Source organism: Cornus florida, unplaced genomic scaffold, assembly GCF_030987335.1.
Source record: "Cornus florida cultivar Cherokee Brave unplaced genomic scaffold, ASM3098733v1 CherokeeBrave_3.0.0_Hap2_Chr01, whole genome shotgun sequence".
Taxonomy (NCBI): Eukaryota; Viridiplantae; Streptophyta; class Magnoliopsida; order Cornales; family Cornaceae; genus Cornus; species Cornus florida.
Genome location: NW_026775571.1, coordinates 106,678,455 through 106,822,279, shown reverse-complemented (window position 1 = coordinate 106,822,279; position 143,825 = coordinate 106,678,455). Strand labels below are relative to the sequence as shown.

At 35.6% G+C, this 143,825-nt stretch overlaps 15 protein-coding genes and 2 pseudogenes across 16 annotated transcripts; 13 read left to right on the top strand and 4 right to left on the bottom strand.

The window, feature by feature from the left end:
• LOC132279869 (berberine bridge enzyme-like 21) overlaps positions 1-934 on the top strand; it is a 1,589-nt pseudogene extending 655 nt beyond the window's left edge.
• Positions 935-11,525: 10,591 nt separating this feature from the next.
• On the top strand, positions 11,526-13,091 carry LOC132279858 (berberine bridge enzyme-like 21). Its single transcript, XM_059781915.1, has one exon. It carries the CDS (start codon positions 11,526-11,528, stop codon positions 13,089-13,091), a length of 1,566 nt encoding a protein of 521 aa, XP_059637898.1.
• Positions 13,092-13,900: 809 nt separating this feature from the next.
• LOC132312323 (dihydroceramide fatty acyl 2-hydroxylase FAH1-like) lies at positions 13,901-20,508 on the bottom strand. Its single transcript, XM_059810663.1, has 7 exons — positions 20,309-20,508; positions 19,273-19,335; positions 18,585-18,677; positions 18,132-18,328; positions 17,895-18,000; positions 14,854-15,000; positions 13,901-14,337 (listed from the first exon to the last, which is right to left on the bottom strand). The coding sequence occupies exons 2-7, from the start codon at positions 19,321-19,323 to the stop codon at positions 14,218-14,220; spliced, it is 714 nt and encodes a 237-aa protein (XP_059666646.1). The 5' UTR covers positions 19,324-19,335; positions 20,309-20,508; the 3' UTR covers positions 13,901-14,217.
• Positions 20,509-33,163: 12,655 nt separating this feature from the next.
• Positions 33,164-34,391, top strand: LOC132279849 (pentatricopeptide repeat-containing protein At2g29760, chloroplastic-like). Its single transcript, XM_059781904.1, has 2 exons — positions 33,164-33,759; positions 33,848-34,391. Exons 1-2 carry the CDS (start codon positions 33,164-33,166, stop codon positions 34,389-34,391), a joined length of 1,140 nt encoding a protein of 379 aa, XP_059637887.1.
• Positions 34,392-35,245: 854 nt separating this feature from the next.
• On the bottom strand, positions 35,246-36,142 carry LOC132279841 (uncharacterized). Its single transcript, XM_059781892.1, has 2 exons — positions 35,694-36,142; positions 35,246-35,564 (listed from the first exon to the last, which is right to left on the bottom strand). Exons 1-2 carry the CDS (start codon positions 36,140-36,142, stop codon positions 35,246-35,248), a joined length of 768 nt encoding a protein of 255 aa, XP_059637875.1.
• A 15,811-nt stretch (positions 36,143-51,953) lies between these two features.
• LOC132312309 (tubulin beta chain) lies at positions 51,954-55,300 on the top strand. Its single transcript, XM_059810637.1, has 3 exons — positions 51,954-52,511; positions 53,306-53,575; positions 54,403-55,300. The coding sequence occupies exons 1-3, from the start codon at positions 52,118-52,120 to the stop codon at positions 55,071-55,073; spliced, it is 1,335 nt and encodes a 444-aa protein (XP_059666620.1). The 5' UTR covers positions 51,954-52,117; the 3' UTR covers positions 55,074-55,300.
• A 148-nt stretch (positions 55,301-55,448) lies between these two features.
• LOC132312317 (putative germin-like protein 2-1) lies at positions 55,449-58,301 on the top strand. The gene is made up of 2 exons (XM_059810648.1): positions 55,449-57,410; positions 57,512-58,301. Exon 2 carries the CDS (start codon positions 57,526-57,528, stop codon positions 58,042-58,044), a length of 519 nt encoding a protein of 172 aa, XP_059666631.1. The 5' UTR covers positions 55,449-57,410; positions 57,512-57,525; the 3' UTR covers positions 58,045-58,301.
• Positions 58,302-77,462: 19,161 nt separating this feature from the next.
• LOC132313942 (putative germin-like protein 2-1) lies at positions 77,463-78,295 on the top strand. Its single transcript, XM_059812901.1, has 2 exons — positions 77,463-77,577; positions 77,760-78,295. Exons 1-2 carry the CDS (start codon positions 77,466-77,468, stop codon positions 78,293-78,295), a joined length of 648 nt encoding a protein of 215 aa, XP_059668884.1. The 5' UTR covers positions 77,463-77,465.
• A 2,643-nt stretch (positions 78,296-80,938) lies between these two features.
• Positions 80,939-81,979, top strand: LOC132313867 (putative germin-like protein 2-1). The gene is made up of 2 exons (XM_059812827.1): positions 80,939-81,050; positions 81,148-81,979. Exons 1-2 carry the CDS (start codon positions 80,939-80,941, stop codon positions 81,681-81,683), a joined length of 648 nt encoding a protein of 215 aa, XP_059668810.1. The 3' UTR covers positions 81,684-81,979.
• Positions 81,980-84,852: 2,873 nt separating this feature from the next.
• LOC132313747 (putative germin-like protein 2-1) lies at positions 84,853-86,020 on the top strand. Of its 2 annotated transcripts, none has more exons than XM_059812711.1 (2): positions 84,853-84,976; positions 85,485-86,020. In XM_059812711.1, the coding sequence occupies exons 1-2, from the start codon at positions 84,865-84,867 to the stop codon at positions 86,018-86,020; spliced, it is 648 nt and encodes a 215-aa protein (XP_059668694.1). In that variant the 5' UTR covers positions 84,853-84,864. The 2 variants fall into 2 exon arrangements, with proteins under 2 accessions (XP_059668694.1, XP_059668748.1); XM_059812765.1 differs by having other exon boundaries at positions 84,889-84,983; positions 85,483-86,020.
• Positions 86,021-86,306: 286 nt separating this feature from the next.
• Positions 86,307-87,847, top strand: LOC132313669 (putative germin-like protein 2-1). Its single transcript, XM_059812593.1, has 2 exons — positions 86,307-86,967; positions 87,315-87,847. Exons 1-2 carry the CDS (start codon positions 86,856-86,858, stop codon positions 87,845-87,847), a joined length of 645 nt encoding a protein of 214 aa, XP_059668576.1. The 5' UTR covers positions 86,307-86,855.
• A 2,254-nt stretch (positions 87,848-90,101) lies between these two features.
• On the top strand, positions 90,102-90,843 carry LOC132279825 (putative germin-like protein 2-1; annotated as a pseudogene).
• Positions 90,844-91,542: 699 nt separating this feature from the next.
• LOC132313593 (putative germin-like protein 2-1) lies at positions 91,543-92,376 on the top strand. Its single transcript, XM_059812469.1, has 2 exons — positions 91,543-91,654; positions 91,844-92,376. Exons 1-2 carry the CDS (start codon positions 91,543-91,545, stop codon positions 92,374-92,376), a joined length of 645 nt encoding a protein of 214 aa, XP_059668452.1.
• Positions 92,377-95,757: 3,381 nt separating this feature from the next.
• Positions 95,758-103,443, top strand: LOC132313516 (putative germin-like protein 2-1). Its single transcript, XM_059812348.1, has 4 exons — positions 95,758-95,866; positions 96,032-96,141; positions 98,389-98,398; positions 103,028-103,443. The coding sequence occupies exons 1-4, from the start codon at positions 95,758-95,760 to the stop codon at positions 103,441-103,443; spliced, it is 645 nt and encodes a 214-aa protein (XP_059668331.1).
• Positions 103,444-104,014: 571 nt separating this feature from the next.
• On the bottom strand, positions 104,015-108,558 carry LOC132312304 (wall-associated receptor kinase 5-like). The gene is made up of 3 exons (XM_059810623.1): positions 107,400-108,558; positions 105,351-105,518; positions 104,015-105,279 (listed from the first exon to the last, which is right to left on the bottom strand). The coding sequence occupies exons 1-3, from the start codon at positions 108,379-108,381 to the stop codon at positions 104,144-104,146; spliced, it is 2,286 nt and encodes a 761-aa protein (XP_059666606.1). The 5' UTR covers positions 108,382-108,558; the 3' UTR covers positions 104,015-104,143.
• A 25,216-nt stretch (positions 108,559-133,774) lies between these two features.
• On the top strand, positions 133,775-135,514 carry LOC132279797 (putative germin-like protein 2-3). Its single transcript, XM_059781843.1, has 3 exons — positions 133,775-133,833; positions 133,927-134,135; positions 135,318-135,514. Exons 1-3 carry the CDS (start codon positions 133,775-133,777, stop codon positions 135,512-135,514), a joined length of 465 nt encoding a protein of 154 aa, XP_059637826.1.
• Positions 135,515-135,987: 473 nt separating this feature from the next.
• Positions 135,988-140,373, bottom strand: LOC132279790 (wall-associated receptor kinase 2-like). The gene is made up of 3 exons (XM_059781833.1): positions 139,395-140,373; positions 137,360-137,527; positions 135,988-137,297 (listed from the first exon to the last, which is right to left on the bottom strand). The coding sequence occupies exons 1-3, from the start codon at positions 140,371-140,373 to the stop codon at positions 136,564-136,566; spliced, it is 1,881 nt and encodes a 626-aa protein (XP_059637816.1). The 3' UTR covers positions 135,988-136,563.
• Positions 140,374-143,825: the final 3,452 nt, after the last annotated feature.

Sequence of the window (143,825 nt, the reverse complement as noted above, 5' to 3'; positions counted from 1 at the left end):
TTTTAGACCGTAAAGCCATGGGCGAAGACGTTTTTTGGTCATTAAGAGGTGGTGGTGGTGCAAGTTTTGGGGTCATATTGGCCTACAAACTTAGGCTAGTTAAAGTTCCCGAAATTGTAACCACCTTTTTTGTGGAAAGGACTCTGGAGCAGAATGCCACCGACCTAGTCCACCGGTGGCAATTTGTAGCCGATAAGATGGACGACGATCTTGTCATTAGGCTGCTTCTGAAGCCTGTGGATGCCAAGACAAAGGGTCAGAAGAAGACTCTAAAGGCATCCTTCATAGCCATGTTTCTGGGCAATGCTGATAGACTAGTGTCTATCATGAATAACAAATTTCCGGAGTTGGGTGTGAAAAAAGCTGGCTGCACTGAAATGACTTGGTTTCAATGGGTGCTCCAGTGGGCGAAAATCACACCCAAAAACGAGATTTTCTTTAAAAGAAAATCAGATTATGTTAAGAATCCTATTCCCAAAGAGGGGTTGGAGGCTATATGGAGAAAGATGATAGAACTAGATAATATAGAATTTTTTTTCACCCATTATGGTGGTAGGATGAGTGAAATTGGTGAGGAAGAACTCCTTTCCCGCATAGAGCGGGAAACATATTTAAGATTCACTACTCACTCAACTGGATAGAAGAAGGGATCCAGGCGGACAAGATTCATATGAGCCGGATTAGGCACATGTATGAATTCATGACACCTTTCGTTTCCAAGTCCCCTAGACAAGCTTTCCTCAACTACAGAGACCTCGACATTGGTACCATTAATCACAATGGTAATAATGGTTACGAGGAAGCTAAAGTCTTTGGAGTGAAATATTTCAAAAACGACTTTGAAAGATTAGTGAAATCAAAGACGATGATTGACCCGGACAATTTCTTCAGGAATCAACAAAGCATCCCTCCTCATCCACCTAAAGGAAAATAGTATTTATGATAATTTGTTACTTGTGCATTATATATATATATATTTATGAGAATTTGTTACTTGTTCTATTTAAGTACTTTTTATTTTGTGAACTTATATGCTGCTTAAGCACAATCCATATTCTTTTGCGCATACAAAAGTGTTATTGAAAGTAAATGGTGATCCAAGCCAAACATGGTGTGTGTGGGTATTATTGCAAGTGGAGTACACTAAATTAAAATAGCGTTGCAGAGTTTCTATGTATGGTTGAGAGAATGGCATGCTTCGAAAAAGTAGTTACAACTTAAAAAAAAAAAAAATGGTACTCTGTACGGAATTCCGATTATTTAATTCTCAATTCCCATTTTCACATTTTTACTGAAAGAAATTGCATGTTCATTGGCATTATTGCACATGAGATGTAGAAGCAATGTAACATGTCCAGTTTATGAAGGAAGAAAAAAACAGGAAACATCAGTGGATAAAGGACAATAATTTGTTTGGCCAATGGATGTAATTTTCAATTCAAATAAAAACAAAGGTATTTAATACAACTGCCTAAAGAATGAATGCTCTGGTTTTATGCATTGTAATATTCATTGCCATAGCTTCAAACTTTAGTACATCCATAATTTTTAGGTCAACTATCTAAACAAAAAGTTACTGATTATAGTGGTAATAAAAATAAAATAGAGCTCAATTGGCTTATATTTATGGCTCAAATTTTCATAATTAAAATTAGACTGGACAATTTTCTTTCCACATTGCTAACTTTAACTTGGAGAAGCTCTGGCAGTAGTGAGCATTACAAAAATATAATAACCAAAAACAAAGATACCCAGAAATGAAAAATTAATGGAATTGCCCACCATCTCTGTTGTGTGTGTATCTATAACTTCATCTTTTTGGAGATTGATTAACTTTGCCCTATTGTTCTCCTCATGCAGCACTGATTTCAGAGGCTGAAAGCAAAATCAAAGGTCATAAAGAAGTTCACTCCAGAGGAGTTGAAGAACATGCAGATCAAATATGACTTTGAGATTGTTCAAATCACTTGTGAGATGTATCCAGTGAGTTTGGCTTGACACGTTTATGAAGATGAAAAACTTTGAGGTGATTGGAGTAAATGGGTGATTGAATCATTTGTTTGTTTTGTTTTGTAAATGTAATTTTTTGGTACTTGTTTACTAATTTATCAGCTTTAATACGTATAAAGCTTTTACCCGTGCAAAAAATTTTTGAGATGGAATGATTGTTTCTTCTTCCTTTTTTTTTTTTTTTTTTTTTTTTTTTTTTTTTTTTTTTTTTATAAAACAAAACACTAATTACAGGGTACAAAAAACATGGCAAAAGCTTTTTACAACATGCACAAAAAAATAAATACATAAATAAATAAATAAAATTTACCGTATGTTAGACAGTTATTTACCTTCCTTCAATTCATATCCGTAAAATAAGGGTTATCAAATTCGGTTCATTATCGAGTTATCGAATTTTTTATTTAATATATATCCAAATAATTGGAGCAGGTTAATTAACACAATAAAACAGAGAAGTGGGTTTCTTCTATATGAATTTGTCATAAGGATGAGAGATGTGGTTATATGAAACTGTTTTTTGTTACAAAAATTTTTGAAAATTGTTTCTGATGAATGAATCAAAGATGCCTTTCTTTAATAAATTGTTTGTTCTTCAAGTAGACGGCCGGGCCTAAAGTGAAATTAGTAAATTAGGCCTTCTCACATTGTTTATATTAATACAATACTAATAGTTTATTTATTTATTATTATTATTGTTTTTTTTATTATTTCTAGATTAGTCTATTTACTTAATTTGAAAGAAACTCAATGAAATATAAAAATACTATTTATATATATTTTTAACTTAATTGATAGTGATTTAGTTGTGCAAATCTACTTGAAAAAGAGTCCACAAATTACAAAAACAAAAATTTGAACAAGTATTGACATGCAATAGAATTTAAAAAGTTAGAAGAAGTGCAAAGAGGTAATCATAAGATAAAAGCAAAAAAAAAAAATGCCTTGCATTAACTAATAGAAGAGTAGCTGTTTTTATTTGATAATTAATACAATACACAGAGCATAAATAATTCATCATAAATTATATATATATATACACACACACACACATATATATAATCTAATATAAAAAAACTTGTATTGACCAATAAAAAACCAATTATATTTATTTGATAATTAATATAATGCACAAATTATAATTAATTAATAAAAATATACATATAACTAATATAACGAGATATAGAATCTCTTTTCTAATTTGATCCATATGCTTCCTATTATTCCTCTGTAGACTATCGTGTTCAACTTTGGATTTTTTTGTGAATTATAATAAAGTGCCCTTTCATGAATAGAGCCATATGACTTGTTGCTCAATGCTTGGCATGGGATGTTTTCGGATTACCTATTTTTTGGTTGCTGTTTCTGCTTTCCTAGCTTCTTCTTTTCCACTTAAATGTCATTGTCCATTTCCCAGCAATGAATGCCCAAAAATTAATGACAATAATGATATATTAAAGTGAAGTATGAGCTTGTAGATATTGATTCTCTCAAGTATAAAATAATAGAAACAAGATAAATGGAGTGAGGAATAAGAGTGGACGTGAGAAGTACAGTAATGAAATTAAGGTGAAAGATAGTTAATAGGAGAGAGATGGGTGTAATTAAATACTAGGATGGGGCTTGTTGAGAGTTACTATTCTGACTAGTACGAACTTGTTGATACACCTTTTTTTCCAAAGCATCATCTTTTATGACAAGTCTACGGCATAACAGATACTCTGTTATTCTGAATTTAAGGCTCTGCGCCATTCAGCTAAGCATCACCCTTCCAAACTTTCCTCCAATATTCAATTTATATTAAAGACCAACGTGGGGTGTTGAGGTACATCAGTGATCGATTGTCCCTCTTCTTCTGTTAAAAAATAATTGACATGGCACTGATGGCAATGTTGTTGATGGCATGATAATTAAAGTGACAGATGATTTGGCACTACTGTTACGCGATAAATGACATTGTAGGCGATGTGGTATAATTACTGACATCGACGACGCTACACCAATGCTGACATGTCAAGTGACGTAAAATAAATCTATGAAGATCTTAGAGGTAGATGCGTCGTAAAGATTCATCACGTTAAAGATTCATAACGTGATGAATCTTTACGACGCATCTACCTCTAAGATCTTCATAGATTTATTTTACGTCACTTGACATGTCAGCATTGGTGTGAACGCTTGATGACCACTGATGACGCATGGTAGCGCGGTGATGGAGCTAATCCGACACGTTAAGGTGCGGGATTACCGCTGGTGAGCGTGAAAGCGCATGGAAGAGTGGGATTACCATTTGAGGCGTATGGTGGCGTGGTTACAGAACTGATGCGACATATTGAGTATCTCTGTTTTTATTTGATAGTTAATACAATTTACTAAGCATAAATAATTTATTATAAATTATACATACATACATATATATATATATTATAATATAAATTTTTTGAATTAACCAATAAAAAAATAATTATATTTTTTTGATAATTAATATAATGTACAAACTATAATTAATTAATAAAAAATATATATAAATGATATAATGAGATATGGAACTTCTTTTCAAATTTGGTCCATAGGCAACCTATTATTCCCCTGTCGTTTTCAACTTAATTTGGATTTTTTGTGTGGATTGTAATGAAGTTCAACAACTTTCATCAATAGAGTCACAAGATTCCCAGTGCTTGGACTTGATGTATGGGATGTTTTGAGGTTACATTTTTTTTTTTGTTGTTGTTCTGCTTTCCTTCTTCTTTTTCCCTTTAAAATGCCATTGTCCATTTCATAGCAAAAGAAAAAAATCAGATACAACACATGGAAGGAAGATTGTACTAGAAAGAGAAAATGAGTAAGAGAAGAAATCAGATATGTAAAACACAACGCATGGGAGAGAGAAAACAATTGTAAGCTGGAGCTTTGCAATAAACAGGGGACTCAGAGAGGTTGAGGCTTTCGAAATTTGGGCTATTTCGTGTATCAATTTGTGTGTAGTTTTCACTTTTCATTCTCATTTCAATCAAGAATTTTTTAGTGATTACCAAATAATAAAAATACAGAGAATGTCAGCCACTATTTATTTCTCTAATAAGAGGTAGTTGTAGAGATTTTATAAAAGATTCTTCAATAAATATCCAAGTTATTAATGTCACATTTTTCTTCATCTTTTCAAGTTTTAATTGGATTGGAAGTGTTTTATTTAATTGAGAAAAAATTATATAGACTATTTATTTATATGGATCCGCGGTAGTAATCCTCTTCCCTTGAGATTTTTTTTCTCTATAAACTTGATTAAAATTTTTTAGCAGTAATTTTATTTTATTTTTAGTGTTTCTTGCACCCAAAATCTCACTTAATTGTGTAGTTCGACTCTACTTATAGCTATACATTTTTAATTAAGTGTTTTGTAAGAATATTATTTTCGTACAAAGTGTATAAGCAACTACAAATATTCTAAATGTGCGTCTGTCGTTGAAACAACAAAATTGAGCTTGTTATGCAGAACTTTTGTGAATTTCAAAATTTGGCTAATCATTCCTAAGGAAAGTCTTTACCTGATTAAAAAAATAAAAATAAAAAATTATTTGCTGAACATTGTTTTTAAGAACCGCCTTATCAGTCTAACTTGAATCCGGCCACATAACAATTTTTTTTTCAGTCATTTAACTATGAGAATAATTTATACGGTAATTTTTAAAATATAATTTATAATATTATTCATCACTTGTCTTATTCAAATGCAATGGACCCAATATCAATTACACTATATTTCTCTCTTCCAACACAAAGGATCCCCTAAATTAATTAAGTTAGGATGCACCTTTTTTTAACAAGAATCCTCTAAGTTAAATTACATTATCAAAAGTTTAATAAGTGAGATTAGACATAGCACTTAAATTGATATTTAGTACAATAATATAGAGAATAAAATTTTATTTTACTTGAAAAGAGAGGAGAGTGAGAGGATGGGATTTGGACTCCCTCACAGCTCGGGGAAGTGTATCTACCGACTTGTTAAAGAGTAATTTTTTTTTTTTGGTAATTCATCATTAAAGAGTATTGAAGTCCTATAGTCTTCCTTCTCCATACCTACATGGTCACATGGCAAAAACCAACACTAGGTAATATTTGGCAAATAACTTACTTAGGGTTATATATATATATATATATATATATTATATATGTTTGTGTGTATGTGTGTTTGGTCTTTTACTCTTTTTCCATGCAAACAATATGCATGCTATATTAAAAACCAGCATGAGCATTAATGAGAAGAATGATACTATATTAAAGAGCAGAATGGGTTTGTAGAGGTGCGATAACTGATGGATTTTGTCATTTATATTTTTCAATCACGGCAAACTTTTGAATTGCAGTAAAAAAGTATTTGTTGCCTTTTGAAAAAAAAATAAAAAATTTGCTCTCTGTACACCACTAAATACATATAAGTGAAACTAATTTTAGCTCTAGTGATATTGGATTATTGAGATAAAAAAGTGGATAAATGATGGAAACCCTATTCCTTTTAGAATTTTGAGAACTGATTTGGTCAAACAAAACCAACTGGACCAAAATGTCACTACTATTGTGTTGTCTTTTTACGGAAGAGTTAGAAGAGCTTAGCTTTCTCTAACCAAGTAGGCCCCACTGATCACATCATTGCCTTTATGATATTGTAAATGGACACAATCACCGCAATTCACTCCCCTCATAGCATCATCTCCACTGACCATTCAAAGTTCATATATTCAAAATATAGCATTCAAAGTTCTTATATTCAAAATATAGTAAGTAGGTGAAAATAAAAATTTTTAAAATTTTTTTATATTTTGAAATTTTTAAATGTATTTTTAAATATAATAATTTTTAAATAATTTCGCAAACTCAAAATATAATAAATAAATAAATAAAAATAAATACTCTAATAATTTCTTTTATTCTTCTTTTAAATAGTCTATCTACTTATTTGTAATAAGGTCAATAAAATATAAAAATATTATTATATATTTTATAACTTAATAGATAGTGATTTAGTTGTACAAGTATATATTGATACGGAAGTCCAAATTACTAAATTAGGGGTAAAATTGTTGAGAGAAAAAAATGAGATATTATAAAATAAAAGCTAAAAAATATATATATATATTGTATTGGCTAATAGAGTAGGTGCAAAATTTCACCCAACCAATAATGATTAAGAGAAATAAAACAACTAACTCAACAAACAATGAAAATAAACAAGAACAGTATATAGAGAAGCGTAGAATTGCTTGATCCCTTCATTGGAGGTCTAAACCTCTATTTATATACAAAAGATTGTAAAATTATTGTAAAATTATGGTAGGACTCGCGTTGCTTGTCCTCCAATTCTTTCTATATAAACATTCTTTACTAATAGAGTTCTTTCCATTCCTATCTCAGAATTTTCTTTCTACGGTAAATCCTTCAACTGGTAGGACTTGTGCATTCTTGAGTAACTGGGCTGAACATACTTTGATCCGGCTGGGTTTGAGTAATGGACCGGATGTTAAATATTAATATGTTGGGCTTATAATCTCTTAATTCGGGCTTCAACAGGGTTGAAGGTCATATAACAATAGTATTGGGCTTGTGAACAGTGATCTTGGACTAGTATCAAACTCAATTTGGGTTTGAGCGAGATGGGCTTTATAAACTTATCAAGGATATGTTTATATTTATGATGACGTGGATTATTTTCATTGGAGGGGATTTTTTCCCTCCACACATACATATATATATTATAATATAAAAAATTTGTATTAACCAATAAAACAAGTAATTATATTTATTTGATAATTAATATAATACGCAAATTATAATATATATATATATATATATATATATATATATATATATATATATATATATATATAACTGATATGATGAGGTATGAATCTCTTTTCTAATTTGGTCCTTAGGCTACCTATTCTTCCTCTCTCGTGTTCAACTTAATTTAGATTTTTTTTTTGTGGATTCTAATGAAGTTCAATTACTTTCATGAATAAAGTCACAAGATTCTCAATGCTTGGACTTGATGCGTGGGATGTTCTTAGGTGACCTTTTTTTGTTGATGCTCTGCTTTCCTTCTTCTTTTTGCCCTGGAATGCCATTTGTCCATTTCCTAGCAAAAGAAAAAAAAATCGGATAAATAAGATACAGCACATGGGAGATTGTACTAGAAAGAGAAAATGAGTAAGAGAAGAAATTAGGTACGAAAAGGTAAGCTGGAGCTTTGCTATAAATAGAGGGGACTGAGTGAGGTTGAGGGTTTGGAAAGTTGGGCTATTTTCGTGTATCAATTTGTGTAATTTTCACTTTTCATTCTCATTCAATTAAAAATACTTTTATTTTCATGTGTTATTTTCTGGTTAATAATATTCTAGTTTAAAATCTTTTTTTCAAGGGAGTGATAAGTTACTATGGTTGAAAGTTAAATAAATACTTTTTATTTCTTGTATGGTTATTCTTTTTGAGAGTATTCTTTTATAAAGCTCAATGACATAAGTCTCTTAATGAAGGTTGGAGGCCAAAAAAATAAAATAAGGATTTTTTGTGATCACCGAATAATGAAAATACGGAGAATACTTATTACTATTTACAAATTAATTTAATAGATAAATAAAGGAAGATTTTTTTGTGATTACTAAATAATAGAAATACGAGAAATGTCTGTTTGCATATGGCATTGGCGGACAAAGTGATGGTATTTGATTTCTTTTTTATTTTTTTTTAAGGGTTATTTTGATCAAATAAAAGAATTTTAAAAGTTAATTCTGTATTTTAATAATTTAAATGAATCAATTCAAAATCAAAAGGCAATTATGTATTCCTTGAAGAAGCAAATTAAATAAAACTCTTTCGAATTTATATACTATGAAGACTGTGAGTGCAAATTACCAAATAAGAGAAATACCGGAAATGTTTATTTCTCTAACAAAATGTAGTAGTAGAGATTTTACAAAAAATTCTTCAATAAATATCCAAGTTATTTAATGTCACATTTTTCTTCATCTTTTCAAGTTCTAATTGAACTGGTGTAGTGTTTTATTTAATTGATAAAAAATTATATAGACTATTTATTTATATGGATCCATGGTGGTGGTTTCTCTTCCTTTGGGATTTTTTTTTTTTTTTTTTCTCTATAAACTTGATTAAATCTTTTTAGTAGTAATTTTATTTTATTTTTAGGGTTCCTTGCACCCGAAATCTCAGTTGATTGTGTGGTTCAACACTGCCTTTTCTTTTGGTAATTCATCATTAAAGAGTGTATTGAAGTTCTTCCATAGTCTTCCTTCTCCATACCTACATGGCAAAAACCAACACTAGGTAATATTAACGTTTTTTTTTTGTTTTTTTCTTTTTGCGAACTGTTAAACAATTAGGTAATATTAACTTACTTAAGGTTATGTGTGTGTGTGTGTTTGGTCTTTTTTGATGCAAACAATATGCATGATATATTAAAAACCAGCATGAGCATTAATGACAAGAATGAGCTACGATTAAAGAGCAGAATGGGTTTGTAGAGGTACGATTAAAGAGCAGAATGGGTTTGTAGTGGTACGATTAGTTATGGATTCTCTCATTTATATTTTTCAATCACGGTAAACTTTTTTATTGCAGTAAAAAAAATATTTTTAACATTTAAATATTAAATATAAAAGAATAGAAAAAAGAAAAATGGAGCAAGGAATAATGATGCACGTGACATGTACCAGTAATGAAATGGTAAAAGTGACAATTACTAATTTGGTCTATAGGTTACTTATTATTCCTGTGTGTTGTTCAACTTAATTTAGATTTTTTTTTGTGGATCGTAATGAAGTTCAATTACTTTCATGAATGGAGCCATAAGATTCTCAATGCTTGGACCTTTATTTTTTTTTTTTTTTTCGGAAAATGAAGCTAATATATAATAAATAAACGAGTTGTACATGTGAGGTCTTTGGCCCAAATAACCCATACATGATGGAAACCAAAAGCCTAAAGGCTCAACAGATACACGGGCCAGGCCCAAAGAAATCAACAACAAACCATCAATTAACGGCTAATTAGCCGTTAATGGTGGATCTGATACAAATCCGGTGAACTGACTTTTGCAGCGATCGAAGCACAATGGCTTCAAATTTTCAATCAGGTGGACGCAGCGGTGGTCGGCAACAAGACGGCGAAAGATCCCAGTCCTTGAGAATGTGATGCGCAGCAATGGAATCCTTGAAGATCCCTAATTTCATGATAGAGGTGATGGTGTGGGAAATCCTTGCCCGAATTGAATTCTATGATAACTTCGATCCACGGAAGATACGAGCATTTCTCTCCTCCCAAATGTGATATACCAGAGTTGCGAGGCATAGCTTTCTAAGTAGGTTCCATGGTGATGGAGAAGACCACTGGATGCTGAAGACTGAAGCAATTTCTGGCCATGTCAAAGTTGTAATAGAAATCTTGCATTTCGCCTTGAAGAAAGTCCAAATTGGGGAAGTATACTTGCATGAGAAGAACAGATGAGAATGAGATTCTGGGTTGACGTTACACAGAGCATGTACATTGTCAAATCTAGCCATTGATCTTCTATCCAAAGTGGGGAGGCGACCTTGAACAGCTAGCCACATAATGAATTTCATTCGTAGGATTGCTGGAGATCTCCAAACCAAGTTGAACCATGAAACCGATGGAGAAGAAGGTGATAAGAGAGCTGCAGTATGCTTGTGGCTGAAACTTCCAGATGGTGAGGCTGCCCAAATCAATTTGTCATTCCCTGAATTATTTGGAGCACCAAGTGCAAGGAGTTCTGGGATTGCCGAAGAGATTGATGCAGGGAAATTCCAAGTTCCACCAGAAATGAAGTGGCTTATTGTGGTTGAAAGGTCTAAACCTGCTACAGTGAGGATTTGGGAAGGATCAAGTGCTCAATGGTCCAGCAGGAAGCCAATTATCGTACCAAAAACAAGTAGACATGCCATTTCCAACTTGCCGAAGAGATTGATGCATGGGATGTTGAGGTTACCGTTTTTATTTTTTTTTTGGTTGCTGTTCTGCTTTCTTTTTTCTTTTTCCCCTTAAATGCCATTGTTCATTTCCTAGCTAAAGAAAAAAAATCAGATACGGCACATGGGAGATTCTACTAGAAAGATAAAATGAGTGAAAGAAGAAACTTTGCAATAAACAGAGGGGATTGAGTGAGGCTGCGGCTTTCGAAGGGCTATTTTCGTGTATCAATTTGTGAAAACTAAACTTTTTAATCGCAGTAGAAAAATATTTTTAAAACTGTAAAAGTTATAGGTGGTTAATAGGAGAGTGATGAGTTGAGAGGAGTGGGTATGATTAAAGACACTGCTGACTGAGAGCATAGCTGAAAGCTCTATAAATACCCACCTAAAAATCAAGGAAAACGAAAAGCTTTTTTCTTTTATTCTTCACGTCCAGGATTACGTCCCGGCTCCTTTTATCGTCTCTCTCTCTCTCTCTCTCTCTCTCTCCAAACGGCGACCAGATCAAATCCGATGATGAACAACAAAACATATATTTCTGTGGCTTCAATTATTCTTCCTCTTCTTTTAATCTTCTCTGCCCAACCCATTTCTTGTACACCACTCCACAACAATTTCATCCAATGCCTCTCCAAACACCAAAACTCAACCATTCTCTACACTCCCACCCACACTTCATTCCTAACTGTTCTCCAAGCCCGCATCAAAAACCCCCGCTACAACACCTCCACCACCCCCAAACCCTCCCTCATTGTCACCCCTCTCCACGAAACCCATGTCGCCGCTACCGTTCTGTGCGCCAAATCCATCGGAATCCAACTCAGAATCCGAAGCGGCGGCCATGACTATGAGGGCACCTCCTACGTCTCTGACACCTCCTTCGTCATCCTCGACATGTTCAATCTTCGGTCCATCCAGGTCAACATTGAACAGGAGACCGCTTGGGTGCAAGCCGGTGCCATCTTGGGTGATTTCTACTACCAAATTTCGGAAAAGAGCAAAACCCATGGTTTCCCGGCCGGCCTTTGCCCCACTGTCGGCATCGGCGGCCATATTAGCGGAGGTGGTTACGGTAATATGATCCGTAAATACGGGATGACGGTGGATCATGTGGTCGATGCACGTATAGTGGATGTTCGTGGCCGAATTTTAGATCGTAAAGCCATGGGCGAAGACGTTTTTTGGTCATTAAGAGGTGGTGGTGGTGCAAGTTTTGGGGTCATATTGGCCTACAAACTTAGGCTAGTTAAAGTTCCCGAAATTGTAACCACCTTTTTTGTGGAAAGGACTCTGGAGCAGAATGCCACCGACCTAGTTCACCGGTGGCAATTCGTAGCCAATAAGATGGACGACAATCTTGTCATTAGGCTGCTTCTGAAGCCTGTGGATGCCAAGACAAAGGGTCAGAAGAAGACTCTAAAGGCATCCTTCATAGCCATGTTTCTGGGCAATGCTGATAGACTAGTGTCTATCATGAATAACGAATTTCCGGAGTTGGGTGTGAATAAAGCTGGCTGCACCGAAATGACTTGGTTTCAATCGGTGCTCCAGTGGGCGAAAATCACACCCAAAAACGAGATTTTCTTTAAAAGAAAATCAGATTATGTTAAGAATCCTATTCCCAAAGAAGGGTTGGAGGCTATATGGAGAAAGATGATAGAACTAGATAATATAGAATTTTTTTTTACCCCATATGGTGGAAGGATGAATGAAATTGGTGAGGAAGAAACTCCTTTCCCGCATAGAGCGGGAAACATATTTAAGATTCACTACTCACACAATTGGATAGAAGAAGGGATCCAGGCGGACAAGATTCATATGAGCCGGATTAGGCACATGTATGAATTCATGACACCTTTCGTTTCCAAGTCCCCTAGACAAGCTTTCCTCAACTACAGAGACCTCGACATTGGTACCATTAATCACAATGGTAATAATGGTTACGAGGAAGCTAAAGTCTTTGGAGTGAAATATTTCAAAAACAACTTTGAAAGATTAGTGAAATCAAAGACGATGATTGACCCGGACAATTTCTTCAGGAATCAACAAAGCATCCCTCCTTATCCACCTAAAGGGAAATAGTATTTATGATAATTTGTTACTTGTGCATTTTTTTATATATATATATTTATGATAATTATGTTACTCGTTCTATTTAAGTACTTTTTATTGTGAACTTATATGCTGCTTAAGCACGATCCAGATTCTTTTGCCCGTACAAAAGTGTTATTGAAAGAAAATTGTGATCCAAGCCAAACATGGTGTGTGTGTGGGTATTATTGCAAGTGGAGTACACTAAATTAAAAAAGAGTTGCAGAGTTTGAGAGAATGGCAGGCTTCAAAAAAGTCTGTTTGAACTTGGAAGGAATAAAGTACTCCGTAAGGAATTCCAATTATTTAATTCTCAATTCCGGTTTTCACATTTTTACTTAAATTTGAAAGAAATTGCATGTTCATTGGCATTATTGCACAAGAGATACAAACATCGACAACAATTTGTTTGGAACCAATGGATGTAATTTTCAATTCAAATAAAAGCAAAGGTATTTAATACAACTGGCTAAAGAATGAATGGTCTGGTTTTATGCATTGTTATATTCATTGCCATAGCTTCAAACTTTAGTACATCCATAATTTTTAGGTCAACTATCTAAACAAAAATGTACTGATTATAGTGGTCATAAAAATAAAATAGAGCTCAATTGGCTTATATTTATGGCTCCAATGCTCCATGTATTCGTATATAAAATAAATAAATAAATAAAAATCAGTCTATTAAATTTTCATAATTAAAATTACACGGGACAATTTTCTTTCCATATTGCTAACTTTAACTTGGAGAAGCACCGGCAGCAGTGAGGATTACAAAAATATAACCACCAAAAAAAAGATACCCAGAAATGAAAAATTAATGGAATTGCAATGAGATTTCTTCCTTCACAAAGAACTAACTAATCCAAGTGTGGCAGTGTCAATTATACAGATTCCTCATTGTAGAAAGGATTCCATAAGAATTCATAAAGAACAAACGAATCCAAGTCCAGCAGTGTCAACCATATAGATTTCTTCATTGTCAAAAGGACAACACAAGAATTGACACCTTCCTGACACTAAAATTTGGAAACATTGCGCAACCGCAAAATTGACAGGCCAACAGGGGCTAGAAAGTCGGGGAGGAAAATTATGTTAAATAGATTCACTGTTTAAATTATCCACTTTTCTCAGCTGCTTTTGGTGCAGGAAGTGTTCCGAACACCTTGTCCCATAGTGAGGAAGTGATACCGAATCCCTTACTCTGGATGCGGAAATGATGATTTAAGTGATACTTCTGCACAACACAAACAAGCAAAACTTCATTTGTCTGCACAGGCTTTTGAATAACTAAATTGATCAGAAACCAAGGACAACATATGCCCAAAAACGAATTTCCTATAAATAGAAACTTCAGGTGTAATGTTCCTGACAATCTTGGCATATTTCATGCCACTAAGACAAAGCATATATATAAAAGGTCACCAAGGCTTGTAGTCCAATGGTATCTCCACCTCCAAAGTGAGTATGCATTCGTCAAGAAAAAATGTACACACGCACATACATACATGCAAGCCAAAGGTCAGCCACAGATCAAGCGAATAAACATCCAAAATTGATTAGACAGATATACCCTAGAATCATAAGTTTCAAATTCATTTGGATAGCTGGGAAAAAAATTAGTTAATTGCAAAAATAAGATTACACATGACGAGCTATGTTTTGAACCTGATTAAACAGTTATAAACTAGAAAGCAAATAAGTGATGGAGCTGGAATCTAAATACTAAGTGTGCAACAGGTGCAGGTCTTACCTTAAGATTTCGAGGAACTTCACTGGTTGGCTGTCCATGGTGCAAGTAGTAATGGGTGACATCATACATCACATAACCCAGCAAAAAACCACCAAACAAAGCAGGAGCAATAGAAGGAGTAGATAACAGCTTGATCAAGTTCCAAAACTGGCAGTGACATATTGCAACGAGTCAGAACAATAGAAGAATCAATTAACAATATTCTTCTTTTTTGGTAAACCAATCAACAATATTCTTGGTATATTCGATTTCATCTAGTTCCATCGTTATTATTCAGTATAAAATTATGATTCTTGTTTGTGTAAAAGTTGGATGCACTTGTAAATGAGTGGATAGCTAAGGCCGTACAAAACCTAACATCCTTTTCAGAAAACAAAAAAAAAAAAAAGAGAGAGGATACAAAAGTATGATTTTTGTTTGTGTAAAAGTTGGATGCACTTGTAAACAAGTGTATAGCTAAGGCTGCACTAAGGGCATCTCCAATGGACTCTTCGAATTCAGGCTCTCCGAATTTGCCACATCAGCATTTTTCCATAGCCACGTCAGCATTTCCCATAACCACGTCAGCGTTTTAGAATCCCCAAATTTTAGCTATCAGATGTACTCCAATGGTGCATTTTCGCTCTCTTAATATTTTTAAATTTTTTAATAAATTTTATTTTTTAACTTTTTCCTAACGGCTATATTTTTAAAAGGGCTATATTATAAAAAAAATTTAAACAATAGAACATTTATTATTAAAAACAATACGATATGACATAAAATGACTTAGTGGTTGTAGTTGTAGGTTGAAAACTAGAGAAGATGGGTTGGATATGAGGTGAATAATACTAGGGGTTGATATATTTATAGAGGAAAAATGAAAGGTTTTTTTTAAAAAAAATAAATATATATTTATAATGAATTTTTTCAAAAAAAAAAAATCAAAAAATAGGTTTTTGTGCCAATATAGCCGTTAAGGAACTGTTTGGGTCAGCCAAACAGTGCCTAAAACGGCTATATGTCAATAGGAAAATTTTAAAAAGCAATTTTTTTAATAAAAAAAAAAGCACTTTTATCTATTTTTTTTTAACTTTTTTTGCCCGAAAAAGCCTTTAAGGCACTGTTTGGGTCAGCCAAACAGTGCCTTAACAGCTCTTTGGTTCAATTATTTTGAGGAAAAAAAAAAAGAGACCAAAATCAGCCAAAAAACTAATTTTTTCCTTTTTTTTCAGCCAAACAGGCCTTCCCAAACAGTGTTCTGGGCTAAAATACTGTTTGGGCCAGAATTAAAAAAGAAAAAGAAACCTGATGCGGGCCCACATGTCAGGCCCGCAATTGGCCAAACCAATCTTGGTTTTTGGCTACTTGGATCAAGATTGCATTAATGGGGCCCACTTTTTGAAGAGTCCATTGGAGCAGCCCACTCTTCAAAATTGGCCCAAAATCGCCAAAAAACTCACCATTGGACCTGCTCTAACCTGACGTTTTTTTCAGAAAAAAAAAAAAAAAAAAGAAAAAGGGAGAAGACCCTGCTCACTGTATTTCAAAAGTCAAAATATATACCTAAACATCCATCAACTAGCCATGATCCACTTGCTACAACTCAGCCAGGAGTTGTAGAATTTATGGTGGCAAAAATTGTAAGAATTCATCAACGAACCAAGTTTGATCCACATATTACAACTCAACCAGGCATCGTAGAATTGATAGTGACAAAAGGACCACATCAAAGAAAACAAAGGCCTGGTCCAACATATTCAATTCTGAAATTTTAACAGGTTACAACTGGCATACACATTTCTGTCCTACTTCGTAGGCCACTCAATGTATGTTGACACTTGACAGGTGTCATGTGCACATATACTTCTAAATGAGTTGCATATTCATGCCAACTGCAATTTAAATACTGACACTTCAAAGATGCATATAACACTGATATATACTATTCTAGACTTTGACTAAAAATACCAAATTTTACATGCAAAATGTTCACAAGTTAATTAGACAACAAATTAAAACTCACTAAACTCTTTGACACATGCAATTACAACTCAGCCATGTGTTGTAGGATTGTTAGTGGTAATCGCAGTGTTAGAGAACGGATCTAAGTCACCGTATCAATTATGAAATAAAATCAAGGCCTGATCCAACTTCATTTCAACCTATAAAATTCAGTAGGTTACAACTTGCTTAAAGAATCCCCAGTCCAAAGAGGCCATTCAGATGATGCCGCTGGCCATAGATCAATTTAATAAGATTAACCTTTGTCCAGTCCAGAACATGTATATGGACAGGTACCATGCACAGATGTTCCTAGATGAGTTTGACAACTGCATCATAAATACTGACACTACAAGGATTTGGCTGACATGCTGATATAGAGCTTCATTATTTATCCACCAAAAAGTGTTCATCTCATCATTTCTTTATTTATCCACTAAGAACTGTTCATGTCTTACCTTTACCAACAAATTGTTCACAAGTTGATCAGACAACAAATTAAACTGCTAATCCTTTTCACACATGCAATGCACCCATGCAAACGCACCCAAAACAAAATTTCTAAGGTGTAACATTGTTCGTTCTAGCCCATTTACAACCTGAATGTGCTATAAATCTCACACAGAGGAAACGAGCTCTTGATAATCATGTCCACAGAGTTGCTTGTTTTCTATCCAAAAAGAAGAAATTTAATATGTCCATAAAACAAAATTTCCGACACAATACTTTCTTCAATTTCATTTCTTCTTTGGTCAAAAATCAAAGATAAGCACACAATAAGAGACGGTTGAGGTGGTTAAGTAGACAGATTACTAGGATAACAAAATGTGTGAGAAGACCACAAGGATCAAGGATCGCTGGAGACTATCATATAATCCATAAAAAAAGAATTAAGGCCACATATTACAGTGTAAATAGAGATGCAAGTTGTCCTTCTCAGTTCTCATGTCTCACCCCAAAAGAAAAAATAAAATTAAAATATCAGAAAAAAAAAAAAGCAACTTTTTATATGTCAACACATGGTAGAAATAAGGTGAAAATGGTGGTACAGATCATACCGGCACACACAGAACAGCTGCTGCAGCAGGAGGGAAGACAAGACGCAGTCCATCCATGGGGTGCTTATGATGGCAACCATGAAGAAGATAATGTATGGTGTTCCCCCTATAAAAAGTTCCTGAAAACATTAGTACATAGTTTGAAAATAAAGAACGTGTACTGAGTACTAATGTCTAATAATCAGATGCATAGCAAATTATGTGTGTGTTTCTGTGTGTCAGAGAGACAGAACTAACCAATAGGACTTTGTTTTGATGTGGAAAAGAAAGCGGTGCAGAATGTATTCCATAATTGTCCATACAAAAATGCCAAAGATCACTATGAATGCTGTCTGAGGAAATGTATGGCCCATCCGTATAGACAAGGAGATACACCAACATACAACTGGCAGCCATATTAGTGGAATTACCCACCATACTGTGCGGGTCAAAAACTGTTTCAGGCATAAATAAGTCAAAAGTTCAGCTATATATATTGCCGTAGCATGTACTCTGCAAACCAATAGTTAACTCATACGATTATATACACCCAAGAATTTACATAGTTTGTGTATGCTCGATACTGCTTTATAGTGTTTCAGGCCCAACCCAAAGAGAAAGAGGGAAAATATATATATATATATATATATATATATATCGTGATCTCATGGCAGTTGAAAGTTGTTCTGGACAAACATAAAGGTATAATACCTCCCAAAATTCACTTTCAAAAAATCGAGGGCCTTCCTTGCTAACAATGGGTTGGTGAACCCACTCCTGATAAGCTTCTCCTAGATGGCCAACCTGTGAAAAGATTGCCAGAATGTTATATTGAAATAAAAAGAAATCATAAATTTGAGTAAGTTCACTAACATGCTTGGAGAAAGTAGCGGTGAATAGTTAAGTCAACAAAAGAGAAATTAAGAAAGCTAAATAACAAGGAAAGAGAAGCAGGGTAGACTAAGAAGCTTTTTTAAGTAAAAGAACAAGAACAGAAATTTCCAGGGTGCAAATGGAAGAGAAATGTGAATAACCAACTCATAAAGAAGGAAGGAAGACACACACCACCAAGCAGTCCCTTTACACTAACGGAAAGTAACAGAGGAGTTATTTTGTTCCCATTCATAATTGGCAAATTCTCAAAAGGAAACAACTCAATCCTAGATCCTAGAAAAATGATACCATATCTTCCAAAGATTAGCATGTGAATACAAACAACTCAAAACAGTTTTTGAAGTCCTGATGGTATGCGAAGATAACAGAAGATCAGCATTGTCATACAAAGGACTCAATATAAGATTTAATACTACTGCAATCGAAGATTGATACTGGAAAATTTTCTTGAATCATTATTAATATCATAGTTTACGGAAGATAAAATGTGGCAATGGCCATTTACCTGGGAGACAAGAGGCTTATTTAAATCCACAGTAAATTTCCGTGCAACCATCTTGGCACCTCACTGTAAAATTGGTGTCATATGAAAGGAAAAAGAAAAGAGTTAGGCAAGAAACAAACTGAAAACACAAACTCATAAAAGAATAGTGATCAAATCAAGGAAACTAAATTGCATGGACAGTGGCTTATGCATTTGCAAACCCATAACTCACAAGAACATAAAGCTGTTCGTCAACTATGGCTATTTTGGAAGTAATTTTCACTTGTGTTGATGTCATGGGGAACTAAAAATTGGTCATTTAATTTCATTTAAATGCTGATAATCATTAAAAATAGAGGTTTTTAATCAGATTCAGATCATTTAAGAAAAAAGGGATGCCTCCGGTTCATATGCCCAGTAGTTTTCCTGAACAAGAGCACCAGATTCAATATCAAATTTGAGACAGTTCTTTTTCCCGGTAAATAAAATTTGATCCAGTTTTCTAACACTGAGGGTTCACAAATCACATATTAGTACTAGAGGACAGTGGACTCATGCTACCAACAATTTTATTTTTGATTCCAAAGCAATGTAGCTACAAAAATTGTTTGTAAAATTTTAACTAATATTTTGTCTGTAAAGCATTTTTACTATTGAATAACATGCCATTGAGTTGAATTGAGATGAGATTTTCAACAACAAATGAAGAATTTTGCATCAGCCAATCAATCTAAACTAAAAATCCTACAGTATTTATTTCAGAAACTAATCTCGACACTTTGATTTGCTCAAGTATTCAGTACAACCCACCAGTAGGGGGAAAAAAAAAAAAGGCACGTACAAAATCACCCAAAAAAAATCGGGCTTTTTAATGGTATCATAACAGAGATTTTCAACTAAAATTTGAAAAAAAAAAAATCGACAATGCACTTTGAAAATTCCACTTCAAAAAACAAATTCACACTAAAACAACACAAATTTTCTGATAAGAATAAGAACAAGCTCAGATCTACTCATCCACATAAGCAATCAAATCAGAGGGTAAAATATAACTAACCTATAACAATGCTGGTCCGATCTGTGAGTCTAACTGAGTCTTTTGAAACCCTAATGGATGACTTTCTCTCTCTTCTCCACCACCGGTTGCAACGACTCTCTCGCTCTCTCAAAATCAAGCCACCAGGGTGGGGGAGTGTGTGTTCTACTTTCTAGTTTCTACTCAGAAGTTGTGCAGGCAACTCGAAAGCCGTTTGATTTTGATTTCCATATGGGAAAGGATTGGAATGATCGTGGCCATCCATTTCACAGTTGTATATGATGATGATTGATTGAGAAAGGCAATGGTGGCCCCAATCATGAGGTCGACCTCATTAGACATTATTCTGCGGAGCTTTCATTTTAATTACAGATCTTGGACCATACTAAATTGAAAATATTACTCCTGACAATTTATTTTAGTCAAATATTAGGAATTATGAAATTATTACAATGTGGTCCTTCAATAATATTGAGTAGTTTATTTTTTATTATCACAATTTGTCAAGAGGACTATACAATTGATATTTTTGGAATACCCTTTTTTTTACTGTTTAAAATAGTTTTTATTTTGAAAAATTATATTTTATAATTATAGTTTATTAAAGTGTTTGAATGAAGTTAGAATTTGTAGCTATTGCGAGAGCGCTCTCCTAAAAAGTCTAAAGTGCTCCCGCCTATTTGTTTCCTTATTGCAAATAATTCTTTGTTAATTAATTCTTTCTCCCAAATTCTTAAAAAATGAATCGTGTGCCCTATAAACGAGAGTTCTTTAGACTTTTTGCGAGAGTGCTCTCGCAATAGCATTACTGTGGGGGCAAAAATCTCCCCTTCCAATTAATACAAGACACATCAGCACATAAGGGGACCACCACAAATACTGAGACTATTCAACCTTCAAATTGGGCCTTACAAAAAGCTTGGACTAGGTTAACTAAGCATAATGGGCTAAACTCATTAAGAAGGTCCGAGATGATAAAACCCAAAACCCAATTATGAATATGTTATTAAACCCATTGTTAGTAACAGTTCTATTAGAAGTAGAATTATAATCTATGAAAATCAAATAATGTAAATTCTTGTTATAAAGAATGTATGATGTAATTCAGATTCTTAAGGGACAAGCAATGCGAGTCCTAAAAGGAATCGATTATGGTTTTTCTTATATAAAAAGGGCTCAGGACCCTCAATAAAGGAGAGACAGAAAAAAAAGGCAAAGCCCCCAAAAATAGAGATCCATTTCTCATTGTCAGAATTATGTTCTGACCTGATTCCCACACTCCATGCGGGATATGTAGGCAATCTAGGTAATCCTAAGTTTGGACATATCATCAAAATACCCCCTCATCTCTGTATAGTTTCTCTAGTTCATTGTTTGTTCTATATTATTATTTTGGGTGTAATAATTGTAGAGATTTCGTTGACTTGTCAAAGTCGAACGAATTTTTGCACTTACACTTTGACGCCGTTTATGGGAATCGTATAGAAATATATCCCCATCAAAGTTACAACACTTCTAATTAAAATCTCCAAGTCTAGCCACATGACTTGAAATTAAAATTTCCAAGTCAACAACGTGACGAAGTCGAAGGAGAGTATGAATTTGAATCCAACCCTTTTTCGACGTCCAAAGCCTGTGTTCCACACACGACCAGATCTTTCTCTGCACAACAAGTGCAGGCGTCCAAAAGGATTTTTAGACAACCCAATGCGCCGTGTTCCTCACACAGCCGAAGGATCTACTGAAGGATGTAGATCCGGCCAATGCGTTTCAACCACAACTCAACACCCACATGGTGATGGTTCTCTAATCAGATAAGTTTCGCATGCCAAGTCCCAACTTGATTTTTATAGTTAAATCTTTATTAAAAATTAAATTCATATTATATATATATATATATATATATATATCCACATGATGCATCCAGCATTATATATCCTCCTGTACCCTCGGAGGACCTGATTGGATAGTTCAACCTATCTAACTCTTTAAAGGTAGGGTTAATCAAATCCCAAATAGCCAAAGGTATTCCGATTTTTGGATTAACAATCACAGGTTTTATCCAAAAATTTGTATCAGGAGGCTTTTTAAGGTACACTAAAATTGTTTTCAGTCTCAGACTCACTTTCAACTCTTCTATTCACTTCATTAACTATTGGATCATTCAACTGTGATGAGTCTAATACGACAATAGACAACTCGAAGTTTTTGTCAACATTTTTAGCCCTAATTTTAGTAGATTTCTGGATAAAAAAAGTGAAGCACAGCATCATTGTTTTTACAAATATTATTAATCAATCTTTGATCCTCCAATCGCTTACCATTACATAATACCTCTTGATCATCAAGATTAACCAAATCATTCTTCTTTTTAGCTGTCTGACGTTTAACGTAGCCAACGTCTCGGCACCATTCAACATGAAATGTGAATTCGTTTCCACAAGATGTTCTCACATAGATACACAGACGATCAGAGAGACGGAGAACCAAATGCAAAACATTCCCCTCAGTGACCCCATTATCCCAAACGACAGAATTGCTCCATGACGTTTTCCACAAACCAACTTCTGTTTTTTTTACAACAAATCCTTTATAGGACTGAATCTGAATCTTCACTGACTCGACCGAATCAGACTCTAATACCCGCATTGGAATCATATTACCCGACACAGCCACATAAATGGATTCGCTTGAGGGATGGTCATGTATGTGAGTAGGAGAAACCATAGATTCATTTTGAATAGGAGAAATTGCAGCACCAGAGACAACATTTTGACCATCGAAATTGAAAGAAATTTTTAAGCCCAAAAATTAGCCTCAGACCTTAAGAGTCCGAAGGCATCAAAAAGTACAATTTCCTATAAGGCACATAAGGAAGGTGCTGAGGGTGCCGAGGAACAAAAAGCCTCGGACTCTTGTATCAAAAAACAAAATCCATCCTAGACTGTACGACCAATGCGGCAAATATGCTTTTAGCCAAAAAGTGTCAAATTCATATTCATATTTATTAACTTATACATTGTGATTATTGTTCAAGAGTGACTTATGCTAGTATTCATATATGGGCCTAATTTTCTATACCATTTAGAAGCTCTCGGCTCTCTAATAAGACACCGATGTTTGCTTCAAGTACCAGTTAGCGGGTCAAGATCTCGACAAGATCATGTCGACCACATGGTGCATGAGTTCGATCAATGCCATCGTCCTCTTTCAGATTTTATCGCAAGCCATGAATGTATCACACCGATTATAAGAACGGTGACTAATCCAACTAGTCAAGGGTACTGCACAATGAAGTTGAAGCCAATGAAGGTTCATCATGGGGCAACCACAACACCTTACTGGAAACTTGAAGCATTTTCGTCAAAAAGATAAGTACAATCCTTACAACTTAAAGTACAATTTATTTTGATGAACTGTTTTACTTTTTGTAGAACTTATCCTTGAGTTGTTTTATCAATAGTAGAACTAAAGCAAAATAAATAAAATAAAATAAAATAAAATAAAAAATCAATGGATAGGTGCATCTGCATATTTCGAGCCTGAAGTTCCTTCATCATCCCAAGGACCGTACCTAATGGCTGAACTAGGACTGGGAAAGGAGAATTTCCTATGTGAAAATCCCTTATTTGAGTATAATAGTCTAAAGGTGAAAGGTGAAAATCACATATACATATTTATGAAAATCACCTTGACTAATCTATTGTATGAAGGGTATCAAGTATGAACGTTGATGACGTCATCACTCCTTAGATGAAAAGTGCAAAACTGATGCTTATACTTTGTGATTAATGTTTATATGGATTTTGATAGATGCAAAAGTTACCTAATATCATCACTTTTTATTTGCTTATATTTGTGTTCTATTTAAACTCCATAGTTGGTTTTGGTTCAAAAAAATAAAAAAAATAAAAAATAAAACTACGCTATTTTTCTTTCCTTAATAAGGGCAATACCTTCCGTAATGGGGCAAGATGAGCAGCCCTAAAGAGATATTAAGAAAATAAAATATATTCAAGATATCATTGATCAAGTAGATAATCTTCATGAAACTACTATGGTTTAACCATCTTATAATAAAGGTTGTATATAGTATGGTACGAATTCTCTGCCAATCAAGTTGCAGTAAATTGCAATTTTAGATTCACGAGCAAATATGCAAGTGCCTTAGGAGCATTATATTATTATTTTGGGTGTAATAATTGTAGAGATTTCGTTAACTTGTCAAAGTCGAACGAATTTTTGCACTTACACTTTGGCGCCGTTTGTGAGAATCGTATAGAAATATATCCCCACCAAAGTTACAACACTTCTAATTAAAATCTCCAAGTCCAGCCACATGACTTGAAATTAAAATTTCTAAGTCAGCAACGTAACGAAATTGAAGGAGAGTATGAATTTGAATCCAACCCTTTTTCAGACGTCCAAAGCTTGTGTTCCACACGCGACCAGATCTTTCTCTGCACAACAAGCGCAGGCGTCCAAAAGGATTTTCCGACAACCCAACGCGCCGTGTTCCTCACACAGCCGAAGGATCTACCGAAGGATGTAGATCCAGCCAACGTGTTTTAACCACAACTCAACACCTACATGGTGATGGGTCTCTAATTAGATAAGTTTCGCATGCCAAGTCCCAACTTGATTTTTATAGTTAAATCTTTATTAAAAATCTTTATTATATATATATATATGTGTGTGTGTGTGTGTGTGTGTATGTGTGTGTGTGTGTGTGTGTTTCCACATGATGCATCCAACATTATATACCCTCTTGTACCCTCGGAAGACCTAATTGGATAGTTCAAGCTATCTAACTCTTTAGAGGTAGGGTTAATCAAATCCCAAATAGCCAAAGGTATTTCGATTTTTGGATTAACAATCACAGGTTTTATCCAAAAATTTACCTTCTGTAATGGGGCAAGATGAGCAGCCCTAAAAAGATATTAAGAAAAAAATATATATTCAAGATATCATTGATCAAGTAGATAATCATCATGAAACTACTATGGTTTAACCATCTTGCAATAAAGGTTATATATATAGTATGGTATGAATTCTCTGCCAATCAAGTTGTAGTAAATTGTAATTCTAGATTCACGAGCAAATATGCAAGTACCTTAGGAGTATTACTTTTTAAATATTTATTTTTAAACTCCAGTTCTTACCGCTTCTTTCCTATTGAGGATTGCTCTGGTTTGCACGAAATTCTTTCTTTGAATGCTTTGATCCATCAAAGATGCCGCACCAATGCTCGACACTACAAACTACAGCAAACTTATCAGCCGGGTATTTCAAACATCCCAGGCCTTTTCAGACGCGAATCTCTCTAATCAAATAAGTTTCCTAACTTTGATTTAAATATTAAATATATGTTCACAAGACCGTGCCAGGTCCATATAAATTCAGATGGTGTTGAAGAAATGCAAACAAAGTTTAACACCAAAATCGCGAAGTCAGCAAATTAGGGATCGCCAAATGAGTAGTCCCATACAATTTTGCAGCAAATATTCAAAGGACTTAAAGGTATTCCAATGGTTTAATCTTCGGTCAAGGTACGATTGCCAACTTTATCGACTTTAATTAATGTTTTTTTCTTGATTTCTATTATTGAATCAAAACCCAAGAGCATGATTAGGGCCAAGGTTTTTCTTATATAAATTAAGAAGATAGTGAATCTATAGAATTTATAAACGCATATTAGGACGTTGAGTTTATACAAAACCACTATCCCATTGATCCACAAGGGTATATATCAAAATCTTGGTTTACCAGGATTATTTTATTTAATTTTAATCATGATCTTTAGAGCAGTGGAGTACTTATCAATTTGGCATAAATGCTCAGAACTTTAGGATGAAAAGTTTTCTTTCAAAATTAAATATTATTTTCTCTTGGAGAAGTACCCAAAGTACTAAGCTTTTTTGATTAGATGTCTAATTTGTTTCAATAGCTTCTTTTCTAGTTATTAGCTCCAGGATAACAACCCCGTAAGAATATACATCTATTTTTCATCAATTTTGCCATACAGCATGTACTACGGGGCTAAGTATCTAAAGGTTCCAATAACATGAGATGGTATTGCATATGTTGTAGCTTGCTAAGTTTATTGATGTACCATTGCCGCTCTAAAATCTAAAAGCTACAGATTGAAAATTGTAGGTGGTTGAATGTATCATTGCTTTTTCAAGTAATTATATGTATATATAAACAAAACAAAAAATATAATGCAGACCACGAAAACTTTGGTTCAAAACATTTGCAACATAGCAAAGGTACAAATAAAAAAAAGAAACAAAAAAAAAACGAGACTATTTTTCTTTCCTTAATGGGGGCAATACCTTCCATAATAGGGCAAGATAAGCAGCCCTAAAGAGATATTAAGAAAAGAAAATATATTCTCTCTTTTCTTTCTTTAGACATCGATAAAGTTTAGATAAGGAAACACTTAAACATTGCAATATTGGTAACAGAGGTGGCCCACGAGCGATGTCCAAGCCCTGGGTCCAAAGGACCTCAAGAGTCTGAAGGGATCAGTACCTTCCTCTAAGGCATAAACATCTGCCGAGGAACAAAAGTCTTCGGACCTCAAAAGTCCGAGGGCCTTAATTTTCCTCTAGGGCACGAAGAACTGCCAAAGAATAAAATTCGTCTTTGGATCTCAAGGATCCGAGAACTTCAATTTTCCTCTGAAGCACGAACTGCCGAGGAATAAAATTCGTCTTCGGATCTCAAGAATCCGAGAACTTCAATTTTCCTCTAAGGCTCGAAGAACTGCCGAGGAATAAAATTCGTCTTCGGATCTCAAGAATCCGAGAACTTCAATTTTTCTCTAAGGTACGAAGAGCTGCCGAGGAATAAAATTCGTCTTCAGATCTCAAGAGTCCGAGGACTTTAAATTCCTTTAAGGCATAAACATCTGCCGAGGAACAATAGTCTTCGGACCTCAAGAGTCTGAGGACCTCAATTTTCCTCTAAGGCACGAAGAACTGCCAAGGAACAAAATTCGTCTTTGGATCTCAAGAATTCGAGAACTTCAATTTTCCTCTAAAGTACGAAGAACTGCCGAGGAATAAAATTTGTCTTCGGATCTCAAAAATCCGAGAACTTTAATTTTCCTCTAAGGCACGAAGAACTGCCAAGAAATAAAATTCGTTTTCGGATCTCAAGAATCTAAGAACTTCAATTTTCCTCTAAGGTACGAAGAGCTGCCGAGGAATAAAATTCATTTTTGAATCTCAAGAGTCCGAGGATTTTAAATTCCTCTAAGGCATAAACATTTGCCGATGAACAAAAGTCTTCAGACCTCAAGGGTTCAAGGACCTCAATTTTCCTCTAACTCACGAAGAACTGCCGAGGAATGAAATTCGTCTTCGGATCTCAAGAATCCGAGAACTTTAATTTTCCTCGAAGGCACGAAGAACTGCCGAGGAATAAAATTCGTCTTCGGATCTCAAGAATCCGAGAATTTCAATTTTCCTCTAAGGCACGAAGAACTGCCGAGGAATAAAATTCGTCTTCGAATCTCAAGAATCCGAGAACTTCAATTTTTCTTTAAGGTACAAAGAGCTGCCGATAAATAAAATTCGTCTTCGGATCTCAAGAGTCCGAGGACTTTAAATTCCTCTAAGGCATAAATATCTGCCGAGGAACAATAATCTTCGGACCTCAAGAGTCCGAGGACCTCAATTTTCCTCTAACGCACGAAGAACTGCCAAGAAATAAAATTCGTCTTCGGATCTTAAGAGTTCGAGGACTTCAAATTCCTCTAAGACACAAAATAGTGCCGAAGAACAAAATTACATGACAATTACCTGCATCACCTCCATCAAGGCATATTATCCCAGCTTTTTCAAGTGACATGAACTTTTGGTTCACTACGGTTAATCAATACAATTCATTACACTAGATCCGATTAATCTTCTCTAGTTATAATTGCCAAATCAAACTAAAGGGAATTAGGGGTAAAGTGTGGGGGGAAAAATCTCCCCTTCCAATTAAGACAAGACATATCAGCACATAAGGGGACCACCACAAATACTGAGACTATTCAACCTTCAAATTGGGCCTCTACAAGAAGTTTGGGCCAGGTTAACTAAGCATAATGGGCTGAACTCATTAAGAAGGCCCGAGATGATAAAACCCCAAACCCAATTACGAATATGTTACTAAATCCATTGTTAGTAATAGTTCTATTAGAAGTAGAATTATAATCTATGGAAATCAAATAATGTAAATCCTTGTTATAAGGAAAGCATGATGTGATTCAGATTCTTAAGGGACAAGCAATGCGAGTCCTAAAAGGAATCGATTATGGTTTTTCCTATATAAAAAGGGCTCAGGACCCTCAATAAAGGAAACACAGAAAAAAGGGTAAAGCTCCCAAAAATAGAGATCCAATTCTCATTGTCAGAACTACGTTCCGACCTGATTCCCACGCTCCATGCGGGATACGTAGGCAATCTAGGTAATCTTAGATTCGGTCATATCATCAAAATACCCCCTCATCTCTATATAGTTTCTCTAGTTCATTGTTTGTTCTATATTATTATTTTGGGTGTAATAATTGTAGAGATTTCGTTGACTTGTCAAAGTCGAACGAATTTTTGTACTTACAATTACTCTGTTAATCAAACAATTTTATTCCAAGACATGATAACATCATATTAAAGACTTAAAGTTGTTATTATCAAATATGGTAACATCATATTAAATAATATTAGGCTTAATTCCACCTACACCCCCTGACGTTTGCTTATATTCCACTTACACCCCCTCTACGTTTCATAATTCCACCTACACTCCTTGTCAGTAAACACCGTCTAGTTTTCTAACAGAAATATGTGATTTTACTTTTTTCCCATGAATTATATATTAAAATTTATAACTTAAATGAAAAGACTTAAATGCCCTCTATTTAGCTCTCTTTACACATAGACACATGATGTAAATACCGGTGACGGTGGAGATCGCTTCACCTCTGTAACTTGTCAAAGATTGTTTCACCTAAGTTGGATGGCGATCCCAAGTTCTGTGAAGTTCAATTCAGTCCGGCGGAGCTCGCAATGGAAGACGGTAGCTGTGTTAAGAACCCATGGTGGTCGTGTATGGTTGCACCTCATTGATCCAAAAACCAAGGATGGTAAGGCAACACGACAGGAATCTCAGACGACGGCGACTCCTTTTGTGACGCCAACTCTTGTCGTAACTCTACCGCCCTCTTCAACCAAACCCAGTTCAGTCCGGCGAGCAACAATTCAATCATACCAACCTTGAATCTCGGTGTTGTTAACGGCGGCAGACGGTGAAAACAGATCTAATATCCCATTGTTGTCGACGGTGATGGTCTCCCGATTGTTGATATTGGCGGTGAGGTGTGTCACCATTAGGTACAGAAGCATCCGACGAAGGCTGTAGGGCAAGCCCTCGGTGAAGATACGTGATCCCAAATGCCAAAAGTCTAAAGTTTGGATCGGGAAGTAAAGCAATTCTGAACTTCCTTCTTGAGGCCGGAAAGTTGTATGACACGGCGGTGTAGTGGGATGGCCAACGTGAAGTTTGTTAGGATCGTCGGTGGTGAGCAAGGAAGATGCCGACGGTGATGAAGTGCGACAGAAAGTCGTATGTCTAAGGTTCACTTTATTTAGGGATTTGTTTCGAATTTCCAGCCTGTAAAGCCCAAAAAACTGATTAAGATCAGCACAAGAAGCTCAAATCAAGGTTAATTTTCCTTCATCTTTAGTGTTTCCCACATCCAATTGGTCCTAGTTATAATGTAATTTGATATTTTAGTTTTTGAATTTCCTCTTTTAATACTTTTTCTAAAAACCATGTATTTAGGATTGATTTGCTTATAATTTTGGGTCTCTATTAACTGATCGATGTATATGCTTAGCTTCGCCAAAAAAAAAATCTGAATAATGCGTGTTCATACTTCTTATTGTTGTATCACTCAAATAATTTGAAACAAAAAAAATTAGCAAATTTGGTTGAAAAATTAATGGGTTTTGCCACTATCTCAAAAAACCACCGCCACTGCCTTTCTCAACCTCCTCCTACGACCCAACAACATGCTCCAGTCCAATGACGCTACAAGCGTGCTTCAATGTGGCCAAACAACAACCCATCAACGTGCTTCAGTACAGCGACGCTACAAGTGTCCTCATTCCACCTCGATGAAACCCAGTTCAAGATGGCTATGGACTCGCCGGACATTTCATTCCCACCAAACAGTCCTGCCACTAGCAGAAGAATTAAAGATTGGTGTAGGCAGTGATGGTAATTTTGTAAATTTGCATTAGTCAATGAGGTTAAAATTTTCATTTCAAGTATTGGAAGAGCAAAATTGACCTTATACCGATTTGTTCATGCTAACACCGTCAGTTGCTTAACGGCAGGGGTATTTTGCTACATAAATCAAAACCTCAAGGGAGATAGGTGGAATAATGAAACGTAGAGGGGGTGTAAGTGAAATATATGCAAACGTCAGGGGGTGTAGGTGGAATTAACCCATAATATTATTGTAAAATTAACAATAAAAGTATTTAAAAAAAAAAAAAAAAAAACTATCCCAAGATATGGTAACATTATATTAAAGTTGCTATTATCAAATATGGTAACACCATATTAAAAAATATTATTATAAAATTAACAATAGATGTATTAAAAAAATATTATTACTAAATAAATTTAAAAAATAATGTAATTGTTAAAAATATTTATTGTAATATGTTACTAAACACTTCATATATTTTTTACTAATGATAATTTTTTTTGACAATTACATTAATAAAAAGTATTTTTTTCTATTTTAACTGCAATCCCAAATGGACTCTAAGTAGTAATCCAATTGTGATAAGAGTACAAGTCAGATAAATTAATACCATAGCATTCTGTAATAGAGGAGTGACCATGATTTGGAATACTTTCTCCTGAATCTGGTTCTATTCAATCTCTTCAAATAAGTATTATTTACATGCATGATAGATGTGTATCTGTAGATATAAATCACATAGGTATCCTACATTTTAACTCAGTGGAGATCTACAAGATCTCTTATAACTTTATATATAATGTTATATCTATTTATTTATTTATATATATATATAGATAATTAAATAATTCTATACATATATGTGACCGGAGGTTTGACTGTAATTTCTTGCCATGCCCATTGATGTCCACAATTAAATGTGTGTGTGTATATATATATATATATATATATATATATATGTAATATATTCATTTTTATCAATATTGATTTGAACTCCAAATTAGAGCTGTCAGTGAATGACTTGAGAGCTATGAAGCACGGACACTCCTCTCAGGGGTCCCGTACCCGTGTCGGATACTTTTCGGACACCGACACCCGTGTCCGAGGTTCGGACACGTGTCCGACACTTCTGTAAAGTGTCCAAATATTATTTTTTATTGGACACGCGTGTCCGAGGCTCGAACACACGGTCCGACACTTTTGTGAGACAAAATTTATTTTCTCTCACTCATCTCAGTCTCTCATCTTCTTCAATTATCTCTCTTCATGAACAAGATATATATATATATATATATTTAAGTTATATGAACAAAACTTTGTGAAAGACTGAAAGTATATATGTTTATTCATATACATATTTAGTTCATTATAGTTATGTCTCTTCTGTACATCTTCGTTTGGAATTTGGATCAACTTTATTTTTCATTTATTTTCTGTTTTGTCTTGTCCATATTGTTCTTATAACAGAGATGAAATTATTGAAATTGATTCTGTTCTTTGTTATTGTTTTATTTATCTGTACAAGATTCTAGTAATTATTTTTGAATATATAATTATATATATATATAATTTTATAGGCATATCCCCGCCGTGTCCGTGTCCTATTTTTTTGAAATTTGCCGTGTCGCCGTATCCGTGTCGTATCGTACCCGTGTCCCGTATCCATGTCCGTGCTTCATAGCTTGAGAGAGAGAGAGAGAGAATGGGACACAGAGAATTTAGTGATATTTGGATTACATCATTTTGTCATGAATATTTGTATACTAAAATTTGGTCAACCATGTCAAGGGTAGTTCTAAGGATGTTATTTCAATTAAGGGAACTAGGGAAGACAAGTATGGCCATTTTAAATAATAAAAAAAAAATTCTAAATAATAGGAGAGTGGTTGAGTACACATACTTAACTTAAAGGGGAGGTCAAAGTAATAAAGATTAAATGATTTATTTGGAAATAATTTCTACCACGAGTAAAAAGATTATATAGTAGACTTGGTGTGTGTACTCTGACACTCAAATACTTCGCTTGAGATTTGAACTACTGAGTTAGGCTACTAATCTATTGATATAATTCTACTTTTTTTCATTTTAAAAGATAGAAGTTTGAAGTTTTTTCAAATGCATTGTCGTTAATTGGAAGAAAAGGTTCAAAAAGCAACCATTCAAATAATTCCTTGGCTCTTCCATGTATGCTTTGCACGTCATACATAACCCACCAGAAGAACCTTTTTTTTGTGCCTAGCAATAGCTTGACAACCAACCACTAAACCAAACCCCATCAAATGAAGTACTAATGTGCAGCCAAGTGCACAGAATACTTGTGTCCCCAGATGATCAGCCCACAACATCAAACAACTTCCAAATCCTAGCCAAAACCATCACAACTAGTCTCATCCATACCACAACCACCACGTGGAATTGGATTCTTATAGCCCAGACAACTACACTTACCCATCTGTACTCAAGGCTTGTACTCACTTGCAAAAGGTAAAGAAGTACATGCCCACATCACAAAAATAGGCCTAGATGGCCACATTTATGTAGAAAATGCTCTTATTCATTTACATGGCTCCACAGTACAGATTACCGATGCACACCTCGTGTCTGACACTATGTCTCAGAGAGATATCACAAGTTGGAATACACTTCTAGCCACTTACAGCACAAAAGTCGGGTCACAGTCCGAAGTACTGCCTCTGTTTCGAGGAATGTTGCATGAAGACATTCGAGCAAATGAGGTCACTTTGGTGATTTTAGTTACAACTTGTGCACAAGTAAGAGGGATAGAGTACGGTAGGGCAGTCCATACTTATGTTCTAAAAGTGGGATTCATTTGCTACTTGAATTTGGAGAATGCACTGCTAGGTTTGTATGCCAAGTGTGGGGAGATGAATGGGGCGCGAAAGTTGTTTACCCAGATGGATGGTAGGAGTGATGTTGTGTCACAAACGATTTTGATCAATTGTCATGTGGAAATAGGGTTTGCAGATATGGCTCGTGGTATATTTGATCGTATGGTTGACAGAGACATAGTTTTGTGGAACTCAATGATTCATGGGTATGTAAAGGGAAAGCGTCCAAATGAGGCTTTAGCACTTTTTAAGAAAATGGAGAGTGGAATGGTGAAACCGGATGAAACCACTATAGTTTGTGTTCTTGCAGCTTGTGCTAGCGTATCAGACCTGCAATATGGTAGATTTGTTCATCGGTTTGTCCTCCAAAACAATACAAGGCAAGACATTTTTGTCAAAACAACTCTGATTGACATGTACACGAGTTGGGAAGTTTGGATGCAGCCATGGTGATTTTCTACAAGATGGAAAAAATGATGTTTTTACTTGGACAACAGTTATTGAAGGGCTTGCAAATTATGGGCACAAAAAAGAAGCTTTGAGGTTGTTTTTTCAAATGGAGAAACATGGAATTAAGCCGAATGAAGCAACATTTGTTTCCGTATTGGCAGCATGTAGACAATCGGGGCTAGTTGAAGAAGGCTGTTTTTTGTTCAATAGAATAGTAGGGTTATACAATATCCAACCAAAGATCGAGCACCTAGGCTGTCTGATTGACCTCTTGAGCAAAGCCGGACTCTTGCACCCTGCGGAGGATTTTATCAATATCATGCCAGCTGACGAAAGACTCGTAGCTTACGAAACTCTACTTAGTGCTTGCCTAAGTTATTCAAATATTGATCTTGGATCAAGGGTTGCAAATGAACTTATTAAGTTGGGTTCACAAAGCCATGAATTTTATATCCTGCTATCAAACTTCTATGCTCTAGCAGGAGAATGGTCATATGATGAAGGAGCCAGGCATCAGTTCGATAGAAATGAACACTGATCTGAAGATGTTTCAGCAGCAAGACAGTCCAGTCTAAGCAACAGGATGAAGAACAGAGCATATTTTTACTAAATGGATATAGGAAGAATACAACCTGAAAATGCCGGGGAGCTAAGAAAACCGAGCAATAGGAGAATAAAGAATAGAGCAAGTTGTGCTAAATGGATAAAACAGAGACTGCAAATGGTGGGAAACTAAACCGGAGTTTATAAAAGAGGGTTCATGAAGAACTAAGAAGGCCATTACCCAAATTGGTCTGGGTAATCTCGGTTTTATAAAGAATGATGAGCTCGATGTTGGAAAATTATGGTGAAGGTGAAAAACTGATGCGGTGTACCAAATGATATGATCATAGAATTAGACAGTTGACCTACCAAATGTGATATATTATAATCTTTTCTCTTCAAGGCAAGAAGGTCAGTTTCAAGAATAATTTCTGCAATACCCTAGTTTACTCGTATATAAATTCTTCATTTTCTTGGGGATGGCATTTAAAAAAAATGACTCTCAAAACATAGAAACTCCATCGTGAACAAATTATTAGTTTCCAATCTATATTTTTCATTAATGTTGATAATGAAATTCACCAATGAAGGTCCCTGTTATTATTTATTAGAGTTGAACCATTTGAACAAACTCAAAACTGTTCTTGCCTTCATCCGATAGTGAAACAGATTGAAATCGACAAAAACACGTGAACTATCGTTGGTTGTAATTGTATCTGTAAATTTACAGTTCACATGACAATACCTAAAGTTGGATTGCCGACAAAAGATTAAAACTTGTTCGCAGTAAATCTTTCATTATACTATTTTAGCCTTAAAAGCTAAACAACATCGCGAGTGTCCAAAATTCTAACTAGATTTTTGACAAGAGAGCTGATCACCGTCACCTAGTTGAAGTCTCCTTAGCAATTTCAGCATCAAACACCATGAGAAGGTAATTACAAGCGCCAAACTTCGACCTCCCAAAAGTCCAACAAGAACAATCAGAAAGAGAATGATATACCCTGAATTTCTCTGTGTTTCCCTCTTCTCCTCTTCCCTAACTGCAATTTCTTGCACCTCCGAAAGCAACAATTCACCAGAACAACAAATCACAACACTTGATGAAAACAATAATGATACGTCCTTGTTTTCTTCTTCTTGTTCTTGTTCTTCAGATATGACTACTCTGCCATCTCCAACACAATTAAATTCTTCACTTTTCAAATCATTCATTTTCTTCTTCGAAGAACTACAAAGCTTTTTCTTAACAAGTTTCTTAATCTTTGATTTTATCTTAGTACTACGAGAAGGTCGCCTTTTGAGTTCCACTACATCACTTGTATGATCCTCTTGCTTCTCACTAACCCCCTTATTTGTATCCAATTTTTCACATCCCCATTTCCTGTTGCAATCACTCATTTCAAATTCAGAGTTTGGTTGTACAATCTCAATTTCTTCAACTAGTGGATTCAACTCACGACTAACTAAAACAGAGAAAGCAGAGACACCAGTCTCTTGTTCAATTGGCAGCTTCAAAACCCTAGTCACTTCTTTGTCCACCACCTTGTCGTGACTGTTTCGCAGCCGTTGGATCAGCAAATTGAATGACTTCTGCGAATTCAAACACTGTTTGAATAATTTAGGCAATTGCTTGCTAGCAAATTCCAAAAACATTAGCAACAAAGCCGAAATGGTAATCCAGATCGCGAACTTCTTTGTACCCAAAGCCAAAACCACCACGACTGCCATTTTCAAAACCGCCATGGCAATCCCATTAAGCATCAAATTCACTGGTGAGAGAGGGTTCGAGATTACATGAAAGAATTGAAGATGATCATCTTGAGTTGTTAATGGAGGATGGTGTTGGGGAACTTTTGAGAGAGATGACGGTTGATGCCTGGATGGGCGGGTGTGAACTGGACGAGGTGCATTTAAGCAGTGTGTTCAGTGTTGTCTTGCTTTGTTTCGGAAGTGACGGGTGTGTTGGTTTATTTTATTTTTTTTTTTTTTTTTGCCGTTTGTGTCGCTGACTTTGATTCTGACAAGACCGTCAATGGACCAAGAAAAGGAAAGAAAATAATAATGGCGTTATTGGGGCTCCGCCTACACTTGTCACTATTAATTGGTCAGCAAAAAGTTTACATGGTTTATGTCAGTGGGAGTGTCTCGGACTCCCACTCTAATTCTCCAATATTGACTATTGTGCCACTTACAAAATTAAATACGGTTTTATTTTTCTGTATGGTGCACCACAATCAATAACAAAATCAATACTTTATTCTTTTCAGAATGAGTGTCATGTAATTTTTTTTTTTTTTTTTTTTAAACAATATGTTTTATATCTTTCTATATATATTTTGAATATTCAAATTAAAAGGACAATTTAATAACTTTTCAGGTAAACAATGCAGGTCTCATATATTCTCTTAAAAATTATTACTTTCCAAAAGCGACATTTAAATTAAAATAGAGAAAGAATCATCTATGCAAGTAATACTCAATCAACATTAAGTTACACCAAACATTTTTATATAGTTTAGTTAAGTTACACTTTTGATTTATTTTGCATAACTCTTACATATAAGTTTGCAACAATTTTTTACCACGTGGATTATGTTTGTGTTTGAGTGTGTGTTTTTTTATTTTTCTGCCCAACCATAATGTTATCTTATTTTATTATAATTTAGAAATTAAGATGATAATTTTTTCACTTGTTAAGATAAAATTTGATACATCTGATTTTCTTCTTAGACATTATTTGTTCGGAGTAGATTGTAAGTGAGGGAGAAGCGAAAAAGATTCTCCGGGAGGGTGTTTTTGTTTTTGTTTTTGCATTTTTATTTTATTTTTTTTTTAATTTTTTTTTTAAGAGTGAATGTAACTTTTCATGGAGGGCAAAAGGGCCACTACAGCTGGAAAAGGCCAAATTGAAGATGATTTTAATTTGATGTAGATAGTTTTTGCTTATGTTGGCTGTTTTCAATTTATAACTCATGTTCAAATTTCTTGAGTCTTATTTGGTTTTTTTTTATTCACTTAAACTATTGCAATGTACCTAGTTCTGATTAAAAATTCATTTATTCATTTTCCTTATTATCAACTAACTTAATTAGGCTTCAAATAACATAGAACTTTGTATTCACAATCATATACCCCAATTTGGTTGCAGACTCTAAAAAAGATTTTAATAATCATAAAAATATAGAAAAATATTTAAAAAAATTCAACGGACTAATCTTAATCACACATAATAGAAGACCGTCACTTTCAGTTGTTAATTGTTACCGTCCATGTTTGGTGAAGACAAATATTTCTGTTATTTTTTAACTCAAAATAGCATATGCACCAAGACAAATATATCACATACGAACGGGGCAGCCTCAGGCGAGTTAGGGTATAGTGAATTTTTCTTAATTTAAAACGATACAGTTTTTAAAATTTAGTAAAAAAAAATTTTTATTTCAAAACGGTGTAATTTTTAACTTACGTGTCATTCTATAGGGAATTCAACTTACGATAACTTAGATGTTGTTTGATAAAACTGAAAATTATGTACTAAAAATCTTAAGTATTGAATTTTAAGAGCTGAAATTTTAAGTGCTGAGTGTATTAATTTGAAAACCCGTTTGACAATGTTTTAATTTTAAGTACTGAATTCATTAAGGTTGTTTGTTATATACAAAAGTTAAAGTCTGAAAGTTATACATATTATATTTTTGTGCTCAATATATGATACTCATAACAATTTTATATTTATAATATAAAATTATTAATAAAATAACCACATTAATTCACTCAATGAAATATATCAATTTAACGATAAATAATAATGTCAAATAATCATTAAAAAATAAAATTCTTATCTAGATATAGAATTATATTATATAAATAATTGATGAAAATTTAAAATATATGGATTTTGGATTACATAACATTTATGTAGGATATCAAAAAAGGTGCTACAAAGATTAAAGAAAGTAAAATTTAAAATATATTTATTTTTAATTACATAATATTTATGTATGATATCGAAAAGAGTAATACGAAGAAAGTATGTGAAAAAGAATTCTTATCCAGGAATAGAATTTTATTATATATATAAGTGATAGAAAATTTAAACTATATAGGTTTTGGATTATATAATATTTATGTACGGTATCAAAAAGGATATTAAAAATATTAAAGAAAGTAGGTGAAATTAAAAGAATTCTTATCTAGAAATAGATTTTGGTATATAAATACTGGTGTTAAATAAATTTGAATAGGTAACCAAAGAGATGTGTTTTATAATATAATACGTAGAATTATTATTATTATTTTGGGAATTTAGTAAAATTATATTTCTTTTAAGAATTTGTTCTATAATGTAAAAGTTAAAAAAAAAAAAGTAACAACCAACCAAATATATATAGAAGAGTTTTTCAATGAGATAACTCACACTATTTCCAGATGCAGAGAGAACTCGCAAAGAGAATTTAAGGGTGATTATTTAAGGGTGGAGTAGTCATTAAAAAATAGTTTTAGACATAATCACTTGCCGCCTTCTACGATTAGCAACCCTCCCCTGCTTAAAATTTTGGTCCCTTTTAAGCAGTACCTACCATATTAAGCGGTATCCTAAAATTTTATCAAACGCACTTATTCTTAAAAATCATTCACCGTCTTCTTTATTCAGCGCTGAAGTAGGAAATCAAACAAGCCCTTAGAGAATATTTAACTTAGAGGATCCAAGTCTAGATTTAATAGTGCGCTTAAAAAAATTCTATCAATTCTCACCTTTATTTGAGGGCTCCATTTTTTAATTACGTGTCATTCCGTAGGAAATTCAACTTACGATAACTTAGAAAATGTTTCATTTAGAGGATCCAAGTCTAGATTTAATAGTGGGCTTAAAAAAATTCTATCCATTCTCACCTTTATTTGGGGGCTCCATTTTTTATCTTTATATATTAAAACTTTTTTAAAAATTTTATTTCCTTCTATTATTAAATCTTAACCAATAGAAAGATTTAATAAGGGCCTAAAAGATTTCTATTCTTATTCGACATTCATCTTTATATATATATATATATATATATATATATATATATATATATATATATTCCCATGATCATTACACCCATATATATTTAACGTTGTAGTGTGAATTGGTGAAACTTTCCATATTCTTCCAAGACTCCTACTACATATTTATTTTTATCTTCTTCTTTTATTATTATTTTTATTTATTTATTTATTTTTTATTCCTCACATATTTTCTCACTAAATTTTGTGCAAACTTTATTCTATTGAATATGGACCGAATTTTTTGAAATCAGATTATGTTGTACTATAATTTAAATTATTTTATAGTGTTGTTAATTTTGTTATCATAAAATCATAAATTTTATTTGTGAGTTGTAATAAATGTTTCTATTTGTTATTGAATATGTTTACTAAAAAGTATGAATCCAAGTGTGAAAAACTTAAAAAAGAAGAGAAAAATAGATAAACTAATTAAGTCTGAAAAATGAGCTATTCATAAATTTGCTATAACTAATAATCAAAGCAATAAATGAACAACCAAGTTTTCTAGAGGAATTAGAAGAGTAATTATACATTAACAAAGAAGAAGATATTAGTGACAAAAAAATCTTTTTGAAAAACAACAACAAAAAAAGAAAGAAGAAGAAAGTGGTATAAAAAATCATATTCTATTCCCAAAAATATCTATGAACTTGGACAATGAAAAAATATTAATCCAAAAACAAGACATTTATTAGTAAAAAATAGTCAAATTAGAATTAATGATTTAATTATCCTAAAGATGAAAACTCTACGAACAGGCCAGTTGGTATCAAGCCTTTATTTCTCAAAGAGAGGTCAGGGGTTAGTGAAGGCATGTGTGTATGAGTACTAACTAGGAAAAAAAAAATTAAAAAAAAAAAAGATGAAAACTCTATGCATTTTTCAGCTACATATTATGTTCGAAAATTACCAATGGAAAGAAACATCATAGAAAATATCACGTGTATTCAAAAGATTTGGATATGGTGATTTATTTTTTTGTCACAAACTATTTAATTCGAAGTAATATTCAATTAGCTAACGATGAAACTAGAGAATGAAAAAAAAAACTGAGTAACAAATTTAAAAATTATAAAAAATTTTATAAGAATATTACTAACACACTTTATTTGTTTAGTCTTAAGCCACAAATTATATTGAGTGGCCCGGGCGTTATCTAATCAAATTAATATATTTCTTTCCCCTTGTCTCACTGTTCTTCGTAAAGATAAATGTTGGGGATTTCTTTGCATGTATAATGCCATAAAACATATATATACTATGTGTGTGTGTGTGTGTGTGTATATGGTATAAAATTATATATAATATCATATAATTTATAGATTATACTTGTAAGTCAGGGTTAAAGTTGAAGATAAACAAAAAGGCCAAAAAAAAAAAAAATTAATAAATCTGCATGATACATATTGGAAATGGTGGTACTTGGAGAAGCAAAATAGGGACTTTAACTTTCAAAAAAAATAAAAATAAAAATAAAAATAAAAATAGGGACTTTAACAAATAGGGAAAGTTGGAAACATGTGATATTGATGATGTTAGACCATGTTATAGCGTCATTTATTTTTTTAACAAGCCTAAAATTCTAATATTTTATAATTTATAATCAATAATTATAGTATAGTGGTATCTACTTGAGGAGGCCAGAAGTGACATGGGCCGGATATGACCCGCGAACATGGCATCCGGTCCGAGCAGCTGGGTCCAGCCCATAGAGAAATACTGCCATATGGGCCGAACGCGAATAGCCCATCAAAGATGACCAAAACCCACAGAGGAACGGGCCCAGATCTAGCAGTCCATTAGTGTTTGTAAGTATCTATAAGTATGAGAAGTAATGGATAGAGAAGGGGATTGATTCTGTTGAAGTGTTAGAATTCTAGAGAGAGAAAATAGAAATGAATTCCTTGCATCTTCAATTGGCGCCGTCTGTGGGAAACGTTGAAGATTGATTGATCATTGATCAATATCGCGTGGATTCAGACCAATTCGTGAAGACGAAACTCGATCTTTGGGAGTTGGATCCAGATCTGAGCGATTATGACCTATTCTGGAGGAATTTTAGTTCCTGTTGCTTTGACGGAAGTGGCTTCAGATCTACGCAACAACGAGTTGTTCGATTGTGGCCGGATCTGACGGATTTAGAATTCGGAGAATTCAGATCTCGTCAACCATAAGCATAATTCGGAGATTAATGCCTTTACTCCGTTCAGGAATAATGATAGGTGAAAGCTCCAATCCGATAGAGGCTGTCCAGCAAACGAAGCTTGAGGAGTTGATGAACTTGATTGAAGCTCTCATAAAAGAGAATGCAGAATTGAAAGCTGGAATGCAGCATCAGCAAATGCCCGCGGTTCCGCGTTCACTTCCGGCCGGTGAAGGAGGTATTCAATCTAATATCGCACATCAAGGCGAGCAGGACGAGAACAATCAGTCAGCTCTCCACCGTGATGAAAGGAGGATGGACGATTTGCCGCCAAATGTTCGTCGAGTTGAGGATCACGAAGGATCGACTCACGTTGATCCGCGACATGAGCAGATCAGACAGAACGAAGCCATGACCTTCGATCCGCATCAAGAAAGGTTCAACCGAGAGGAAGTGATAGAGGTTGATCGCCGCCGAGTTGTATCGCCTTGGCAAAGAGAGCTCATTGAGGAACGGTCGTTCGATCCGTCTTACCGGCCCTCCATGGCTACACTCACTCATCGCGGTTCGGAGAGCAGATCTGTAGCTCATAGAGCTACCGCTGGGCTCCAGAGAGAGAATGAAGCACTCCAATCCACGGCTCGGACGGTTGATTCACCATTCACTGATGAGATCCTGAATGCTCCGCATCCAAGGAAATTTGCCATGCCAGTCTTTATTCTGTTTAACGGAACAATCGGTCCGATCGATCTTGTGTACCATATCCAGTTGAAGATGGCTCTGAATACGGAGAACGACTCTTTAATGTGCAAATGTTTCCCTACAAGTCTAGCCGGACCGGCGCTTAGCTGGTTCAAAAACTTGCCTAGGGGCTCCATTGATAGCTTCCGGAACCTGTGCGATCGGTTCATAAGCCAGTACTATAGGAACAAGTGTCCGCCGAAGGACATCTCGAGCCTATTCACAATGAAACAGCACAAAGATGAACGTCTCCAGGCTTTTCTCACCAGGTTTAACCTCACTAAGAGTATGGTGATCGAATGCCACCCTTCTATAGCGGTTCAAGCCTTCAAGTTGGCCATGACACGTGGCACTCCGTTCCATACCAGTCTGGTAGTGAACACGCCGACGACTATGGATGAACTCAATGAAAGAGCCGATGGCTTTGTGCGCCTAGAAGAAGAGGAGGCAGCCAATGCTCGGACAGCGTCGGTCGTGTCGACCGAGGAAAAGTCCAAGGCAAATATCAGGCAGAAGCAGGCTCAGCCGCAACGTCAGACCTCCTGGAAGGCAGAAAAAAGGTCCAGGGAGGAAGAGCTAATCACTCCGTTGAAAGTCACTCTGGTGAGGCTATATCAGGAGAACAAAGATAAGTTTCATCCACCACTGCCAATTAGGCAACCCTTCGAATAGAGGGATCAGACTAAACATTGTGCTTTCCATTCCGATTTCGGTTATCAGACTAACGAATGCAGGAATTTGAGAAGGCAAGTGGAGATGTTGATAGCTAGAGGGGAGTTCGCGAGTTATATTCAAGGCTCGGCGATAGAGCAGAATCGACCGATGGAGCAAGTAAAAAGGAGTCAGAAGCAAAGCTCCCACAATTCACAGCCAATTCGTATAATCAATGCTATTCACGGTCGACCCGAGCCTAGCGAAGACTCAGATGAGCTACTCCGAACGCGCCTACAGCAGGTGCAGATGAAGAAAAGGGTCAGCAGTGTGAATACTCTGCACCAACAGATCACATCGATACAGATAAAGTTCGACAGGACAGACCTGCTGCGTGTTCAAATCCCCCATAAAAGATCCGTTGGTGGTTAGCTTGACAGTGGCAGACTGCCTGGTGGCAAGAGTTCTGATCGATCCCAGAAGTAGTGCGAATGTCATGCCGAGGGACACATTTGATCGGCTCGAGATTAAGCCAGAGAGGCTCAAGCCCACTGGAAATCCCCTGTTAGGATTTGATGGTAAGAGGGTGGAGCCCATCGGTATGGTGGAAGTAGAAGTTCAAGCTGCAGAACGAGCTCTTATGGAAACTTTTGTGGTTGTGGAGATTCACCCCTCGTACAATCTCCTGATGGGAAGATGATGGATTCACAGAGTCCAAGGTGTGCCCTCAACTCTGCATCAGGTCATAAGGTGCCTTGGACCCGATGGAAATAATGTGATAGACATTCATGGGGATCAGGTTGCAGCCAAAGAGTGTTATTCCGTCACACTAAAATATGCTGGGAAAGGGAAGGCGTCCATCCGTTCGGCGAGCCCAAGATAGCAATTACAGGAACCTCCACCCAAGCAGAATAGGGTGGAGGAGCCAGTTGACTTGACCGAAGAGCCCCTTCTGGATGTGCAGATCGATCAGTCCAAACCAGAGCAAACTACCAGAGTAGGAGTAAGACTGACCAGGGAAGAGCAGCAGGAGCTAATTGACTTCTTGTCTCACAATGCCAATGTATTTGCCTGGAATTAATCCCTCCGTATCCTGTCATTCCTTGAATGTCAATCCCAATTTCAGACCAGTAAAGCAAAAACAACGAAGGTTTGCTCCAGAACGTAACCAGATCATAGCCGAGGAGGTTGATAGGCTGCTCGATGCGGGATTCATCAGAGAAGTGCACTATCCTGATTGGTTGTCCAACGTCGTTGTCGTGCAGAAGAAGAATGGGAAATGGCGAGTATGCATTGATTTCACCAATTTGAACAAAGCCTGTCCGAAGGATAGCTTCCCACTGCCTAAGATTGATCAAATGGTGGATGCCACCACCGGGTATGAGCGTTTAACCTTTCTGGACGCTTATTCAGGTTATAATCAGATCCCTATGGACCCGGCAGATGAAGAAAAAACTTCTTTTGTTACCGAACGAGGGACATACTGTTACAAAGTTATGCCTTTCGGACTGAAAAACGCGGGAGCAACTTATCAAAGGCTTGTTAGCAAAATTTTCAAGGATCAAATAGGAAAGATTGTGGAAGCCTATATTGATGATATGGTGGTAAAGAGTAGGAAGAAGGATGATCATCTGAAACATCTGCAAGATGTGTTTGATGTGCTGAGGCGATATGGGATGAGGCTCAATCCAACCAAGTGCTCGTTCGGTGTGAGTTCCGGTCAGTTTTTGGGACACGTGGTCAACCGCAGAGGCATCGAAGCTAGCTCTGCTCAAGCAGAGGCTTTAATTAAGAATGCTGAGCCAAAGATGATCAAAGAAGTGCAAGCCCTCACAGGACGAATAGCTGTATTAAGTCGATTCATTTCTAAGTTATCAGACCGCTGCAAGCCGTTCTTTGACACGATCCGGAGTCATGGAAGACAGGTCTGGGGGGATGAACAACGACAAGCATTGACCCATTTGAAGGAATATATGCAGAATCCACCAGTTCTGTCAGCCTCGGATCCAGAAGAGAAATTATAACTATATCTTGGAGTATCTAGTGTTGCAACAAGTGCCGTTCTGATTCGTTGCAAGGAAGGGGTGCAACACCCGGTGTTTTATGTCAGTAAGACAATGACCGAGGCAGAACGAAGGTACTCGAAGGCCGAACGGGTGATACTTTCACTCGTAAACGCAAAAAGAAAGTTGAGGCATTATTTCGAATCCCACCCTATAGCTGTCCTAACAACTTTTCCAATCAGAGTGCTTATGTACAAGCCAGAACTCTCGGGCAGAATGACAAAATGGGTCATAGAGTTAAGCTCATTTGACATAACGTATGAGCCGAGAACGGCTGTCAAAGGACAAGCGGTAGCTGATTTCTTGCTAGAATGTGACTCTGAGGATACGGAAGAAGACCTTAGATGCGACTCTTGGAAACTTTATGTGGATGGCTCCTCTAATCAGATGGGGGCAGGAATTGGGGTTAAACTGCAAACCCCAGAGGGTACTTCTTTGAGTCAAGCACTCAGACTTGAGTTCCGAGCCACCAATAATGAAGCGGAATACGAGGAGACAGAACAGACGCCAAAGGCGCTCGGGATTGGGTAATCCTCTGCAGCCGGCGAAGACCAGGCCCCACTAACACCCACAATGTTATCCCTCCAACCCTTTTCAGATTTGATTGTATCCGTACATATGGACATCTTGTCGATCGGGTAGAGGTGGTAGAATGGCTCTTCAGTTCGGATCTTACTGACCTTATAGCAAAGAAGAAGATCTATGAGGTCAAGATCCAGACCTCTGTCACGAATCAGTAGTAACATAACGGATATGATTCTAAAGAAATTTGGGTTTACCTGGAGAGGGGATATCCCCAGTCTATTGAAAACATAGTTAAAGAAGGGATGCAGAGGGAACCTAACGACATTCAGTTGAAGGTTAGTAAATAAAACCTCGCCGGGAAGAAGGCCGGCACCGGTCATAATATTAACATCTCTAGGGCAAACCCTAACTTGGATGTTGTCAGGAAGTCTAAGTCTCATACGAAGAACATCTAGATCTACAACCATGGTGAAAGCGATTGAAGGATCTAAAAGAGTAAAAAGAAGTCTACCGAAAGTAAAAAGGAACAATACTAACCTCTGGGGTAAAAAGCAGCAAAGAGCACTGCAAGATCGCTGGAAGAATGACTCTTGAAGAATTTCACCGGATGAAATTTAGCACTATCTAAAAAGATGAGCGAGAGATTTGACTGATGATGGAGAAAGATGAAGACGGTAAAAAGGCATGAAGTGGCATTCTAGAGCCTTATAAAGACGAAGTGGACCCGAGGGCCGAAGCGTCAGGGAGGCGAGAAGTTTATCGAACCCCGGAACATTGATTCCGGATCCGACCGCCCATTCCCCCATAAGAGTTTCTCGAGCTGTCAACGTCATGATGAGACGCCTTTGATAATTACCCCCTTATTAAATAAGGAGTAATTATGGGGGCAGTTGAGGAGGCCAGAAGTGACATGGGCCGGATATGACCCACGAACATGGCATCCAGTCCGAGCAGCTGGGTCCAGCCCATAGAGAAATACTGCCATTTGGGCCGAACGCGAATAGCTCATCAAAGATGACCAAAACCCACAGAGGAACGGGCCCAGATCTAGCAGTCCATTAGTGTTTGTAAGTATCTATAAATATGAGAAGTAATTGATAGAGAAGGGGATTGATTCTGTTGAAGTGTAAGAATTCTAGAGAGAGAAAATAGAAATGAATTCCTTGCATCTTCACTACTCTTCACTTAAAATGAAAGATAAATTTTCGAATCTTTCCAAAATTATTGTATAAGTTTTTTGCATGTTATGACAAAAAAACAAGAAACAAAAAACAGAAATTCCTATATCTTTGTTAATGCGGAAATATTTAGTTAAAGGGTCTAAGGACGATCTTCTAACGAGACAGAGAATAAATTAATTAGAAAATTTGAACAAAAGAAAGTTCAAGATTAATTATTGACATAAAAAAATTTGGAATTTCTAAGAGATAAAGAGAATATAATGTTAATTTCATTTAGATTTTTAAGAGAAGTGATCTACACAATGTTCACAACTTCACGCGCACAACGAGCTCCTAGGATGCGTTTGCTGAAGAAACCAATGGAGAGTATGGCTAAGACACAATCAGTTTCATTCTGCGTATTTATATCTTTTGCAATCATTATTTTCAAAGATCAACAGTGGAAAATACCTGGTGGCATGCACATCTCAAAAATCATATAACCTCATGTTTCGTTTTGAATTTTTTTCCAAACGAGCACATAATAACTAAAATGTATTGATAAATAGATTTTTACATAATTTTTTTAATAATTTTTGGTGAGTTTTAATAAAATTTTCAAAGATAATTTACCAATAAATTCCAAGTTGTTGTTGGTAAAAATGCATAGTATTCTAATTTTTGCAAATTTTAAAGTTCATTAGGTAAATATATTTAACTAAATTTGCCACCCCTAAGAATTATCCTTATATAATAGGGTAAAGTGTAAAAAATTCCCTAAAACTATTGCTCTTTTGCAAATAACTCTCATGAACTAAACATTACCCTCCTGAAATATTAATTTATTGTAATTAAGAACAAACTCATCGCGAAAGACTATTTTACCCTTTCTCATTACATTTGTCATTTCTTATTAAATTAATTTTATTATCTTTTCTCTTATCTAAATATATATATATATATATATATATATATATATATATTTCATAAATTCTTATCTTTTCTAAATATTATTATACTATTTACCTTAATATTATTATTGATATCAATTTATCATAAAAATGAAAAAAAAAAATGAAAAGAAAAATAAATAAATAAATAGATTTTATAACTACCATTCTCTAAAATGACTAACTTATTGTTAAAATTTTATTATTTATATTTTATAATAAAACTTATTATACATAGTTTAAACTTTTTTTACCGTAGAAAAATACATTCTTTTAATACAATATATTGATAAAAAATTAATAAATTACTTTAATGAAAATACCTTCTTTTTTCATGTAAATTATTTATTATATTCATGAAAATTAATAAATTGATTAAATTGTTTTAAAATTTTCTACTTAAGATTTTTATATAAATAATTAATTTAAAAAATTAAAGGTAAATTTATGCAAATTTAATGTAGAGTATGTCATAAAATTAGTATGAATTTTTTTTCATAATTTATTTCAAATAAGAAAAATAGATTAAATGTAATTCAATAAGAAAATGCATTATTGTCATTTAATGAAATAAAATTTAGGCATTGGGGCATTTTATAATAAAATGTGATAATTTAAATAGTATTATGTATAAAATATAATTTGGGGGATTATTTGCAAATTCAAACATAATTGAGGATGACTTTTTGCTAATATAAATTCAAACACGAGCTTATATGATTTTGCTTGTGGTGGATATACACGCCTTAAGCCCAACGTCAACTGCATCATTACTAACTTGCAACATCCCTATTGGCCCGAAAAAGATCAGGCCAAGTCTACTCCAACTTTAGGGGCATGGTCCCGCGAAAGGTAAACTTATCTTATTCAATCTAAGCCCAATGGTTCAGCAAAAGGCCCACCAAAGGTATTTTCCACTGTTGACCTTTGTTTAATATACATGCATACCATGAGGTACAAGGCACTGTAACCTATCTGTCTCTTCCCACTGCTTGAAATCCCTGGGTGAGTCCAGCATACCACGTTATTTGTATGTGCACTCAATGAAAATCTAACAAATAAAGTTGTGAAAAATTATTTTTTTAAGTGATACAATTAATTGCGATGAATTTTTATTTAATTAATTATTTTTTTCTTAGTTGGTGGTATTCACGCACACATGTTTTTATTAAGACTGGAACCTTTAATATCATTTTAAAAAGTAAGAGACTGATACTACAAGACAATTGACGAATTTTCGTTAACCGAACATAGACATGCCTTATTACCTAATACATTCTCCCACTTTCACCTTCTTTTTCATTGATATTGCTGCGGATTAATGTAATAGTTGGATTGAGATATGTATTAACTCATTGCAAAAGCACATTAGCCCAACTCATTTTTTTTAAAGAGCAAACATTCAATAAGTACCTTTCAATCTTACTTTAACAATGCATGTGAATTATATCTATATGTGGCCGTGGTAACCTGGACAAGACTAATTTAACTTAAACTTACAGTTTTTCTTTAGTAATTAATTTTTTAAGTTTCACTTAAATTTGTTAAAATTCAACTTACTTTTATAATCAGTAATAAAAAAATTAAAGGGAAAATTATATTTTGGTGACCAAAATTAAACATAATTGCTATATAGTGACCTTAAAGTCAAGAAAAGGTGAATAGTGACCAATCTTGAAACTTAATTGATATTAAGTGACCATTTAAGGATAATTTGGTCAAAAACACTTAAAAGTTTAATAAACATTTTAAAAATAAATTTTAGATGATAAAATTGCCATCCAATATAAATAATAAGTCATTAAATTCATTCTCCTCCTACTCTCTCTCTCTCTAATCCAACGTTTTCTTTTTTTCCTTTTTAGTTTATAATTTACCAATTTAAAAAATTAAGATTTCTTTACCAACATTATCTTTTTTTCATCCTTTATCTATTTTTCAAGGCTCTCAACCATCTAATATTTTCCTTTTTAGTTTATAATTTACCAATTTAAAAAATTAAAATTTCTTTATCAACATTATCTCTTTTCCATCATTTATTTATTTTTCAAGGCTCTCCAACATGAACGCTCATAACATTTACAGTGACAAATCATACTTTTGAAACATCCTTTAACAGTTAGTAAAATTATGAAATTAATCAACAATAGTCATTATTTCTTGAACTATAACTAAGTAGTATTAAAATTTTTTAAAAATTACAATCTTATATCTCAAGAAAGATCTCTCAGACAAATCAACTCGTAAAGTATAATAACTATACCTTGAAAATAATGAATAAGAAGAAGTACAATTTTCTCGTCATGTCTCTTAGAATCTTGAAGAAAATGATATATAATATCCATTATCAGTTCTCTCCCATTTTGATCTTCTCTTCAGAGATTCACTTTAATAATTTGTTATCTTTTTGTTAGTCAATTTAAGTAAGTATTTATTTAGGTTAATGTAGAAGGTAAATTTGTCTACTTACATAATAATATATTATAAGAAGGCTATTTAGGTAATAAACCATCAAATGGTCACTTAATATTAATTAAGTTTCAAAATTAGTCACTATTTACCTTTTCTTGATTTTAAAGTCATTATATAGCAATTATGTTTAATTTTGGCCACTAAAATATAATTTTTTCAAAATTAAATTACTAAACGCATTTAATTACCTAACAAATTTAGTCATATGCGCCAAATTTAACTATCCCTCATCATCATGTTTATCCATCATCATCATGTTTACTATCTTAAACTCAAAAAGGAACCTTTCCCAACTTCCTCACCACCAATTTCAATACTTGCATAGTTAACCAATCCCATTTTAATAAGAATAATAATTTATAAACCCATTGGTCGAGCCGAGTGCATGGGGTCCACTCTAAGGCATCCAAAGGTCTTGAAATTCTCGCCCTTGAACTCGATTCATTCCTTCATCGACACGTATTAAGTCTTACTTGCTGTAGAAGTGAAATCAAATTAAGATATAATCATTCCCCAAACAAGGTTGTCTCCTCATTATTTACTGGAAAAAAATAAAAGAAGGTTGTCTAGATCAAAGCTTTTCTATTTTTCACGACACTAAAGTACACTTCCAAAAAAGGGTTATTAGTGCTAAATAGTTAGTCTCAATTAAGTAAATTGGCGCAACTGTAAGGGCAAACTGGTCTATGCCATTTACTATCATAAACAGAATACCTCTAAAACACTTTTTCTAGAACATTTTTCTACATGTTCTGAAAATATAATTATTAAAAAACCTTTAAAGATTTTCTTGATGATAATTATGGAAAGTTTGTAAATAATTTTTAAAGAGGATAAATTTTTTGACTCTTAAAAATTAGTCGGGTGTTTTATCACAATTCATAATCTGAGCATCTCCGTGTATATTTTTTTTTGTGTAAATCTAACGTATCATGATGGATTTACACAAAAATTTTAGATTATTTAATTTTAGCTCAAATGGTTATTTTATACCTTTTGTGTAAAAATATATCTCCCAATAACAATCAATCATGTGTCATGTTAAGATTCACATATGCATGTCAGAACTCACATAACTTTTACAAACTTACTTAATATATTAAAATTTTAGTTCAACGGTTGTTTTATACATTTTGTGTAAAAATATATTTCCTAATAACAATCAACCATGTGTCATGTTAGGACTCACATACACAGGACCCACATAATTTTTATAAATTTACTTAATATATGGTTGATTCTTTAATGAAATGAGAAAGAAAGATGAAAAATGAAATATATTAATTTGGCTGTGTAAAAAGGTTGTATATTTTACATAATCCTTTTACACATTGGTGATATGACAATGTAAGTTAACAAACTGCTAGAAATAAAAAAGTGGACTATTTTACCGTACTGTTGGAGATACTCTTATATATGATTGAAAAGTTGGACAACTCCAGAATTTTCTTAACAAAAGTATATATGATACATCATTTCAGAATAAAATTACGTAAGTGATAGCTCATACCTCATATATTATTTCATTTAAAAAATAATTATTTGGATTTCAAAAATTTGACAATTTTAATTTGTGTTATTACAACCTAAGTTTTTCTATTAATTCAATTGCCATATTCGTCTTAAATGTCAGTACTAGATCCCACATCCCTTCACTCACAGTATCAGATTAGAGTCATTGTTAAACATGATAGTGGTTGAATTTGTAATTTACCGCTAAAATAAACGGGAGTGGCATATTAAACAAATATCACAAAACAAAGGGTCAAAATTAAAACTAAACCCAGTATAAATCCCAAACCGACTTGTTTTATTTAGCCAATTGGTCCTCCCCATTTTCGCTCTACCGTCCATTGATTCTTCTCTCTTTCTCTGTAACCTTTTCAGATCTTTCCATATTTCCCCAACCCAATTTTCCTCTAATCCAAACACTTCCTTACATTCCCTGAAAACATTTTCCCGGGAAAATGAGGGAAATTCTCCACATCCAGGGCGGTCAGTGCGGTAACCAGATCGGTGCCAAATTCTGGGAAGTGATATGCGACGAGCACGGCATCGACCACACCGGAAAGTACAGCGGCGATTCGGAGCTCCAGCTCGAGCGTATCAATGTCTACTACAATGAGGCTAGTGGTGGTCGTTATGTTCCACGAGCAGTCCTCATGGATCTCGAGCCTGGTACAATGGATTCTGTCCGATCCGGCCCTTTCGGACAGATTTTCCGACCCGATAACTTCGTATTCGGTCAGTCCGGTGCGGGGAACAATTGGGCCAAAGGCCATTACACCGAAGGAGCTGAGCTGATCGATTCTGTTCTTGATGTGGTGAGGAAGGAAGCTGAGAATTGTGATTGCTTGCAGGGTAATTTTTTGAGAATTTATGGTTTATAAATATATATATATATATACACACGTGTTAATGTGATTTAGAATTTTGTTATTCTGTATTTGTTTTGTTGTTTTTATGATAAGGGTTTTTTTGTTGTGAAATTATGTGTTTTTGTTTTTGTTGGTTGTGATTTGGGTGGTTGTTTCTGAAATTATGTTTTTAGAGTAGATTGATTATATCTGTCATTTTATGGAAATGGGTGTTATTTATTTTTTTTTTTCCTTGTGGGTAAGAGGCTAATGGTTCTCTTTCTATTATGTATGTGAGTTTAGTTTTTATACATGTCTGGAAATTATAGGTTTTTGTTTATTTGCTTGAGAATTAGTTGTGATTACAGATTGATTTTATTTCAGTGTTTTCATGATCTGAATGTCACTCTTTTGAATCATTTCTGTCCTGAATATATTTGTGGTATTTAAAGCACACTTTTGTTATCAACTCCTTTATGCAAATTTGTTTTCCATGGCTGAAGAATAGATTAGAGTAGAATAACTGTTATATCTAGGTGCATGTGCAGTTCAATCCCACCGTAGTTAGCCATGAAATAATATTGCTGCCATACTTCATTAGACAAAATTATTGTTGAAGTTTATTTTCCATCTTTATTTTTCAGTAGCAAAATTATAGATATCTACTAGAAAGATGTTTCTAGTTTAAAGTTCTCTTTCTTGTACTTGGATGCTGCACTTTCATATTTTATCTGGTAGTGTCTCCCTGGTTTGAATGCACTGATTTTTTTTTTTTTTTTTTTTTTTTCCCCCTGGCAGGATTCCAAGTTTGTCATTCTTTGGGTGGAGGAACGGGTTCTGGAATGGGCACCCTTCTCATTTCCAAGATCAGGGAGGAGTATCCAGATCGCATGATGTTGACATTTTCAGTCTTCCCTTCTCCTAAAGTATCTGACACTGTTGTTGAGCCATACAATGCCACCCTTTCTGTTCACCAACTTGTGGAGAATGCTGATGAATGTATGGTACTGGACAATGAGGCTCTGTATGATATTTGCTTTCGTACTCTCAAGCTCGCAACCCCAACCTGTAAGTCCTAGCCGTATTTGCTGATCATAATTACATAAAATTATGGGAAATCATTTCTTTTCTCTTGTTCTGTTGTTCATATTGGATAAAAGCTTTTTCGAAGGATTAAAATTGAACTTGTGGTGAACGTTCCCTTGTTCATATTGGATAAAAGTCAACATAGGAAAGCAGGCAAGTTTTGAATAATGCGGCTTACTTTCTGTCCTTGTTATTCACACACCGATTGTATGCTCTCACTGTGTTATCTATAATTGAGAGAATTTGTGATTTTCAGAGATTACATTTCACCTGTTAAAGGGCCTTCCTTTCGATGGTGCACATCAGAATTTCTACAATCTGCTATTGCAAGTTAACTTGGAAAATATGCTGTTCATGAGTCCCTTTCAGTACCTTCTTTTATATCTTGTCAGCCTCTTATTTGTGGTAGTTAACTTTAGAATGGGTTGATCATGCCTCTTTTATTTTACAGTTTACTTACTTTTCACGTCTGCTAGTACAGTAGATATTGACAGTAAGATTCATCATAACTGATTTCGAATCTTATTAAAGTTTCATCATAGCTGTTTCCAATTTTTCTTATGCTTCAAGTTGTTAATCTAAATGATTTGGAATCTAAAGGGGACATGATCTGATTAAAGATTCATCATAAGTGAATGCTTATTAAAGATTCATCATAACCGTTTCCAATTTTTCTTATACTTAGAGTTTTTCATCTAAATGATTTGGAATCTGAAAGGAACATGACCGGATTTTTTCCCCCAAATATTATTTGATCTGCTTATTGTTTAGTTATTTTTGAGGAGTAACTGTTTTTCTGCTTATTTCAGTTGGCGATCTCAACCATCTGATCTCTGCTACCATGAGTGGTGTCACATGCTGTCTTCGGTTCCCTGGACAGCTGAATTCTGACCTCCGAAAACTTGCAGTTAATCTTATTCCATTCCCTCGTCTCCATTTCTTCATGGTTGGTTTTGCACCCTTAACCTCGAGAGGCTCCCAGCAGTATCGGGCCCTTACAGTACCTGAATTGACCCAGCAGATGTGGGATGCTAAGAACATGATGTGTGCTGCTGACCCTCGTCATGGCCGCTACTTAACTGCTTCAGCCATGTTCCGTGGTAAGATGAGTACCAAAGAGGTAGACGAACAGATGATAAATGTCCAGAACAAGAACTCTTCTTACTTTGTTGAATGGATACCCAATAACGTCAAGTCTAGTGTGTGTGACATCCCACCAAAGGGTCTGAAGATGGCATCTACTTTCATAGGCAATTCAACTTCGATTCAGGAGATGTTCAGGCGTGTAAGTGAGCAATTCACAGCAATGTTCAGGCGGAAGGCTTTCTTGCATTGGTACACTGGTGAGGGTATGGATGAGATGGAGTTCACCGAGGCTGAGAGCAACATGAACGATCTTGTAGCTGAGTACCAGCAATACCAGGATGCCACTGCTGATGAGGAGGAGTACGAGGATGAGGAAGAAGAACTTGCTGCATGAGGTACTTTTGTAATTTCAGTTTGTCTGAAATTTGTAATTCTATTGGCGCATTTATCAGTGAGTGATTGTGTTCCTATTATGAAAGTGTCAATTAGATTGACATATAGTTGATGATGTGAATGGTTTGTGGGTCTTTGTTTCTGAGATGGGTTGGTTCTGTGACCATCTTTGTAATTTAATGTGAATCAGTAATGTTTGTACTAAGTGGATGTGTGCTTATTATTAGAGCTACAGGAGTACAAATTCTTTTGTCAATTTGATGCATATGTTATGTAATAATGGCTTTAGAAGTTGTAAACCAATATTGATGTGCGAAATGCCTATAGGAAAGATGACAAAGAGGGGGGACCAATGTTAATTATGATGAATAATAATTCGGGGAGATGACTTGTAATAGAAAAGAATAGGAAATTATAATTCATATTTCGACTCCATTTATATAGGAATTTATAAAGTAAGGAAGATGACAATGACGACCCCATTCGTATCTGTTTGGCAAAATAATTATTTAAAGAAACGAGTTAAACGGCTCTTAAAGAATGACATAAATGGCTTTAGTTACTGTGAGTTAAAAAAATCAATTAAAAATGTTGTATTGACTCAGAAATAACACCTATTATTGAACAGTATTGAGGTTCATATCAGGCTTATCCTGATAACAAATACATTAACTAGTGGAAGGTGAGAGACAATGATCATAAATTAGGTGGGCTTGTTGACAACGAGGGGATATAGGGTCCAATTGGTGAGTTGTAACGATAATGCGTTTAATAAACCCATAGGGGTCCAACTGGTGAGTTGTGACAATAATGTTTCTAAACCAAAATATTAGTTTGGTTGTAACAAGCAACTCCTTAATGAAATTTCCATTTGACATTAGTAACCACTGCAATTTGCAAGCTGAACAAATTGATTGTAACTTGTATTGAATAATAATGATTGGTAGTTCGCACTTGTTGGTTTAATTAGTTATTTGGTCATTTATCGTGTATAACTTGCATGAAACCATTTCTGAGTCTTTTTCTTGAGAAATATTTCCCTGTAACCATCAAAATGGTGTAAAATTTACTGAAATTTGAGCATTATTTAGTTTCACGTAGCCACCTAGGATGATCAAAATGCCCTCAGTTTAACCAAATGGTCTTATGACCTATAGTCTAATGATATAATCTCTCATTCCAGAAGGGGAGGTTGAGAGTTCGAGTCTCACTAGGGAGGCTGTGGATAATGGGTGTGTAGCTCGGCCGCTCTAAACCGAAGTAACTCTAATTTTCTGATCTAGCGAACCTTTGGACTGTCTCTACACCCCTATCTCCTTTATCACTGATGTTTTTATGCGTTGAGCGTAGCTTTGGATGTCAATGAAATTAAAATGACTGTTTTATTTACATATCATTTGGAGGTGAAAATCCATTATTGAAGGAAATTAGAGCCATTGCCACAACTAGATGAGTTTAATAATCTTTGTCAAAGTTTCTGCTTATTACTCGTCAGTGGATACCAAAATGGACTCTTCAAAGGAAGAAGGAAGTTATAGGATAGTTAACAGGTATTCTGCATTATGTTTCTGATATACTCAAGCATAAATCACTATAATTAATGTTGTTATAATGTGAATGTAATGGACGTACACAAATCTTAATTTGTACTACTTTTTTTCTTTTTGTTTTCTTTATTTTGGCCACAGTATCATAATTTGTTAGAGGAATCTTCGATTGAAGAAAAGTCTCGAACTATATATATATATATTTATATATATATATATTTCTTTTAATATTTGTTCTTGTTTTTTACTCTCCAGATTGATAATAGCTATTTTCAATCCCTTTTAATACGAAGAAATACTTCATACAGAGACTAATAAACTTATCTTAGTCGGCAATTTACACCCTTGCATCAATCCAGAGCTTCTTCGATGTTTATCATGTTATTAGACCTGATAAATTCAACATGTTTGTATAGCTTTGGCTGACCGATTCATCAGAATATTCAATTTTTATATTCCCTTATTATATCATGAAAAATTAGCTTGCATTCATTCAGAGGCATATCCCTAGCCGGCGCGATTACATTTTCCATGCACGGTATTATGATGAACAGCAAAGAGGACTCTTTCATTCTCCTTCTTTCTAGCCTCTATCTCTATATAAGCACTGCATATGTACTGGTACTTGTATCACAACTGAAATATATATAAAGTTCTCGATCTATATTGATTATTTGCAATGGCCTCTTATTTTATTTTGTTAGCGACCTTGGCTATAACTTGTTCTGTTGCTTTGGCATCTGATTAAAGTCCTCTTCAAGATTTCTGTGTTGGAGACAAGAATGGTCCAGGTAAGAAATCTTTTGTCACTTGCCTCTGATATATAAAATCCCAATTGTACTTTGATTGAGTTTCATATTTTCTTACATTTTTTGTGCAACTTACATGGCAGTGCTAGTGAATGGCATGGTTTGCAAGGACCCCAAGCTTGTACAAGCCGACGATTTCTTCTTCAGTGGGTTTCACATGGCAGGCAACACGTCGAATGCAGTTGGATCAAAGGTGACTCCGGTAAACGTAGCTCAGATAGCAGGACTCAACACTCTTGGCATCTCCCTTGCACGTATAGACTTTGCACCATTGGGCATCAACCCTCCCCACACGCATCCTCGTGCTAGTGAAATTTTGACAGTCCTTGAAGGCACCCTTTATGTGGGGTTTGTCACCTCCAACCAGGAAAACCGTCTCATCACTAGGATACTTCGCGAGGGTGATGCGTTTGTGTTCCCGGAAGGTCTTATCCACTTCCAGAAAAACATGGGATTAAAGGCAGTTGCCGTTGCAGCTTTCAGCAGCCAAAATCCTGGTGTTATTACCATTGCCAATGCTGTCTTTGGATCAAAACCAGACATTTCTAGTGATGTTCTAGAAAAGGCTTTCCAAGTAGACAAGAACATAACCTATCAGATGCAGTCGCGGTTCTAGCCACTGGGCGGGCAACATTTTGGAACTTCCAAGTCAAGAAGAATGGCTCACTCAACTGGGTGTCTGGAATGTTTACATTATGTTTGTGTTTGGCTTGCAATTTGTTGATTTCATTTCTTTGTTATATTAATTGATTTTTTTTTTTTTTTTTTCCAAAGAGCAATAAAAATTTTGGGATGCAAATTATATAATTGTCAAACACTGTGCTTGTGCATATTATAACTGAGTGGTCAAGTAACTCTTCTCAATTCTTCCTACTGCTATGGAATGCTACTTATCTTCACAAAATTTTAAAGGACCCTTTTTAATTTTTATTGATTCTACGTCTTGCAAACTAAATTGAGAGACTATAGTCAATTAATAGAAAATATAAATCTTAATATAGTCTCTACATTTTAGCTGCTGTCTTTGATTAGTTGCTTGCCTATTGCCTTGGGGAGAGAAGGAGCTTCAAGAAATATGAATGGTCTTACCCATAATATTTCTGACCACGAATAGAATATATACACACACACACACACACACACACACACACACACACTAGATAAAAAAAAAAAATAATACAACTTTGACATGGTAAATTTAAAAATTGTCATATAAAAATTAAAATTTTATTGTCATCTTCATACAAAATAATTTATAGAATTTTATTGTCATCTTCACATAAAATTTTTATCTTCATTTAAAAATTAAAATTTTATTGTCATCCTTATACTAAATAATGTATTAGATATATTTTAGTTATTACAACGGCTTAGGTTTCTTGAAGGTTGCATGAGATGATTCACTTTCATTATTTTTTTCTTGGTTAAATATTTCACTTGTTAATTATTGTAGTCTTGTGAGACAAGTATTATTACTAATTATTCAATTTAAAATTAGAAAAGAATTATTCTCAACTTTTGCAACTTGTTACAAGTATATCAAGAAACTTTTAATTTAATTTCAAAAGGTAAAAGGTTAAAAATGTGTTAAAATATACAATTCTTTAGGTAAATAATGAACAAACTATTAGTAAAAGTGTATACAAATTAAATACTAGATGTATCAGTTAGCAAAATACCAATGTAAATAAAAATCTATCTATATATATATATATATATATATATATATATAAAAAGTAAATTTGAAAATGAAAAAATATAAAAAATAAAAAGTAAATGTGAATCACTAATGGTATGAAAATAAAATAAAATAACAAGAGGCTAATGAAGTCAAGATCCATATTGAAATACACATTTGAAGTGAAAGAAAATTGAAAATATATTGAACCAAGAAAATAAAAAAAAATGGGGAATATGTAACAATGTCACAACAAAAGGTAAAACCAAGTCATGTCTATTTTAGAGAAACTTAATTCATGTTAGACATTTTATAACTATTTTATAACTTGCATCCTATTTTCTTTATTTTTTTTGTTCTTGACAAATTTTAGGTCGATATTTTATTTTTGAACACATAGGCTTGCTGTTGGAAGGCTAAAACTATATAACAATAAACTGGATATGTATATATTGAGAAATACAAGTCTCTTCTCACTTAAAATGTTTGTAATTAGTAATTACTATATCATCACAATTTGAAAATATTTTTAATTTAAAATTTAATGATATCTAATATTATTTTAATTTCATGTAACGATTTTATCACGGAGTCAATTTAATCTGCCAAAAAAAAAACCAATTAGTAGTAAAATAACATACAATTTTCTTTTATATAAAAAAATAAAGAATCATCCTTGTACAACCAACAGAGATCAGTTTCCCTTAAATTATTGAAACTCTATTTTTTAGTTGACGGAATTGTCTCATCCTAGATGAGTACTTGAAGAAGAATAAAAAAAAAAAAATAAAAAAAAAACTTACTCTCTCTATTCATATTGAACTATGTTTCATCTTGTCTAGTTATATAAGTAAGAAAAGGGCGTAGAAGTCTAAGACGCTTTTTACAATTCCTTATTGAAATATTTTTTTTAATAGGGAGAGCAAGTAAAAGGAGAGAAAATCCTTGAAACCAAGAAGTTTTGGAAATGTCTATTAAATAACTCTTGCTATTTATAGATGCATGTAATGAAAAGGTGTCTTAGTATAGAGAGGTGTGAATTATAAGGTGTAATCATATAATTTTAAATGTATATGTGATAAGTACATAAAATCTATTATTTTATGTACCAAAATAAGCTTTTAATTAGATTTTTATATTATTTAAATATTTTCATATGTTTGTATTGTGTTTTATAGGTATTAATGCATGAATGAGAAGAAAAGAAACAAAAATGAAAAATAAGTGAAGAAGAGAAATGAGGAGAGAGAAAGAAGAAAAGAAAAAAAGAAAATAAAAACAAAAGTCAATTGCAACAAGAGAAATAATGTGCACGTGAAGAAAGAAGAAAATAGGAGAGAGAGAAGAAAATAAAAAAAGAAAAGTCAGCAGAAGTGTTTAGAAGTGTGTAACAAGGTGGTGGCTTGTAAGGAAGCAATATGTCTGACTGTAATGAGAAGGAGTGGCCTCTAATGAGAGAAGTTGGAATAAACAAATGGATCCACACATCACCTGTGTTGTTCATCCGGCCATAGGCAACCCCTTTTTGCACAAAAGTGGATGTGGATAGATAGAATTGATTTTTAGAAAGTTTTTCTTGGTTGTTCTAGTTGTAATTTCATTCTTAATTAATGTATTGTTATTTTATTACTTATTAGTTCTTGCATTTGAATTTTCTTATTCTAATATTGCTTTAAATAAGTGTTTTTCAATGTTTCTCTATGATTTGAGTTAATTCTAGTTAGTGACAATTTTTTTAAATCTCTTGTCCGGAAATAAAAACTCACTTGAATGTATGATTAGACCCTACTTACTATTAGACATTTTTAGTTAAATGGTTGTAGGTATTTTATGTTGATATGAAGTGTATTTGACAACCATAAGTCCATAAATACACACATATCAAATGACGCCGTTGCAGTTTCAAGATTGAGTTTCACATTTTGAACAAATTTATCTTCTCTGCTGCAATCTATTTTCTATTTTTACTTCGGGTTATTTTATTTCATTTGTTTGTTTTATCCATTTTGATTTTCTATTTTTCTTTTTGAAACCATCACTGGTAGCAAAAAAGAAAAAGAAAAAGAAAAGAAAAGCATTATGGTTTTCTTCCCCTCCCAGTTTTAGAAAGACAGAAAAAAATTTAATAATAATTAAAAAAAGTGTGAATTTTTCTCACACACACTTTCTTCAATTTTTTTTTTTTTTTTTTTTTTTTGTGACTCAGTAATTCCCCCACGCAGGGCCCATCATGGGATACAAACATGGGGAGTGGAGCCCTGCCCAAGGACACCTCTGGGTGAGTCCGGAAATGCAGAGGTTAGGAGTCGAATCCGGACCTCTAAAAACCCAAGCTCTAACCATCACTACTAACTATGCCCCGGGGGCTTTTTCTCACTGTTTTGTGCTTTCTATTTTGTTATTTATTATTCTATATATACATACATATATATAAACCATCTTCTTCACACTGTTGCATACGGTGACCCAAAAAAAAAAAAAAAAAATCAAAAAGAGAAACCCATATACAGTCAGGCCAACAGCCGCAAGCCCACTGCCCTTGCTCACAACGGCCACCTTCATCCAAGCTCGCTGCCGTCGGCAAAAATAATTTCATTCTCACCATCCGAACTCGTCACATTTACTGCCATCATCGCCCAGAGATCTCTTCTTGCTCACCGTCAGCTGCGGCAGTCATCACCACTGATTCTTGTTCGTCGCCAGGAAATTCTTGCCCACTGTTCTTTGCTCACCACCATAGAGTTCCGGTCACGACCATCACTGACGGTCCAGCTCCTCCGCCCTCCTTTCTCAATCTGAAGTTCGGTAGTTGTCGTCTCTTCATCCTCTCATTAGCAGTTCACAGCCGCACTCATCTCCGGCCCGTTCCAGACGAGTTCACCATCTCCGCCTTCATCATCCGAGATCGCAGCCGAGTTCAGACAAGTCCACCGCTGCGTAATCTCGCCGCCCCGCAAGTTCATAGCCGCGCTCATCGCCGGTCCGTTTCAGCCGCCGTTCACACCCTGTCTCTACTGGCCAAGTTCGCCGGGCCGCACGTCCAACAGCCGCCATCCTCACAGCCGCAAGCTTCCAAGCTCACCGCCGCGAGTTCAGCCGAGTACAACGTCGCCGCGCCGCCGTCCATCACGGCCGATTCCGCCGTCGCCATCTCTCCTCCGGCCAAGCTCGCTGTCGCCGGCTGCCCCTCTCATCGTTGCTGAAACTCTTCTGGGTTTGGGTTTGACAAGCTACATATATGATATAGGGAAAATTACATATAAATGGAGTCAAAGTTCTATATTTACTTAGAGGCTGGGTCAAAGTTCCATATTTCTCTAAAATGGATTGCTGAGGTGGCACATGGTTTTTTACTGTTTAGAAAATTGTGACGCCTAAAATGCCCTTCCCTAACAAAAAAGTAGTACCTTCAGTGCAAAAAAGTAGTACCTTCAGTTCAAAAAAGTAGTACCTTCGGAGAAAAAGTAGTACCTTCGTGGGTGTTTAAAAAATATGGTACCTGGACGCCAAAAAGTAGTACCTTCAGTTCAAAAAAGTAGTACCTTCGAAGAAAAAGTAGTACCTTCGCGGAAGGGTATTTTAGGCACCATAATTTCTAAACAGTAAAAAACCATGTGACACATCAGCAATCCATTTTAGAGAAATATGGAACTTTGACTCAGCCTCTAAGTAAATATGGAACTTTGACTCCTTTTATATGTAATTTTGCCTATGATATATGTATGTATAATATATAATATATAATATATATATATATATATTAAAGGCCCAAATCTCTCTGTTTGGCTACAAGTGTAGAACTGTCCTAGTTCAGGACCTGGACAAGAATCTAAACTGATTCTGTTGTAAACCAATTTCAAAAAAAAAAAAAAATTGCCGATTCGAATTGGGAACTTATTTTGGAGCAGTCAAAGCTTGGATATTCTCATTGGAGCACACGTGGAACAAACGACAAACGATAGCTTTGTCTTCTAAGTAAGTACTTCAAATTTTTATACCGCGAATCTTCCGTTAGCGGTTTCATTTTTTTTTTTTAGATTAGGAAAACTTAGTTTATTTTTTAGGTGATTAACTTTTGCATGCAAAGTTTAGGATATAATAACTTAGACGTAATCTTAGGTTTACACTTTCTTCTATTTTATTTTGTTTTGGTATTTCTTTTTCTTGAAAAAAAAAAAAAAAAAAAAAACCCCTTTTGTTTTTGTCTCACACTCACTCCCTTTTTGTTTCTATTTTATTGATTGTCTTATTTGTGCATATTTTAACTAGCATTTGAACAAGATACTTAAGGGCAAAACCCAAACAAGATACGGTAAGAATTTCATCACCCGTTTTTCGTGGCCCACAAATCATTAAATCCTTGCATTTGTTAAACCCGAGCCAAATTTAATTTAATTTAAAATCAAGTAGACGTTGGCCATAGGGTTTTTCACATAGCTCATAGGATCCTCTTGGACAGAATTAATTTTTGGTCACTCCAGTGAGTACCTTCCAACTCCACAATGTCTAAGGAAAGTTTTGTCTAAGGGTGTGGGCGTACCGTCATTAAGCAGGCCTCATCCTCCCTAGGAAACTTCCCTAGTTGTCTTGTTGGCAGGCATTAATTAGTAAGCCTTTGATTATTCTCGAAGAGAGTAGGAGCTTTTTCATAGGAGCTTTAATTACTTTAGAAAAAAATTCATCATCCTTGAATTTAAGTTCAAAATTAAAAAGCCAAAAATATTTGTGTGGTTTGGGTGTGCACTCCAGTGTCTAGCCCATTTTTAGGATCTAATTCTCAAGGGCTTACCCTAAAAAAAAAAAAAAATTGTGTGCTCTTTGGTGTCCGTTTTGTATGCCCAACTGGTTAAGAGTTAACAAACGATTAATCCGTTGTTCCAGTGATCCTTCAATCTTTGCTTTGGAGAAAGCATCATTACTTTATTCCAAATCCAATTATTCTCCAATGGATCCACCACTTGTTTGACCAGTTCCACCACTTGTTCAACCAGTACAACCAGTTGTCCCACCTGCTCCTAGAACTTTGAATGACTATTTTGCCCCTATCACAGCCAATCTACCCAATTGTATTGTTCTTCCTTCGGTCGGGCCTCAATTTGAGATTAGAACACATATCATCAATATGTTGCCTAAATTCCATGGATTTGAAAGTGAACAACCTTATATCCATTTAGGGAAGTTCTTAACCATTTGCAATACTTTCAAAAATCAGCATTTAGATGATGAGGGTGTCAAATTGTGTCTGTTTCCCCTATCTTTAGATGATAAAGCTTCCTCATGGTTCAACTCTCTTCCTCCAAACTCCATTAGGAGATGGGATTACAAAAATTCATGAACAAGTTTTATCCAATGCAAAAAACTGAGTTAATGAGAAATGCCATAAACACTTTTAGAGGGAAAAATGAAGAATAATTCCATCAAACTTAGGAGCGTTTTCATGATATGCTTCTCAAATGCCCCCACCATGGCTTTGAGAAGGCACAATTAGTTCATTCTTTCTATAAAGGGCTTTCTCCTACTAACTGAACCATGATTGAGTCAATGCACCAAGGAAAGTTCAAATCCCAAACTCCCGAAGAAGCTTATGCTTTCTTAGAACAACTTGCTGAGAATGCCTAAAGTTGGATTGGAACCCTTGTGATGACGAATTGTCTAGGAATGATCCCTCCAAAAGAACTTCCAATCCTTTTGAGATCAAACTCGAACCTGAATTCAAATCAGTGATGCAAAGTCTAGCAGAAGGAGTCAAAGATTTGAATAAAAAAATTTGATGCCTTTACTCTCATGTTAACACCTGCAAAATGCAATGTCTATTTAAGTTTATCTCATCCCACTGAGGCTTGTCCAATCTACTGTACATCTGAACCTTCAGATGCACAAGTTTGTGCCTATAATGCTTATAGGAAACCGACGGCTAATTCCTTTAGTCAGACGTATCATCCGAATACTAGAAACTATCCGAATTTTTCGTGGCGACAAAATTTGCCTCTACAAAACTTAGGTGGTCCTTTCGGTTTCTAAGGTAATCCCAATAGGCCAGCACAACCTTAAGGTCCTCTTGTCCCTCCGGGATACTTTCCTAGGAATAATCAATTCAATCAAAATAGAGAACTTGCAATTGATCCAATGAGCAATTATGTTACTCCTGTCCCACAGCACCACCGTGCTACCAATTATAAAGACACTCTGAAAATTCTTGCCCTTAATCTTGATCAATCTAACAAGCAATCAGATCAACGAATTCAAAAGTTGGAGAGTCACTTTGACTTCTTAACTCAGAGTCAACTCTAATTTCAGCAATTTATCCACAGTCAGTTGACTTAACTCACTTCTGCACTGTCTGAAAGATAAAAAGGTACCTTGCTTAGCCAACTTGAAATTAATCCAAGAGGCAAAGAAGTGAATCACATTGGAACTTCTCCTCCCACTGACCAATCAAATAATCAAGTGAACTCCATTTTAACCCTTCGGACAGGAAAAAAGTCAATGATCAAGTTGAGCTACCCACCCAAGCTACAAGTGCACCATCCAAGTCTAGTGTATCAGACCCACCCAACACCAAAGAGGACCAAGGTTCCGAATCTGATCTAATCCATCTTCAGTCTTATGTTCTCCCCGCCCCATTTCTTTCTCGACTAGTCAACAATAAGAAGGAGTCATAATACAGTGAGATCTTAGATATTTTTCAAAATCTTCAGATCAATATTCCATTTCTTACTACTATTAAATAAGTTCCTTCTTATGCAAAGTTCATCAAAGATTTAGTGAAAAGGAAAACCAACATCCCAAAAGAAGCTTTCATAGCCTAAAATTGTTCTTCCTTCCTACAAAATCAAGCCGTGGTTAAACATAAAGACCCGGGGAGTCCAACTGTCATTTGTAGGATTAGAGAAAAGTTTGTTGACCATGCTTTGTTGGATCTCGGTGCTAGTGTGAATTTGTTACCATATTCAGTTTATTTGGAGCTAGGCTTGAATAATTTGAAGAAAACTAATGTTAGGATCCAATTAGCTGATCGTTCTGTCAAAATTCCACGGGATATAATTGAAGATGTGATAGTAAAAATAGCTGATTTCTATTACCCGGTTGATTTCATTGTTCTATATACCCAACCTACCCAAGGTACGCAAATTCCTATCATCTTAGGCTGACTATTCTTAGTTACCGCTAATGTTGTGATCAATTGTCAAAATGGTAGTATGACTTTAACCTTTGGGAACATGAAATTGGAAGTCAATGTGTTTAATTTGATGAAGCAACCCCTTGACTCAAATTCCATTGAAGAAATTTGTCTTATTGAGTCATTAGCCGTTCACACCTTTGAGAACTCTTACCTTGAGGATCCACTCCAACAGTGTTTAGCACATTTTTGTGACAAGTTTGATGCGGATAGTTATATTGGTGAGGTCAATGCTTTACTCAATTCCACTCCAGTCTTTGAACCACCGAAGATTAGGTTTGAACCATTATCTGTTCCAGTTACCATCGCCCTCGAAACTAAGAAAAAGCTTCCCAAGGTTGAACTAAAGCCTCTACTTGAGACTTTAAAGTACTCTTATCTAGGTGAGTCTGACACTTTTCCCGTGGTAATTGCTTCAGACTTGACTACCAATCAGGAAACCCAACCTTTTAAGGTTCTTAGGGCAAATCGTGCAGCCATAGGGTGGTCCATTGATGATATTCGCGGCATTAGTCCTTTACTGGTTCAACATCGTATTCATTTAGATAACGATGCAAAAACCTATAGGCAACCCTAAAGGAGACTTAACCCTAATTTAAAGGAAGTTGTTCGTGCTGAAATTATCAAACTTCTTGATACCGATATCATCTATCCTATTTCTGATAGTCAGTGGGTAAGCCCCATTCACGTTGTCCCTAAAAAATCAGGCCTCACAGTCGTATCTGTGATACTCCTCGAATCCGAAACATGGGTTGATCAGGCCCAAGCCCAAACTCGAGGGATACCAAACAATCAATATGTAAATGAACACAGATTACAAAATGAATTAAGAAATAAATAATTAAAGGCTGAAAGAGTTTTAAATTAAAAATCCTTAAAAATTAAAACTTAGTATCCAATAATCTAAAACCTCCATTAAATTTACAACTCGGGAATCCATCCCGTGAACCCCTAATAATATCCCAAACTGAAACTGAAACAGCTGAAATAAAATCTAAAGCTAAACATAGAAAGTAATCCTACGTAGTCGGAGGAATGAGTGTCTGTATCTGCTCTGCACAGCTAAGCTCTGACCCTGGAACTGACGAGCACTTGAAAAATAAGAGAGTGGGCCAGGCCCACATGCAAGTCTTATTCTACTACGATCCATACAGAAACCTGATACGCAGATACATCCTAGACAGCTCAGCAATAACTAGAGTAGTCCATATATGTATAAGTACACACTATAGGACGCTCACTAGTCCAATAGGTATGTCTCAGCCTGAGTAGAGATACCATGCAAATTGTACATAATGTGGTCATGTGTACCTAAACCTACCAGGGAACAACAACTACTGTCCAATTATCCATCCTAGGCGATATACGCACCCTAACTATGGTCCTGAGACTCAAGTTCATACCATGGCTCCATAACATAAATATATAAAGTCCATACACTTCTAATACAAAATATCATCCATTTGGTATAGTGGCCTGATATATGTATAACAATCCATCCAGAAACCAAAGCAGGTCATTCAATTATTTTATTGACATGACACCAATATGAGTAGGACTTAACCTTTATGGTTAATTCATACCTCAATCCAAAATAGGTAGGACTTAGTATTTGAACTAATCTATCCCTAGTATGCCACCGTCCCATACCGGTGCATACAATCCTCCAAATAGCATAGTTAATAAAGCAACACTATATATTCAACAACCATTCACCAAAATATGCATCAATATAAATTAATACATATATATCAATATTAGGCATTTATTATAAAGCCTAAAAATCATATTCCAATAATGTAAACTGCTAAAATAAATTTAAGCATTTACATACTCCAAATTGTCCATAAATTGATGTACTTAAATAACAAATAAGTATCAATTTATTCCAAAATAAGCATAGTTAATTTCAAGTGATTCACTATACTTCTACCTCTGTTTAAATATGATTAACAGTAATAAAATCATATATACTATAACCTCCAAGTTCCAGTATGTAAGTTAATTAACAATCAAAGTGCAACACGTAGGATTTTTCCCTAAGTTCACCCTGTCCAGTCCTTAATCTATTTATGAATTATTATTTCCCCTATATTTTTACAAGTCTATGGTAATCATATACCTCAGTTAAAATAGTTTAAACGAATTAAAAACACCCTGCACAGTCCAAACCACGCTTTAAAACCAATAGTATATATGCAATTCTGGGCGAGAGCAGGCTCTCACAACTTGAGAGCCTGCTCCTTTGGCATGGGAGCCGGCTCCCTAACTTAGGGAGCCCGCTCTATGTAGCTAGGAGCCACTCCACACCCCTTGGAGCTGGCTCCATTGATGAGGGAGCTCCCTCATTTTGGGAGCCCTCTCTCTCACTCTCTGAAGCCATTCTGCGATTTCTGCTTCGTCTTCCTCGTCTCCGGCGATACCTAAGCCTCTGTAATTCTTTTAAACACTTGTTCTAATGTTTGATCAATGTCCTAGAATAATTATAAAGCATTGACATGCATCAACGCCATCAATTAAACTAAGCTTAAACTCAAACAAAACATGCATCAGTTAACTGAACTGTAAGAACTTGCAACCCAGTTTAATTCAACAAAATTCAATGTAGTTAAAACATGCATAAATGACTTGTTTTAACATTAATTAAACCCCTGGAGTCTACCTAGGCATGCACAGAACAAAGGTTTAGGGGAAAAAGTTAGAACAAGACTTGCCTCTGATTTCAGTTTAGAAATCTTAAACCTCTGTCTCTAAGTTTTTTGACCACTTCCTAGACTGCCATTCCACTCCTCTGATACTCTTGGTTCAACCCAGAAGCACTCCGTCCCGTCCTCCTTGAACCTCTCTATCTATCTCTCAAATTTCTCTCTTTGCCTCTCAATACTCTCTGTTCGTGGTTTATATCGTAAACCCTAGACAGACATCATATATATATATATAGGCGTCTCTGAAAACCCTAGTCCACTTAGAATTAGAGATTGAAAACCCTAAGTTAAATTCTAGTCGGCCACAACGTGAAACATAACAGAATAATACAATCCTAATTAAATCCAATTAACTAATTTAAATAATTAAACAATTACAATAATTCAATTAAAAACAAATAATAATAAAAGAAAATAATTTAATCAATTAATTCAAGTAATAACAATTAATTCAAATAAGTTAAATAATAACAATTAATTCAATTAATTCAAATAAACAAGTAATTAAACAATTAAACCAACAAAAATGAAATTAAATAATTAATTAAAATACCAGGACTATCCTTTTAAAATTAGGGGTATTACAGTATCCAATAGCCATAATGAATTGGTTTCTACTCGTGTCTAAATTGGATGGCGAGTTTGCATTGATTATCGAAAGCTTAATACTGTCACTCGAAATGATCATTTCCCTTTGCCTTTTACTGATCAAATGTTAGAAAGATTAGCTGGTCAATCCTTCTATTGCTTCTTAGATGGTTACTCTGGGTATAATCAAATCCCTATACACGTTGATGACCAAGATAAAACCAATTTCACCTGTTCATTTGGCACATTTGTTTATCGTCGCACGCCTTTTGGTTTATGCAATGCACCTGCTACATTTCAGCGGTATGATGAGTATTTTCAGTGATATGGTTGAAAAGTTTCTTGAAATCTTCATAGATGACTTCTATGTCTTTGGTTCATCATTTGAGCAATGCCTTCACCATCTTACTCTTGTTCTTCAGCATTGTCGTGACACTAACTTGGTTCTTAACTGGGAAAAGTGTCATTTCATGATTAAAAAAGGAATCCTCGATCATAATATCTCCGTTGTAGGAATTGAGGTAGATCAATCCAAAGTTAACCTTATCTCGAGTTTACCCATTCCCAAAATTGTTCAGGATATTAGAGCTTTCTTAGGCCATGCTGGTTTTTACTGTCGTTTCATTAAAGATTTAAGCAAGATAGCAAGACCTCTCACCCACTTGTTAGGGAAGGATATACCATTTGAGTTTACAAATGCTTGTCACTCTGCTTTTGAACAATTAAAGTCAGCTCTCACCACTGCACCCATTATCCATTCGCCAGATTGGAACTTACCCTTTGAAATTATGTGTGATGCGTCGAATTATGCAGTAGGAGCTGTCTTAGGTCAAAAGGTTGAGAAAGCACGACATATCATCTATTATGCTAGCAAAACACTGAATGATGCCCAAATCAACTACTCCACCACGGAGAAAGAATTGTTAGCAGTCGTGTTTTCCTTTGACAAATTTCGCTCTTATTTGATCGGTTCCAAGGTCATCATTTATACCGATCATGCTGCCTTAAGACATCTTCTCTCCAAAACGGATGCCAAACCTCGGTTGATCCGTTGGATCTTACTTTTTCAAGATTTTGACCTTGAGATTCATGATAAGAAAGGCTCTGATAATGTGATGGCCGATCATTTGTCCCGTCTAGTTGTTGAGTCCATTAGTGAATCTATTCCAATCTCGGATGCTTTTTCGGATGAACAATTATTTGAAATAACTCATGCCCCATGGTATGCTGATATTGTCAATTACATTGTAACGGGTCAAATTCCTTCAACTTGGTCCAACAGAAGAGAGATAAATTCCTAGTTAAGGTTAAGGAATATTTTTGGGACGACCCTTACTTGTTCAAATATTTTCCAGATCAAATCATCTGTAGGTGTGATACCCCTCGGATCCGAGACACGGGTTGATCAGGCCCAGGCCCAAACCCGAGGAAATATCAAATAATTAATATTTAAATGAACACAGATGATAAAATGAATTTAATAAATAAAAGTTTAAAAGCTGAAAAGAATACTAAAACATGATCCTTGAAATTTAACACTTAAAATCCCACATAATAAAGTTATAATAATCCAACTTAAAAACCTCCAAGGGTACAACTCGGGAATCTATCCAGTGGACCCCTAATAAGAAACCAAACTGAAATAAAACTAGAAGAAATCCATAATTAAATCATGGAGAGAGATCCTACGTCGTCGGAAGAATGAGTGACCTTCTCTGCCCAGCATGAACAAGCTCAAACCTGGAACTAACGTACACCTGAAAAATAGGAGTGGGTCAGGCCCACGAACAAGTTCTATCTTATTACAATCCAAGCAGAGACTCGATACGCATATACATTTTAACCAACTCAACAATAACTAAATAGTCCGTAGATATATATATATATATTCACACTACAAGACTTTCACTAGACTGTATGCCCGTCTCAACCTGACTAGTAGGCACCATGCAAAGAGCACCTGAGGTGGGCATGACTACCTAGACCTAGCAGGGTACACATCAAACCATCGTAGCCAGTTATGCATCCCCATGCATATACGCTCCCTAACCAACGACTTTGAGACTCTGGCTCATATCGTGGAACCATAAAAATATATTTAAAATCCGTTCCCATCCATCTATAAGAAATCCAGTTTAGTCGTTCAGCATAATCATCAGCACAAACTAACATATAAGGAGGACCCTATTTATTAAAATCCGTACCCTTAGTATGTCACCGTCCCATACCGGTGCATACCATCCATCCATCCAGCAGTTGACATTACAGGTAAAGACTATAAATATCAAACTAATCCATAACTACAACAATTGATAATATAATAATGTAAATATAAATATCAATTGTTCCAAATATACATAGTCAATGCGTATAGCAAACTGAACCAAAAGAAGCATACATAGAAATTTAAACTAACATGCTTACTTCAGTAACTGATAAATCTAAACAATGAGATACATCAATCAATTTCATGACAAGTATAATAAAAATAGACAATCTATCATGCTCATACTATACCAACCCATTAATTGATGTTATAAATGATAAAAAGCTATACATCAATTAATCCTCACTAAACATGACAAAAATATAGAATTTGACATGCATATTTTACATCATTGATACATAATTAGAGATGTATAATCCTTGATAGAAAATTGCTAAATTAAGTCCCAGCAATTTAAACGTCCATAGCCAAATTCAGTATAGGCAAGTTGTTAAGAAATTCCTGTTATTCAAATTTTAACAATCTAGATTGGGTACACCTTCTGTGTTTTAAACCACACTTCTAAACCATCCAAAACCTACCATCACAGTCTCTAACTTAAGTCTGAAAACCCAAAAATCCATTCACAGTAGCCCAACCTCGCTGGAAATAGCAGAAAAATTAATAAAAAATAAAGAAAACAAGGAAGCAGGCTAAATTCCCAACTTAGCAAGCTAAGTTCCTTACTGACCCAGCTAAGTCCCCAACTGAGCCAGCTAAGTCCCCAACTGAGCAAGCTAAGTTCCAAAATAGGTATGACTTAGCAATTTGAGCTAAACCAACCTTAGTATGTCACCATCCCATACCGGTGCATACCATCCATCCATCCAGTAGTTGACATTACAGATAATGACTGTAAATATCAAACTAATCCATAACTACAACAATTGATAATATAGCAATGTACATATAAATATCAATTGTTCCAAAAATACATAGTCAATGCGTATAGCAAACTGAACCAAAAGAAGCATACATAGAAATTTAAACTAACATGCTTACTCCAGTAACTGATAAATCTAAACAATGAGATACATCAATCAATTTCATGACAAGCATAATAAAAATAGACAATCTATCATGCTCATACTATACCAACCCATTAATTGATGCTGTAAATGATAAAAAGTTACACATCAATTAATCCTCACTAAACATGACAAAAATATAGAATTTGACATGCATATTTTACATCATTGATACATAATTAGAGATGTATAATCCTTGATAGAAAATTGCTAAATTAAGTCCCAGCAATTTAAACATCCATAGCCAAATTCAGTATAGGCAAGTTGTTAAGAAATTCCTGTTATTCAAATTTCTAACAATCTAGAACTGGGTACACCTTCTGTGTTTTAAACCACACTTCTAAAGCATCCAAAACCTATCATCACAGTCTCTAACTTAAGTCTGAAAACCCAAAAATCCATTCACAGTAGCCTAACCTCGCTGGAAATAGCAGAAAAATAAAAAAAAATAAAGAAAACAAGGAAGCAGGCTAAATTCCCAACTTAGCAAGCTAAGTTCCCAACTGAGCAAGCTAAGTCCCCAACTGAGCAAGCTAAGCTCCCAACTGAGCAAGCTAAGTTCCTAACTTAGTCGGCTCAGTTGGTGATGTCGTCTTCTTCACTTTCCTTGAGTCCGGCGTTTTCCCGATGAACTGTCCTCCTTACCTAAGGTTCCTAAGGTCTGAACTAGACTCCAAAGTGTTCCAGAAATACTTAAACCATTTTTTTAATAATCGACAACAATTGCAACCCGAACTATGCAATAAGGATTTAAAACAAGCAATTTACAGTTCATCAACGTTTACTGTTTAAACAAATCAACCAAGAAATCCAAACTTATTTTAATGTTTACCCAATGTGTTCCAGACTTAATTTAGTTCCTTATTCAATAATTCGTCGTCAATTTAAATCATGAATTAAGCAAGAAACATTCAAAACAACCAATTTTACGCTACATGAAACACATATTGATTTAATTACCTCAGATATGCAAACCAGATTAATGTTTATATTTCTTTACTCCTGAAGTTATGTTAAGAATGTAAAGAACACAAGCAAAGGGAAAGAGTTAAGATTAGAACTTGCCTATAAGACTTTGGTTCAAAATCTTAGCACTGTCTTCCTAAGGTTTCAGGCAATCCTCACTGTAATTCTCCTCTGTTCCTTCTCTGCCTCCACAGTCGTGAGTAGGGTTCTAAAAACCCTTGGCAGAATCTTACACGTATATTTATAGGCCAAACTAATCCTAGGTTCAATTAAACCCTAAACTGACTTACTCGGCCCATAGATCAACCCATGTTAGATATACGTCGACTACATACGTGAATTCTAAAAATACAAAAACCTAATTTAAAAAATAACACCTTTAACCATTAAAATAAAATAAAATCTAATTTAATAAACAACTAAAATAAATAAAATCTAATAAAATAAACATGATATTCAAATAATTAATCAAAAAACATAAAAACTAAACCATTTAATTAAATACACAATTGAATAAAATAATTAAATAAAACAACCACATAACACAAGTAATTTAAATAATGCACAATTAATAAATTAAAATGCAATTCAACAATTAAATAAATTTCAGAACTATCCTTTTAAAATTAGGGGTATTACAGTAGGTGTATCCCTGAGGTAGACCAAGAATCTGTCATTTCCTTCTGCCATGATCTGGCCTGTGGTGGCCACTTTAGCTCTAAAAGAACCGCTGCAAAAATCTTGCAGTTAGGTTTTTATTGGCCCACCCTTTTCAAGGATACCTACACCTACTGTTTGGCTTGTTATAGATGCCAATTGTTAGGTAAGATTACCAAGCGTAATGAATGGCCTCAACAACCCATTCTAGTTGTTGAAATTTTTGATGTTTGGGGTATTGATTTCATAGGACCATTTCCTTCCTCATATGGGTGTCTTTATATCCTTCTGGCTGTTGATTATGTTTCCAAATGAGTAGAAGCCTTAACCACCAAGACAACCGACCATCAAGTTGTGGTGCGTTTCTTCAAAGACTTAATTTTATCTAGGTTTGGTACTCCTCGAGCCATTATAAGTGATAATGGTTCACATTTTTGCAACAAAATCTTTGGAAGTTTATTGTCCAAATATGGTATCACTCGTAAAGTGGCCCTATCATATCACCTACAAACCAATGGTTAGGCTGAGGTATCCAATAGGGAAATCAAGCAAATACTGGAAAAAATAGCTAATCCTACACGGAAAGACTGGACCCTCCGGCTTCAGGATGCTTTTTAGAGGAGAGAAGAATTGTAACACACACACACACACACACACACACACACACATATATATATATATATATATATATATATATATATATATATATATATATATTCAAGAAGTATAGTGCACTTATGATGTTGGTTGAAAATAAAAGAAGGTTTTACAAAGAAGAAGATAGCACGAAAGAGTTTTTTTTTTTTCTTTTCCTAAGATCATATGACTCGTAGGTATATATAAGCGGCAGACAATCCTTCACAATAGACTTTTCTTTTCAAATATAAAAGTAGAAAGACATCTTAACTGTTGATGCCTTTTAAAAATTACGTTGCAAGAAGTTACTATTTTCTTTAATGGTATGGTATATATTTAAAGTTGATTTTTTAATAAAGAAATCCAGAATTTAGAGTGTAAGATTGACTTAAATTAAAATTTAAGAATTGTTTAAAATAAGAACTCTTTGGAAAAAAAGAAGAAAGAAAGAAAGAAAGAAAAAAAACAATATGTAAAAAGGAAATGTCGCGTATAATATTTTTGTAAATTAAAGAAATTATTTTAAAATTATAGGGTATATAGATATAGATATATGATTGCAATGTTCTCTTAGGATTAGCATGATTCGCTGTATCGGACGTATCGGTCGATACGCGACCCCTTTTTATGTCCGATACGCAATCCGAATCGGCCAATATATGCTGATTTTGTCTGAATCCGTTACACCGCGACTGATACCAATCCTGCAAACCATGGATACTAGGAAGAAGACTATAGGTGTTGAATATATCTCACTTCACATGGCCCACATTTCTTGGTCAAACGGTCAATGGATTATGCCATGTCATCAACGATGGCCCACAAATTTTGGTCAAATGGTCAACAAGCGACACCACATCAGAAACGATGGCCCACAAGTCAAACGGTCAAATGGTTTAAGTTACATGACACTTATCACGTCAGTATACCTCGAACAGAAGATCGAAGACTTGAAGTCCTGAGTTGGGAGTAGGGCTCAGGATTACTTGGGATCCGAGGAGGTTCTTGGTTTGGTGGATAAAGTTCATGACTCGTCGAGTTGACTCTCAACCTGACTCGTAGAGAGAGAGATACCATTTTGATTCCCATACATTTTAGAACCATCTTAATTAACATTATTTTATAATGTTAATGGGCCCCACATGTGATGTCATATGACATCACCCAACTTCTCACTTGACCTATATAAGGAGGTGATCCAAGGCCAAGTAAAAGGTAGAGCAAAAAAGGAAGGAGGAAATAACCTCTCATGTTTTCTCCATACATCTTCACGAAGGGAGTCAATGGTGTACTAATACACTGCCATTATTACCCTTTCTCTCGAGTTTGCCTGTGCTTCCACCTCTCTCAGTCCACCTTGAATTCTATTATGTTGTCTGGATCACTTAGATTTGTGTATGATATTACCATTTATATGTATTTTATTGTGCTACGAAAACGAACCCCACAAAGACATTGCTTATATATTCAGAGGATGTAAGCGTGCACAATTTTTTTCTCTCCCTTCAATAGAAAAACAAAAACTAACAGCCAAGAGGTGTAGAAGTACCTAAAATGCATGCAAACAACTCTCAACATGAATAAACAGTAGTCAAACAAGCCACATACGAACAACAGGCATCTCCTATAGGTCATATATAGGATAGTATTAATAAGAAGAAAACAGAACATCAGATTATGTATATCTGATTCAAAGACAGGAAAGCTATGTTTTTGTAGTTGTGGAGCCAAGTTTTTGTTTGTGGGGCAGATGACAATTTTTGAATTTTTCAAGACGAAATATGTAATAACCTTTATCATTGTTTTTTTATTTAAATGATTAATATACAATCGACCAACAAATGAAATAATTTGAATTCCATGGACTCATCTGTTGGTGTGGTTTCCAGATAAGTAAACTAGTTTCACAGGTGTTAATACAATCAATCAATGTATCTATGTTCATATTGATTTGGCTGACCAAGTCATCTCAATATTAAATGTTTACAATGACCAGTTCTGAAGAATTTACTTGAGAAATTAAACAAACATTGCTTGTTTTATCCATAAATCCAATTTGAACTAGCGGTCTCCTTCAAACATATCTTTAGCCGGCGGCACCTATGGATTCTTTCTACTATTACCATTTCCACACGCGGATTGATGGACGGCAAAGGCTAGCTGGCGGACTCTATCTTCCCTCCAAATATCTATAAAATTAAGCATTGCAAAGTGGTGTACTTGTATCACAACTCAAATATAACTTGTGCTCTTAACTGATTCAATACTTCTCATATCATCAACAGATTCATCACTAAATTGTTTTATATATACTCAGAAGGCATATATTTCCAATGGCCTCTAATTTTCTTTTCTTAGGAATCTTGGCTATAACTTTGTCTGTTGCTTTGGCATCTGATCATAGTCCCCTTCAGGATTTCTGTGTCGCGGATCCAAATAGCCCACGTAAGAACTCTTCTGTCACACTACTTATGTTTTGCAAAACTTGATTCAGTTTTCTGAAAATTGTTTTCCATTTTTTGAATTATCGAAAACTGTTTTTTTGGTAACAAACCAAGCGGACCCTTATTTGTACTACAATTTGGAGTTTCATATTCCTTACATTTTCTGTTGACAATGCTATGCAGTGCTAGTGAATGGTATGGTTTGCAAGGACCCCAAGCTTGTACAAGCCAACGATTTCTCCTCCAGCGGGCTTCACATGGCAGGCAACACGTCGAATGCAGTTGGATCAAAGGTGACTCCAGTAAATGTAGCTCAGATAGCAGGACTCAATACTCTTGGCATCTCTCTTGTCCGTATTGACTTTGCACCATGGGGCATCAACCCTCCCCACACACATCCTCGTGCCAGTGAAATTTTGACAGTTCTTGAAGGCAGCCTTCATGTGGGGTTTGTCACCTCCAACCCCGAAAACCGTCTCATCAGTAAGGTACTCAACAAGGGTGATGTGTTTGTGTTCCCTCAGGGTCTTGTCCACTTCCAGAAGAATGTTGGATATGGTAATGCAGTTGCCATTGCAGCTCTCAGCAGCCAAAATCCTGGAGTTATTACGATCGCCAATGCTGTCTTTGGATCGAAGCCCGACATTTCAAGTGATATTCTAGCAAAGGCTTTCCAACTAGACAAGAACATAGTGTATCAGATGCAGTCGCGGTTCTAGCTGTTACTGTTAGGCAATTTATAACTCCATTGGGTGTCTGAAGTGTTTACTCCATGTTTGTGTTTAGCTTGGAAATGATTAAATTTACTGGATTTGTTAGGTTGAATTCATTTGCTTGTTCCAAACACAAATATAAGTTCATGTGTGCGAATTTGAAAATTGTCCACGTTGTGCTTGTGAATGTGGTGGCTTCGATATTAATTACAAATTTTGAGTTCCTCTAAAAACGGTCAAGTGCACAAAACAAATATGCTTACAGTGCTTATCATCACACCCCTCATGTGCAAAAAACCTCTTAAAGGTTCAATTTGGTGCAAAAAGGCCTTTCTGATAAATTTAAACCTTAAGTTGACTAAATTACCTTTATTGAACCATTTTATAAAATAAATAAAAATAAATAAACTTGTAAAATGATCGAAAAAGATACTACTAGAGGATGCCCCACATATGCAAAAAGTACCCTTAAAGTTTTAATTTGGTGCAAATAGGACCCTCTCTAACAAATTTAAACCCTAAATTAACTAAATTACCCTTACTGAACCATTTTATAAAATATATATAAATAAATAATTTTGTAAAATGATCGAAAATGACGCCATTGGAGGATGCCCGCAATGGACAAGTAAAGATAAAATTAGAAAATAAAAATAAAACTAAAAGTATAAAAGAAAAGTAAAGATAAAAATAATAAAAAAAAAAAAAACGAAAATAAAGTGCAAACTAAATAAACAAATCTGCTACAAATTCCGAAATTATTATTTTTAACTGTGTTGGTACGAAAAGAAATAAAATAAAGAAAAAAAAATTTAATAGAAAATAGTAAACTAAAATCTTAAAAAATTCAAATCATTGTTCTACAAATTCTCAAAATAAAAAAAAAAAAAAAATTAGAGATATATATAGAGAAAAATGTAAAAAAAAAAAAAAAAAAAGTAATGTACACATAACACCCTTTTTGTAACAACCCTCACTCTAGCTTGTTTGCTTTTGGCTCCCCTGGAGTAGGGTTGTGTCATAGAAACGTATTGAATCTACCTATCACATTTGCCCTCTTCCACACCCAGACGATATAATATTGTGCACATGTAGCTCGCTCAGTGTGGAAGTCTACTAGTGCCACCTGCACACACTTACATACACCCGTCCACAAGTTTGCCACAATCACCCCCCATTTGGGGCCAATGTCCTCGTTGGTCACACTTTCAGCTGGATCTGGTTCTGATACCATTTGTAACAGCCTTAACCTTAGCCAGACATAATATATATTGTCTGCTTTTGGCTCTTCTGGACCAGAGACTTAGGTGATCATCCATCCTGATACTACTTCAGGTTAAACACGCTTAATTTTGGAGTTCTGATGGGTTCACGACCATCACGTGAAGTTCTGGTGGGTTCACGACCATTACGTGGAATAATAACATGAAGCCATGAAGGAACATGGAATTTTGTTGAGGGGAGCCATTGAGAAACATAAAATAAAAAAATACAGAGAGTTTTATTTATTTATTTTTAAAACAAAGTAATAAATTTAATTTTTTATATAATATTTTCATTTGTGATATTTACCATTGTTCTAAATAAAATTTTATATTAAGTAATATTCTCATATAAAATTGAAGATGAAAAAAAGCTATGTATATTTTAAGTAACACAATTATGCAAAATAAAACAATTTCAAATGTTTTCTTGTGTGTGTATCTCATTCCACTTACTGTGTTGTTTTCTTGTGTAAATATCTCATTCCCACTTAGTTTGTGCATTATTAAGATTTTCTAATAACTCAAATTAGTAAAGATTCAACATACTTAAAAAGTCTCTGTTTGCAATAATTTAAAAACTAATTTTTGTATTGGAAACTTAAACTATTTCAATTAAATAAAAAAATTAATCTATAATTAAATCAAATAAATAAAGGATTTGGCACTTTACAATATGATTGTTCACATTTTTATATCGGATGCATATTCATGATTTCCATGTATACAATAAAAATAGTCTAAAGAAAAGTAGATAGACTTTTTATTTAGGTCTTTTTTCATAATAAGAGATTGTAATATTTTCTGATTACTTTGTTTTTTTTTTTGGTAAGTACAAAGTTTTTGTTTGTCATTGTTTTTATTGTAAGCAATACAAAAACAGTTAACGAAGATAATTGGGCACTTTCATGTGTTGAAACAATCACATAACGTTATGTTCACGATATCTCTAACCAGGTCATCTAATAATCAAATACCTTCTTTATTTATTTATTTATTTATTTATTTATTTATTTTTAATGACCATCGCTAGTAATTTAATTAAAATTACAAATCTTGCTTTAAATTATTCCTAAATCCAATTTGAACTAGCCATCTCCATCAAAACAATCATTAGCCGGCACCAAAGTACTTAATTCGTACAATTACCAATTCCACACGCGCAATTCATAATGAAGAATTAAGCAGACGACTCTTTCAATTAGTGAGTGGATGGACGGCATAAAGTTGGCTTAGACAATCTCTCTCTACCCCTGCTTATATCTATAAAAGGAGAACAAAGTGTTACTTCTATAACAATTCAAATATAACTTGTGCTCATCATAAGGAATTCAAAATTATTCTATCATTTCTATAGATTGTTTGATACACTAAACAATATTTCCAAATGGCCTCTCATTTTCTTTTACTAGGAATCATGTTTCTAATTTTTTCCGTTGCTTTGGCGTCCGATCATAGTCCTCTTCAAGATTTCTGTGTCGGAGACAAGAATAGTCCTGGTAAGAAGTCTTTTGTGACTGCATATATAAGCTTTACCAGTTGTACTTGTTGATCAATTTCATGTTTCTAACATTTATTGTGCAACTTAAATGGCAGTGCTAGTGAATGGCATGGTTTGCAAGGACCCCAAGCTTGTACAAGCTGACGATTTCTTCTTCAGTGGGCTTCACATGGTAGGCAACACGTCGAATGCAGTAGGATCAAAGGTGACTCCAGTAAATGTAGCTCAGATAGCAGGACTCAACACTTTTGGCATCTCCCTTGCCCGTATTGACTTTGCACCATTTGGCATCAACCCTCCCCACACACATCCTCGTGCCAGTGAAATTCTGACGGTCCTTGAAGGCAGCCTCCACGTAGGGTTCGTCACCTCCAACCCGGAAAACAGACTCATTTCGAAGGTAATTTACAAGGGTGATGTGTTTGTGTTCCCACAAGGTCTTGTCCATTTCCAGAAAAACGTTGGATATGGTAAAGCAGTTGCCATTGCAGCTCTCAGCAGCCAAAATCCGGGTGTTATTGCCATTGCCAACGCTGTATTTGGATCAAACCCTGACATCTCCAGTGATGTTCTAGCCAAGGCTTTCCAAGTTGACAAGAACACAATCTATCAGATGCAGTCGAAATTCTAGGCGCTAGGCAAGCATTTGGAGCCGTTAACTAACTAAAAAAAAAGAAGAAGAAAAAAGATCACTCAATATTTCTACATGTGTTTAGCTTGCTATTGGCTGATTTAGTGATTTGTTATACTTGTTAATTGATTGTTTGATTTGTTTCAAAGGTGAATAATATTACAGTGTTCAAATTTTATGAAGTACTTTTGACTCGATCTCTGCTTGTGCATTGGTGATGCCATTTATGTTATTATGGGTGCAAAATTTCTAACTCCTACTTCACCCCTATTGTAATCCTCGCTTGATGATCTCTCTCCAGCATTCCCCAAAACTAAATATAAAAGTTTAAGAACATCCGCATCATCACTTCTCAACAATACAGTTATAATTGTGTCTTTCTCACCCAGGGTGGAGCCAAGAATTTAGTTCAGGGAGGGCATATTAATACTGACAAAATAATTCTTTTTCAAACAGGCGGACAATATAATAGTGTAACAACAGTGAATTATAATAAGTGAATAAAAAATAAATAAGAAAAGAAAAAAGAAAAAGAAGGTTATTGCACATTAATTATGCATGAGTGCAAGAAAAAAGAAATTTTTAAGAAGAAAAATGAATTTTTTAAGAAGAAAATAAAATAAAAAGAATAAAATATGAGAAAATTTTGAAGGAAAATATAGATTTTAATTGTAGAAGAAATTAATTGCAAAAGTTTTTGAAGATGACAAAAATAAATTTGAATAATAAGAAGGAAAATAAATAAAGAATTAACAACGTTTTTAAAAATAGATAATTTTATGGGGGATAATTTATAAATTTTATAGGGGTATTTTATATATATTTACAAATTATACGCATAAAATAAAATAAAATATAGTGGATTTAGAGACGGAAGGGTTATTTTATTAATTTTAGGGGGGGTGCATTTTATCATTTTTTACAAATTTTTGTTAACACTTCTTACAATTCGTTATGTACCCTAACTGCTTACAATTTTTTAGTATCAGAAATTTTGTTTGACCTGTTTTCATTTATTTCATTTTGTATTCTAGTACTTTCTTGTATCTAGAATATAAGGGCCGGATAATGGTTGAAACTTTTCGTTAGATTTTCATCATGGGCCGGCTTCACGCAAGGAAGGATGTGTACATAATTGACGTCTCTAGCTAGTTATTACCTAGCTAGTTTCACCTGTATATCTATTGTGTGTTAAGCCCTATGCACATGTGTTGTTTTGATATTTAACGTGGACGTTGGCTTTATGTTGATTCACGTAATTTTTATGTTCTTTATGTGATTTGGGTCGCGGTATTTATCACAACACAAAAAGTACGGTTAATGAGGACTTTAAAAGCACAGCTGGATAAAAAACCTTGTAGATAACAATCCATCAAAAAGCTTAAATTTTAAGAAAGAATGTGCATCATGGCTTGTATCATTCGATACGTGACGTATCAGTCGATATGTTATTCTTTTTCAAGTCTGATATGCGATTCGTGTGTTTATACTAACTTTGTTCAAATACGTTAAATGACCGCGACCGCGAACCATCATGTGCACTTCAATATTTAAATATTATTCAATATATTCCCTCATGTATGGTTTTCTTTTGATCCGAAACATATTTTAATTAATAGGGTGACAGTGACGTTTGAATATATCTTGACTGCTCTGATATCATGTTAATAACCAAATACTTCAAAAACTTAAACTTTTAGGCTCAGTTTGTTTCGACGTAAAATATTTTTTTCGAAAAAGAAATTTTTTTCCAAAATCATTTTTAAATTTTTCAATGTCCGGCAAAGGTTTAGATTGAAGTAGAGGTCATGTCCATCGTGCGGGAAGTGTAAAATAACTTATCAAAAATTGATGAATACGTTATTTTTGTTAAGTTTTAATTTTTTTTTTTCTTTCGTAAATATTTTACAACAACCAAACAGCAGAAAATAAAATTAAAAAATTATTATTATTATTATTATTTATATGCAAACAAACATAATTTTAGAAAAGGTGTAACTTTAATATTTAAATCATTCAACATCACATTTATTTTTAACTCTACTCTTCTAAAGAGCTTGCTGTTTATTAGCTTTGCAGATTGCTGCCTGTTGCCTTAAGGGTTCTTTGTACAGCTTCCCTTTTAATACAATCTTATCTTATGGGGAACTTTTTAATGAAATTGCTGGGGAAACCACCAACCATATATAGTCCAATATTGACAATAAGCATCAGCTTTTCAAAATTTTCAAATGTGTAATGCTATTCTCAGGACAAGTGCACTTTTCTTATTTAAACCAATTTGATTGGTGAATATGGCTTCACACTCGCCTTCCACAATGTTTAGTGATTAGGTGAAAATCAATCCGAATTTATTTTCAAACAATCACAATAACTGTGATATCAAACAAATAAATAAATCACGGATATTGTGATTGATTTTCATCCGATCCAATTTAGGCCAAAGAATATGAGTGGTGTTTCTCATGAACTGATATATATTTTTTATTTTATAAATTTGTGAAAATTTAAAAATCATTTAATATATTTTTCAATCTTTGTCAATAGAGGAAAACAAAAAGAAAGTAAATTTGTACCACAAGACATCTTTCAACTTTTTAGGACAAAATAATTAAATACCTTTAACATTGATTTTTCTGATAAACAATACAAGAACAATTAACCAACAATTATCTACACATTTGTAGACAATAAGGGGCTTTCATGTGTTAAACAATCACATAACGCTATGTTCATGATTTGGCAGACCAAGTCATCTCAATATCAAATGTTTTGATGACCATGACTGATAATTTAATTTAAGAAAAAAAAATCTTGTTTATTACGTTGTTTAAAGACTGCTTGCTTTAAATTATTCATAAATCCAGTTTGAACTAGCCGTCTGCATCAAACACATATATACAAAGACGGCACCAGAGAATTTAAATTGTACTATTTACCAATTCAACACGCAGTGAAGAATTAAGCAGACGACCCTTTCCATGGTGAGTGGATGGACGGCATAACGTAAAGCTGGCTTGACTCGATCTGTCTCCTCCTATATCTATAAAAGGAGAGCAAAGTGTTACTTGTATAACATCTCGATTCTCAAATATACTTGTGCTTAATTATCATAAGGAATTCAAAGATTGATATTCCTCATTTCTATAGATTGTTTGATACACTAAACAATATATTTCCAATGGCCTCCCATTTTCTTATACTAGGAATCATGGCTCTAGCTTTTTCCGTTGCTTTGGCATCTGATCATAGTCCTCTTCAAGATTTCTGTGTTGGAGACAAGAATAGTCCAGGTAATAAATCTTTTGTCATCTGCATAAGCTTTGCTTCTGATGTATACATCCCAATTGTACTTGTAGATCAATTTCATGTTGTTGAGGTTGTGGAGCCTGAATCACAGTCCGGGTTTATGTCATCACTTAATGGACCCTAGTGAGCTCACGGGGATCTTTCTGGTGACCTCAAGGGGGTTCATGGGGGCAACACGCACTGAGTTTTTTTTTTTTTTTTTTTTTGAAGATTGTCTTTTATACCCATGAATGCCCTTTGTATTCAAGTTTCCTTATTTTTCCATGTTCAGGGGTGTGTGTTTGTTGAGGCAGCTGAATTATGAAGTTTTATGTCTGAGAGCTTTCTTTTGTAAACACCCATTTTAAATTTTTGGTGCGTTCTATGGAAGTAGACAAAATAATTTTGTCCAACCACGTGAATATTGTTTTTTTCTTGTGCATGTGGTTGTTTTTTCTTGATTGTATTCTATTCCCAACACACATTTCTTACATTTTTTGTGCAACATGACAGTGCTGGTGAATGGCATGGTTTGCAAGGACCCCAAGCTTGTACAAGCCAACGATTTCTTCTTCAGTGGGCTTCACATGGCAGGCAACACGTCGAATGCAGTTGGATCAAAGGTGACTCCAGTAAATGTAGCTCAGATAGCAGGACTCAACACCCTTGGCATCTCCCTTGCGCGTATAGACTTTGCACCATTTGGCGTCAACCCTCCCCACACACATCCTCGTGCCAGTGAAATCTTGACAGTCCTTGAAGGCAGCCTCCATGTAGGGTTCGTCACTTCCAACCCGGAAAACAGACTCATCAGTAAGCTACTTCACAAGGGTGATGTGTTTGTTTTCCCAGAAGGTCTTGTCCACTTCCAGAAAAACATTGGCTATGGTAATGCAGTTGCTCTTGCAGCTCTCAGCAGCCAAAATCCTGGTGTTATCACCATTGCCAATGCTGTCTTTGGATCAAAACCAGACATTTCCAGTGATATTCTAGCAAAGGCTTTCCAACTAGACAAGAACACAATCTATCAGATACAATCGAAATTCTAGGCGCTAGGAAACCATTTGGAGCAAAAAATTACTCAATATTTCTACATGTGTTTAGCTTGCTATTGTTTGATTTAGTTGATTTGTTATATTTGTTAATTGATTATTTGATTTGTTTCAAAGATGAATAAAGTTCGAGTGTTCAAATTTCAAAAATTTATACAGCATCACTTGATAGCACTGCAATTACAACTGCGTCAATGCCCGAGTTACAATTCTTTATGTGCCCTAATGGTTACTACAACAAATTACAACATTCCCATCAGCATTACAATTACAACGGTGTCTCTCCTACAGTTACAATGCTTTATGTATCCTAAGTTCTGTCACTACAACAAATTAGGTTTTGTTGTTCAAAATTTTTCGCAGCAAAAAGATTTTTTTTTTTTTACACGTGTACTGTTATTAAACGAAATGACCTTAACCTTTTTTTAACTTATTTTGTTACATCACCGTGTTTTTAACAATATTTTCTGTTGTAATTTCTTTAGCAATGACTTTTTAAAAAATATAAAGGATGAAAACAAGACCGTTGGGATGAAAATGTAAAATCTTTTGGTGACAGAGGATATTCATGAAGATTGTAAAAGAAACAGTTTACAAATTCTTTTTGGTGCCACTGATAAAAAAAAAAAAAATTTATAACAAATTTCTTTCATTGCATTGGACGGCTGAGCTGGCTAGACTCTCCTTCATTGTCGCTATAAAAACAGCCATCCATATGATTCTTTCAAAACTCAAATCTTCATTCCTTGAGCTTGTTAGCTAGCTATTCGAGCTTTCAATCTCTCCCGGCCTTTAGATTGCGGTAATAACTCAAAAATACGTATCTTTCCAAATGACCTCCTGTTTTCAGTTGCTTGCAGGAGTCTTGGCTGTAACTTTTACTGTTGCTCTAGCAAACCGCCATCCCATTAATGATTTCTGCGTTGCAGACAAGAAAAGCCCAGGTATATATATATGATAATTATTAGGATTATGACAAAAAGTTCTAAAATGAATCAAATGACGTTATCATATTAATAATGTCAGCATAATGTTATTTTCCACCACATAAAAAAAAAGAAAAAAAAGTCCAACTACATTTTAGTTATCGTAGTCTCTCTGTATTTGTCGGACTTTTTTTTTGATACGAGGGAGATTATGATCATGATGTCAACCCCACTCACATCAAACAGTTTATTAATTACACTCCATATCATTTTTCTTGTATAAATATGAAATTAATACTTATTTTACTTGTAAAGAACTTGATGTTCCTAGCTTGCATAATCAATTATGTTCATGATCATGGCAGTGCTAGTGGATGGTTTTGTATGCAAGGACCCAAAACTGGTTGAAGACAATGATTTCTTCTCGAGTGGACTTCACATACCAGGCAACACATCAAACCAGCTTGGATCAAAGGCCACACCAGCAAATATTTTACAAATACCAGGACTCAACACACTCGGCATCTCACTTGTCCGGATAGACTATGCACCCTATGGTGTCAATGCTCCCCACACACACCGTGCCACAGAGATTTTTACAGTCCTGAAAGGCATCCTTGAAGTTGGATTTGTCTCATCTAATCCCGGGAATCGACTGTACACAAAGGTGCTACGAAAGGGTGATGTATTTGTATTCCCAATTGGTACCATCCACTACCAAAGAAATTTGTGGCGTAGACCTGCTGTTGCCATGGCCGCTCTCAACAGCCAAGACCCGGGTGTCACCTCTATTGAAAATGCACTGTTTAAGGCTAAACCTAATTTTCCTAGTGAAATGCTGGCCACGGCTTTCCAGACCGATAATAATGTTATCACTAACATCCAGTCCAAATTTTAGACTGGTTAGGAACAACGAATTACATGAGTTTGTTTTGATATTTCATTGTTTTTGCTCTTTTGTATGTGAAAATAATTTATTCAATTGTATTTACTCTCAAAAAATATAATTTATTCGGTTGTAATATTTTGTAATTGTGTGTTTAGGACCAAAATGAACACAACCAAGAGAATTAACTCTTCATGGGAAGTAGTATATGTTAGCTATTGTTTTAATTTACATAAACGCCTGAACAATTCAATGATTAGGTTAAGTTGGTAGAATTGCCGAGGGGTAAGTGGGTTTCGCCTAAAAAAAAATAGAAAGAAAGAAAAGAAGTGAGGGCAATTTGGGCATCAAATATTACAAACATACGTTTTTTAGTGACTTTGATTTTTAATTATTATTATTATTATTTTAAAACTTTGTGAGTTTTAACTCCCATGTGGTGCAAAATAAAGAGGCTCAAATTTCCAATTTCTTTGATAAATATATATATATATATATTTATATTTCCTATTAGTGGAGAGAGCTAGATTCAAATTTTGAGCTTTCCTTATTTTGTTCTTTTCTTTGCTGTTGTGATTTTGCTCTTGCTTTCTACCCTCTGAGCTTGCTATTACTTTGTGAAGGAGTAATTTGTGCCTTTTAAGACTTCGATCTTTTTTTTAGAGGAATATTTTTTTTTAATGACTAGAAACCTTTGTAACCACCGGTATGTTGTTAGGTAAACCTTCGAATATATACAGGTCACACATATCAGTTAAGCTCGGATTTACTGTGGAGAGTAGACAAAATTATACCATATAATGATCTAATAACATGTTTTTATGTTAATATTGAATAAACTGTAGCACAGTGAAAATTACATATTCTAAATCATATTAGGTATGCTATAAAACTTAAAGAAAAAAAAAAAAAAAAGTTGTACAAAGGGCCGGGAGGCCTCAATAGGCCCATTCACATGGGGCGCAGCCCTTTCCCGGGATTATTATTATTTTTTTACTAGGCCCAAAGGAAGATAATTTTTTTTTTTTTTTTTGATGACCCAGAACTCTCTGAAACAAGGCCCCTTAGAGACCCCACCTCATGGCGCCAAACTGGGGATAATGTAGCACAACTCCATAGCCACACACCGAATGAGTCGAGAACATAGGAGACTTGGGAGGTTCGAACACTGACCTGTGGAGTGCAAGCGCCGAGCTCCCGCCATTCCCCGGGAGCCGAAGGAAGATAATATTGCCACAATATGCATATAACAAAAAGGACTGCTTATGATGATGATACAAAGCGACCAAATTGTTAAAAGACCTAATAAGCACTTAAAATGAATGCAAACAAGTCACAGTAACATATAAATTGCATCTGAGCAAGCCACACATATAAATGTTCCCCACGACCACAACGGTCTAGTTAACCATTTAAATGTTGGATTTGGGCTGGGTGTTTGTGGGTCATTGGCTTGTTGCACTTCAGCATTGTATTTCTTTCATTTGGGCTCCATACCTTATTGGGCCTGAATTTGTACCTTCCTACTTATTTATATAATTTGATCTTTTAATTTTCAAAAAATAAAAAAATAAAAAAAAAAAATAAACAGACGTCTCTCAAATGATATGGCAGATTAACACCCAGAAAAAAACAAAGTATAAGTTTATATATTCCATCGTTTAATGGAATTGCTGAGGACACCACTAACCAGAGTCCATGGTAACCACAAGCATTAAAATTTCAAATTACCAATAACAATAATAATAATAATACTAATAAAATAAAGTTCTCTTTGTGGGGGCAAGTGACAGTCAATCTATCAAGGCGAAAGGTATTAAATACCTTTATCATTGTTTTTCTTGTAAACAATATAATAACAGTTAAGGAGTAGTCATTTGCAGACAATTGGGTACTTTCATGTGTTAGAATAATCGCATATCACTTTCTTCATGTTTAGGAGAAGGTTTGTGCCCCTTGTGGGCTTGGTTGATGGGCCATATGTCCTAAGTTTGTAATTTACAACTTTGCCGGATTGGGTAAAATTCATATCGTCCCATTTTACTGTATTTGGCTATTGTACAATTTTCTCATTAATAAATTGCTTGAATTTTCAGAAAAAAAAAATAAAAATAAAAAAACGCTTACTTTAATTCATAAATCTAGTTTGAGCATGTCATTAGCCGGCACCAAAGAATTAAATTTGTACTATTACCAATTCCACGGTCAGTTCATATATAGCGAAGAAAGAGTCAATCTGACACGTACACAAAATTATATATTTCCAATGGCCTCTCATTTTCTTTTACTAGGAATCATGGCTCTAACTTGTTCCGTTGCTTTGGCATCTGATCATAGTCCTCTTCAGGATTTCTGTGTTGCAGACAAGAATAGTTTAGGTAAGAAATCTTGTCACTGCATAAGCTAGGTTTTTAATTGATAGTTAATTAAAAAACCCAATTGTACTTGTTGATCAATTTCACATTTCTTTCATTTTTTGTGCAACATGGCAGTGCTAGTAAATGGCATGGTTTGCAAGCCTGACTCCAAGCTTGTACAAGCCAACGATTTCTCCTTCAGTGGGCGGCAGACAACACATGAAATGCAGTTGGATAAAAGGTGACTTCAGTAAATGTAACTCAGATAGCAGGACTCAACACTCTTGACATCTCCCTAGCTTGCGCGTATAGACTTTGCACCATTTGGCATCAACCCTCCCCACACACATCCTCGTGCTAGTGAAATCTTGACGGTCCTTGAAGGCAGCTTCCACGCGGGGTTCGTCACCTCCAACCCGGAAAACAGACTCATCACGAAGGTACTTTACAGCGGTGATGTGTTGGTGCTCCCGGAGGGTCTTGTCCACTTCCAGAAAAACATTGGATATGGTAATGTAGTTTTCCCATTGCAGCTCTCAGCAGCCAATTAATGCTGTCTTTGGATCAAAACCAGACATTTCCGGTGATATTCTAGCAAAGCCTTTCCAAGGTGACAAGAACACAATCTGTCGGATGCAGTCGACAGTCTAGGCACTAGGCAACCATTTGGAGCGGTTATGTCAAGAAAAATTACTCAATATTTTTATTTGTGTTTAGCTTGCTATTGGTTTGATTTAGTTGATTTGTTAACTGATTATTGCATTTGTTTCAAAGTCGAATAAAATTCGGGGGTTCAAATTCTAAAAAATGTTGACTCTCTTCTTGTGAATGCAATGATTACAACTGCCTCTTTGCTACAGTTACAATTCTTTATGTACCTTAGCTGTCACTGCAACAAATTAGATCATCTTTTCTGGTACAAAATTTTCACTGCAACCCTCACTTGATTGTATGTTTTCTAATTAATTGAAGTAATAATATTTTATTTTGTAATTTCTTCAGCTGATGAAAACAAGACCGTTGGGACGAAAAAGTAATTAGCTTGGTGATAGAGGATATTTGGTAGAATTGTAACAGAAACAGTTGGTCTAACAAATTCATTTTGGTGCCATTGACAAAAATAATAATAATAAATAATTAAAAAAAAAAATTTTTATAACAAATTTGTTTCATTGCATTGGACGGCGGAGCTGAGTAGACTCTCCTTCATTGTCGCTATAAAAATAGCCCCCATATGCTGCTTTCAAAACGTACTCAAATCTTCAGTCAATGTGCTATCTACCTATTCAAGCTTTCAATCTCTCTGTCGGCCTTTAGATTGTGATAATAACTCAAAATATAGCTTTCCAAATGGCCTCCTTTTTTCAGTTGCTTGCAGGACTCTTGGCTATAACTTTCTCTGTTGCTCTAGCGGACCGCCATCCCATTAATGATTTCTGTGTTGCAGACAATAAAAGCCCAGGTATATATATTTATATATGACAATAATTAGAGTTGTGACTAAGTGAAACAGTTTGGTTAATATCATTTTCCTGTAACAACATATGAAATTAATGCAAATTTTTTTTTTTTTTTGAATAATTAATGCGTATTTTATTTGTAAAGAACTTAATGTTCGTTACATAATTAATTATGTTCATGATCATGGCAGTGAGAGTGGATGGTATGGTATGCAAGGACCCAAAACTGGTTCAAGACGATGATTTCTTCCACAGTGGACTACACATACCAGGCAACACATCAAACCAGCTTGGATCAAAGGTGACTCTAGTAAATATTTTACACATACCAGGACTCAACACTCTCGGCATCTCAATTGTTCGTATTGACTATGCACCTTATGGTGTCAACAGTCTCCACACACACCGTGCCAGCGAGATCTTGACGGTCCTGAAAGGCACCCTTGAAGTTGGATTTGTCTCGTCTAATCCCGAAAATCGACTCTTCTCAAAGGTGCTAAAAAAGGGTGATGTATTTGTATTCCCGACTGGTACCATCCACTTCCAAAGAAATCTGGGACGTAGGCCTGCTGTTGCCCTCGCCGCTCTCAACAGCCAAAACCCGGGTGTCACCACTATTGGAAATGCACTGTTTGGGTCTAAACCAAAATTTAATAGTGATATGATGGCCAGGGCTTTCCAGACGGATACCAAAGTTATCAGCAACCTCCAGTCCAAATTTTAGACGAGAACTATTAGTTAGAACAACGAATTAATTAAGAACGAATTGTTATATGTGACAATATTTGATTGAATTGTTATATTTGTTTTTGCCATCATAATTATGAATTTATTCGTTTCTTCTCATTTTTCTTCTAATTAACCTGCAATCCTAGCTTTAAATTTGTTCTTATATTGCATGGACGCGTACGAATCGTATGCGTCCATACGATTAATATCCCAAGAAAACAAATCTATATTGTTTGTGACTGTTAAGGTGATTTACAAGATCTAATTTTCCTAAATTATACCCCACAATATATGATCTGCTACTACTACTACTTCAATTATTATATTTTCCTTTGAAAGAAATAGTAAGATATTCAGATCATTCAGTTTTGATCACTTTGCTGCGCGCATTTATATGTTTTATTTTGGGTTTTTGTTTTGACTTGGACAAATTGATTTGGTTTCATCAGTCAAGTTGCGTGTTGAATTTAGTTTGAAATCACAAAATTTCTGCAGATTGATGAGACACACTTGTATTAGTCAAATGGTAAACTTTTAGAATGAAAGCAACTGAAAAATGGAAATGAATGATTAATTTCTTGCTATTTTTTACTTCTACTTTTAGACCACTAGCAAACCAAACCAGAAATATAGCCGCTATTAATTTTGAATGATTGGTAGCTATTCAAATGAAAATTGATTTGATAAAAATTTTTAAATTACTATTTGTTATTTTGGAAAAGAAAATGTTGAAGAAAAAGAAGTAGAGCAGAGGTAAAGGGAAAATGTGCCATTACAGAAATAAAGATGGCAACTCCGTGGCACTTTTTGGACTGCCATTAGTGTTGGAAAAGTTTGGAAGAATCACGTTTAATGGTTTTGATAACATGAAATTCACAAGAAAATATAATAATAATAACTGTGTGAAGATATAAGGGTAAGGCAACTTGGATAGGGACAGCAATTAGCCCACTGCTAACAAGAGAACAATCAAGCAAAACAACCCCAGCCTAAGTGAAGAGGCCCAAGATCAACCCCAGCCATAGCTGCACTTGGTTGTTCCTCCTTCTAACTTTCACCCTCACCTATTTATATGTATTCCTTCCCCAATGGGCAGCCAGAATGTATTACAATAAATGATTAAAGTCGTACTCTCTTGATCAACTGTCCATTTAAAAATCTACAACTCTACAAAAATTCTCTATACTACTAGAATATTCTCTACATGCTGCAAACTCTTTATATATTTTAGAATCTTTCATACAATACTCCACAAATGTGGAAGACTTTAGAAATCAACTTTATTCATGTCATGTAGTCCTATTCGGTGCTAGTGTGTCGACAGCATGGTAATCTTCCTGCAAATGGGCGGGAGTCACACTACGCTATGTATTTACTATAAAATCTTAAATTTACTGGCAAAGTACTTAATGTTCCTAATATAATTATGTTCATCATGGCAGTGCTAGTGAATGGTCTGGCATGCAATGACTCAAAACTGGCTCAAGCCAATGATTTCTTCTCCAATGGACTTCACATAGCAGCAACACAACAAGCCCACTCGGATCAAAGATTCAAAGGTAACCCAATAGCTCATGCCATACAAATACCAGGACTTAAAACTCTTGGGCATCTAAAAATTGTCCGTATTGACCTGACCATGCACTCTGGGGCATCAACCCTCCCCCCACACATCTTCGTGCCACTGAGATTTTGACTGTCATGATGCACATATTGCAAAATTAAACAGATAATAAAAGAGGTCAAACACACACAATAAAAATACACAGATTTTACTTGGTTCATTCAAAATCTAGTGTTACGTCCAAAGGTGTAGGGATTTTATTATGATGATAAAAAAAACAACAGATACAAAGATTTAAAATGAATAAAATACTCTCGTACTAGAGTAACATAACAAGTGTGAAAATTATCAAAATACCATTCAAAAAATTCACGGAGTTAAACCTTGGTGTACCGTATGAATCAAGCTCCACACTTGGCACATTACCCATCTGCACACATTATTATTGACAGAAGTTTACCAAATTCAACGTCTTTATAATGTACTTTGAAACGATTAACAAAGTCCTGAAGTTAGTATCAATTAGCACAGATTATTATTATTATTTATTTATTATTATTTTTTTCTTACCAAAAAAAATATTGAGATTCCTGCTTGATGCATTTGGCGTTAGCATAACTTCCAAATTTATGCAACTAAAGTGGCTCCTACGTTGAATGATCTTTTCTCGGCGTAATGATTGGGATGAGTCTCGTACCAACTTTTGTTGGTAGAGGACACTGCTCTGTCTCGATGGGGACTAATGGCCACACAAGCTGTCAATATGCTTTTAGATCGGATCTGGGACTTGCTCTAGTTTCATTAAGAGATCAGTAAAAGATATAGATAAAACTTAAAAGGGCGAGCTCTGTACTAAGTTACCTTCAATTAAAAAGGGTGAAATGTACTTCGTCTTATATTGTATAATGTGTGGCTTACATTGTATAATTTGTAGCTGTTTACGTTTTGAAACTGTGACACTAAAACAATCTTACAGTCAGGAGCAAAGGAGCTCTAATTTTTTTCTCAAAATAGTTGTTAATGGTAAATTTGTATATGAAAAAGTTACTTGTGATCCATTCAAAGTCTTTAGTGTTGTTTTTAAAAATTCAAAAATATATATATATAGGTATATAATCTAGTTATAATTGTTCTAAACAGGTGTTACTCTCACAATGTGCGCACGCTTTCATTCTTATGCTCCGCAGGCATTTTTTTTTCTACTCTACTTTATGTCCTGCTCTCGCACTCCTTCACCTCTCGCTCCCTCTCTCACTTTGTGCGACTTAGGTTGTAATTCTTTCTACAACATATTAATACACACTTATATAAATTATTTGTTATGATTTAAAGAGAGAAGTAGAAGAATGTCATATTTAACTTGAGCACTCTTCTCTCTGTTTCTTTTTCTCATATATGGTTGTAAAAATGTACATTAAAAATGCACCAAAACAAAAATTATTACAATTTTATTTTATTTTATTTTATTGCATTCATAGATTCAATTTGAGCCTGCATTTGTTCCTATTCACACCTTGTCATTGCCGGCTAAGAAACACTTGGTGTTACATGGATATGCACATTTTCATTGAAGAATTTGTACTTTTACCGTTTCCACGTGCTTCTTCGTTATGAATAATGAAGACTAGATCAACATTTTCATTGCATTGGAGGGCTGAGCTGACTAGCTTCTCCCTCATCGTCTCTATAAAAGCAGCCCCATATGGTGCTTTCAGAACTCAACTCTTCATTGTGTGATTCCTATTCAGGCTTTCTAATCTCTCCCTCTAGATTGTGGTACTATATATATAACTCAAAAACACATTTTTCCAAATGGCCGCCTCTTTTCTTTTGTTAGGACTCTTGGCTATAACCTTTTCTGTTGCTCTGGCTGACCTTAGTCCCCTTCAAGATTTCTGCGTTGGAGACAAAAACAGCACAGGTATGATAATAATGCTCTTCAGTCTAGTCTCTGTATTCACTATAAAATCCTACTCTTTGAGGGTGGAGAGGTTATATTACTGGTCTAATGGGTCATTTTAATTTTGAACTTGTAAAGTACTTGATATATATAATGTTACTTACATAATTATGTTCATCATGACAGTGCTAGTGAATGGTATGCCATGCAAGGACCCAAAACTGGCTCAAGCCAGTGATTTCTTCTTCAGTGGACTTCACATTGCAGGCAACACATCGAATCCAGTCCGATCAAAGGTCACCCCAGTAACTGTTGGAAACGGCATTAGAAAACGCAAACTTTGGAAGGATTTTTAAAAAGATTCCGCTAAGAATTTTTTGCGAATCTATTGATGAGCGCGTTCCTCTCTACGAGGAGATGAACGTGGTATATTTATTTTCTCAAATCCGTTTCCGGGTGAATGAGAAATTGGCTCCAAAGTAAGTGATTTATAAAGCCTAAATGGGTGTGAATAAAGTGGGAAATGCTTGTCCCACATCGAAAAAGTAGCAAAGCAACCTTGAGTATATATATGTCTAGTATGGGATTTGGGTTTGGGCCCAAGGGCACCCAAGTTTTTAAGAGGGGGAGGACCTAGGCTAGCCTGGATCCGAACCAACTACCACGCGCACGCCGCCCGCCCGGTCCGGGCTAGGGCTGGGCTTGATTGTGAAATGGGCCTGTTTACTGGGCTGACGAGAGTTGCACCCTTTACAAATTAAAAAACCACCAACAGTTTTTTAAAATACCCATCATTGGGTTCATTTCAATTTACACCAAGTTCTGAATGTCTTCTTCTTTGTTCGGTTCAACCTAAACTGGTTTGGATTGGGTTCGAACCTTGGTTTCCAAGTTTCGGTTCAATCTTGGTCTCCGGGTTAGGGTTCAATCCTGGTCTCCGAGTCTAAGTTCAACAGAGAGTACTACACCGAGTCGGTTCGCCTATTCCATTGGTTTGAAGTGCTACTACCAAAGGAAGAAAAGTCGTTGTATCCTGGGAGATAGACGCCGAAGAGTCTGTTAGCACCGTAGCGGGGCGTATCTGTCTTAAGGCTATAGAATTAAATTCTAGCCTCGACTTTATCAGGTTCTTTTATAGTTTTATTTTCTTGATATTAAACTATATAAATATATATATAGATTATTATAATAAATATTATATTTACAAATAATATTTAAATAAATTATACTATAGTATATGATATATAATTTTATCAACAATCTTAAGACAGATACCTTTATACTATAGTAATAATTATTTAATTATTATTCTTGTTATAATTAATTATAATTTGACTCGTGATCTGTATATCAATATATAACAGACAAATGGCAAGTACGAGTATTACCGTGCCTAATGTTCCCGTCAGTCATGGGGAGAAGCCCGAAAAATTCAACGGGACAGAGTTTAAAAGGTGGCAACAGAAAATGATGTTCTACCTTACAACTCTGAATCTAAGCAAGTATCTGACTAAGACTGCTCCAGTGTTAGATGAGGGTGATACAGACATTACCAAACTTGGAGCTGTTGATACATGGAAGCATGGAGACTTCCTATGCAAGAACTACATCCTTAATGGATTGGACAACACCTTATATAATGTGTACAGTCCAATAAATACTGCTAAAGAGCTTTGGGAGTCGTTAGACAAAAAGTATAAAACAGAGGATGCTGGATTGAAGAAATTCGTGGTTGGACGATTTCTGGACTTCAAAATGATAGACTCCAAGACAGTCGTGAGCCAAGTGCAGGAGCTCCAGCTGATCCTACATGAGATACATGCTGAGAAGATGACATTGAGTGAATCCTTTCAAGTAGCTTCAATCATTGAAAAGCTGCCACCTACTTGGAAAGATTTCAAAAATTACTTGAAGCATAAGCGCAAGGAAATAGGGCTCGAAGACTTAATTGTTAGGCTGAGAATTGAAGAAGATAACCGTACATTTGAAAAGAGAGCCGGAAATTCTTCAATAGTGTCAAAGGCAAATGTAGTGGAAGCAGGACAGAAAAATAAGAAGAGGAAGCACTCTGGAGAAGGTCCTAGCCAAGGAAACTATAAGAAGTTCACTGGGAAGTGTTTCATATGCGGCAAGCTAGGACACCGAGCTAAAGATTGTCGTAGCCGCAAAACACATCATAACCCCAAGAAGAAGACCACTGAGGTGCACATAGCTGAAGAAGATAAGTTGACAGCTGATGTATCAGAGTTAAATCTTTCAGCTAAGGTTTCTGAAATCAACCTGGTAAGCAACAACAGAGAATGGTGGGTGGACACAGGAGCTACTCGTCATGTTTGCTCTGAAAAGAGGATGTTCACTACCTATGAAACTATAAATAATGAAGAACAACTTTACATGGGGAATTCTTCTACTGCAAAGGTTGAAGGACAATGAAAGATCAAGTTACTAATGACCTCAGGGAAAGAGCTCACTCTTAATAATGTGCTGCATGTACCAGACATCAGGAAGAACTTGGTCTCTGGGTCACTACTAAGCAAGAATAGGTTCAAGCTGGTCTTTATATCTGATAAGTTTGTGCTGACTAAGAATAGGGTGTATGTGGGCAAAGGGTATCTAAGTAATGGATTATTTAAGTTCAATGTAATGACTGTTATACCCAAAGCTATTAATGATAATAATAAAGCTAGTGCTTCTTCTGCTTATATTATTGACTCATCTGATGTATGGCATGGTAGGTTAGGACATGTTAATTATGATACTATTCGTAGATTGATTAACATGGAATCTATACCTAAATTTAATATTGATTTAAATAAAAAATGCCAAACATGTGTAGAAGTAAAATTGACTAGAACCTCATTTCACTCCATAGAGCGAAGTACTGAACCTCTAGCATTAATTCACAGTGATATCTGTGACTTTAAATCTGTGCCAACTAGAGGTGGGAAAAAGTATTTCGTTACTTTTATTGATGACTGCACAAGATATTGTTATGTATACTTGTTAAGAAGTAAAGATGAAGCCTTGGAAATGTTTAAACATTACAAGAATGAGGTTGAGAATCAACTTGGAAAAAAGATAAAGATGTTTAGAAGTGATAGAGGTGGTGAATACGAAATACCATTCGCTGACATTTGTTCAGAACATGGTATTATTCACCAAACTACCGCTCCTTATTCACCTCAACAAAACGGTGTTGCTGAACGCAAAAACCGTACCTTAAAAGAAATGATGAATGCTATGTTGATAAGTTCTGGTTTAACCCAGAATTTGTGGGGGGAAGCTTTGCTCTCTGCTAATTATGTTCTCAACAAGGTACCTCAAAAGAAATCAAATGTGACACCTTATGAATTATGGAAAGGTCAAAAACCTTCCTATAAATTCTTAAAAGTGTGGGGGTGTTTAGCTAAGGTTGCGGTTCCTACTCCTAAGAAAGTTAAGATAGGACCAAAAACCTTTGATGGTATTTTCATAGGCTATGCACAGAATAGTAGTGCATATCGTTTTCTTGTGCATAAATCAGACATTCCTGATATCCATGTCAATACAATTATTGAGTCAAGGAATGCTTATTTCTTTGAGGATATATTTCCATGCAAAAATCCTCTTAAAAGAAATTATGATACTGCTAATAGCAATATACAAGAGAATATAGACCAAGAGTCTATAAATGATAAAAATGAGGAAGAACCTAGACGTAGCAAAAGAGCTAGAACGTCTAAGTCATTCGGTCCTGACTTTCTGACAAATATAGTGGAGAATGAGCCACAAAGCTACAAGGAAGCTATGTCTTCTCCTGAAACTAATTTATGGAAAGAAGCCATAAATAGTGAAATTGAATCCATCATGCAAAATCATACTTGGGAGCTGGTGGATCTTCCTCCTGGTACTAAAACTTTAGGGTATAAGTGAATTTTCAAGAGGAAGATGAAACCTGATGGTTCAATTGAAAAATATAAAGCCCGACTTGTTGCTAAGGGATATAGGCAAAAAGAAGGCCTGGATTATTTTGATACATATTCACCAGTCACAAGAATAACATCCATTAGATTGTTACTAGCTATTGCAGCACTGCAAAACTTAGAAATACATCAAATGGATGTTAAGACTGCCTTCTTAAATGGTGAATTAGAGGAAGAAATCTATATGGAACAACCTGAAGGGTTTATAGTTCCAGGGAAAGAAAAGAAGGTGTGCAAACTTGTAAAATCCTTATATGGATTAAAACAAGCACCTAAACAATGGCATGAAAAATTTGACAAAGTGATGTTGTCAAATGGTTTTAAAATTAATGAGTGTGATAAATGTGTGTATGTGAAAAACACTCAAAATGTATATGTCATTGTGTGCCTATATGTGGATGATATGCTAATAATGGGTAGTAATGATGTTATAATCAAAACTACTAAAAAGATGTTGACCAAAAATTTTGATATGAAAGATTTAGGCATAGCTGATGTCATACTAGGAATTAAGATTTCTAGAACATCAGATGGTCTAGTATTATCTCAATCTCACTATATTGAGAAAATATTAGAAAAGTTTAATAAAGGGGATAGTAGTCTTGTAAAGACTCCTGTTGATGTAAATCTTCATTTATCGAAAAATACTGGTCCTAGTATATCACAACTTGAGTATTCTCGCATTATAAGAAGCTTAATGTATTTGACGAATTGTACACGCCCAGACATAGTATACTCAGTTAATAAATTAAGTAGATATACTAGTAATCCAGGAAAGAACCATTGGACTGCAATAATTAGGGTTCTAAGGTATTTAAATATACTATAAGTTATGGATTACATTATTCTAGATATCCAGCAGTACTTGAAGGATACAGTGATGCTAATTGGATATCAGATACAAAGGATTCTAAATCCACAAGTGGCTATGTCTTTACTATTGGAGGAGGTGCCATATCTTGGAAATCTTCAAAACAAACTTGTATTGCCAGATCCACTATGGAATCTGAATTTATTGCTTTGGATAAAGCAGGTGAAGAAGCTGAGTGGCTTCGTAATTTCTTAGAAGATATTCCAAATTGGCCTAAACCGGTGCCCGCTATATGTATACATTGTGATAGTCAATCAGCAATTGGAAGGGCACAAAGTAATATGTACAACGGTAAGTCTCGACATATACGTCGACGACATAATACCGTTAGACAATTGCTCTCAAGTGGGATAATCTCAATAGATTATATCAGGTCAAAAGATAATTTAACGGATCCGTTTACAAAAGGTTTGACAAGAGAGCAAGTATATAGTTCATCGAGGGGAATGGGATTAAAGCCGAAAGCTAACGAGTCATCTTAATGGAAACCCAACCTAGTTGACTGGAGATCCCAAGATCTAGGTTCAAAGGGACAACAGAAATACTGAATGGCTCACCAGAAGCACTGGGAAGATTCAATCTTCTACCCATTTCTATGATGAGACAGTGTTACCTACAGCGATGAGTAGGATAAGCTATGCTTTTAATGACTCTTATACCTTGAAAATTCAAGTGGGGTATGGTAGGATACTCTTAATAAGAAGTCACCTATATGAGTGTGAAGTGGGGCCGCTTCTATGAGAACTTCTAAGGCTAAGTTTTCTGGAGCGCTCATGAAATACTAGGCGTTGTTCAGGGCCATATGAACACAACCGTGAGAACCGACTTTGTGTGGGAAGGAATTGTGTATTTGCTATTGTCTTGGTTTACATCAACGGCTGAACAGTTCAAGACATAATGTTCACTGGTTAGCTAGTAAATCCGGTAGTAATACACTAGGGAATGTTCAAGGCCAAAAGCTACCTATCCCGATGCAGTAACTTTCCAATAGTACTCTCTATAGTGTCTGTATCTTCTCCTTTTGTAATCTGCGCAAATTTTCATTCATGTGGGGGATTGTTGGAAACGGCATTAGAAAACGCAAACTTTGGAAGGATTTTTAAAAAGATTCCGCTAAGAATTTTTTGCGAATCTATTGATGAGCGCGTTCCTCTCTGCGAGGAGATGAACATGGTATATTTATTTTCTCAAACCCGTTTCCGGGTGAATGAGAAATTGGCTCCAAAGTAAGTGATTTATAAAGCCTAAATGGGTGTGAATAAAGTGGGAAATGCTTGTCCCACATCGAAAAAGTAGCAAAGCAACCTTGAGTATATATATGTCTAGTATGGGATTTGGGTTTGGGCCCAAGGGCACCCAAGTTTTTAAGAGGGGGAGGACCTAGGCTAGCCTGGATCCGAACCAACTACCACACGCGCGCGCCGCCCGCCCACCCGGTCCGGTCCGGGCTAGGGCGGGGCGGGGCTTGATTGTGAAATGGGTTTAACTTTTTACCCAAAGTTGGAATGGGCCTGTGTGTTTGTAATTTTATTTTGATGCTGGACTTATCAAAATGGGCCTGTTTACTGGGCTGAATTAATGGCCTAGTTGGATTATTTGCTTGCTGGACTGGACGAAATTAAAGGGCTGGGCTGGGCTGGATCAGAATTTAAAGGATTCAGTTTTAATTTTGAACCAAGAGTTGCACCCTTTACAAATTAAAAAACCACCAACAGTTTTTTAATTCTGATTGGTCAACAATGGTTGCACCCATTCGGATTATGGGTGCACCCATTCAGAATAGGCACCAACAAGCCTATAAATACCCATCATTGGGTTCATTTCAATTTACACCAAGTTCAGAAATCTTCTTCTCTTCTTTTGAATGTCTTCTTCTAATTCTTCTTTGTTCGGTTCAGCCACTGGTTTGGGTTCAACCTAAACTGGTTTGGATTGGGTTCGAACCTTGGTTTCCAAGTTTCGGTTCAATCTTGGTTTCCAAGTTTCGGTTCAATCTTGGTATCCGAGTTAGGGTTCAATCCTGGTCTCCGAGTCTAAGTTCAACAGAGAATACTACACCGAGTCGGTTCGCCTATTCCAATGGTTTGAAGTGCTACTACCAAAGGAAGAAAAGTCGTTGTATCCTGAGAGATAGACGCCGAAGAGTCCGTTAGCACCATAGCGGGGCGTATTTGTCTTAAGGCTATAGAATTAAATTCTAACCTCGACTTTATCAGGTTCTTTTATAGTTTTATTTTCTTGATATTAAACTATATAAATATATATATAGATTATTATAATAAATATTATATTTACAAATAATATTTAAATAAATTATACTATAGTATATGATATATAATTTTTCAACAGTAACTGCCACACAAATACCAGGACTCAACACTCTTGGCATCTCAATTGTCCGTATTGACTATGCAATGGGGGGCATCAACCCTCCCCACACACATCCTCGTGCCACCGAGATCTTGACAGTCTTGGAAGGTAGCATTGAAGTTGGGTTTGTCACATCTAACCCCGACAATCAACAATTCACCAGAGTGCTACAAAAGGGTGATGTGTTTGTTTTCCCAGTTGGTCTCATCCACTTCCAGAGAAATGTGGGACATAGTAATGCTGTTGCCATTGCAGCTCTGAGCAGCCAAAACCCAGGTGTTATCACTATTGCAAATGCAGTGTTTGGGTCTAAACCAGATATTTCTAGTGACATCCTCGTCAAGGCTTTCCAGTTGGATAAGAATGTTATCACTTACATGCAGTCCAAATTCTAGACAAGAAGTATTGGAATAAGGAATGAACAGAATCTCCACCCAAATTCTGTGTGTAGTGTGCCTATAGTTTCTTGAGTTCATTTGTTTCAACTTTTCATTCTTTTATATGTGACTATAATTGACTCAATTGTTATATTTTTGTTTGTCAAAATAATTATATTTTTATGCTTTTCTTCTCAGTGTCTTCTAATTAACCCGGATTCCTAGCTAGCTAGCCTTAAATGAAAAAAAAAAATTAATTACTTTGAAATAGCTTAGTTATGAAAGATTATTTTCCCTCGGACAAATTGCATAAAAACCATTGAAGTATTAAATTTTCTTACAAAATCCCCTTCCCTAACAAAAGATTTGACCTAAAACTCTCCTGGACTATTCAATTTTTGCATCATGCCACCTAAGTCAGGACGTTAACGGTTAGAATTGGATTAATGGTGAGTTGAAAGAACCAAACTACTCAATTGAGTAGTCACAAATTTAGCAGCTTGAAATCTAAAATGTTTTGTAATAAAGCCATAAAAGACTTGAGAATTGTACACAGAACAAAGGTAGTAGTAGCATGAGATGTTGTAGATATACAAACAAACAAAAATGAAAAGTAAATTCAACAAACGTCTTTAAATTACTAATTTATGGAGAGAGAGAGAGAAACTTCATTACATCAAGTGGAATTGCACTATGATAATGGAAACATTACATATTGTTAACCTTCTTCTACAACTGCATCAGCTCTGTAAGAATAAGAATTTTCACTTAGCGAGCAATAGCTATCCACGCTATTGTGCTTGACCAATGGTTGCTCTTGTATCCTTATCAAGCGATCCAGTTCTGCTGCTACTTCTTTCATATTTGGCCTTTTCCTTGCATTTAGTTTTATGCATTTTTTAGCAAGAGTAGCAACGACTTGAATCTCATCTTCCCTACCGTCATTCACAACTATTGTCTCTAGAGTTTCAAACAGTCGATTCTGTTTCATTGATGATCGAAAGTTAAGTACAAGACCTTCATCAGATCTATCAGAAGAGACAGCTTTTCTTCCAGTTAGTAGTTCAGCAAGAATGACGCCAAAGGCATAAACATCACTTTTATCAGTTAGTTGTCCTGATCGAAAATACTCAGGATCCAAGTAACCAAATGTACCCCCCACCAATGTTGTTAAGTGAGTCTTGTTAAGGGGTACTGACCTTGAAAGTCCAAAGTCGGACACTACAGCCCTATAATTTTCATCCAATAGTATGTTGCTAGACTTTATATCTCTGTGAAAGATAGTTGTAGAAGCATATGAGTGCAAATAGGCAAGTGCTCCTGCAATTTCCCCTGCAACTCTCAAGCGATTATTCCAAGACATAGAACCATAACCCTCATCATGAAGATGGTCGGAGAGGGTGCCGTTTGAGACATATTCATACACTAACATTGGAACTTCAATCTCTAAACAACAACCTAACAATTTCACAATGTTCCTGTGATTTATGTGAGAGAGGATAATGACTTCATTAATGAATTGACCAACTTGAGTTTCATCAATAATGTTAGATTTCTTAACGGCCACTATACTTCCATCTGTTAACATCCCTTTATAAACTGTACCAAGTCCTCCTTTGCCAAGAAATCGACTTTCATTAAAATTGTCCGTTGCCTTCTCCAACTCTTCTACTATGAAAAGTTTTGTTTTCATCGCACTTCTGTTACTCGAAGAGATCTGTTGTTGCAATAACAAACCTCCGTTCCTCCTAAAGAACTTGCGCTTCATTTTCTGTTTTTGTTTTTTCTCAAGTTTACGGTACAACCATAAGCCAATAACGATCAAGACTAGTACACCAATTGTAGAACCAATGCCTGCATGTGCTAAAAAATTAAGCACAATTTCACGAAGAGGAGAGAAAAAGGGAAAAGGGGAAGGATTTTACCTATAGCAACATGTCCTGCTAACATTTTTTTGGGTATGCATTCAATTCCATCTCCGCGAATGCTGCGGTAACCAGGTTTGCACTTGCACGAGTAGCTACCTACTGTATTGACGCAAATGGCACCCTTTGGGCAAATTTCGATACTCGGATCCTCGCACTCATCAATATCTTTTGAGAAGACAAGAAAAATAAATTGCATATGAGATATAAGTTATTCAAATTTGAATATTAAAGAGTAAATGATATAACAGAAGTGTTTTCAATGATTATTCCGATTCTACTTGTGATATTCATCACTATCAAATATGGCACCTTTAAACTAGGGAGGCAATTTGTGTTCATGAGTCATAATTATATCGTGACGATGTAAGGGTATTATACTAAATAGGTAAAGTCAAATTCAACCCATTTAATAATCATGTGAAGAACCTTCAACACTAACCCAACCCGTTTATTAAACATGTAAACATATTAACCCGTTTAATGACTTGTTTATCAAAACGAGACATTTAATATTTAATCAAATACTAAATAATAGAAAAAAATTGTCATAATTAAACCAAATATTCAAAAAATAAAAAATAAAAAAATCATAAGGCATAGACAAGGTTTATGTTAAAATGACTTAACTATTCATAATAATTGGGTTTAAACAGATAACATATTATATAGGTCATATTCACGATTATAACATGTAGAGTTAAATAAGTCACAAAGGAGTTACACGGGCTGAACCACTCAACCATAATCTGACACGGTTAAGTAAACGGGTTAATCGTGTAGACTCTTTTATAACCCAAATCCGTTTATGTCAAACTTAAACCTTTTTAACTCGTATCGTGTTCGTGTCGTATTATCAAGTCATGTCGAAGTTTGTCACCTCTACTCTAAAGTTTAAAATTGGAGAGTTCTCAAGAACGGTACTTTTATTTATTTTTTGTAAAGTAAAAGTAGAAACTAAGGGGGGTTGAAGACAGAAACACTTAGTTTAGGGGTTGAATGGGTTCTGGATTTATAAGGGGGTATGAGCCCAGTTCATCAGTCATCACAATGGTTTCAAAGTAGGACTAGTTCCTTATCGATGTTGGTCTGTCTAACTAGGTTGTTAAGGAAAAAACATTATGAGATGGTGGTGGCTTGTGGAGAGGGTGGAGCCAGAAATTTTGACCTTGGTGGCCAAGAAATACTGTCTAATTAAATTTAAAATATTTAACAATCATAGTCCTGCCGAATTGTGACATCCAAAGGGGGGAGAGGAGGAGTTGGTGGTGGCCTTCACCGGGAAGAGAGAAGATGGGTGATGGCGACTTCTAATATTAGATGAGGTAAATTTATGAAAGGGTTAATGGTATAATCTCATTCAAATAAGGGCAATCAATATAAATATTTTTCCCGCATGGACAGACATTTATTTGCCAAACCTTAAAAAGGGTCCATCATAATTTTGACAAAGTCAATTAATTCGTGTAGAAGGCGGAAACATCGAGAAAAATATATAATGTTATATTTGAAAGTGTTGAGTTAGTGCTTGGGATTTGAATTTGATGACATGGTTCGTACAAAAATGATAATTATGTATATAAGAGTGTTACCTCTGTGCATAAAAATAGTATTTACATGCACAAAAATGATACGTGAAAATAGTAAGAGTAGTTTGGATAATACATCTTTCATATTCACATTAACATCTTGGTCAAATTTATTTTTTGGAAACATTGTCATTTGAGTCTATAAAATGATAAATAGTACTCTAAATGTTCATGTATATGTGGTTATACCTAAAAATAGATATCCAGCATGTACAAATAATTAGAAGATAAGATCGTTTATCTAGCATTTATGTACTTGCAGTATTGTTGATGCAAGAATTAAGCATATATATACAGGCAACGAGAACAAAGAAATGATATGGTAGGAGACTAGGAGTACCGAATTCAGAATTAATAAAAAAAAAAACTTGAATTAAATTTTCTTTAATTCTAAATCCAAGTGACTTATTCAGTTCTCCCCAAACCTGTCAAAAACAAAACCAAACTGTTTTATACATACCTTGGCATCCATTTTCGAGGTAAGGGTTTCCTTGATAACCTTGAGAGCAGCTACATTCATATCCAATGACATCATCGTTACGTTTTGTACAGTAACTGTTACGGCCACATGAATAGTCTTTTCTTCTGCTAGCTTCACGGCAATCAGAGATGTTGTCCCCAATTGCCCAATCAAGCAACAGTGGGACTGGGACACGAGACAAGAAATCTTCATCCGGAATACTAGAGGTGTTGAATTTGTTGAAATCTGAAAAGTTCTTTTCGGCAATGAAAGCAATGCTGCATGGCTTGGAGGCCAAGAACTGATCGCTGCTATTCATGTTCCGGATGAGCAAATCATAAGACAAGAACTCGTCTGGAAGACCGTTAGTCTGGCAGCAACCAATGCCGGAGCAAGAAGACAGACCAATATTATTTGTCCAAGAAGGATTAATAACCAGGGTCGTGTTATAGCAAAGGGATGTGCACCCAGCTATGTAAGCCGTATTGTTTATATCAGTGATATAAGCAAAGATGTCACATCCGATGGCTACCAACTTATTGTAGTGGTGCGAGACACGGAATGGCTGCCCCAGCTTACTATAATTCAAAGCTTCACCAAAATTGTAACAATTTCGAGCTGAGCACTTCTTGTTGTTGTGACAATTAACAAGAACCATAGCATTCACACGCACATGCTTTCTACCGATATGGAACAGTTCGACATCTCCCAAATAGGGGAGAGTCGCGGGATGTGATGATGACTCATTGCATCTGACTTCAAACCTCTCGTCCCGGTAACATCCTTTCCCTATGCCAAATGGATATGGCACGCTCACGTTCCTGCATTTCTCTTGGCACTGCTTGGACTTCACCATAGATATAGAGGCTGCTGATCTTGTTTCCTTTACTAGTAGTAGGAAAGTCAGTACTACTACTAATGAGTAAATGGTGTTGGATATTAGATAATGTACCTGCAGCTGGACTATTTGCAGAGACGCCATTGATCTTTTGCTGCTCCAACTCCGGCCTATTAATTCATGCACAGATCGATTATATATATATATATAGAGAGAGAGAGAGAGAGAGAGCTTATGGAGAACAAAATAAATGAGGGGTAGCTAGCCCAGCATTGTCTACCTCTATATATATACACACTTGAAGTCATATAAGAACACATCTAAGGGCTAGTTTAGTCGATGTATATTTCTGAAATTATTTGTTGTTACTTCTTCTACACTTGGTGAAAAAATAAAGAAATTTTTTTATAAACTAAACTAAAAATTATATTGAATAAGTATGGTTCAACCACACATTCAATATGAGATTTAGTGAATTTTAAGTCAAAATCAAAATTTATGGAAAAATAATTTTAAAAACAATTTTCGAATTTTGAATAATGAAACTAAATAAAACAAATAAGAATAAGACTAAATAATTTTTGATAAAATAATTGAAAAAAAAAAACTCAAGGAAGGAGAATCATCCATATAAATAAACGTCTCTTATTTTTCTCAATTTTTCTCTTATAAGCAAATCACTTCTTGAATCCAATTACAACATGAGAAGATAACTTTTCAAAAAAAAAAAAAACCTTGAGAAGATCATTTTTAAGTATAAAATAGGAAGTTTTTTGAACTTATCAGTATGTCTCAAAAAATTATTTTCAAAAACTCAAAAAGAAGTAACAGTATTTTGCAAATTATAAAAGATTAGTGATATGAAAATCTGTTTCCTTTTACTGAGTTTTTATAATCGAATTTTATTTTATTTTATTTTTTATTTTTAAAAAACTTTCTATAAATTTGTACATGTACTAGCTAGCTACCCCAATTTCTGGACTTCGGTTATTTTGGTACGTACTTGTGGGAAAGGAATCTCTTTTATTAAAGATAATGAAATTACGTAATAATTGGGTTAGGGGAACGACAAGTCACACACGTAAACAGTTATTTACGAAGTGGATGAAGTGGAAGGGTCTTTATCATTTTGAAACAATCAGTCTAACATATAGAAAATCGTCTCTCTAAAAATTAAAAGCTACGTAAGTTTGGCATTTCAAACTAGAATCAACAAGCAAAAAATCCAATGAATTAAAACAGAAATGGGGTGATTCGACTTTTCAATTGATGTTTTACATTCGGCTGAGTCAATAATTATTACTCTCTCTGTTCTAAAATATTTGTACGTGAATATAAAATTTGTAACTGACAAATTTCGTTAACAAAGTAAGTTCGATCGAATTGTAATTTTCAATTCAAATTTCAAGTTCAAGATCAAAAACAGAATTGAAGAGTTGTTGGTGATCGATAACTTGATAACTTCGAAAAATGTAAGAACAATATTTAAAAAAAGTTTAGTTAGAAGGTAAGAATAATTGCATGAACGAACTAGGTATCCAATTTCTGGACTTGTAAAGGAATCTCCGCTATTAGAGATAATGAAATTCTGAAATAATTAGGTTGGAAACCACGAGTTACACATTCTTTACATATTGGGTGAAGTAGAAGGGTCCTTATCATTTTTGAATTGCACTTTTGGATTGAGATCAATCATTTAACATTAGGGATGATGTTTCGTGTCTAACAAACAGTATTATACTAAACAGCTTAATTTGAATACGATCTGTTTAATAATTGTGTCATAAACGGTCAGCACTAATCTGACCTCCTTATTAAACGAATTACACGTGTAACCCGTTAAATGACCTATTTAAACATATATATATATATAATTTAAATTATTAATAATACTCAATAAAATAATAAATAGTAAAATATATATATATATAAATTTTAATCAACTAAATTACTAAATAATTTCTAGTTTAAAAAGGTTAAATTATAAGACACAAGTTTATATAGTAATTTTAGAATTTAAATAGAAATTTATTTATGATATAAATAAACGTCTTCTGTTTTTTCTTAATTTTCTTCTTATAAGCAAATCACTTCATCAATCCAATTACAATTTGAGAAGATCATTTTTAAGTATAAAATAAAAAGTTTTGTACACTTATCAGTCTGTCTCAAAAAAACATTTTCAAAATCTCAAAAAGAAGTAACATATTTTGAAAATTATAAAAGATTTATATGAAAATCGGTTTCTTTTTAACTGAGTTTTGATAATAGAATTTTATTTATTTTATTTATTGATTTTTTTTATAAAAAAAACTTTCTATAAATTTGTACATGTACTAGCTAGCTACCCCAATTTCTGGACTTCGGTTAATTTGTTACGTACATGTGGGAAAGGAATCTCCTTTATTAAAGATAATGAAATTACGTAATAATTGAATTGGGTTACGACAAGTCACACATGTAAACAGTTGTTTACATATCGGATGAAGTAGAAGGGTCTTCATCATTTTTGAATTGCACTTTTGGACCGAGATCAATCATTCAACAATCAACATATAGAAAATCGTCACTCTAAAAATTAAAAGCTACGCTAGTTTGCCATATCAAACTAAAATCAACATCTAAATAATCCAATGAATTAAAACATAAATTGAGTGATTCCACTTTTCATGTTGGAGAAAATTTAAAATTTTCTTCAAATATGTACAAAGTTGGCCCTAAAATTGTCATTTAGTAGTCGACATGGTTGGTTGGTGGGTAGATTGTTGTTTTACATAGGGAAAGCCAATAATTAGTATTCCCTTCATTTCATATTAGATGTTTATTATGGGAAGTAAAACTTTTTAAGAGGTTATGTAATTATTATATTGTCCTCTCAAAAATTACAAAGTTACATTTTTAAGTTTAAATATATATATATATAATCAAGTGTGAAATTTTTAAAATTTTTAAGAGTTTTTTATGAAAATATGTGAAATTTATTATTTAAATTTGATCAGTGAGCAAATATTTTGACACAATCTTATAAAAAAAACAATATAAACAACTATTATAAAATGCAGGGGATATATATAACTAGATATTTTGGAGCAGGTGGGTGACGGAAAGAACGGATAGAATTTGCATAAAGGAAGATAACACTCGTTACAATTGGCTACAGTAACACCCGCCACTCAAGGTGGACCCTACTTGATGGCTATTAGTACTGATATGTAGTCGCAACAAATAGCCATTTTGGCTACATAACCATCCTCAAGAAATAGCAATGTTGTTAAAGAAATATTCGATTTGGCTAACATATACTTTCACAGTGAAAAAAAAGTATACATATATATATATATATATATATATACTTACTTTCCCCATTTCAGTTGTACGAAGTACATGCAAGTACTCGTAGATATGCTCGAGAAAACCTTTCTCACATTTTGAGTACCATATGATTATATAATTATTTTAGTTGGTCAGGGTTTAATTAGTAGTTTTTTTTAGTACCATATGATTAGATAATTATTTTACTTGGTTAGTGTTTAATTAGTATTTATTTTTTATTTTTTATTTTTTGTGTTAGAATTTTTCTCCACGTGCTTAACCCCATGCCATGTGGTGGGACTCGCGCTTATATTTCCACTTGCCTTTTTTTCTTGTCATGATTAAACTTGGTGGGAGATGCTTCTTTATTAAAGGAGAGTGGTGGAAACATCAATGACATACTTTAATTTGGACACGCAAAAGATGCATCTATCCATCTTTGTAATTTTGTTTTCATGTATAAAGAAGGAAAAGGACGATGCTACTGCAATCAAACTATACTTCATAAAATCGGTTAAGATTGTGATGTAATAAACTCGAACAAAATTAGTATAAACTGTTCGATATAAATTGCGTATTAAATAAACGGTTCTATACAAATTACGTATTAAACTTAAAAAAGTGTCGCACATCAACCAATAAAGCGAACCATGAATCAAACAACTAACATTTCCATGCAAGTTTGAACCTTAAATTTGATTGTGTTAAATAAATAATAAATGAGCATAAACAAATTTTAAATTATAGTACTGTCTAATGCTAATATTTTAAGTTGGTGACTAGAATTGTCTTACTGACTTCGAATATTGTTGTACCATGTAGATAATACCAGGCCAAGTATGGATTTTTTCCAATACTTTGTGGTCTCCAACTTGTGCGGGATTTGAGTTGTTTTTTCACTAGTCGGGCGCCTTGTGGATGGAGCTTTGCAACAGTTGCTTTGTTGATGGCCTGACCTTTGTCACTCCCGTTGGTGCTCGTCTCATGTGGTAATTTCATTTATTCTTCTCAGCAAATCTGGAGCCTGATCTTCATTTTTCTTCTTTGTGCTTCAGGTTTTGTTTGCCTTTTTAAGACTTTCCGTTATTGCATTTGTACCGTCCGTTATAAATGTGTTATGTAAATGTCGTATGGCTGTTCTCTTATTACCAAAAAAAAAAAAAAAAAAAAAACTCTAGCTCGCCTTCCTCTACGGGCTTTCCAATTAGCAGAAAAAGAAAGGAATCCTCTTTAATAAAGGCTGCTACGGGCTTTCCAATTAGCAAAAATAATGGAATCCTCTTTATTAAAGACATGGGTGGGGTAAAGGTAAACAACATTTTCAACTTTTAGTTGTAAGATAAACCTTCGTTTTTTGAGACCCCTTAATTACTAGTACACTGATGTAATTTTCATTGAGAAGTCCGGTACCCCGTAATCTCCTAATCGTTTAATCATCCATTGAGTGAGTTCTAAGAGCATCTTCAATGCTAAAAGTTATTTTCAACTGTCAAATCTATATTTTGACAGATGTTATAGTGTCAAAATACTACATTTTAGCATTTTTGTTCCAATGGTGCATTTTATGCAAAATGTTATTTTTTAACACAACCACCATTCTTTTTTAATTACCATTCCCACCATTCATATTTGCATCAGTAATATTAATATTAGGCACATTCCAAATCAAATTGTAGACATTATAAGGAAACTAAAATTAAATCTAATTAAAAATAAACAAAAATCTAAAATATCTGGTCAAAAAAGGACCTATATATATATATATATATATATAAATTTATATATTTGATTATATTGTTATATAAATTTTTTTATATAATTTTTTTTTTCTTTTTCGAAAATTCATATATATTATATATATATGTGTGTATATTATATATATTTGAGTATATTATTATTAAAAATATATATATTTTTAGGGCAAATCATTTCAGCCTCCCCAATCGCCTCCAACTCTATTCTCATTCTCAACTCTGACCCCCCCCCCCTCCCACCCCCCCTTTATCTCTCTCTCTCTACAACTGCAAATTAGAAAATCTACAAGAATCAGAAGTTGAAAACCCATATATTTCAGTTTATCTATCTGTCTGCAAGAATCAATAGATCAAAACCCAGATCCGCATATCATTTCAGATTGTTCAAAAACCCATATCTTTCAATTTACATCGCCTGCTGTTCCAGTTTGGGTTCACCGTTCGCAAGCTTCAGCCGCTCTCTCAACTCTCAAGTTTGGCGCCTCTCTCTCTCTCTCTCTGCAACTACTAAATTGTATGTATGGGTTTTGTTTTAATTTTTTTCCTAAATCAACTAATCAAGGTCTGTAATTCTTATTTTGCAAACTAAATCCTATTTGGTGAAATTTTTTATGATCTTTTAAATATATATATATATATATATAGACGAATTTGGATTGAAATTATATGTGTGTGTGTGTGTGTGTGTGTGTTGGGTGGGGAAGGGGGGAGTGGGTTGGTGTTAGAAAGCTGTCAAAAAAACTTGACGACTCTTATATTTGAGAGAAATTTTGAGATTTTTAAATTTTGAGAGGCCAAATGAAAGGTCATTGGAGTAGTTTTTTTTACCCATCTCTCAAATCATGAGTTTGAGAGCTTAAAATGAAAGAGCATTGGAGATGCTCTATAAGAGGTTCTAGATATGACTTTTGGTAAAGTATGTACAGTGTCTAACAGGTTTGAGGGCCCAAGGCTGAAATCCAAAACAAAGCAATAAAACAAGTGCGAGGATAATTAAGGCCCAGCCCAAACCAAAATATATGTCAAGGTCCAACGAGTTGGCCGATTTGAAAAATAACCCATTTGTATTTAATGTTCATCTACAACCTCCGGTGCACATTTGAGAACAGAGATCGATCTATCCTAAAGAGGGGACCTATCTTGTGGCTCCCAAAAACTCATTAAAAAATATTTAATTGCTCCCCTAATTTTATTTCAAAACACTTATTTATTGACCTTAATGAATATATAAATATATATAAATTGTATCATCTCAAAACTCATTTTAAAAACATTCCGTTTGAACACTTTTTAGCCCATCTTTGAAAGCTCAATCTCGTCAAATAAAAATATAAATTCAATTTTTTTTTCATCAGATAGCAATATAAATTCATTGTTGGTAATTCTTCCTGCAATATATTATTTTTTCACTTATATTTATATGTACACATGCATTATATCTATTATATGAATTCAAAAGAGAGAAATGAAAACTACGTTAATGTCTTCTCGTATTTAATAAAAACACATGAATATTTCTTGTCAGTCATTTTAATAAAAATAAGAAAAATCTAAAATATTGTTCTACCGAGATGACAAGAATGCCAACAATAATAACATCATAATATACGCTAATATTTTTAATTGTCGATCATTTCTTTAATGACAAGATTTGATAATTATTCCTTGTATAAATTACTAAAGCAGTTCTGTATTTTCTTTTTTTTAATTGTGTTTTCTTAAAGTTTACTAAATTTTGTTTAATAAAATATTAGTACATGTTTTCTCTTAATTTTTCATCAAAGTAATAATAAAATATCTTTCCCATAGTGGAATTAGAATAATCAAAATTTTATTTTTCAAATTGAAACCTGTTTCTTCTTTATAACTTTTTTTCCCATTAACTTATCACTTCTTTTTTTAATATTTTTTTAATATCAGTTTTCTTAACTGCTTATTTAGGTTCAATTTTTTCATTATTTTGATTTGTATTTTTTTTTTAAAAAAAAACAATTACATAATACTAGGATCAGGGCAGGGCAATAAGGAGAGCCACCTAGGCTACTCTCTCATTTTTATTTTATTTATTGATTTATTTATTTATTTATTTTTTTGATACTTACATACAAATGCCTAAGGCTTAAACAATGATCTCTCTTTAAAAAATAGGGGTGTGAATACCGCTAAACCTAGTATTGATTTATATAAATTCCTCACATCACCATCAACAAATATTCTCTATTTACGTTACAAGTTGACCATGCATACAGATATGCATATATTAGCAAAACACAAGTGCGCCAGCCACAATGTGTGTATAACTGTTTTATATATATATATATATATATATATATGTGTGTGTGTGTGTGTGTGTGTGTGTATAACTGTTAAATATATATATATATATATATATAAAAGAATAATTTTGTATTATTATTTATTGTATATAAATTATATTATAAAATCATATTATTTATTAAAATATATAACATTATAAAAAATTAAAATGAATTATTAAAAATTAAATATAAAAATAATTTTATATATTAATATACTTTGACATAGAATTGTTGTTATGTATTTATTGAAATATGTTATATATTTTTTTCTTTAATTAAATTGATAGACACTCTTTGTAGTTATATATGTATGTATATATTTAAAAATTAAATTTTTTAATATTATAATTAATGTACTGAAATAAAACTCTAGCACAAATAGGAAAAGCGTCAAAAGATATTTTAAGGATTAAATTATGAGTAAAATTCGTTGGTGAAATCAAGGATACAATTGTGTTGCGATATATCAACAACCTATGGATTTCACTTTTGCAGAATCACTCGCAAGTTTGAAGGTACCTCATACAAATTCATATTGTTTGCATTGGATTTTATTTATTTATTTATTTTTATTTTTATTTTTATTTTTTTTATTATTATTATTTTTTAATCGTCGGTTGATTTACAAGGCTTACCTTTTTTCATCTGTCCTGGTTTGTGAAATTTCCTTCCAATTGTGTTTATCCTTTGCTCTTAATTTGTTCTAATTATGATCTTCTTATTTTGGAAAAATTAGGAATTTAGAAAGAAAAAAAAAATTTTAATAAAGAAATTGATTAGGGAAGTTGTAACTTGTTAAGTAAGAATGTCTAAATGTGTACTCCTGTACCGTCACTAGGTTATAATCAAGTCATAAATGCCTTCAAAATTGTTTATAGAACAAAGGTTTTAGCCCTGTTTTTGTAGATATACAAACCAAAAAATGAAAATTGATCCAAGAAAACATCTAAAAACTACTAGTTTTTAGGGGGAAAGAGAGAGAAACTTCAATACATCAAGCAGTAATGGAATATGATTATAAAAGCATGGCATTTTATTAATTTTCTTCTTCAACCGCATCAGCTGTGTAAGAGTAGGACCTCACACTTATCTGGCTATTGTACTTCGAACCTGTCCATTGCTCTTGTATCCTTCTCAATTGATCCAGTTCCCCTGCAACTTCTTTCATATTTGGCCTTTTCCTTGCATTCAGTTTTAAAAATCCATTTAGCAAGAGCAGCAACAACTTGGATCTGGTCAGTCTTACCATCATTGACAACTATTGTCTCTAGAATTTCATAAAGACAATTTTGTTTTGTTGATGATCAAAAATCAAGTACGAGACATTCATCGGATCTATCAGAATAGACAATTTTTTTTTTTTTTTAGGAGTTCAACAAGAACTACACCAAATACATTAATGTCACTTTTATTTGTGAGTTGCCCTGACGAAAATACTCTGGATCCAAGTAACCAAATGTGCCCCACCATTGTTTGTTAAGTGAGTCTTGTCAAGAGGCGCTGACCTTGAAAGTCCAAAAGTCAGATAGTACTAACCCTATAATTTTCATCTAGCAATATGTTACTTGATATTCTTGTGAAAGATAGATATAGAAGCATGCGAGTGCAAGTACGCAAGTGCTCCTGCAATTTCCTTTGCAATACTTAATTGACTATTCCAAGACATCATCGAAGCATGACCCTCATTGCGAAGATGGTAAGATAGGGTGTTAATCCAGACATATTCATATGAGACACATTCATTCTTAAAGGCGGTCTTCCATTCATCACCCGGCTTGATACGAATTTGATGGTAGCCACTTCTAAGATCAATCTTGCAGAACACCTTAGCATCGGCAAGCATGTTGAACATGTCATCAATTCTTGGGATGGGAAACCGATATTTGATGGTAATTCGGTTAATAGCACGACTATCCACACACATACACCACGTCCCATCTTTCTTTGGAGTTAACAAAAACGGCACTGCACAAGGACTCATGCTTTCTCTAACATACCCCTTTTTTAACAACTCCGTGACTTGCCTGCTCAATTCTTCAAGTTCTTTTGGGCTCATCCGGTAATGAGCCTTGTTAGGAAGACTAGAACCGGGAACAAGATCAATTTAGTGTTGAATGTCTTTAAGTGGAGGGAGACCATTAGGCAAATCATCAAGTGTGACATCTTGAAACTCTTCCAAAAGAGGTTGTAGCTCACTAGGCATATCAATGGGCTGCACTTCTTCTTTAGAAATCAACATATATATATATAACACCAGTTTCATCACTTTCTTTTATAAATTTTGACACAGTCAGAAAATGACTACCCTCTTGTGAAGATTTGAGAGTTTTTTCCTCTTTACTTGGTAAGAGAATAATTTCTAATTTACCCATTTTAAAGGAGTAGGTGTTCTTTTGACTATCATGGGTAACACTTCTATCATATTGCCAAGGTCTTCCTAGGAGTATGTGACACACATCCATAGGAATAACATCACACTATACTTGATCACTATAATTTTTGCCCATAGAAAATGAAATAAGACACTTTTGGAGCCTTTTACCTCGTTTCCTTTCTTGAACCATGCAATTCGATAAGGTTTTGGATGAGGCTCAGTTTGGAGCTTAATGTCACGCCCCACAACCAAGAGGCTACGCCACGCAGGCGCCACACAGACGCCTAGCCGACGATGACATAGAGCCTGCATGGACCGGAGCTTTCTAGACTTCTCTACACAAGTATGGAACTTTCCGGAATTCTCTAAATTAGTGTGGAGTTGTCTAGCCTTTTCTGGACTTGTCTAGAGTTGTATAAAATTCTCTAGAATTCTCTAGATTTGTCTTGTACATTGTAGATAGTTCTAGAATTATGTAGATATATCTTTAGAAGATTCTAGACACTTATTCTAGGCCACACATTTGTACACATCTAGAATGCTCTTGTAAGGCCAAAGGCCTATAAATAGGAGGTGGGAGTTCATTTGCTCCTCACCAAGCAACCAAGTTGTAATCTTTTCCTCTCAAGCAATACAAGTTCTATACATTCCCAAACTCTCTTGCTCACTTGTCTAATCTCTTCCTACACACCCAAGTAAGCAAAACACTTGTCTGGCTTTAGTCTTCACTATGCTAGCACACTCGGGTAGGCTGACTTAGCACTTCAAGGAGGCTTGAAAGTGTCTAAGGCCGCACGTGAGCTTGGAAAGGTCCAAGTCTGTGACAGTTGGTATCAGAGCTAAGGTCGTGAGGCGTCACACCTTGTGTGGAGGATGCTATGGCGGAGCTATCAGACGTGACTAACACCCAAGAGGAGGAGGCACGTGGCAGGGAAGCAAATCTCCCTCCAGTCGGAGTGAGGACAAGGGTTAGGTCGAAGGACATCATGGCGGGCTTAGAGGCACGTGTGGTAAACATGGAGGGGTCCATAGCCAACGTGTTGGAGTAGCTTAAGGATGTTCACCAGCGCATGGATAGGCTGGAGTCAGAGGACGTTGAGGTCCAGAATGCTGTCAAAGGGTCACTCAATGCCCTAAGTGGTGACTTTCGGTAGGAGCTTTAAGCACTTCGAGAACTTATGCTGGGCGAGTTTGCCACCTTACGTGGCTATGTTGATTGGGAGCTTGGCACTTTCCGTGAGCAAATGAAGGAAATGCGAGCGGACTGAGCATTGTGTAAATGGGCGGTGGCGTCCGGCACAGCTACTATGGGGGTAGTAGCACCCCGGGTTGATATTCCCAAGCCTAAGTGCTATGGTGGGAATCGAGTAGCGAGGGAGTAGGAGAACTTCCAATTTAGCATGGAGCAGTACTTTGAGGCTACGGGTATGATAGATAAGACCATCAAGATACACACGGCGACCCTCTACCTCACCAACCATGCCATACTATGGTGGAGGAAAAAATATGGTGACATGGGCAAATGTACGGTCTCTATAGATACTTGGGCTGATTTCACAAGAGAAATTAAAAAGCATTTATATCCTGAGAATGCTGAGGATGAAGCCAGGAGCAAACTCCGAAGGCTAAAACAGGTTGGGTCGATTCGGGACTATGTGAAGAAATTCACTAACCTGACTCTTGAGATCCCAGATCTATCTGATAATGACTCTTTTTTCTTCTTCATGGATGGTTTACAGTTGTGGGCCAAGACGGAGTTGAGGCGGCGCAACGTGCAAGACCTTGCCACGGCTATTGCAGAGGTGGAGTCCTTTATTGATTTCAGCTCCAAGAAGAAACCCTCGTCCAAGCCAATGGATAAAGATAAGGACAAGGGGCGATAAACCAGCAAATGTGGGGGAGGCAACGGCGTTACACCCCATAAGGATTGGTTCCGTAAGCCAGGTGGTGACCATTGTGGTAAAGAGGGAAGGGAGAACAAGGAAGGAGCACCCAAACCCAAGGGCTCATGCTTCATATGTGACGGGCCACATTGGGTGAGAGATTGCCCTAAGAGGAAGACCCTAAATGCCATGACAAGCCACTATGAGGAGCAACAACAGCAACAAGAGGCGCAGATAAGTTCACTGCAAATCCTTAATGCCATCAAGGCTAAAACTGAAGTCCCTAAAGCAGTGGCTAAAAGGTTAATGTTTGTGGAGGCGAGGATCAATGGGATACCCACACGTGCTTTGGTGGACACGGGTGTATCCCACAACTTTGTGAGCCTTGACAAGGCCAAGAGGTTGGGCCTTAAGTATAGCAAAGAAGGGGGCTCTATGAAGGTAGTTAACTTAGCTGCAAAGGCTATACATGGCATGGCACACGGAGTCCAAGCATGCATTGGTGAGTGGGTGGCCATATAGATCTATAGGTGGTACCCATGGATGACTTCAAACTAATCCTTGGGTTGGAGTTCTTAGATAAGGTGAGAGCTTTCCTTATTCTTTTTGCTAACACTATGTGTATTATGGAAGGCAACACAACATGCATGGTGCCAGTAAAGTGAGGCGCCAAGTTGGAAGCCCAAGCCTTATCAACTATGCAGTTCAAAAAAGGCTTCAGGAAGGGGGAAACTAGCTATCTTGCTACGTTGATGGAGACGCCCGATGATGAGCTAGTCCCTTCCCCACAAGAAGAGGTGCCTAAGGAAATATAAGCCGTGATAGATGAGTACACGGACGTGATGCCTAAGGAGCTACCCAAGAAGCTTCCACCTAGGAGGGAGGTGGATCATAAGATTGAGCTAAAATTGGGTTCTAAACCCCCTGCTTTGGTGCCCTACTGGATGACACCCCCAGAGTTGGAGGAGTTGCGGACGCAACTCAAGGAGCTGTTAGATACGGGCTACATTCAACCCTCGAAGGCCCCATATAGCACACTGGTGTTGTTCCAGAGGAAAAATGACGGGTCCTTACGCATGTGCATCGACTACCGGGCGCTCAATAAGGTGACTATAAAAAACAAGTACCCCATTCCTCTCATTGCCGATCTTTTTTATCAACTTTGTGGAGCACGCTACTTTACTAAGCTAGACTTGCGCTCGGGGTACTACCAGGTAGGGATAGTAGACGGGGATGAGCCTAAGACTATATGTGTGACGAGGTATAGCTCTTATGAGTTTCTTGTTATGCCGTTTGGCCTCACCAATGCACCTGCTACTTTTTGTACTTTCATGAACAAGTTATTCCATCCCTACTTGGATCGCTTTGTGGTGGTATACTTGGATGATATTGTTGTGTATAGCACCACTCTAGAAGAGCACATGCAGCACTTGAGGGCGGTTTTCCAAGTCCTACGGGAGAACAACCTATATGTGAAGACGGAGAAATGCTCCTTTGCTTAAGAGGAGGTGTTGTTCATAAGGCATAAGATATGGGATGGCAAGTTGATGATGGATGAGGCAAAGGTGAGGGCCATTCAAGAGTGGGAGCCGCCCACTGAGGTGACAGAGCTATGCTCATTTCTTGGGCTTGTCAACTACTACCGCCGCTTTATCAAAGGTTACTCGGCAAGAGCAGCCCCATTGACAGTCCTTCTTAAGAAAGCGCGTGCTTGGAGTTGGACAGAGTCATGCTAGGGGGCATTTGATTACTTAAAGAGGGCAGTTACAGAGGAGCTCGTACTTAGCTTGCCCGACTACTCCAAACCATATGAGGTGCACACGGATGTATTAAACTTTGCTATTGGGGGTGTGTTGATGCAGGAAGAACACCCCATAGCTTATGAGAGCCATAAGCTTAATAACACCGAGCGGCGCTATACGGTGCAGGAGAAAGAGATGATGGCTGTCATCCATTACCTACATACTTGGAGGCACTACTTGCTCGGGGCACAATTTGTGATCAAGACGGATAATGTTGCCACTAACTACTTTCAGACACAGAAAAAGCTCAGCCCCAAGCAAGCTCGATGGCAAGACTTCTTAACGGAGTTCACTTATCATTTTGAATACAAGCCGGGCAAGGCCAATGTTGTGGTGGATGCACTTAGTCGCAAAGCTGAGTTCGTGGCTATTAGTCTGCCCCAACACCTTCTTGTGGAGCAAATCAAGGAGGGGTTGCAACACGACCCTCTAGCCAAAAGCCTTATTCAACTAGCTAAGGAAAGGAAGACTCGACGTTTTTGGCTAAGGGATGATTTACTCCTCACTATAGGGGACCGATTCTTTGTGCCCAGGTGGGGCAACTTACGGAAGGAGCTAATACTGGAGTGCCATGACACCAAATGGGCTGGTCACCCAGGTATGCGGCGCACACTAGCATTCCTGGAAGATTCTTACTATTGGCCTCGGATGCGTGATGATGTGGAGACATATTTAAGGACTTGTCTTATGTGCCAACAAGATAAGATTGAGCAACAGCATCTTGCATGCCTATTAGAGCCACTATCTATTCCAGAGAGACCATGGGAGAGCGTCTCTATGGATTTCATCACTTGCTTGCCCAAGTCAAAGGGTTGCGGGAGCATTATAGTGGTGGTAGATCGGTTCAGCAAGTATGCCACCTTCATACTTGCACCAGCAGATTGCACGGTAGAGAGGGCAGCAGAATTATTTGTTGACCATGTGGTCAAGCTTTGGGGAGTTCCGCAAAACATTGTCAATGACAGAGACCCGCGCTTCACGGGTAGATTTTGGAAGGGGCTCTTCAAGAAGATGGGGACGGATCTCAACTTCTCTATGAGTTTCCACCCCCAATCAGATGGGCAGACAGAGTGCATCAACGCTCTCCTGGAGCTTTATTTGAGGCACTATGTGAGTGCCAACCAGCGAGATTAGACCAAACTCCTTTGGGTGGCATAGTTTTCTTACAACTTGCAGCGGAGTGAGGCTACCAATCACAGTCCATTTGAGGTTGTTACCGGACGGCAGCTTATGATACCCAACGCCATTACTTCGACTTGCGATGGTAAAAGTCCGGCGGCTTACAAGTTTGCCAAGAGGTGGCATGAGCAATCTGACTTAGCTAGGGCGTACCTTGACAAGGCGGCAAAGAAGATGAAAAAGTAGGCCGACACCAAATGAAGACGGGTGGAATACATAGTGGGAGACCAGGTGATGGTTAAGCTACTAACCCAGCAGTTCAAGTTTCTACGGAGTGTTTATAAGGGGTTAGTAAGGAAGTACGAGGGCCCATTCCCCATTGTTAAGAGGGTGGGCAAGGTCTCCAACATGGTAGAGCTTCCACCCAAGTTGAAGATACATCCAGTCTTCTATATCAGTATGCTCAAGCCTTATCATGAAGACACGGAAGACCTTACTTGGGGCATATCGCAAAGGGCACCCACGGCCGTTGTCACATCTTTTGACAAGGAAGTTAATTACATCCTTGTGGATCGTGTGATGAGCAAGAGAGGTGTGCCCAAGTATACAGAGTACTTAGTGAAAGGGAAGAACCTGCCAGATAGCGAAGCAAGCTAGGAACATGAGGATACACTTCGGCAATTCGCGGAGCATATCCGGCGGTTCAAGCAAGAAGACGCGACGAGGGCATCGTGAGCTTAAGTGGGGGAGAATGTCACGCCCTGCAACCAAGAGGCTACACCACGCAGGCACCACGCAGACGCCCAACAGACGATGACATGGAGCCTGCATGGACCAGAGCTTTCTAGACTTCTCTACACAAGTATGGAACTTTTTAGAATTTTCTAGATTAGTGTGGAGTTGTCTAGCCTTTTCTGAACTTGTCTAGAGTTGTATAGAGTTCTCTAGATTTGTCTTGTACATTGTAGATAGTTCTAGAATTGTGTAGATATATCTTTGGAAGATTCTAGACACTTATTCTAGGCCACACATTTGTACACATCTAGAATGTTCTTGTAAGGCCTATAAATAGGAGGTGGGAGTTCATTTGTTCCTCACTAAGCAACCAAGTTGTAATATTCTCCTCTCAAGCAATACAAGTTTTATACATTCCCAAACTCTCTTGCTCACTTGTCTAATCTCTTCCTACACACCCAAGTAAGCAAAACACTTGTCTAGTTTTAGTCTTCACTAAGTTAGCACACTCGAGTAGTTTGACTTAGCACTTCACGGGCGCTTGAAAATGTCTAAAGCCGCACGTTAGCTTGGAAAGGTCCAAGTCCGTGCCATTAAGCTTGTTCACCATTTCTTATGAGACGATATTTTCACAATTCCTGCCATTAACAGAAATTGTGCAGATTGCTTTAAGATTTGCAACGAGTCTTGAACATATTAGACCGAAGCCAATCTTTATTGGATTCAACTCTAGGTGTGGCAAGTGCTCTTTTGATCACCAAGCTTTCACCTTCTTCAGGTTCAATCTCCTCACATTCGAATTCACATTCTTCATCATATATGGGCTGATTTGAATCATCAAAGACCCCGTCATCAATGTCTTCATTACCAAAAGCCACATGAGCATCAACTTGCCTCTTTGGACATTCATTGTAACGATGCCCAACTTGGCCGCATTTGAAACAAGACATAGGATTGTTGCTGCGACTAGATTGAGCTCCAACATGGTTGGTAGGGGCTAATTTTCCAAGATTTTTACTTGCATCTCTAAACTTGGAATTAGTTCCTCCACCACGAGAAGATTCTCCTTTAGAAGAAGGATAAAGACTATAAACATCCACAAACTTTTTAGCACCACCACGAGCAAGTTTAGCCTCAACTTTCAAGGTTAATTGGTAAGGACCCTCCATACTCGATGGATTTCTACTTCATCACGAATTGAAATTTTTAACCCACCAATATATCTTGAAACAAGTTGTTCTTCAGTTTCTTGAATGTCATTCTGGGCCATGAGTTTGTAAAATTCTTCGGTGTAATCTAACACACTCTTTGAATCTTGGCAAAGGTTGTTAAATTGAGAAAAAACAACTTTGCGCAAAATCCAAAGGTAGAAATTTCTCTTGAAGGTTGGACTTTATTTTCTCCTAAGAAGTAATTTTAGGCTTTCCCTTGCGAAGCCTCATCTCTTGAACTTTGTCCCACCATGCCGAAGCATAACCTCGAAGCCTTGTTGCCACAAGCTTCACTTTTTGATTCTCGGGTATTTCTTTGTAATCAAAGAATTTCTCAATAGCACTAAGCCAATCAAGAAACTCTTCGGGCTAAAGACATCCATGGAACTCCGATAAATCAATCTTCACATATTCAGAATCACGATAGAACCTTCCCAACCATGGCCTTGCACGATTGGCAAAAGAGTTTTCATCGAAGTCACTAGAAGAACCACAACTTGATCTACCGTGCTCGTAACGAGCTTCTTGGCATTCTAGCCGCAAGGAAAGTTGTTCAACTTGTCTTCGAAGTGCTTGAAGGTCAACATCTCTTTCATCCCTCAAATCTCCCATCATATGGTTGCCATTTCTTCTTCTACCTCTTCTAGCCGCCATGAAACAAGAACAATAAAAGTTGGCTTGAGAGCGTAGCGCAAGCTCTGATACCAAATGACGCGGTTAGATGAGAAGGAAGAAAAAGAATTATGAGACAATAAGACACAACTAAGAAAGGAGTTAGATAAACAAAGAGTTGTGCTCTATAATTTCATTACAAAATATAATTCTAGTTCTCCAGCTTCTTCATTCCCAGCACATATAAATATAAGACTCCAACTTCAACACTACATTGATTAGGCTTCAACTCCCAACTCTCAACACAAGACTCAAGATTGACAACCTTAAATTAAACACACCTTCCAATACCCAAAATACCAAGAAAATAAATATAAGTTGTTTGAGGAGAACAAGTCATTTTCCAAGACATCTCATGATCTTCCAGTTAGCCACTTAATTAAGCATCTGCATGTTGTTGACAAGGCTTCCAAGTAGGCACTCATCACTTTCATTCTCATGCTCCGCGTGTATTTTCTCTCCTACTCCACTTTATGTCCCGCTCTCGCACTCCTTCACACTTTCGCTTCCTCTCACTTTGTACAACTTAGGTTGTAATTCTTTCTACAACATATTAATACATACTTACTTAAATTATTTGTTATAATTTAAAGAGAGAAGTAGAAGAATGTCATATTTAACTTAAGCAATCTTCTCTCTGCTTCTTTTTTCTTATATATGGTCTTAAAAATGTACATTAAAAATGCACCAAAACAAAAATTATTACAATTTTATTTTATTGCATTCATAAATCCAATTTGAGCCTGCATTTGTTCCTATTCACACCTTGTCATTGCCGGCTAAGAAAAACTTGGTGTTACAAGGATATACACATTTTCATTAAAGAATTTGTGCTTTTACTGTTCCCACACGCTTATTTGTTATGAACAATGAAGACTAGATCAATATTTTCATTGCATTGGACGACTGAGATGACTAGTTTCTCCCTCATTGTCGTTATAAAAGCAGCCCCATATGGTTTTTTCAAATCTCAACTCTTCATTGTGCTCCCTATTCAAGCTTTCTAATCCCTCCCTCTAGATTGTGGTACTAATATATATATATATATATATATATATATATATATATATATATATATATATCACTCAAAAACACATTTTTCCAAATGGCCTCTTCTTTTCTTTTGCTAAGACTCTTGGCTATAACCTTTTCTGTTGCTCTGGCGGACCATAGTCCCCTTTAAGATTTCTGCGTCGGAGATAAATGTTGTGGTTTTTATGGAGTCTGATTAGATGGAAGATTTTTAGGAAAATTTAATTATATGGAAAATTCAAGAGTACTGAATTTTAGGGAAAATTCAGTTTCCTAATCTGTTAGGGAAAATTCAGTTTCCTAATCTGATTTGACTTCCTTATTGGTTTAAGGAAAATTCAGTTTCCTGATCTGATTTAATTTCCTTATTGGTTTTGGATTCTACAAAAGGTAAGTTCTTATAGGACAAATTTGAGGCTCTATAAATAGGGGTGAAAATTAGAGATAAAGGTGTGCCAATACAAGAGAGAACAATTGAGAAAGAAAGAGAGAACAATTGAGAGAGAATTCTCCTTGTAATTCTTCATCTTTTTCATAGTGAATTTGTTCGGTGTGCTCCATGGACGTAGCCCTAAGATTTGGGTGAACCATGTATATCTTGTGTTCTTGTGTGTGATTTTTTTTCTTTGTGATTGCTTGATTATTCCTCGAATAACGTGCGTTATTATTTTGCGTTTCCGCCACAAAAACTGGAATCAAAATTTGATTGATTGTGTAGTGCAACTCTAACAACTGGTATCAGAGCCTTTGGTTGAGAACTTAGGGCACAAAAGGTGTTTGATGAAATTCTGAAAGTCTTTCGATCAGATCTGTCCATTCGAGTGGGAGTAATAGCATCAGAAGATAAGACATCCACATCCATAATTGAGAAGTTCGATGGCACACACTTCAGTTTTTAGAAGATGCAAATAGAAGACCTCTTGTTTCAGAAAAATCTGTATCAACATTTGGGAGAGAAGCCAGAAGATACAAAGGATACAGAATGGGAATTACTTGATAGGAAGGCTCTTGGCACCGTCAGATTGACATTGTCAAAATCAGTCGCCTTCAACATTAAGAACGAGAAGATGACAATGTCTCTCATGGAAGCCCTTTCTAGTATGTATGAACAACCTTCTGCAGCGAACAAGGTACACTTGATCAAGAAGTTGTTCAACATGAAGATGGTCGAAGGTGGTAAGTTCAATGAACATCTAAATGCGTTCAACGAGATAGTTGGGCAATTAGAGTCTGTTGATAATGACTTTAAATACGAGGTCCGAGTACTGCTAATTGTAAGGCAGTTACCAGAAAGTTGGAGTGACACAGTTACAGCGATCAGTAGCTCTGCAGGGAGGACCACGTTGAAGTTTGATGAAGTTGTGAGCATGATTTTGACTAAAGAAATCAGAAGGCAAACAACAGGGTTTCCACTAGTGGTTCGGCGTTGAATGTTGAAAGCAGAGGCAAGGGTTTAAACAAGAAGAAGGGCAACAATAATAGAAACAGAGGCAGAGCCAAGTCAAGGAATGGAAGGACACAGTTTCAAAATTTCAAGAATTCCATAGATCTCAATGACGTTGAGTGTTAGAATTGTGGAAAAAAGGAACATTACCGTGTTGATTGCAGACTTCTAAAGAAGGGAACTGAAAGAAAAACTGAAGCAAACTTTGTCTCAGAAGAATCAGATGATGCATTGATATGCTCTTTAGAGGGTAAGGCGGAGTCATAGGTTTTAGATTCTGGCGCATCGTTTCATGGCACCTCAAACAAAGAGCTATTTAATAGCTATGAACCGAGTAACATTGGTAAGGTGTATCTTGGTGATGATCAGCCTTACAACGTCGTTGGCAAATGTGAAGTGCAAATCAAGTTGAATGGGTCAGCTTGGAAGTTAAAGGATGTGAGACACATCCCTAACTTGAGGAAGAATCTAATTTCGGTGGGACATTTGTCAGATGAAGGTTTTGTTACAACTTTCAATAGAGACTTGTGGAAAGTTTCTAGAGGCGCTATGACCATTGCACGTGGTAAGAAATTTGGCACTCTCTACACAACTACCAGTGCTTGTGGATCTATAGCAGTTGCAGAAAATAGAGAAGATCACAATCTTTAGCACCAAAGACTAGGTCACATGAGTGAAATGTGGCTCAAAATTATACACTCAAAGGGGAAACTACCAGGTATACGGGCAATTGATATTGATTTTCATGAGAGTTGCATGATGGGCAAGCAGAAGAAGGTCAGTTTCAAGAAGAGTGGCAGAGATCTCAAAAAGAGAAACTTGAGTTAGTTCACACAGATGTTTGGGGGCCAACCACTGTTTCATCCGTTGACGAAAAATCCTACTTCGTGACTTTCATTGATGATCACACGAGGAAGGTATGGGTTTATTTTTTGAGGCACTAATCTGAGGTATTTGATGTGTTCAAAAAGTGGAAGGCCATGATGGAGAATGAGACAGGTTTGAAGATTAAGCGGTTGAGATCAGACAATAGTGGTGAGTATGAAGACACTGGGTTCAAGAAGTTCTGTTTGATAATGGGATCAGATTAGAGAGGACTGTGCAAGGAACCCCACAGTAGAATGGGGTGGCAGAACGGATGAACCGAACATTGATAGAAAGAGCCAGAAGTATGCGCATACATTCAGGTCTACCCAAACAATTTTAGGCAGAAGCAGTCAATACAGCATCCTACCTAATTAATCGTGGACCATCGGTGCCTTTGGAGCATCGAATACCAGAAGAGGTATGGAGTGGCAAAGAGGTAAATCTTTCATGGTTGAAAGTTTTTGGTTGTATTGCATATGCGCATATTAGTGACCATGCTAGGGGAAAGCTCGACCCCAAGTCACTAAAATGCATCTTCGTTGGGTATGGTGGAGATAAGTTTAGTTATTGACTCTGGGATAATCAGAACAAGAAAATCATCAGAAGTATAGATGTGATTTTCAACGAAAAGGTGATGTACAAGGATAGAGATGCAGCACAGTTAACTAGTCTTATACAGAGTAAGCCTGAGTTTGTTGAGTTGGATGATAAGCCAGAGAGCATTGATGCGGAGCAGACAGATGAGGGTTCTTGGCCAAAACTCACAGAGCATAGTTCACCGCAGATTCCAACTCCTATGCCTGCACCCAAAAGGTCTACGCGACCTCATGTACCGAATAGGAAATATTTGGATTATATGTTGCTCACAGATGATAGTGAGCCTGAATGGTATGATGAAACATGTCAAGTTGAAGATGCTAGCAAGTGGGAGCTTGCAATGGAAGATGAAATGAAGTCCCTTATCTCAAACAAAACATGGGAACTATCCAAGTTGCCCATGGGGAAGAAAGCTCTTCACAACAAATGGGTGTACGGGGTGAAAGAGGAACATGATGGTTCCAAGAGATACAAGGCGAGAATGGTGGTTAAAGGCTTTTAGCAAAAGCAAGGCATTGACTACACAGACATTCTTTCCCTGGTTGTGAAACTGAGTGTGATACCCCTCGATTCTAGAGCCACGGGTGATCAAGTCCGAGCACAGATCCGAAGGATATCAAACAATTAATATTTAATCGAACACAGGTGACAAAATGAATTTAATAAATAAAGTGTAAGCTGGAAGAAACTAAAAGTAAAATCATTTATAATTAAATACTTAGAATCTGATAATCCAAAACTCCATCAGTTTAACAACTCGGGAATCCATCTCTAATGGACCCCTAATAAAAATCCCAAACTAAATGAAAGTAAAAACTGAAAATAAAATCCAAATCTAATATTTGGAAAGAAATCCTACGTCGTCGGTAGAATGGAAGATCGTCTCTGCTCAGCACGAACAAGCTCTAGACTAGAAATGTCCGATACCTGAAAAATGATGAGTGGGTCAGGCCCACATGCAAGTTCTATACTGCTACTACCCAAGCAGAGACCCGATACGCATGTACATCCAAACCAATCCAATAATAGCTAATAGTCCGTAGATAAATATATATATAATCACACTACAGGACTCTCACTGGACTACAGGCCTGTCTCAACCTGACTAGTAGGCACCATGCGAAAACGGACCCAAAGGTGGGCATGACTACCTAGCCCTAGCAGGGTACACATCCAACCATCATAGCCAGCTATGCATCCCAATGCATATACGCTCCCTAACCAACGACTCTGAGACTCAGGCTCATATCGTGGCATCATAAAAATATATTTAAATTCCATTCCAAACCAAAGTGCCACTCAATTATTTATTGATCTGACACAAAATATAGGTTGGACTTAACTTTTGTAGTTAATCCGTCCCTTAATCCAGAGTAGGTAGGACTTAGCATTTTTGAGCTAATCCCCCTAGTATGACACCGTCCCATACCGGTGTATACAAACCATCCATCCAATATTGATAATATATATATGATAACATAACATATCAATATCAACATATCCAATCATAAGCATAACAAGAATGTTTAATTAGCATGCTTGTTCAATACATCCAGTACCTGATTCTCTAACAAATTTTTAAGTGCAGAGAAGAAATATAACCATCCTGTAACTCATAATAAGCATAATAATAATAACAATAGTATATACATGCTTACTTGTAATTTCTCCACAACATCCCACAAGTTGACATAAACAAATTCTTGGTAACATCAACTAGTTTCATATTAAATATTAACTCAATTTATATTAGTTAATAGGCTTAATCCCATACCACTGATATATGACTTACATACCAAACTCCTAATTCAATTGCTAATTTAAAATTAATCAACTTGAATCATCTACAAAATTTCAACCATGTAAACTTCCTTAAAAGTGTCTTACTGTCACTTATAAATATATATAATCATTCTGTAATCTAATAAACTTAACTTAAATTACAGAAAGATGATTTAACAATATTACCATTCCCAGATAAATTAATTATCCCCACAAAACATGCTAGAGCAGAGTATATATATAGAAACATACTGATTTAAGTCTACTCTAACAACTTTTCATAATTGACAACACATCTAATGTATGCAACTGTCAATCTATCCACAACAAGCAAAATTAAATATTTGTAACCTTGCATGCTTATATAGAATTTTTGAACCATAATATCCGTATTCCATTCTCAAGAATTACCATATAAAGACTTAGCAATTTAATCATCTTTTACATCCGAAAACTGTAATCTAGTTTAGTTAAACTTTACCTATTAATCAAGAATGAACCTCAACTTGTTTAATTTGTTTTAGTTTGTTCCCTGAAGTTTTTATAAGCTTTTAGAACATCACTAAACACTCCATTACAGCCTCCAACAGAATCTGAAATTACCAAAATCCAAGTCTCGTAGCCCAAACGGTTGCCTAAAACTCAGAAAAATGGAAAAACTGGAAACCTGTTGAAGGAGCCGGCTCCACACAAAGTGGAGCCGCCTCCACTACCAAGTAGAGCCGGCTCTACTACAAAGTAAAGCCTGCTCCACTTTTTAATTGAGCCTGCTCTACTTGAAATAGAGCAGGCTCCTTCCCCTGTGCGTCATTTTTTCCATCCCGGCGGTGTCCGGCTGTGTTGATTCTCCAAACCAAATTTCTTGCTAATTAAAATTAAGTCATTGGGTGTTCAAAAGTTAATTAATTTCCTTGATTAATAATCACATTCAGTGGGAACAAGAATTAAACAGAATAATTTAAAAACGCTTAACATGTACCTAAAAGAAAACATACTGTTCAACTTCTTCTCCAACTCCGGCCACTTTGTTCCTCCAACCCACGTTTCCTATGGATTAAAACTAAGTCCCAAAGGGCTCTAAAGTTGTTTAAGTTCATTACTTATTATTCAAAACCATATGAAACAAGAATTTCGCAAAACCGTTTCTAAGTGGATTAAAACCCCTACAAGAACACATACTGTTCAAATTGGTTTAATCTTTCAAACCCACTTTCTTTCTAGTTTAAAACTAAAACCCAAGATGCTCTTGAGTAATTTCAATTCATTATTCATGAATTAAATTCAATTTGAAATAAGAATTAAACACAAACAGTTTAAAAACGAAAAAAACACACATACAAGAAAATATACTGTTATGAAACAATTTACGTGTAAAGCAATTTAATTTAATCTTTATTTCATCCTGAGACTGTATTAGGGATGCAAAGAACACAGGTCAAAGAGATAGAGTTAGTTATAGAACTTGCCTTACACCGACGGTTCTTCACAAGTTCTCCGGTAACCTCTCTGTTTGCTCTTTCTTTCTCTGTTCCCTCTATGCCTCCTTACGTTTTTGTTTAATTGTTTCTCTAAACCCTAAACCACCGTAATGAGCCTATTTATAAACTTAAACTTTAAACCCTAATCCATGTATAATACAGCCCATAAGCAAACCTAGGTTATACACTGTCGGCTGTCAATGCAAACTATAAACCCCGTGAAACTATATTCAAGTGGAAACCAATTTAAATTTAATTTAACTTAAAACAATTTAATTACACCACATTAATTCCTCATTTATATTAAATTTTATAAATTCAAAGTAACATAAACAAAGAAGTAATTAAGTCAAATTATCATAAGCAAAGAAGTAAATTAAAACCATTAGAGAAAATAGAACAATTAACTTAAAGTAAATCCCTAATTAAATAAAGTAAATCAATTAAACTTTAAAATGCAATTAAATAAATTCCAAAACTATCCTTCTAAAAATTAAGGGTATTATACTGAGTACCATTCGCTCAGTTCTTAGCATTGTTGCAGCAGAGGGGTTGCACCTTGAACAGTTAGATGTTAAAACTGCTTTCCTCCATGGTGACCTTAAGGAGGAGATTTACATGTAACAACTGGCGGGTTTCTCAGTCAAAGGGAAAGAGAAACTAGTGTGCAAGTTGAAGAAAAACTTATATGGTTTGAAGCAAGCCCCGAGGCAGTGGTACAAGAAGTTTGATGGTTTTATGAAGCGACATGGCTACAACAAGTGCAATGCTGACCATTGCTGCTACTTCAAGAGGTTCAAGTCAAGTTTCATTATCGTTCTACTTTATATTGATGACATATTAGTGGCAGGTTCTGATTTTGAAGAAATTAGCAAATTGAAGAAGCAGTTGTCTAGTGAATTCGAGATGAAGGATCTTGGTGCAGCGAAGCAGATTTTTGGGATGAGGATTAGCAGAGACAAACATAAAGGTATTTTGCAGTTGTCTCAGGCTGAGTACGTTGAACGGGTTCTGAAGAGGTTCAACATAAATAATGCTAAGGCGGTGAGTACTCCCTTAGCTAATCACTTCCGCTTATCTCAAGAACAGCGTTGGAAGACAGAAGATGAGAAAAACTTTATGGCAAAAATTCCATATGCCTCAGCCATTGGGAGTTAATGTATGCCATGGTGTGCACAAGACTAGACATTGCATATGTAGTGGGAGTAGTAAGCAGGTTCATAAAGGATCCAGGCAAGTTACACTAGGAAGCAGTAAAGTGGATATTGAGATATCTACGGGGTACCACAGACAGATGTTTATGTTTCAGAAGGGGTGAAGTGAAGCTACATGGTTATGTAGATTCATACTTTGTTGGTGAGGTGGACCATAGAAGAAGTACTACCGAGTATGTGTTCATGGTGGGTATAACTGCAGTTAGTTGGGTTTTGCAAATACAGAGGATTGTAGCGTTATCTACTACAGAGGCAGAGTATGTGGTGATGACAGAGGCTAGCAAGGAGATGATTTGGTTACAAGGTTTGTTAACAGAGTTGGGATTCGAATAGGTGAAGAATGTTTTGCACAGTGATAGTCAGAGTGCGATACATCTGGCAAAGAATTCAGCATTTCATTCAAGGACCAAGCATATAGGAATTCGGTATCACTTTGTCAGATCTTTGTTAGAAGATGGGATGTTGACACTTGAGAAAATACTTGGCACTAAGAATCCGGCTGACATGTTGACCAAGATAGTGACCATGGAGAAACTGAAGTTGTGCACAACTTTAGTTGGTCTTCTAACTTGAAGACAGAAAGAAGCGCACCGACATGTATGGGACATGCATGAGAAGCAGATGGAATGGGTTTACAAGTGCTCCAGACTCCAAGTGGGAGATTGTTGTGGTTTTTGTGGGGTCTGATTAGGTGGAAAATTTTTAGGAAGATTTAATTATATAGAAACTTCAAAAGTATTGAATTTTAGGGAAAATTCAGTTTCCTAATCTGTTAGGGAAAATTCAGTTTCCTAATCTGATTTGACTTCCTTATTGGTTTATGGAAAATTCAGTTTCCTGATTTGATTTAATTTCCTTATTGGTTTTGGATTCTACAAAAGGTAAGTACTTATAGAACAAGTTTGGGACTCTATAAATAGGGGTGAAAATTAGAGATAAAGGTGTGCCAATTCAAGAGAGAGCAATTGAGAAAGATTGAGAGATAATTCTCCTTGTAATTCTTCATCTTTTTCATAGTGAATTTGTTCGGTGTGCTCCATGAACGTAGCACTAAGATCTGGGTGAACCATGTATATCTTGTGTTCTTGTGTGTGATTTTTTTTTCTTTGTGATTGCTTGATTATTCCTCGAACAACGTGCATTGTTATTTTGCGTTTCCGCCACAACAACTGGAATCAAAATTCGGTTGATTGTGTAGTGCAACTCTAACAACAAAAACAGCACAGGTATGATAATAATGCTCTTCAGTCTAGTCTTCGTATTCACTATAAAATCATAGGGTTTTTTTTTTCATATTTTTATTTTATTTGGTATAATCCACTACGAGCATTGATCCACCACCTACTCTTTGAGGGTGGAGAGGTTATATTGCTGGTCTAATGGGTCATTTTAATTTTGAACATGTAAAGTACTTGATATATATGTAACGTTACTTATCAACAATTCACCAAAGTGCTACAAAAGGGTGATGTGTTTGTTTTCCCAGTTGGTCTCATCCACTTCCAGAGAAATGTGGGACACCGTAATGCTGTTGCCATTGCAGTTCTGAGCAGCCAAAACCCAGGTGTTATCACTATTGCAAATGCAGTGTTTGGGTCTAAACTAGATATTTCTAGTGATATCCTCGTCAAGGCTTTCCAGTTGGACAAGAATGTTATCACTTACATGCAGTCCAAATTCTAGACAAGAAGTATAGGAAAAAGGAATGAACAGAATCTCCACCTAAATTTTGTGTGTAGTCTGCCTATAGTTTCTTGAGTTCATTTGTTTCAACTTTTCATTCTTTTGTATGTGACTATAATTGATTCATTTGTCATATTTTTGTTTGTCAAAATAATTATGAAAAAAAAAATTAATTACTTTGAAATAGCTTAGTTATGAAAGATTATTTTCCTTCGGACAAATTGCATAAAACCCATTGAAGTATTAAATTTTCTTACAAAATCCCCTTCCCTAACAAAAGATTTGACCTAAAACTCTCCAGGACTATTCAATTTTTCCATCATGCCACCTAAGTCAGGACGTTAACGTTTAGAATTGGATTAATGGTGAGTTGAAAGAACCAAACTACTCAATTGAGTAGTCACAAATTTAACAGCTTGAAATCTAAAATGTTTTATAATAAAGCCATAAAAGACCTAAGAATTGTACACAGAACAAAGGTAGTAGTAGCATGAGATGTTGTAGATATACAAACTAACAAAAATGAAAAGTAAATTCAACAAACGTCTTTAAATTACTAATTTCTGGAGAAAGAGAGAGAAACTTCATTACATTAAGTGGTATTGCAATATGATATATAATGGAAACATTACATATTGTTAACCTTCTTCTTCAACTGCATCAGCTCTGTAAGAATAGGAATTTTCACTTATCGAGCAATAGTTATCCACGCTATTGTGCTTGACCAATGGTTTCTCTTGTATCTTTATCAAGCGATCCAGTTCTGCTGCTACTTCTTTTATATTTGGCCTTTTCCTTGCATTTAGTTTTATGCATTTTTTAGCAAGAGTATCAACGACTTGAATCTCCTCTTCCTTACCGTCATTCACAACTATTGTCTCTAGAGTTTCAAACAGTCGATTCTGTTTCATTGATGATCGAAAGTTAAGTACAAGACCTTCATCAGATCTATCAGAAGAGACAGCCTTTTTTCCGGTTAGTAGTTCAGCAAGAATGATGCCAAAGGCATAAACATCACTTTTATCAGTGAGTTGTCCTGATCGAAAATACTAAGGATCCAAGTAACCAAATGTACCCCCCACCAATGTTGTTAAGTGAGTCTTGTTAAGGGGTACTGACCTTGAAAGTCCAAAGTCGGACACTATAGCCCTATAATTTTCATCCACCAGTATGTTGCTAGACTTTATATCTCTATAAAAGATAGCTGTAGAAGCATATGAGTGCAAATAAGCAAGTGCTCCCGCAATGTCCCCTGCAACTCTCAAGCGATTATTCCAAGACATAGAACCATAACCCTCATTGTGAAGATGGTCGGAGAGGGTGCCATTTGAGACATATTCATACACTAACATTGGAACTTCAGTCTCTAAACAACAACCTAACAATTTCACAATGTTCCTGTGATTTATGTGAGAGAGGATAATGACTTCATTAATGAATTGACCAACTTGAGTTTCATCGACAATGTTAGATTTCTTAACGGCCACTATACTTCCATCTGTTAACATACCTTTATAAACTGTACCAAGTCCTCCCTTGCCAAGAAATTGACTTTCATTAAAATTGTCCGTTGCCTTATCCAACTCTTCTACTATGAAAAGTTTTGTTTTCATCACACTTTTGTTACTCGAAGAGATCTTTTGTTGCAATAACAAACCTCCATTCCTCCTAAAGAACTTGTGCTTCATTTTCTGTTTTTGTTTTTTCTCAAGTTTACGGTACAACCATAAGCCAATAACGATCAAGACTAGTACACCAATTGTAGTACCAATGCCTGCATGTGCTGAAGAATTAAGCACAATTTCACGAAGAGGAGAGAAAAAGGGAATGGGGAAAGGATTTTACCTAAAGAAACATATACTGCTAACATTTTTTTAGGTATGCAGTCAGTTCCATCTCCACGAATGCTGCGGTAACCAGGTTTGCACTTGCACGAGTAGTTACCTACTGTATTGACGCAAATAGCATCCTTTGGGCAAGTTTTGGTATTCGGATCCTCGCACTCATCAATATCTTTTGAGAAGACAAGAAAAATTAATTGTATATGAGATATAAGTTATTCAAATTTGAATATTAAAGAGTAAATGATATAACAGAAGTGTTCTCAATGATTATTCCGATTCTGCTTGTGATAGTCATCACTATCAAATATGGCACCTCTAAACTAGGGTGGCAATTTGTATAAAGTAAAAGTAGAAACTAAGTTATGCTAAAGTGCTGGATGAAAATCAAAGCACTTAGTTTAGGGATTGAATGGGTTCTGGATTTATAAGGGGGCATGAGCCCAGTTCATCAGCCATCACAATGGTTTCAAAGTTGGACTAGTTCCTTATCGATGTTGGTCTGTCGTAATTTGGTTGTAAAGGAAAAAACATTTTGAGATTTAAAAAAATAAAAAAATAAAAAATAAAAATCCAAAGGTAGAATTTTACTGCTTAATTTTGGCATGATGCAATTATTTTACTTTGATTTTTGAATGAGACTTAAATTTTGGAATACACAAATTATAAAAAATGGACAATCGTTTTGAGATAAATGAAGGTGTCTTATTACTCCCTTTTGGTATCTAGTTTTAAAGAATGCATGTAACTATTGTTAGAGGTGGAGGCTCTGATGGTGGTGGCTTGTAGAGGGGGTGGAGCCAGAAATTTTAACTTTGGTGGCCAAGAAATACTGCCTAATTAAATTTAAAATATTTAACGATCATAGCCCTGCCTAATCACAATTCGACATCCAAACGGTGGGGGAAGAGGAGAGAAGGAGGTGGTGGCCTTCACCAGGAAGAGAGAAGATGGGTGATGGCGACTTCTAATATTAGATGATGTAAATTTATGAAAAGGGTAATGGTATAATCTCATTCAAATAAGGGCAACCAATATAAATATTTTCCCCGCATGGACAAACATTTTATTTACCGTTAATCATAATTTTGACAAAGTCAATTTATTCGTGCAGAAGGCATAAACATCGAGAAAAATATATAATGTTATATTTGAAAACATTGAATTGGTGTCTGGATTTAGGATTGAAAGAAATTTAGTTCAAAATTTGTACTAAATTTTTTTCAATCTCAAATTCAAGTGCCGATATGATGCGGCCAAATATAAAACAAGTGTAATCCAAAAGAATGGAATAATTACATACACATGGATTTTTGAAATGTTATTTACCATTTTATGTAGTCAGGGTCATGAATTTAGCCAAAATACTACTGTAGACATGAAAAACACTATTTATTTATCCAAACTACCTTTCATATTTACATGTACCACTTTTGTATATGTAAGTATTACTCTTATGTACAGAGGTGCCGCTTTTTGTACACGCGGTTATCTTTTCTTTTCTTTTTTTTAATCCAGACCATTTTGATGACATGATCGGCACAAAAATGGTACTTATGCACGTAAGAGTGGTACCTCTGTGCACAAGAATAATACTTACATGTACAAAAACGAAACATGAAAATAGTAAGAGCAGTATGGACAATAAACAATATTTTTTTATATCTACATTAACAGTTTCGTCAAATTTATTTTTTTGAAACATTGTCATTTGATTCTATAAAATAGTAAATAGCACTCTAAAAGTTAACGTATATGTAGTTATATCTAAAAAATATACATCTAGCATGTACCAATAATTTAAAAGATAAGATCGTTTATCTAGCATTTATGTAGTTGTGGTATATATGGCTGATACAAGAATTAAGCATATATACACACACGTAACAAGAACAAAGAAATGATAAGGTAGGGAATACTGAATTGACAACTTGAATTTAGAATTAATAAAAAAAAACTTGAACTAAACTTCCTCTATTTCTAAATTCAAGTGACCTATTCAGTTCTTTCCAAACCCAACAAAACTGTTTTATACATACCTTGGCATCCATTTTTGAGGTAAGGGTTTCCTTGATAACCTTGAGAGCAGCTACATTTATATCCGATGACATCATCGTATCGTTTTGTACAGTAACTGTTGCGGCCACATGTATGGTCTTTTCTTCTGCTAGCTTCATGGCAATCAGAGATGTTGTCCCCAATTGCCCAATCAAGCAACAGTGGGACTGGGACACGAGACAAGAAATCTTCGTCCGGAATACTAAAGGTTTTGAATTTGTTGAAATCTGAAAAGTTCCTTTCGGCAATGAAAGCAATAATGCATGGCTTGGAGGCCAAGAACCGATCACTGCTATTCATGTTCCGGATGAGCAAATCAAAAGACAAGAACTCGTTTGGAAGAATAGTCTGGCAGCAACCAATGCCGGAGCAAGAAGACAGACCATTATTTGTCCAAGAAGGATTAATAACCAGGCTCGTGTTATAGCAAAGGGATGTGCACCCAGCTATGTAAGCCGTATTGTTTATATCAGCGATATAAGCAAAGATGTCATATCCGATGGCTACCAACTTATTGTAGTGGTGCGAGACACGAAATGGCTGCCCCAACTTACTATAATTCAAAGCTTCACCAAAATAATAACAATTTCGAGCTGAGTACTTCTTCTTCTTGTTGTGACAATTAACAAGAACCATGGCATTAACACGCACATGTTTTGCTCCGATATGGAACAGTTCAACATCTCCCAAATAGGGGAGAGTCGCGGGATGTGATGATGATTCATTGCATCTGACTTCAAACCTTTCGTCCCGGTAAAATCCTTTCCCTATGCCAAATGGATATGGCACGCTCACGTTCCTGCATTTCTCTTGGCACTGCTTGGACTTCACCATAGATATAGAGACGGCTGATCTTGTTTCCTTTACTAGTAGTAGGAAAGTCAGTACTACTACTAATGAGTAGATGGTGTTGGATATTAGATAATGTACCTGAAGCTGGACTATTTGCAGAGCCGCCATTGATCTTTTGCTGCTCCGACACCGGCCAATTAATTCATGCACAGATAGATTATATATATATATATAGAGAGAGAGAGAGAGAGAGCTTGTGGGGAACAGCTAGCTAGCCCAGCATTGTCTACCTCTATATATATTAACACTCGTAGTCATAGAAGAACACATCTAAGGGCTAGTTTAGTCTGTGTATATTTCTGAAATTATTTGTCTGTTACTTTTTCTACACTTTGTGAAAAAATAAAGAAAATTTTTTATAAACTAAACTAAAAATTATATTAAATAAGCAGGATCCAATCACACATTCAATACGAGATTTCGTGAATTCTAAGTCAAAACCAAAATTTATGGAAAAAAAAATTAAAAACAATTTCTGATTTTTGAATAAAGAAACTAAATAAAACAAATAAGAATAAGACTAAATAATTTTTGATAAAATAATTGAAAAAAAAATCTCAAGGAAGGAGAATCCCCCGTTATAGAATCATATTGAAGATACAAGAAATTCCTTCCCCCTTTCTCTCTCTAGAATTCCTGTATTTCAACCAAAAAATTTCTCCTCCTTTTCTTTCCATTACTTCTCCTATTTATAGAGATTTACAAATGTTGATGGACTGCTGGATCTAGGCCCGTTCCTCCATGAGTCCCGGTCCTCTTTGATGGGCTTATGCGCGTTCGGCCCATATGGCAGTGTCTTTCTATGGGCCTGACCCATCTGTACGGACTGAATGTCGCGTTTGCAAGTCATATCCGGCCCATGTCATCTCGGGCCTCCTCAACTGCCCCCATAATTACCCCTTGTTTAATAAGGGGGTAATTATTGAAGGCGTCTCATCATGACGTTGACGGCTCGAGAAACCCACATGGGGAAACGGACGGTCAGATCCAGAATCAATGTTCCGGGGCTCGATGAATTTCTCGCCTTCCTGACGCTTCGGCCCTCGGGTCCCCCTCGCCTTTATAAGGCTCTAGAATACCACTTCATGCCTTTTTACTGTCTCCATCATGAGTCAAATCTCTCTTTTTTTAGAACAGTGCTAAGCTTTTTCCGGTGAAATCCTTCAAGAGTCGTTCTTCCAGCGGTCTTGCAGTGCTCTTTGTTGCTTTTTACCTCAGAGGTTAGTTTTGTTCCTTTTTACTTTCGGCAGGCTTCTTTTTACCCCTTTTAGATCCTTCAAACACTTCCACCATGGTTGTAGATCTAGATGTTCTTCGTATGAGACTTAGACTTCTTGACAACATCCAAGTTAGGGTTTGCCCTAAGGATGTTAATATTATGACCGGTGCCGGCCTCCTTCCCGGTGAAGTTTTATTTTCAAACCTACAACTGAATGTCGTTAGGTTCCCTCTGCACCCCTTCTTTAATTATGTCTTCAATAGACTGGGGATATCCCCCCTGCAGTTAAACCCCAATTTCTTTAGAATCATATCCGTTATGCTACTGTTGATTCGTGACAGAAGTCTGGACCTTGACCTCATAGATCTTCTTCTGTGTTATAAGGTCAGTAAGATCCGAATTAACGAGCCCTTCTACCACCTCTACCCGATCGAGAAGATGTCCATATGTACGGACACAATCAAATCTGAAAAGGGTTGGAGGGATAACATCGTGGGCATTAGTGGGGCTTGGTCTTCGCCGGCTGCAGAGGATTACCCAATCCCGAGCGCCTTTGGCGTCTGTTCTATTTCCTCATATAAGAAATTCAAATCTCACAAAAACGATTGCCCCTGCGAAACATGCGTTCCTCGCTTTTGTACTTTCTTATGCCGCTCCTTAGGAATACCTTGTGATGACTTGAGCTACAGTGTTTGCAGGGATAGGAGTAATTACTTGAAGAAATACGTTCTGAACGATATTCCTTCCTGCTCAGACCTTCTCACTTCAGACAACCTCCTAGCGCTCTCATCCCTCGGCTATAACATGAGCAGGCTTCAGATCCCCTCTTTTGGCAGGAAGAAAAATACTTCCCCAGCCACTTTTGCTGCTGGGGCAACCTCCTCTCCTGCATCAGCCTCTTCCTCAGCCACCATCTCTGACACCATCCCGAGCACGGTGGCTATTGACTCTGTTGTTAGCACCCCTGCTACCAACCCGAGCGCGTCTCCTTAAATCACTACAGCCCCTGCTGCCGCTGGGGGCGCTCGGGACAAAGAACGAGGCAAAAGGCCTCATCCTGACAGTGGAGTCGACCCTGAGGAGGAACCTCTCATAAGAAGGACCCGGGTCTCTGGGCCGGGTGCTCTCTTGCATCGCCCGGTCAGAGCTTCTGCCCCCTCCGGGCCTGTTGCAGCTGGTGCCTCTGCTTCTGCTTCAGGCTCCCCTTCTCTTCCCACTTTACCACCATGGGCTCCTCGGTACACCCGAACGGATGGGACGTTCGTGAAGCCGAACGAGACCATGCTAAAGGATGGCCAGACCGCCATGGCGTATTATAGGAGCATGTGGACTCCGAAAGACCTTGAGGCGGCGAAAGGCCTATCCCAGAAGGATGTGTTCAGCCGCTTTCCCCAATCTGCCATGGAGGTGACTTTTATTTTCAACTCATGAATTCTCTCATATTATTTGGTCTTGCCTTCGCCCGACCAGACTATCGGTTTAACCATTATTAATGTACATCTATGCAGACTCTGTTCGGAATGATGGCTATGCAGAAGCAGGTAGAGATGGGGAACGCCAGGGCTTGTAAGTTTTCTGATAGCCTGGAGGTGGCCAATAAAGAAAACGACCTTCTCACCAGCAAGAATACTGAGGTATTGGCTCGGCTTGAAAAAACTAAACAAGAAAGAGATGTCTTGAAGAAGGAGAACGACTCTCTTCATGATGAGAAGGATGCCCTCCAGCTTGAAAAGAGCGTCTGGCAGACTGAGCGTGATTCAATCAGAGACGAAAAGGCAGAGCTCCAGCGCCTTCTGGCTGATGAACAGTCTGCTCGGATGGCTTTTGAGAAGAGAGCTCTGGACGAGCGTACTGCTCTGATTGATACAATCAGCAGAGTGAACGGTGGGATGCTGGCTCTTCATGCTCGGTTCTCAAGGGTCGGCGCTCTTAGATATGCTCAAGGATTCCGAGAAGGTTTCTCCGACCGAGTTCCGGATGAGGGACAGACCAGCTCCACTCCAGATGAGGTCGATAAGGATTTAGGGATTGACCCTCTGGGGGTCTATGTTGACCCAGAACCCACCGAAGCGGAGCACATATTTGATGAGTGTCAGGACATTGCTTCCTCAAGGATCACTACAGCTCCTCCTACCGCTCTGCCTCTAACCGCTCCACGATCGTCAACTGTGGTACCTCCCATAGCCACTGCTGACGTTGGCCCCCAGCAGAATGACTTTGTTATTCATCTTGATTCCCCACCTCGTGAGGGTGAGACGGCCGATGGGACCGAGGAGGCGGGTCGGCACAACCAGGATGCTGTCGGTACTGAGGCAGCTAGCTAGGACTCTTCCGGACTTTT

Bases quoted from the DNA above. Each gene is read 5' to 3' on its own strand.
- LOC132279858 (XM_059781915.1), top strand. From the start codon at position 11,526: ATGAACAACAAAACATATATTTCTGTGGCTTCAATTATTCTTCCTCTT.
- LOC132312323 (XM_059810663.1), bottom strand. From the start codon at position 19,323: ATGGTTGCACGGAAATTTACTGTGGATTTAAATAAGCCTCTTGTCTCC. The intron at 18,329-18,584 runs GTATTATACCTT...TGCCTGAAACAG, and splicing joins TTGAAAGTGAATTTTGGGAG to TTTTTGACCCGCACAGTATG. The intron at 18,001-18,131 runs GTTAGTTCTGTC...AACTTTTTATAG, and splicing joins ATCAAAACAAAGTCCTATTG to GGGGAACACCATACATTATC.
- LOC132313747 (XM_059812711.1), top strand. From the start codon at position 84,865: ATGGCCTCCCATTTTCTTATACTAGGAATCATGGCTCTAGCTTTTTCC. The intron at 84,977-85,484 runs GTAATAAATCTT...GCAACATGACAG, and splicing joins TGGAGACAAGAATAGTCCAG to TGCTGGTGAATGGCATGGTT.
- LOC132313867 (XM_059812827.1), top strand. From the start codon at position 80,939: ATGGCCTCTCATTTTCTTTTACTAGGAATCATGTTTCTAATTTTTTCC. The intron at 81,051-81,147 runs GTAAGAAGTCTT...CTTAAATGGCAG, and splicing joins CGGAGACAAGAATAGTCCTG to TGCTAGTGAATGGCATGGTT.
- LOC132313516 (XM_059812348.1), top strand. From the start codon at position 95,758: ATGGCCGCCTCTTTTCTTTTGTTAGGACTCTTGGCTATAACCTTTTCT. The intron at 95,867-96,031 runs GTATGATAATAA...TCATCATGACAG, and splicing joins TGGAGACAAAAACAGCACAG to TGCTAGTGAATGGTATGCCA.
- LOC132312317 (XM_059810648.1), top strand. From the start codon at position 57,526: ATGGTTTGCAAGGACCCCAAGCTTGTACAAGCCGACGATTTCTTCTTC.
- LOC132313593 (XM_059812469.1), top strand. From the start codon at position 91,543: ATGGCCTCCTTTTTTCAGTTGCTTGCAGGACTCTTGGCTATAACTTTC. The intron at 91,655-91,843 runs GTATATATATTT...TGATCATGGCAG, and splicing joins TGCAGACAATAAAAGCCCAG to TGAGAGTGGATGGTATGGTA.
- LOC132313942 (XM_059812901.1), top strand. From the start codon at position 77,466: ATGGCCTCTAATTTTCTTTTCTTAGGAATCTTGGCTATAACTTTGTCT. The intron at 77,578-77,759 runs GTAAGAACTCTT...AATGCTATGCAG, and splicing joins CGCGGATCCAAATAGCCCAC to TGCTAGTGAATGGTATGGTT.
- LOC132312304 (XM_059810623.1), bottom strand. From the start codon at position 108,381: ATGGCGTCTCTGCAAATAGTCCAGCTGCAGGTACATTATCTAATATCC. The intron at 105,519-107,399 runs GTATGTATAAAA...TCTTCTCAAAAG, and splicing joins CCTCGAAAATGGATGCCAAG to ATATTGATGAGTGCGAGGAT. The intron at 105,280-105,350 runs GTAAAATCCTTC...TAGCACATGCAG, and splicing joins AGCAGGACATGTTGCTATAG to GCATTGGTTCTACAATTGGT.
- LOC132279790 (XM_059781833.1), bottom strand. From the start codon at position 140,373: ATGGCGGCTCTGCAAATAGTCCAGCTTCAGGTACATTATCTAATATCC. The intron at 137,528-139,394 runs GTATGTATAAAA...TCTTCTCAAAAG, and splicing joins CCTCAAAAATGGATGCCAAG to ATATTGATGAGTGCGAGGAT. The intron at 137,298-137,359 runs GTAAAATCCTTT...TTAATTCTTCAG, and splicing joins AGCAGTATATGTTTCTTTAG to CACATGCAGGCATTGGTACT.
- LOC132279849 (XM_059781904.1), top strand. From the start codon at position 33,164: ATGTCTCAGAGAGATATCACAAGTTGGAATACACTTCTAGCCACTTAC. The intron at 33,760-33,847 runs GTTTGTCCTCCA...GTTTGGATGCAG, and splicing joins TATGGTAGATTTGTTCATCG to CCATGGTGATTTTCTACAAG.
- LOC132313669 (XM_059812593.1), top strand. From the start codon at position 86,856: ATGACCTCCTGTTTTCAGTTGCTTGCAGGAGTCTTGGCTGTAACTTTT. The intron at 86,968-87,314 runs GTATATATATAT...TGATCATGGCAG, and splicing joins TGCAGACAAGAAAAGCCCAG to TGCTAGTGGATGGTTTTGTA.
- LOC132312309 (XM_059810637.1), top strand. From the start codon at position 52,118: ATGAGGGAAATTCTCCACATCCAGGGCGGTCAGTGCGGTAACCAGATC. The intron at 52,512-53,305 runs GTAATTTTTTGA...TCCCCCTGGCAG, and splicing joins GAATTGTGATTGCTTGCAGG to GATTCCAAGTTTGTCATTCT. The intron at 53,576-54,402 runs GTAAGTCCTAGC...TGCTTATTTCAG, and splicing joins CAAGCTCGCAACCCCAACCT to TTGGCGATCTCAACCATCTG.
- LOC132279797 (XM_059781843.1), top strand. From the start codon at position 133,775: ATGTATGCCATGGTGTGCACAAGACTAGACATTGCATATGTAGTGGGA. The intron at 133,834-133,926 runs GTTCATAAAGGA...TTTATGTTTCAG, and splicing joins GTAGTGGGAGTAGTAAGCAG to AAGGGGTGAAGTGAAGCTAC. The intron at 134,136-135,317 runs GTTTGTTAACAG...TTGTTTTCCCAG, and splicing joins GGAGATGATTTGGTTACAAG to TTGGTCTCATCCACTTCCAG.
- LOC132279841 (XM_059781892.1), bottom strand. From the start codon at position 36,142: ATGGCGGTTTTGAAAATGGCAGTCGTGGTGGTTTTGGCTTTGGGTACA. The intron at 35,565-35,693 runs GCGACCTTCTCG...TGGAGATGGCAG, and splicing joins GATGTAGTGGAACTCAAAAG to AGTAGTCATATCTGAAGAAC.